The sequence below is a fragment of the Rhamphochromis longiceps genome, linkage group LG4 (assembly GCF_057381845.1).
Source record: "Rhamphochromis longiceps isolate RC_006_pf linkage group LG4, R_longiceps_female_GT1.1, whole genome shotgun sequence".
Lineage (NCBI taxonomy): Eukaryota > Metazoa > Chordata > Actinopteri > Cichliformes > Cichlidae > Rhamphochromis > Rhamphochromis longiceps.
Genome location: NC_140560.1, coordinates 4,725,371 through 4,869,549, shown reverse-complemented (window position 1 = coordinate 4,869,549; position 144,179 = coordinate 4,725,371). Strand labels below are relative to the sequence as shown.

At 41.9% G+C, this 144,179-nt stretch overlaps 4 protein-coding genes across 4 annotated transcripts; 1 reads left to right on the top strand and 3 right to left on the bottom strand.

Moving 5' to 3' along the window:
- Positions 1-35,453: 35,453 nt before the first annotated feature.
- LOC146670866 (beta-1,4 N-acetylgalactosaminyltransferase 2-like) lies at positions 35,454-52,025 on the bottom strand. The gene is made up of 7 exons (XM_085404990.1): positions 51,851-52,025; positions 49,323-49,436; positions 48,947-49,033; positions 47,525-47,706; positions 47,061-47,204; positions 35,735-35,963; positions 35,454-35,647 (listed from the first exon to the last, which is right to left on the bottom strand). Exons 1-7 carry the CDS (start codon positions 52,023-52,025, stop codon positions 35,454-35,456), a joined length of 1,125 nt encoding a protein of 374 aa, XP_085261116.1.
- Positions 52,026-53,309: 1,284 nt separating this feature from the next.
- Positions 53,310-58,299, bottom strand: LOC146670865 (uncharacterized). Its single transcript, XM_085405072.1, has 5 exons — positions 58,259-58,299; positions 54,612-54,824; positions 54,233-54,368; positions 53,540-54,033; positions 53,310-53,358 (listed from the first exon to the last, which is right to left on the bottom strand). The coding sequence occupies exons 1-5, from the start codon at positions 58,297-58,299 to the stop codon at positions 53,310-53,312; spliced, it is 933 nt and encodes a 310-aa protein (XP_085261198.1).
- Positions 58,300-64,065: 5,766 nt separating this feature from the next.
- LOC146670864 (beta-1,4 N-acetylgalactosaminyltransferase 2-like) lies at positions 64,066-96,924 on the top strand. Its single transcript, XM_085404989.1, has 11 exons — positions 64,066-64,081; positions 66,178-66,364; positions 66,570-66,676; positions 67,513-67,550; positions 69,034-69,100; positions 81,250-81,363; positions 81,533-81,619; positions 89,685-89,866; positions 90,069-90,212; positions 96,250-96,478; positions 96,567-96,924. The coding sequence occupies exons 1-11, from the start codon at positions 64,066-64,068 to the stop codon at positions 96,758-96,760; spliced, it is 1,365 nt and encodes a 454-aa protein (XP_085261115.1). The 3' UTR covers positions 96,761-96,924.
- Positions 96,925-112,786: 15,862 nt separating this feature from the next.
- On the bottom strand, positions 112,787-120,157 carry nags (N-acetylglutamate synthase). Its single transcript, XM_085402982.1, has 8 exons — positions 119,630-120,157; positions 118,866-119,146; positions 116,899-117,112; positions 116,617-116,797; positions 116,412-116,451; positions 114,459-114,590; positions 113,287-113,469; positions 112,787-113,041 (listed from the first exon to the last, which is right to left on the bottom strand). The coding sequence occupies exons 1-8, from the start codon at positions 120,002-120,004 to the stop codon at positions 112,864-112,866; spliced, it is 1,584 nt and encodes a 527-aa protein (XP_085259108.1). The 5' UTR covers positions 120,005-120,157; the 3' UTR covers positions 112,787-112,863.
- Positions 120,158-144,179: the final 24,022 nt, after the last annotated feature.

The window sequence follows — 144,179 nt, the reverse complement described above, 5'->3', positions numbered from 1 at the left end:
TATCTTATCTTATCTTATCTTGCGTGCTGAACAATATCGTTTATTACTTAGTATCTACTGATATCTACTGCTAGCTAGTTTATTGTGATGGTGCCGTTTTTTTTTTATTATGTTGCTCTTCAAGGTTCAAGGTTCAAGGTTCTTTATTTGTCACATGCATAGTTATACAAGTATAACACACAGTGAAATGTAGCCTGACACGCTCCTCGACATGTGCAAAAATTGGGGGGGGTGTAGAGGAAGAACATTATATATATATATACATACATACATATAGTATATACACTGGGTGAATGTGCAGTAGTAGCAGCTAGCAGGTGAATTCTGTACATTAATATGAATAGACATCTGACTATTTTACAGGATAGACAATATAAACATATTTAAAGTTAAAGGAATTGAAATGTACATTGTGCCTTGGTTTAGAGTGTCTGGAAGAGAGTCCTGTCTCAGTCAATTATAGATGATGTGAGAGGGCGGGTGTGTGTGTTTAGGGCACGAATGGCTTGGGGATAGAAGCTCCTCTTGAGTCTCTCTGTCCTTGCCCGGAAGATGCAGAACCTTCTACCAGATTGCAGAAGTTGGAACAGTTTGTTGCCAGGATGGGACGGGTCCTTCAGTATCTGCGCTGCTCTAGTCCGGCATCTCCTGGTGTAGGTGTCCTGAAGCGGGGGGGGAGCAATCCTGCAGCAGCGTTCTGCTGTACGGATCACTCTCTGGAGAGCTTTTTGGTCCTTCACACAGCTGTTTGCTTTCTCTTCTGGTTTTTTTCTCCATACAGGTGACCCAGGTGTTTTTTTTTTTTTTTGTTGTTTGGTTTTTGTTTTTATTTTTCTTCCCCCCCTTCTCACCGTCTCTTCTCCCCTTTGGTTTTCTTTCTCTCCCTCTCTTTCTTTCATTCTTTCTCCCTGTCCTATCCCCCAGTCATGTCTGTCCCGTTTGTAGGAACTGAAAATAAAATAAATTCATAATTATAATAAAGGTCAATCAAATGGACCAATATGGCAAGGCCATGATGATCCACTTGGTAAAATAAATCCGCTTGGCATCTTTCTTGGCCTTAAGACAACAATTCTGATGGCTAAAGATCCAAACGGGACACAAAAAAAAAAAAAAAAAAAAAAAAAAAGAGATAGTCAGGGGCGGGACCTCTCTGATTGGCCGTGGTCCAGTTGAAAGTGCAGGTGGAAGTGGGAGGTGAGTAGCTTGAATAAAGCGATATCAATTCATTAAATCCTGAATCGACTTTTAAATATAACTGTGTTTTGCCAGAAATGCCAGATTCTCAGATTAAAGCTCACAAAACCATTTCAACAACAACCAAACAGCAAATGAGAGCAGGTACACGGACTCCACACAAAGACGTAAACACAGAACGGACCGACACATCAGAATCAACTTTGTCTTTCTCGGCTTTCTCACCCGACGGCCCGTAGACGGACACGCTGTCGGAGCTCGGCGATCCTGATACGTCCGGTCTGCGCTGTGTTTACATCTTTTTGCGCTGATTCTGAGCTGCAGGTTTTGTCTCTCTCCAACCAAAATCCACCGAGCCAGCAGCAAAAGGAGCAGCAAACTGCGCTTCACATTTGATCAATGTCGTCATGAATTTTGCTGTTTTGCTTCCACGACTATTAAAATCACACTTCATGCACAGCTAGCTCTCTCTCTATCTCTCGCTATACTTCAAGAACAGTTTCCCGTCTCCAATCTCTGTTTTCTGTGTTATTCATTCGCTTATTACCCACCAGTCTACCGTTGTTTACAGCGCTGTGGCTGCTGTCTTTTTCTTTTCTTGTTTTCACTTAAATGACCTCGGACAAGAAAGCCTGTTTTTTCTGTTGTTCAATACTGAAGAAATTTAAACTTTATATGCAGAACATTGTAGAATATTTTTAAGGTTATCTGCTATAAAAAGCCAGACCAGGAAAATCTCCTTCATGTTTTTCTGTGTTTTATTCTCAGTTACTTTCACACAAAGGCATCTGCTGTGATGTTCACAATTCTGAAGAAGTCAGTACTGATAAATGATCAGAATTATAATATTTCTGACTGTCTGAGGCCAAGTTGAATCGAACCGGGACTTTGAAAACCGGAATCGAATGGATTATAGAAATCAGTGATGATACCCAGCCCTAGTGAGCAGCCTAGGCACGACAGAAGTGGATGTAGCTGTAATAGGAAAAGAACTATTGCTAACTTTTCTGTTAAGGCCTGATCCTTCTGAAATTCATAGCCAGTGCTCTGACACGGTGTCATCAATTTTTGAATGCTGAAAAAGCACAGTGTCTCCAGAAAAACACATATTATATAAATTATTATAAAATTTGTGTACGCCTAACTTTTGTGCCGGTACACCTAACTTTTTAAAGTTAGGCGTACCGGTACGCCCATGGCAAAAAGTTAGTCTAGAGCCCTGCGTACACCTGCAAATTTTTTTTTTACGTGGTCTCAATTTTTTTACGTGAGCTCAGAATAGTGTCCGAAAAATAAGGCTATACTTTTTTTTTTTATAACTTTTTATTGATCATTTTACAGTATGGGAATACAAAACTTAAGGTCAGTATGGGAGACATTCACAGTTCCAGTAATAGCATCTACTTACATCATGGTAATATTCATTTATTCAGTACAAAGGGGAGTACACAACCCATTTTTCCCAGAGCTTCTTAAATTTCTCGAGCTCGAGTCTAAGGACAAAGGTAAGCCTTTCCATTCCAAAAATTTCTTCCACTATCCCACGCCATTGGGCCCGAGTTGGAGGGTCTGCCTTTAGCCACCTACGGGTTATGGCCTTCCTGCAGCCAGCCAAAAGTATTTTCAATAAATAAATATCTTTATGTGGGAGTGCCGTAGGCAATTTGCCAAGATACAACGTATCAAATGAATAGTCTATTTTAATCCCAATTATTTTGTTTATCTCAAGGGCCACCTCCCCCCAATATGGCTGAATCCTTGGGCAGGCCCAGAAGACATGAAAATGGTTTGCCATAGGGGTTCCACAACCTCTCCAACATAGGCCCTGGCTCTGTGAGCCTGTTTGCCGAGCTGTGAGTTTAGGAGTGTTAAAGAATCTCACTACATTCTTCCAACCAAACTCTCTTAAGGACCTTGAATTTGCAGTGGTAGCCTGAGACTCACATATTCCCCACCAGCTGTCCTCCGAATTTCGTGAGCCTGATTCCCTCTCCCATTTATGCTTAATGTACAGCGTAGAGTGATTTTTAGAGGCTTGTATACTACCGTATATTTTCAAGACCATCTTTTTAGAGTCATTTCTCTCGTAAGCCTCTTGAAAGATATGAATTAGGTTGTATTCGTTTTCATCTCTGATTAGCAACGTCTTGTTGTAATAGTCTCTGACCTGCAAGTATCTAAAGAAGTCGTGCTTTGCCAATCCGTATGTATCTGAGATGGTTTTATAGCTTTGGAATCCCCCATTTGTTGCTAGTGAACAAAAAGAAGTAATTCCTCTCAGAGTCCACTGTTTAAAGGTCCCATCCAGCCTGGCATAGGGCTGCTCAATTAATCGAATTTTAATCACGATTACGATCTGGGCTTTCAACGATCATTAAAAATGACTGAGCCGATTATTAGCCCCTCCCTCATTTATCCGCGACACCTTAAAGGCCGGTCCGTGAAAATATTGTCGGGCATAAACCGTCCGTGGCGCAAAAAAGGTTGGAGACCGCTGATTAAGAGGACCCGAGGGAAGCTCGGAAAGCTAAGCAGAAGTTATTTGGAGAGTGACTGCTGTTGGTTGAAAAGATTAAAAAAAAAAACTTCAGTGGTGTTGCACACTATTTTATATTATTTTTTTAAAGTCATTGTTAACCCTTTAAAGCCGGTCAGAGCAGCACGCTCCGTTTTGTGTAACTATTTTTAAATCCCTGTAGAACCTGAACCGTGTAAGCTAGCGCAATAATTTGTTTTGCATATGAAACCGGAGGAGCTGTACTTACATCTGATGCCATCAGCTTGTCCTCGGTCACGGTTTCGTTCCACATATAGCTTTGCAAAAATTGCATAAAAAGCGCTTGCAGGAACAAAAACATAATATTCCAGAAACAGGCTTTGCCGTTCCTATCAGCTGTTCGTAACACTTCCCACAGTGAAATGATGCACATGCTGTTTTCTTTGCAAATTTGCATCATAGGATTGTTTTTTGTTTTTCCTGCAGTATATAAAAATTGCTGTATCTCCAAAATAAAACTATGAAGACACTCAAAATAAATTTCCTGTTGTTGTAAACTATTTTTTGCAACTTTATTGTATTTAAAGTTTTGAGGGATAAACCTCTTAAACTTCTCCAAGTAGAAATATATGTAAACAAAACAAAAGCGATTTTCAATTTTTTTTGTAGTTTATTGCACTTTTTTGCAATTTATGTAATTACTATGGACTTAATGCATACATATTATTAAAATATGGGCTATAACAGTTGTATTGATGTATAGCAACTTGAAATGCTCCCACAAATGGCACTACAGCATGTAAAAAAATAATATAAGCTCTGGTGGACTTGGTTCTATAGTAGGTCTTAAAGGGTTAAATAAATATCGTCAAATAATCGTGATCTCAATTTCAGTGAAAATAATCGTGATTATCATTTTTGCCATAATCGAGCAGCCCTAGCCTGGCAGGTACAAACTCCGGGTCATAAGCTATCCAATTCAAGGTCTTAGCCTGCTTTTCTATTTGTAGTTTCCCCACAACCCTGAACCATAGTTTCAGGGTGAACCGGGTCAAATGGTTCAAATCTTTGTAAAATTTTTCAGCTTGGTTCTTATTTCCTAAAAGAGACTGTAATGGGAAGTCTAATTGTGTAATTTCCATATTTTTCCATTTAGCTTCATAGTTTGGGGAACACCAGTTTACCAGGGGCTTCAGTTGTGCGGCGTAGTAGTAATCTTGTAAGCACGGCAAAGCTCTCCCTCCCTTCTCTTTTTTCAATTGCAGCGTTTTGTACTGGACCCTCGGTCTTCCGCCGTTCCAGACGAACCGTGAGATCCATCTGTCCCACTCGTCAAATTGTTTTTGGGGTATCTCCATATATGTAAGACTGCGTTCTTCTATTTGCGCATGTGATGCCATCAGCCACACAGGGGTAAATTAGTCCATTTTTTTACCTTATTAGTTTGCTTTGCAGTTTTCTTCATTAATCATTTGGTTAAACCTAACACTGGTATTATGAGGCGCGCACATAGTAACATTGTGTGGTTTTTCTAAAATGTTTTGTTATATTAATTATGTTTCTCTTTCTTTGAGTTACCTGGGTTTGGGCGGTGGCTGTTTCCTGTCTGGGCAAAAGGCGTGGCTGAGGACTCTGGGAACAAAATGCCTGCTCAACAGGACCAACCATGGGCTTACCAGGAGCAGAGGTGTTTTAGGTTTAGTTAGGTTATTCTGTGCTTAGTTAATATTAGTGTGTGTTTTGTTTCCCCCTATTGTGTGTTAATGGTTTGGCCAAATTATTATTAAAGCTACCCTCATGTGTCTTTGTAATTAGGTCAGTTTGTGAGTTAAGTTATGTCTCACTTTGTTTTGTTTAAGTTTCTGGAAATTACTTTTCGTAGAGTTATATTTAGTTGACTTCTTTTATGGGCCTGCTAACTATGTTTTTGAATTTGAACAGCGCAACATCTCTAAAATGAGAAATATCCTGTCTCAGAGTGACGCTGAAAAACTAGTTCATGCATTTATTACTTCCAGGCTGGACTACTACAATTCATTATTATCAGGAAGTCCTAAAACCTCCCTGAAAAGCCTTCAGCTAATCCAAAATGCTGCAGCAAGAGTCCTGACAGGGACTAGAAAGAGAGAGCAGATTTCTCCTGTTTTGGCTTCCCTTCATTGGCTTCCTGTTAAATCCAGAATTGAATTCAAAATCCTGCTCCTCACATACAAGGTTTTAAATAATCAGGCCCCATCTTATCTTAATGACCTTGTAGTACCATATCACCCTATTAGAGCACTTCGCTCTCGCTCTGCAGGCCTACTTGTTGTTCCTAGAGTATTTACAAGTAGAATGGGAGGCAGAGCCTTCAGTTTTCAGGCCCCTCTTCTGTGGAACCAGCTTCCAGTTTGGATTCAGGAGACAGACACTATCTCTACTTTCAAGATTAGGCTTCAAACTTTCCTTTTTGCTAAAGCATATAGTTAGGGCTGGACCAGGTGACCCTGAATCCTCCCTTAGTTATGCTGAGCCTGGTTCTGCCGGAGGTTTCTTCCTGTTAAAAGGGAGTTTTTCCTTCCCACTGTCGCCAAAGTACAGATATGTGGACGACACCTGGGTCAAAATCAAGACACAAGAAGTGGAATCCTTCACTGCGCACATTAACGCTGTGGATAAGAACATCAAGTTCACCAGGGAAGACACAAAGGACAACTGTCTGCCTTTCCTGGACTGCGCTGTGCACATTGAAGAGAACGGCAACCTCAACATCGAAGTTTACCGGAAGCCCACACACACGGAACAGTACCTCCTCTTTGACTCCCATCACCCTCTGGAACACAAACTTGGAGTAATCAGGACCCTACACCACCGGGCAGAACATGTTCCCTCTAAGCCTGAAGGAAAAAAGAAGGAACACACACATGTAAAGGAAGCACTCAAAATGTGCGGCTATCCTAAATGGGCGTTCTTAAAGTCAGCAAAGAGGCACAGAAAAGAAGATCAGACACCAGCGAGGGAGGACAGACGTAACAACATTGTCATCCCCTATGTAGCCGGCGTATCAGAGAAACTCAGGAGAGTTTTCTCCAAGCATGACATCCCAGTGTATTTCAGACCCAGCAACACACTCAGACAGAAACTGGTTCACCCGAAAGACAAAACGCCAAAACACAAACTTAACAATGTGGTGTTTGCTGTACAGTGCAGCGAGGAATGCTCAGACCTCTACATTGGAGAGACCAAACAGCCACTTCACAAGCGCATGGCACAACACAGAAGAGCCACCTCCACAGGACAAGACTCAGCAGTCCATCTGCATCTTAAGGATAAAGGACACTCTTTCGAGGATGCCAATGTTCACATTTTGGACAGAGAGGACAGATGGTTTGAAAGAGGAGTGAAAGAAGCCATCCATGTCCACTGTGAGCGACCATCTTTGAACAGAGGCGGGGGTTTACGACACCAACTCTCTGCCATCTATAATCCAGTTTTGAGATCCCTCCCCAGACGCCTTAACGCCCACTCACATCCTGGGCCATCTGATCTCAGGAATTCGCATGATAAGGTGGGGCCAGGTTTCACAATGAACACACCCGAAACTCTGGCTGATTGGGACCCACACCCAGTTTCCCACCTTGGCTCAGGCGATTAGAGGATCATCAGGGGGTCCTTTTGTCCCTCTGTGGGGGGATACTCCCACTAGGTTTATATCTGGGACTCTCCACCATTTGACCTTACAGCTGAAGAAGCTTCTCGGATGAGAGGTGAAACGTCTTCAAGCAACTTAAAGAAGTCCAGACGCTTTTCTTTGCAAGCTCCTTTGACTACTATAGATATCATTTCAAGTAAATTGCTATAATCTTTAATAATGTGATGTGTTTAATCTTAGCCAACATTATCCTGTGAAAATGAATGTGTTTTGTTAATTTCTGCAACATGGAAGCTAATACAGTGAAGGGAAATAACAGAAGTGTCTAGTCTAGGGGTCTCAAATTTAAATGAGTGCTGGCAATGTCATCTCACGTGAGGGCCAATTTAGTGTTCAAGTAGTTTAAAAAAAACAACCCTACAAACAAACAGGAAAACACCCACAAATATTTCCAAAAACGTAGTGTTGCCTTTATCTGAAGTACTAAATAAACAAATAGGTACTCTCTTTCTGACCAGATACGTGGCAGCGCTTCTGCTATAATTTTGTTCATATTTAACAAAATAAAAATGCAGATATAAGTGTACACATTCATTTTTGACTGCTAGTGAAAACTGTTTTGTTTACAAATAACTCGCTCACTGAACTAAAACAGCCAATCCATCCACATGTTTGTACTCTCTGCTCATAATGGCTGCATATAAATTTTTTTTTTGCTTTTTAAAGAACTTACATACCCAAATGTTTCTGTGGACCAGCGTTCAGTTACATTCACCCTGAACATGTCAGAACTTACTCTGAGCAACCTGCCATGTGTTCTGCAGAGATGTTATAGAGGGGTAACTGCCTCAAACAGCTACGCAATGAAGACCTCTTGAACTCTGAGCTCAGATCAACCAGTGATTGAAAAAGACTATTTTGAAATTAAGCAAAACTGAAGAACCAAGTGCAGTTTTTTCGTACTGACAACAAGTCTTTATAACCTGCTTGATTTTATTCTTGTTTTGTTTATTAGTTTTTCTAAGAGCAGTTCTTGATCAGTATGTAAAAGAATACATATAAACACAAAGATTCACATTGAGCAATCTAATTCTATGAAAGTACACACCTTGTTAAACATTCACTAAAGTGAATGCTAACCTTTCACATTACTCACCAGGAACTAGTCATCTTGGAAGACAAAGGTGTTGTTTTTTTGTTACCACGGAAGTAATGGTGAATTCAGAATTTAGTCTAAATGCCATTATATAATTATCTAATTTCATGTGATTTCACTGTGTTGCTCACAGTTAGTAAAAATACATTAGATTTGCATAATTTTCAGCTGTAATTCTTGTATTTGAATGAGAAAAACCCATCGATGCTATGCTTCTTATAAATACACAGAAACTGAGGTTAGAGAATGCAGTGAGAACAAAAATAATAGTATAGAAATGTCTTCTTACCGTTTCCACTTTTTAAGTTTCGCTGATCAGCAGGAATCACTGGAACCTCTGAAATCCTGTGAAAACTGGAGGTCATCCACCATCGGCACTGCATACAGGAAAGAGGGCTGTCTTTTTCTCTTCTGGTAATCCCAGACAACAGCGAACCTTGGACAAAACAAGGTGAGGGTGGAGTCACAAAACAGTGACTCCACCCTAACCTATCAGGGTGGAGATTTCAAACAGAAATCCAAATGTAACAAACTCATGAATCTGCTTCCTACCATACAAAGCATGGCATGAAACATATTTTATAAATAAAAGATTTATAAAAGAAAGTTTTGCAGATAAGTATAAAAGATAAGTATCTATAATACTTATCTTTGCAAATTAAGTAGATTTTTTTTAATCTTTTTGCTTAGCTATAGGGAAAGGTAAAGAAGCCCAACTGTAATCCTGCTACACACAACATCTATATATTTGCTCATAGAATAGCAGTTTTTGGATTATTAAAAAAAGTTGTTTTTTCAGAGTTTAAAAGCAAATCTATAATTCTCCCAAACTAGTTTTCAGTCACTAAGCAGAGGACACATTTATTGCAAATACATGCAATAAATACGGAGACCGTTGGGGATCTAACTGCCTCACAAACAGGAAGAGACGTTTTTACCTGCTGCCATCAAGGAGACGTTATCATATGCTGAAAACAACAAAGACAGAATGACTGGAGTTTCCACCCCCAGGTTGTCAGGCTGAATTAAGACTTTAACTTAATCCTGAATCTATTAATGTAACCCCATTAATGTGATAGATGACAAATCTGTGTCTTTAAGATAGGTAGATAGACAGATTCTATTTATATATAGGATTTGCTCAAGGAGTTTCATTGACTATATGCGATGCATTTCAACAAAGAATATACTTTGATTCCCTCCAGTGGAAAACAGTTGTAACTCTAAATGTACTGAGGTGTATTCCAGGAAGCAGCTTTAATGTAGTTAGAGGCTGATTTCTGTTCCACAAAATGCTGTTTTTTCTGATTGAGGACAACAAGACAACTTATGTTTTCCATCTGGACCCCTACACTGAAACATTTAAGGTACCGCACATTATTGTAAGTATGTTTTGTCAAGATTACATTCACAGTTGCTGTTTTGTTTGAATACAGCCAAACTGAGCTAACAAGGTTTGGACACTTTGTAAGTCTTACAAAGATATTACTTGTTAAATGCATTAATCTGCACAGTGGCACAGTGTTTGCTGACACAACATCGTTGGTGAACAAGCTCTTTTTTTCAGGACATAGGATCATATCAGCAACCCTGCAACGTACAATCCTTCAGAAACTGCCCCTCTGGCTTTTTCCACTTTAGTGATTAATTCACTAACCCCATAACTTGCTTGGATGGCAAAATCAGTGTCGGCATAAACTTTGTGAAAAGGTTCTAGTAGTTTTTGGTAGCCTTCTTTATATCTGTTTGGCCAATTTTTTTCCCCTGTCATCTCCCTTGTTGTTCTCACAATTCAACGTGTTTAGTCTCATGCGACTAAACATGGCTTGAGATTATATTCCTTAAGTACAGCAAGTTTCTCCTTACATATAAGGCAGGTCGCTTTTCAACCAAACTCACAAAAAATACTGCAGAGTCCATCTTTCTTGAAATTATCGGTCTACGTCATCCACTTTCCTTTAGGTTTGGAAAGCAACATTTTCTGCTTCTTCTTCTGCTAATATTACCATTTCTTCTTCAGCTGCTGCGGTTTCTTTGCCCTGCTCTAGTCAAAAACTGCACTTACTTTGGAAATTTAAATGATAAATTACTTAATTTTTTTTTTCATTGCAGAAAAAAACCAAAAAGTAACTTCAAGGGCAAAATTGCATTATATATTTTACATCAATTCACAGGCTGGAAGAAGGGGAGGTGCGGGCTGGAAGTGGCCCGGGGGCTGTGAGTTTGAGACTAAACACAATAAATAATAGAATATATTGAAAAGTTGTTATTGCTGTGATTGCTATGTGATTTCCTGGTAATGTTCATAGATTTAATGCAAATAATACATTGAAATAGGAATATTATAAATGAAAGAAAATTGTACATTTACAGCAGGAGTCGGCAACCCTAGGCACGCGTAGTTAACTGATGGCAAGACCGTAGCTGGACTGGCCATCGGGCATACCAGGCATTTACTCGGTGGGTCGATGGTAGGGTTGCCAACCGTCCCTTAAAAAACGGAATTGTCCCGTATTTAGAAACAAAAGTACACGTCCCGTATTGAGCTAATAAGGGACGCACTTTGTCCCGTAATACAGTGAGAATCAAAAGTAGTCTATAACTTTTAATGGAATTAACGCTTTGTTTGAAAACATAATTCCCAGCCCCTCTCCTGCTTTGTGACCAATGAGCTGACAGCACACTTATGACAATTCGAGTATGACAATTCAGATTACCGCTTATCTCATTGGTCGAGGAAAGGTCGCATACGGAGAAAATACCGGAAGACAACAGATGACCACAACAACAAGCATGGCCAACAGGGGAACAAACGCCGACACTGCGGTGCAAGTCTCCCATATGGAAAAGAAATAGTAAAAACTTATATGTGATTTACTCATGAAAGTGGCCACTTTCTCATTACTTTCATACATTGTTTTAGTAAGTATCCAAAACATACAAGTTTCATTGTATAATTTTTCAAGGGATCTTATATCTGTTTTCACTCTTATATGCTTTTCTCTTTCATACAAGTTTCACACAAGACAGATACAAACTTTATAAGATTTATATATATCTTTTCCATATTGGCTCGGACGACAGTAAACCTAAAGCTGGGCAAACACTGTGCGATTTTTTTCAGTCACGTTATTCAGCTCCTGCTCAAACTGCACGATTGACTCGCAGTTGGTAGGTCACGATGCAGGGTCTCACACTATACCGCCCGATGCTCTGATGCGACCTGAGTGCTCACACTGTGCGTCCATAAAATGAAGGTTATAACAGAAAATCTGTCACTCTCTCTCTCTGTCTTTCACTCACACAGACACACCACCACCATCAACTTTGCTAAATTGCTAATGAAAAACATTGATCAGGCAGCTGTGATTGAGCAGCAGTGTAAATCCAACTATTTTCACGGTTGTTGTGGTCGTGATAATTTTGTGATGCCACATCGAAAAGGCTCGGATGAGCTTTCCAAAGTTCTACAAGTTGTGCCTCCATCGCTTGTGTCTGGATCACACGTTGCACTGCCGTGCTGCTCTGTCTTTTTCACCGACGTTTACGTGTTTGCGCGTGATTGATGATCGGGAGCTGGTCGTGAGGTGTTAATCGCTTCTCGTTACCCCACGTATACTACACGATGCACGATGAAGGCCAAAATCGGGCCGATCACCAAATCGGTCGCACAACTCAAAAATCGTCTCAAAATGGGCCAAAAATCGCACAGTGTGAGCCCAGCATTAGAGCAGCAATGTTTGATCGCTCAGAGAAAGAAAAAAAAAAAAGGCTGCAAAAGTACAGGGAGGAATGGGAAAAGGAAAACACCTGGCTCGGAAAATGCACGATAACACCTTTAAAACGCACTGCGCTGAGTGCCGGTGCACTTTTTCCATAGGCATGCTTCTAGTGGTGGGCACATGAAGAACATGAGGGGCGTGAAAGCTCGGGGAACCCTTAACCAATGTTTTGTCCACCAGGCCACGGCAGAAGCAGATATGGTAAATGGCCTGTATTTATATTGCGCTTTACTAGTCCTTAAGGACCCCAAAGCGCTTTACATATCCAGTCATCCACCCATCCACACACACATTCACACACTGGTGATAGCAGCTACATTGTAGCCACAGTCACCCTGGGGCGCACTGACAGAGGCGAGGCTGCCGGACACTGGCGCCACCGGGCCCTCTGAGGCAACGGGTGAAGTATCTTGCCCAAGGATATTTGGCATGCAGCCAGGAGGCAGCCTGGGATCGAACCACCGACCTTCTGATTAGTGGGTGACCTGCTCTGCCACCTGAGCTACAGCCACCTCACATTCTCAGTCTTTAACTGAGAATTTCCAAGGGCTCCACCGAGCCCCATGAGAACATAAGATGTAAAGTATGCTCCTGTGCCAAATAATCCCAGGGAAGCGAGGCGGAAGAATTTACACCGCTCCTTCAATTCGATCCTCTCCTCTTCTTCCCTTTTTCTTTGTTCTTCCTCCTTTCTCCTCTTCAGCCTTTCTCCTTCGAGTTTCTTCTGGGCCGCCTTATACATCTCGTCGGTGTAGTGGTTTCCTCCATTGAAATCCACCATTTCATCCAAAAGACAGCCCCAGAGTGTCGATCACAGCGATCTTTCTTCCGTCTTCGCCCTCTGCCTCTTTTCTCAGACAGCCGTCGGTGACAGACTCAGGCGAAACGTCTTCTTTGAAAGCGTTCGCATCCCCCAGGATGGTGTTTCCGGATGCACTCTTTCCCGATCCTGTTTTACCGACCAGAAGGAGTCTCAGTTCTTCACGGGTCGCAGAGCCTAAGAAAAGTGTCATGATCCTGGGTCGTTGACCCAGCGTTTTGTGTTTCTTTTTGGGTTCATCTTGTGTTTGGTGTTTATTCTGATTCTGTATTAATTCTTTGGGTTGGTTGTCGTGTTTATTATCCCTACCTGTGTCTCCCCTCTGTGCTCCGTTCAGGTCCCTGCGTTTTTGTTGTAAAACAGTCTGTGTGTTTCCGGTTTTACTTTGTAGGTCTGCTTCTCAACATGTCCATTAGTGTCAGCTGTGTCCACCCCTGCATGTCATCTCCTCATTACCTAGTGTGTATTTATAATGTGTGTTGGCTTCTGTTCATTGTCGGATCGTCTGTGTTTCTCGGTGTAACTACGGCTCTCTGCATTCTCCGCTCCCCGTTTCATGCTTAGGTTTGTCATTTAGTTTTCCCAGTCTAGGTTTTTTCAGTCATTCGTCTTTTCTCACTGCCTGTTCGGTCGCTCCACTTCTGTAAATAAAACATCACTCTCATCACCAGTCAACTGCCTGCATTTTGGGTCCTTTTCCTCCTACACCACACGGCTCACCACGCCAGCCGTGACAAGAAGAAAGAAAAAAGAGGTGAAATTAAGGCACATTCAAGGAAAGTATTTCAGATCAGATTAAAAAGTTAAACCACACTGAAAATACACGTTGAATAAACCATGGCCCCAAACTGGTCGGTTGTCCCATGTGTTTCCCCCGTAGCTGCTCCGGGCGCACACACAATGAGCCCTGGTTTCGCGACGCAGGCATGGCAACAACCTCCTTCTACTCCTCACTGCCTCCTGTATGTGTGTGTGTGTGTAGGAGGTACTGGGTTCCTCACAGACGGGTGTTCGCGAAACCCACCCTCCCCAAAGCTAAGGGCTCGCCAGCGAGGCACTTGAGAGCGAGGAAAATGTTTTAAAAAAGGGAAAGGAGGATGAGGAGACACTGAGGGTCCGAGGTCTAAACGGAAGGCTGTGTTCAGGTAACCCGCCCTCCGCAGACCTAAGCGTACGCTAGCGAGGCTCTTGAGAACGATGTAGAGGGAGCAAGGATGAGGAGGAGGCAAGGAGTTTCTGAAGTCCATACGGAGGGCGGTGTTCGCGTAATAGGCAGGCCACATAGCTGGTCTTTCACTAGCGAGGCACTTGAGAACGATGTAGAGGGAGCAAGGAGGATGAGGAGCAACTGAGAGCCCGAGGTCCAACTGGAGGGTGGTGTTCATGTAATAGGCAGGCCACACAGCTGCTTTTTCACTAGCGAGGCGCATGAAAACGAAGAAGAAGGAGTAAGGAGGACGAGGAGCAACGGAGATCCCGAGGTCCTCACCGAAGGGGGTGTTCACGAAACCGGCCCTCTGCAGTTCTAAGCGTATGCTAGCAAGGAGCATAAACGGATGGCGGTGTTCGCGTAATGGGAAAGGAAAATGGCTGCTCTTTCACTAGCGAGGCCCTTGAGAATGATGGAGAGGGAGCAAGGAGTACGAGAAGCAACGGAGAGCCCGATGTCCTCACTGAAGGGGGTGTTCGCGAAACCGGCCCTCCACAGACCTAAGCATACACTAGCGAGGAGCATAAACGGAGGGCGGTGTTCGCGTAATAGGCAGGCCAAACAGCTGCGCTTTCACTAGCGAGGCCCTTGAGGACGATGTAGAGGGAGCAAGGAGTACGAGAAGCAACGCAGAGCCCGAGGTCCAACTGGAGGGCGGTGTTCGAGTAATAGGAAGGCCAAACAGCTTCTCTTTCACTAGCGAGGCACTTGAGAATGATGGAGAGAGAGCAAGGAAGACAGGGAGCAACGGAGATCCCAAGGTCCTCACCGAAGGGGGTGTTCGCGAAACCCGCCCTCCGCAGACCTATGTGTACGCTAGCGAGGAGCATCAGAACGATGTAAAGGGAGCATAGATGAGGAGGAGGCAAGGAGTGTCTGAAGTCCAAACAGAGAGTGGTGTTCGCGTAATAGGCAGGCCAAGCAGCTGCTCTTTCACTAGCGAGGCGCAGGAGAACGATGGAGAAGGAGCAAGGAGGACGAGGAGCAACGGAGAACTCGATGTCCTCACCGACGGCGGTTTTCGCAAAACCCACCCTCTGCAAAACTAAGCATACTCTAGCGAGGAGCGTGACAAGGATGTAGAGAGAGCAAGGAGGACGAGGAGGCTCGGAGAGCCTGAGGTCCAACTGGAGGGCGGTGTTCGCGTAATAGGCAGGCCAAGCAGCTGCTCTTTCACTAGCGAGGCGCAGGAGAACGATGGAGAAGGAGCAAGGAAGACGAGGAGCAATGGAGAGCCCGAGGTCCTCACTTAGGCCCATTTACGCGTAACCCAAGGCCCATCCGGCAAAGCGCTCACCTGCGAGGAGCAGGAGAACGAAGCAGAAGGAGGTCGCAGGACGGGGAGGCAGGGAGAGTCCGAAGTCCTCACTTAGGCCGGTTTACGCGAACACTGCCGAGAAGGAGACATTGATGATGATGATGATCTGAAGTTGAGAGTTGTTTCCTCCTCATCATAACTTTAAACCACATCTTGAAGTAATAACTAATCAAAATGATACATAGTAAGCTCATAGAGACTTGTATCCACACAAAGTGCAAAATTATCATTCTAGTGCAGCTGTCTCCAACCTATGGGCCAGTCATTTGGTACCGGGCTGCGAGAGTTGAGGCTCGGGTGTGAAATTTATGGTTTTCAGGGTTTTTATCGTTATTTTTTATTGTTTTTATCGTTAACTCGGTTTCCATGGGTCTTTTCCGGTGTGTTATCAATAGATTGGGGGGGGGGGGGGGGTGTGTTGGTACCGGTACTGGTTTTATTTTGTTGTATTTATCCGCGACACCTTAAAGGCGTCCATGAAAATATTGTCGAGCATAAACCGGTCCGTGGCGCAAAAAAAGGTTGGGGACCGCTGTTCTAGTGTACAAAACAGGGGGAGGCATTTTCTCATTACATGAACTCATCACACACTGATACAGTTGAGCTCAACAACTGTTAGCATCAAACCGCCCTGCCCCACCCCTTTCCATTTTCAGATAAGTTCAAACTTTTAAAACTAGCTACACAAACTGAATAATGACCCCCTTTAATAAAACCAATGTTGTTAAAATTGTTCTTTTTTTATTACTTTGTACAAATGTGGTTGCAGAGGCTCTCATCCTTTCTATAGTTTTATTTTGATTGTGAGTGAATTACTAATTAAAAACCGATTTGACAAAGAACAATGTTTTGTGGTTATTTGAGTTGTTGTTCCGCTCAGCTCAAAGCAGTCTGGCCATTGTGATCTTGACGAGGCATTTTCATCCAGAGAAATATTACTTGCTCGATATGTTACTTTTTCATACCACTTTCTGTAAACCCTAGAGATGTGTGTGTGTGTGTGTGTGCATGTGTGTGTGTGTTTTATATACATAAATAAATAAATAAATAAATAAATAAATAAATAAATAAATAAATAAATAAATAAATAAACAGCAAAATACAACGCTGGTGTTCCAAATCAAAGAAAAAGTAATGTTGCAGAGCCCTGATTTGATCATCACTGTGCTATCGGTGCTGCTGTTTTTAACTCAACATGACAGCCACACATTGGAGATCTGAAAATTTAAACGGAATACATTTAAACACCACAGATCACTCACTGTGTTCAACACTTTGACCCATGGCTTAATAAAGGAGACCAGGAAGTCACTTTCTTTTGGCTCCAGATCAAACTGGAATTTATAGATTGAGCAGCTGATACATAGTTTACAAATGTTACTGATACATTTTCTAATCTGTGTTCTATTAGCTGCATTTCCAGCAGTGTGAAGCAGACTGAGGAGCAGATTCAAGCCAAACCTGTTTGCTCCTAAACTGATGGTGTTAGTAATGTATGTCTTAACAAGTTGCTTACATAAAACGTATTAATTCAGCAGACAATCTATGTCATGCTTAAAGCATACTATAAATTGAATGACTAATTCAAATGTGATGCTTCCTGTTCATTTTAAACCAAAACTCTGAACATAATCTCAACAGGAGCATATTTCCATGGTGATCTTACCAGGTAACAAGAGAGCCACCTGAAACACTGAAAAGAAATTAGGCTCAGCGTGCATCACTAACAGATTAACCTTGCTTCACTGTCCACCACTCTGAAGCCAGTCGCCCAGAAGAGGGAGACTAAATTCTGAAAAGGCTGCCAACCCAGTACATCATAATAATATGCTAAAAATACAGAAATGTTATTGAAGCTGTGTGATTTAGCTAAAAACAGTATGTGATATTCTGACTACTGCAATACAAAGTTAAAGAGTCAGCTATCATATAACATTTAATTTAAAAAAAACATACAGAAAAAACAGTCATCTGGCACAGGTAATCATTAGATATAAAATAAATTAAAACAATAATATAAGAACCTGAAGCATCTCATATCAGCATCTCAAGAATAAATATTTCAAACTTATTAATTTCATGATAACTCACATATGAGGAGGGTTGTTACAGTCAGGTAAGGCTACACTCCCATTCTGTGCCTCAGACAGTTTCAGTAGCATGATGTCATTTTTTCTATTAAAGATATTTAAGATATTTGTCTTCCAGATGCTCGTCTTAAAGATCTTTTTCTTTGCCACTTTCTGGACTTGTCCTGGATCTGGATGGACTCCAACAATCGCGCTCAGTTTCCTGCACAAGAGAAATAGTGACTGAAATAACGACTGTGCTTGCTAAAAATAAGAATGAGCAGTGTTGTTATTATCATATTATTGCTATGAAAAAATTTGGGAATTATTTTTGCTTCAGTATTTTAAGACATATTGCAAGCCAATCTTTAAATTAATTTTTAATGTTTTCATGTGAAACTATAATTTTCTCACCATCCACTCTTTTGGCAGTGAGCTGCAGTCAAAACCCACCGTGGATGGATCAGTGAGCCGCCACAGTAACCCTCTATTCCATCCTTTTGTGAAATAACTTTCACGTGATAGTGACCCTCATTTTGACAGTCTTGACCACCATAGATTCTCTTGTGCAAATCCACCATGGTGCTTACTGTGACACCTGAAAGACAGAATAATTAATTTAAATGTCTGTATCCACAAACTGGAAAACAGCATCTTCTGAGAAAATATGATGGTCATAAACAGAAATGTGCGAGACAGATTCCACTCATGAAATTCATTCAGGCTTCACTGAGTTTCTGTACAAAATTCTGACAAACGTGCATTAATTGATGTCAAAGGGGAGACAAAAAAATGGAATAAAAAAACAGTACTTGAAGGATCAGCTGTGTTGCAGGCAGAATGTGGGAAGACAGGAAATCAACTCAGAAAGATAATCTGACCAAATAATTCAATTTCAAATAAATTCCTTGCGCGTAAATTCAACAACAGACAAAGAAGCTACAGTTCCTGTAGCTAACTCTGCTTCAGTTACACGCTCTCGTGGGTTGCTCTCTACACTCGCAAATCGACAAAGTTGATTGGTCATTCTGATGGACACTTCAGGTTACTGCAGTAAACCAAGTTACACTGTGGCAGCGATAGAAATGTAAACTGTATTTGTTTAAAATTTGAAAAATAAAGTTTGCTGAATTCATTATAAACAGTTGTTGTTTGCTGTGCAACAGTGGCAATACTGACAGCTGTCACTGGATTACTTTACCGCTGAAGAAACCAGAGCATTCTAAGGCAGTGGTTCTCAAACTTTTCACAATGAGTACCACCTCATAAAATATATGGCTCTTAAAGTACCACCCTTATGAACGACATCGGGCAGGGATAGCTCAGTAGGTAAAGTGGTCGCCCCATGATCGGAAGGTCGGCGGTTCGAATCCACTTAACGGCTACCCTGAGGTACCCCTGAGCAAGGTACCGTCCCTACACACTGCTCCCCGGGCGCCTGCTTAGTGGGCTGCCCACTGCTTCACTGAGTGAATGGGTCAAATGCAGAGAAAAAAAAAAAACAAGTAATTTCCCCATGGGGAGCAATAAAGTATCCATTATTATTATTATTAAAGTACAGTAATATAGGCCTATTTAACACCATAATCAGTTTACACAGACAATTTTATTTCTTATATGAATGTTATTTGTTTTATCTGTCATAAACAGGATGTGACAAGTGATAATAATAACAGCTGTACTGCATTAAAACATTCACAGCAGGTGGGATATCCGGTCTTTAAGTGATGACATATGAACCCTGCTTCTGGGTCCCAACGACTCTGCATTTATTAAAGCTGTTGTGTTTTTAACATGTTTTAATGCTTTGTATCTTGTTCTATTTAATCTTTAAGCCCCTAAAAAAGTCAGTGATCACTGTTGGCCTGTCTCCGTTTTTATTACCACTATTCATTTTAAAGCTCATTTTTCAAAAGCAAGAGAGCAAGCAATTTATTCATATAGCACTTTCAGACAACTCCCAGCTGAAAACAAAGTGCTGTATACTAAGTTAAATAATAAGTTACAAAAAAATATATAAATATAAAATGCACAGGGAGCCCGACACAGAGGCCTCAGATTGCGGGGTTCACTTGGCGCACATTGAGCCGAGGAGGACAGGGGTCAAGAAGGAGCAATGAGGCAGGTATCCACAGGGTCCAGGAATCGTCGATGCACAAAAACCTCCTACCCACTCGATGACACGCTGGCTAGCCACAGAGGCACGTTCAGTGAGAGACTGAGATGACCAAAAAGCACCACTGAATGACACAGGAAATCATTCCTGCCTGTGGCCATCTCCCTGTACAACTCATCCACCTAACGCACTATATACTGCAATAGCTACACCCTTTTTGCAAATGCTCTTCTTTCTTATTCAGATATTTATTAGTAAGTGACTTGTCTATTGTTTGTGTATTTATACACAAACACACACACACACACACACACACACACACATATATATATATATATATATATATATATATATATATATATATATATATTCAAATAATTTTAAGAAAAAGTTTCATTTACCTATTACTACCACTACTTCCTGGCTTATGTAGCCACTAGGTAACAAAAGCTCAAAACTGCCCCCGGCATCCTGGAGCACTTCCATTGTGCTTTGGAATTTGTACGACGTGCTTTGCAGTTTGTACGTGCTTCAGAGTTTGTACGTGATTTGCAGTCTGTACGTGCTTTGCAGTTTGTATGTGCTTTGCAATTGGTACGTGTTTCGGAGTTTGTACGTGATTTGCAGTTTTTCTCTCTAGGGGCCAGCGTAAATACACTTTTATTTATTCACTTCAATTAAAATGTAATAAATAAACTATAAAATACAAAAACCAACTATTTACATTTCAACTTTTAACTATTTAAATTTTCAGCTTTCTCCTTTTAAACAAATTTAAAGTGAAACAACACAAAACACTGCACTTGATGAAATAATAATTAATGTAATGGTAATGATGATGGTTATGAATAGCAGCAGTAAAATATTTCCCTGATCTCCACACCGAGTTATTCATCTTAGAGCAGTTTGTGTGTGTTTAACAACTCCACAACATTAATAGATGACTCCTTTGCTCTAAACTGAAGATTCGTTTATTTTGGGTTTTGCACATTTTGTTTCTGAATAATTGTTTGATTTGTAAATTCTTATTTCTGTGTTATGTAGAGAAATGACACTCTACATATTTGAAAACACAGACTTTGACCATCTGCATCCACTGAGGAAACACACCACTACAAGCACAAAAGTATATTTGGTGGAAATTTGAAACAGGACTGCCTCATACTGTGTATGGCTGTGTGTGTGACAAATAAAATTTGAATTTGATAACAATAGAGCTATTTTTCTGAAATCATAAAAGGTAGTAAAAGTCATCAAAACAGCAATTGTTGAAGCTGCTTCCTGTTTGAGGGAACTGGCCATTCAACCACTTTGACTGAGTGTGCTTTTAAATGACCTTTTTCAACAATAAAGCCCAGGAATGACACTGAATCAACATGAAATTCACATTTCTCACCTTTTAAATTGAGATGTTTTTTTCTAGGAGACATTTGAGAAGGACTTGACAGGTATAAAACAACTGGGAGAAGTTAAGAATATTGTTGAAATAAAGAAAATGTGGATGATGAAGTCACAAAGGTTGTCATTGACCAGGGCCTGAAAGACTCCTGGTGCGTTTGCTGAAAATGCTATTTTCAAATAACCGAAACGACCCATGTGGGTTTAAAAATTATACTGATTACTGGAAGGTGAAGGAGGGGCAGTAAGCGAGTCAATGGAGCAGTCATAAGGACGATGAGGTGTGAGATAAAGAGCTAAACCTCCTCTCACTTTGGTTAAGGGTAAAAAGCCTCTTGCCCGCAGCATCAGCTAAATCCTTTGTCATAAACACTTTGCAATGAAATTTGGGTTTGGTTTCAGCATGGCTTCAGCCCATCTCAGAGCTCACCCTCGCAGCAGGATAACCATGAAAGCAAATTTTGCACAGTCTGAAGAATAAGTTCTACTTTGTTGATGAAACACTAGGAAACACTGTTTGAGGAACCCTCCGTTCCTTTCTAACTCGCTGGTGAAAACTTCAGGTGGCCTTTCCAGAGGTACAAGCTCTCTGAGCTGTGCTGCTGACCATGTCCATCATTTTATGACCACAGTATACTCATCTTATAACGGATGTCAATCCAGCAGATTATCTTTGGCATGTGGTGGATCAGGAGATTTGCAACATGGATGCACAGCCGACAAACCTGAAGCAACTGTGTGATGCTATCATGCCAATATGAAACTAAATCTGTGAGGAATGTTTCCAGGTCTACAAATGCAGGCCATTTACTAATATTGCTGGACATAATTGAGCTATTGATGTAAAAAAAAGCCTGGTTGTGTTGCACTGACCCTATGTTACTAAATATAGGCTGTCATATATTAACTGTTCCTCTACGTTCCTCAGTGAATGCAGCCATTATTACACCCCTGAAAACAGGAAGGAAAGAATCACAAGAGTGATTTTGTGTTGTTATCTCACAGAGTAGTTTAATGCAATGAGGAGAATGTGCGAAAGCCCCCTAGTGGAGATTGGAGACACTACCAATCGATCCCAGAAACTAGCCGATTAGTATTGTACAGATCGCAGTTCTCGTGAATAAAATGACAACCACTGATGCAACATGAAAAATAATACCTTTTAAAATATTTTCATATCTTATTTACATTGTCTTTATGCTTATGTCGACTAATGTGAATGTGCATTAACTGTATTACTTTTTACTTTCAGTTGTGAACCCTTTTTATATATAAGAATAAGAATACCACATGACTGTGGCCTTGTGTTATACCCTCTCTGCTGCAGTGATGCTGCAGACAAACACAAACATCGTGATTAGACATTCAAGAAGAGCCTCTTAAAGATGAAGGTCTGTGTCTCTTGACCTAAACACATAATCCAGTTAAATCTGATTTATGTTCATTAATGCCCCTCACACTGTAACTTAAAGTAATAAATCGGTCACTGATTAATTACAGAAGTACGTCTGTGAGCATAAAGATGTAAGCCTTGGACCATCGGGATGAAATGTGGTTGGGAAACTTAACAAGCTTTGATAAAACTTCATCAGTAGTTCGAACAAGACCTCAAAACCTTCGATCACCACGGGTGGTTAGCAGCCTGTGGTTGTACCATGCAGCCTAACAACAAGCAGTAAATTGCAGGTTAAAGCAGTTTGCTTACACATTGTTAAACGAGGGAAGGGAACTAATGTGGCTGTCACATTACCCTTTTGTCCCATTTCATTCCAGGACTTGATTAACCCTCCTGCCATCCTTTAAAAAACTCACACCCATCACCCTAGGGACCATTCTCAGCCACGCCATAAAAAGACCATATATCCATATTTTATTCCACTTTAAATTAGCCGACCTTGTAAAACTACTTCTCCCTGAAATATTCATGTAAAGTTTTAATTATATTTTCGTTGTTTTAACCCTTCAAATCCCAGTGTTATTACATGAGCGCCCTGTGTTATAAGCCCCAAAAACCAAAAAACGAAACTAAATATTTCCACAAAAAACCAGTTGAAGTAATATGTGATTGTCATTATAAGTAGGCCTTTAGATGGACCAAAGATTGGCACCAACATACATTTTGACCTGCCATTATTTTTTTTGCATTTTTTTTGCAATTTAAAAATTAAAACTTCAAGGCCCTGAGTCTTCATTGACATCCAAGAAAAGAAGAAAAAATAAAATCATATGATGATAATTTGGGGTTGAAAAATAGCGTTTATAATGGAAGTCAATGGGCAGAAAATGGTCCCCAGGGTGATGGGTGTGGGGATTTCTGCTGCTCAGCCATTTTAGGCTGATTTAAGGAATTCACACTGGAATATTAACATTGACAGGTAAAAACTATCCTGTGGCAAGTTTGGTTATATTCCACTGAACACAGTGGAAATGGCAGCCATTTAACACATAGCAGTGGCACAAAAAGGTCCCAAGAAGGCAGGAAGGTTAAATTGCTGCTCACTTTCTACAGTACTTAAAACTGATCAGTAGGACCTGAAACTGCAAACATTCAAACATTCAGGCCAAGAATCAGTTGGTCAACATATTAATCTACTACAATTAGCAGAAATGAATAAATAAACAGAAGAAAGTTACAGTGATAACAGAGTCATGCAAGTTTTTGACCAGGAGGTTAAACTCATGCAAATGACCTTCACCCAGGCTCATGAAAACACTGCCCTGCTTATAAACAGCAGATCATTTGTGTCAGTGTGTCAGGATGGTTTATATTTGAGCTGTTAGTTCACACAGAACAATTTTTATTAATTGTTTTTAAAGCAATTTCCAAAGTCTGTGAATCCCCAAATTGTTCAGTTGTTCTCTTTGCTCCCCATGAGGTCACTTTCACCATGTGACAAAAACAACACCCCACTGTACACACTCGGGCCACCAGCAACTTTCTAAATCCTCAATAAAAAGCTGACAGGTTGCGATGATGTTCCAAATAACTTATTAAGAAAACAACTACCGTAATTGTCGGGCTATAAGCCGCTACTTTTTGCACAAGCTTTGAACCCTGCGGCTTTTAGTCAGGTGCGGCTTTTCTATGGATTATCCATGATTTTTGTGATATCGTAAGACGATTTGTTTTATTTGTTCCGCTGTTGTACGGCACTACGTTGCCTGGCGGAAGGGCATGTGATCAGACACACACGCCAGGAAACATAGTGCCATACAAGTAGCGCGAAAAACAAACTTCAAAGTAGCGCTACGCGTTCAGCGTGGATGACGAGTGGCGATAAACTTGCGATAAGCAAGTTATGCTCAACTCCACCGGTGGATTCTGACAGCATGGAAAAGTGTGAAAACATCCACGATCACCAACGGATTTCGAAGGGCTGGACTGCTGCATGATGGAGAGGAGGACACCGCCACGGCCCTTCAGAGGGTGTTCGACTCTGACTCTGACAACAAGGATTTCTTTGGTTTTGAAAGTGACAACGAAGGAAAGAAGCGGAGAGTGGATGACGTATCCACCCTGAGCCTGTTCGTTTCCGACACTGGAGGAGAGGACTTTGGTGGTTTTAGTGCAGGAAGAAGAGGAAGATGGTGGTGAAGGACTGACTTTTCTTCTTGTTAAAGCCGTGTCACTGCACCTGAGCCTAAAAGGTAGGCCGAATCTATTTTTCTGGTGTGCTGTAGGTTATTGTTATGTACTACATTTGTTACTCATTTATGAAGCACAGTACATGTTTCGTACTTGTAATTACCGCTACTTGTACTTTGCATAAAAAGTTATGCAAATATGTACCCATAACTTGTTTTTCAAAATATTAATAAAAGGGGTGTGTCTCCAAACAGCCATCTCTTTCCTGACAATTCCCTTTGTGCATATTCTCTTACATATGATAAGTCAACATTGAAACACCTGCGGCTTCTAGTCAGGTGTCTATGTCTATATGAAGTCCATTCCTTTTTAAAATATTTAATAAAGTCTTCATCTTTAAGCAGTGATGTATTAAATCTCCAGTTTTTTCTTGGCGTAGTATTATTCTTGTGCATTAGTGTTAAAGATACAGGAGCATGATCGCTGACAGCTATAGGATGAATCTCAGTGTCTGAAATGTCACTCAGCAGTGAGCTGCTGACCAAAAAATAATCCAGACGAGTGATGAACATGTGAGAAAAAAGTATATTCCTTACTGTTGGGATGAAGAGAGCGCCATGCATCGCAAAGACCAAAGTCGTTCATATACTGTTTGATTATATTTGTGGACTGCCAATTACGTTGAGTTCCTGTTGTGTTGAGCCTATCCATTTCTTCATTTAGTCCAAGGTTGAGGTCACCGCCAAGAATGAGTGTGCAATCGAGGTGTTCAGAGAGTGCACTAAAAAGTCCGTGGGAGAATGAGGGTTCATCAACATTTGGACCATATATACTTACAATACATAGTTTTTTGTTCAATATTGATAGTTTAATAATTAGAAATCTGCCCTCTGGATCTATAACTGTATCGAGTACTGTAAAATTAACATTTTTATGTATTAAAATTGCTACTCCCCGTTGTCTAGAATTATAACCGGCTGCAAACACGTTAGGAAACTCAGGTGTTTTAAGTTCGTTTAAACCTGTGACAGGTCTGTGAGTTTCTTGTAATAAAACAACATCTGCCTGTAGTTTTTTAAGCTGGTTAAATATCTTTAACCTCTTTCCTCTGGTGCCAGCTCCATTTACATTCCATGTGACAAACCTCAGCGTGCCCATAATTGTGTGTGTATGTCTAATGATGTACGCTGGGTGTTTCGTTTAGACAGGTGGAGAGAATGTGGAAACATCACTTGTTTGTAAATAGAAAGAGAAAAAAAAGTGTGGTGAGAGGCTCAATAAGTCTGACTATGTGTGTGAATATTCACTAATATGAACAAGCGTGGCTTGCTTATGTGTCCTGCAAGTCTGTGCGTGCTGTGAGGCAGTTGTAAATGTGCTGCCGTTGAACGGATGTGTTTTCGTGATCGTGGTGTGAAAATATGGAGAAATAGAGGGTGTTGTTTGTAGGTGAGTGGGGAAGTAGGTGATCACAGCAGTGAAAGACAAGAGAAAGAAAGAAACCACATGAACTGTGAGCAGTGTTGGGAAGGTTACTTTTAAAATGTATTCCATTAGAGAATAAAGAATACATGCCCTAAAATGTATTCTGTAACGTATTCCGTTACGTTACTCAATGACAGTAACGTATTCTGAATACTTTGGATTACTTAATATATTATCATGCTTTTTACAACAACGTGAATGTACTATTGCTGTGTGATTTATTACTATTACTGAAGGTCCGCGACTCCGAACTGTAGTAAAGGGACCTCTGACTAATACGGCGGGGTCCCTGTCGGCTCGTAGCCGAAAAATAGCTTTACTTTGTTGTGTAGGTCAACTTTTCTTGCGAGAGACAGAGAGAGGCGTTGAAAGGCTGCTCCAACGGAACTTATTGTTTTCGGAGGAAAACACGAACACGGTGTACAGTCGAGTCTTAATAGCTTACTTACAACTGGGCTCGTCAGGCACTCTTCTTGGCTGCAGTGGTTATTATTATATTTACATGCTTCCAGCTCCCGTTTTTCCTCGATGACAACTCGTACCTTTCCACTCCCCTTTTTCTCCCTCCTCGCGCTCACAGACCCATAACGTGTATGGCAGTCCATTCTCCCTGCAACATGGACTACACTGCCCATGATGCTGCATTCTTTAGAGCTATGCTTGTAACATTCTGCCTGTTAGCTTAGCACAACAACAACAACGAAAAGGCGCTCTCTCACCCAGGAAACACACAGTCGCAGAGAGAGAGAGAGAGCGTCGCCCTGTAACCATGGCAACCGTAACGCTGCCGCCTGGAACAACAGAACGTAGCTGTCAAACAAAACCCAAACAGTCCTGACCCGTGACAAGATGAAACAGGGAAGTATCGCAGTGTAATCCATTTATTTCAACAAAGTAACTGTATTCTGAATACCACTTTTTTAAACGGTAACTGTAACGGAATACAGTTACTCATATTTTGTATTTTAAATACGTAACGGCGGTACATGTATTCCGTTACTCCCCAACACTGACTGTGAGCAACAACAAAAAAAAAAGAAAAGAAACGGAAACATTCCAATTAAAGTAATGACGGAGGGTGACGGTGTTATATCTGCTATGACATCATATTGATATTACTAGGTTAAACCCATGTTAAAGGAGAAAGTGTGAATGAATAAGAAAAGAGTGTAGCGGGTTCTTATCTGGAGTGTAGTCAATATAACCACGGTGTGGTGCCGGGGTCGCGGTAGAGCTGTCCGTCCACGTAGAGCCGGTCCACAGCGATGACAGCACGGGAGCCTTTCTGGATGAAGCTGGGATCTGCACGGCAAACTTGTAAGCCCTAGTTTGGCTCCCAAAAGAAAGATGCTCGAGTTGTTCTCAATGGCGTGTCCAGCGGGGTGGCCTGGGGGGGGCACAGGCCACCCCCCCAACCAGACTGGCCACCCCAAAGGTAAAACAATAAAATTCAATCAAATATCAAATGTACGATCATGTTTTCACGGTGAAGCTCAGACATCCGAGTGTAAGTGAATGCAGCATCGGCTTCTGCGCTATGTGCATCACATTAGCAAAGGTAGGAGAGCCAAGCACGAAAGACGGCACCGCAGGAAACAATTTTTCGGTGAAAGAAAATGAGGACAGAATAACTGTCCCGGTAACTAATATTAAGTTTGTTGAGTTTAGTAAACTTCGGTGAAATTAGAATACCAAGGAAAAAATAACACTTAAAGAATTGTTGCAGCCGTCGAATATTTCAGACAGTATGCTACTGAGGGCAGCTAACATATGAGTTATAAGATATAATCTAAGTTGTAAAATTGCTGTATGGAGCTGTAGATTTGGTTGCAGGTTAACATAGCTGGACTGGCCATCGGGCATACCGGGGATATGCCCGGTGACTTATTTTTTATTTATTTTTGTAATGGCATGAACAATGAGAGGTGGTGGATTGGCCAGATGCAGGTCGATGTGTAAAAAAATCAGTTGTTTGGTGGTGGCTATGACGGGGCTTCCACAGAGGCCAGCAGGTGGATGAGGGAAGGGGAGGCAGGAGGAGAGACCCGAGGCAGCCACCAGTCCGAGTGTCAGGTGAACTGAACTTCAGCTAAGAAGTTATGACCTGCAGTCTATCTGGGTCAGATATAATCCAAGTTTAGGTGGAGTTTATTTTCGTTGTGCTGACTTTTTACCGTCAGTTGCAATAACTCGTACTGCGTTCTAGCCAGCTTGATGGAGTTTTTAGGTGGGTGGGTTCTATGATGTTACTGATAGTGAACTTTATTTTATTCATAAGGTTAGTTAGTAGAGTTGCCAACGGCTCCTTAAAAAATGGAATGGTCCCTCATTCAGAGAAAATATTACACGTTTCGTATTGAGCTGATAAGAGACGCAGTTTGTCCCGGACTTTAGCTAGAATGGAAAAAGACACAAAGCTGGAGTTATTCTGTCGTTACGCTGCACAGCTGCCTCTTCTTCTCTCATTCTCTCCCCCTGCCTCTCCTGTTGCTACTTCAATCATGAAACTGATCAATGATCACCTGATCGGCTTTTCTCTCTTGTTTGTTTATCTCCCACTTTGCGCCAGAAAGAGGAAACCAGCAGATGTCGCACTAAACAACAGCAGCACGTTTAAGCTTGATCAGCTGTTGTTAGAATGTATTTAATATTAATTTCTAGTATCAGCTGATGTTTGCTGGAGCCACAGCTGTAAAACTGCTGGTCATGATGTCGGTTTGGATATGTGGTGAGAGGGAAACATGAAGATGAAACCAGGAGATGTCCTTACTGAATCATCAGAGCTGAACAGGTGATGGAGAAACAGGTTTACCTTTTAGGTGACATGAATGAGTTGAAGGGAAGTTATGAACTGTTTATGAGAAATAACACCAGGATCCTTTTCTAAGCAGCTGACAGCTGGTAACTGTGCAGGGGCAGGTCTAGGAAATTTTTGCCAGGGGGCCAGGTAGGGCATTAACAGGGAAAGGTGGGGCACAAAGAAATACTTTTCTTTCTTATTCTCATTTAAAATGTCTAGCTTTTATTAAATAATTATCTAAATCTTACAACCAAAGTTTTTATCTGATGTAAAATGTATAGAAATCATACATATACCAAAAAGACTGTACATCACTGTCACAACAGCATTTGTTTTCATTCAAAGGCTTTATGGCTTTAATACCTGGTGGGCCAGTCTCTAGTCAAAATGCCCGATTTTCTGTCCCGGTCCAGCCCTGCAGGTTAATACTGGCAGTGTCACCATACCAGCTGACTGTAATTCATCATCAGCCAGTGTTGTTACTGTTACTTGTTACCAAAGTTTACCATAAGGCAGCATAGAAAGTATTTACTTGCTTTCAGGTTTTATTCAAATGTTAGTCTTTTCAGTTGTTTCCCCACTTTTTTCCTGTTTCAAAATCAAACACCAGTTTGTGAGAAGATTATCTTCTTTTTTTAACAGGCAGATAAAGTTTTGCATTGGCATTGGCTAATTTGTCAATTGTTTGTTACAAATGTTCGTATTTTAATATTAAAAAATGTTTTTGCCCAAAACATATGTGCACTATATGTCAGTAAAAATACTATGCAAATATTGCTGTCCTTGAATGCTGAGTAAACACTGACAAAGCACTTGACGAAGGCGGACGCACTTTTCTCGGGGAGGCTCACTGCCGTGAGTTCTCAGAATCGGTTCCTTGAGCACAAGAAATGACAACATCACAGAACGCAAGTATGGTGAACCTTGCGGCTCTCCAACGGGAGATTGAGAGACCAGTGTTGGACTGTAGAACTCCTTTGAAATTCATATGAGATGTTTGCACTAAAGTAAAAAACACCATCACTTCATGCGGATACCCTTTCGGAGCCAGCTGCGGTCGCAAGGCTGGAGCTGAACAAAATCTCCCTGATAACGACTGTGTTTAGTATGTTCCTTCCCATTCCATGCAAGGCCACCTGGGTTGGCTGGAAGACTGTTTACTTAGCCTAGCAGGGCGAAGGACACTGTCTCAGCTGAACTCTGGACACGCACACACATACATATACACTGATATGCACACACTCATCCCCCCTCCCTTTCCTAACGCCTTCGATGCTTGTTCCCTCCTGGGAACATGGCGGGTCTGAGCCCGCGCTGGAATGGTAGCACAGTGCAGGATGGCTGCTGTGTTTGCTTCGGATTACTCCTCACCCCCCACCCGACCCTGTGGCTTGTCACGTGTTCCATAATGTTGTGCTGTGGACATTTATGTGCTTTTCTGTGCAGAGGAGTTTTTTTGTTTCCTGTTCTCATGCTGTCCTCCCAGGAGCCCAGCATGAGTAGAGGTCTCTTCTTTTTCCTCTTGTACTTTCCCATTGTAGTGTATATTTCAGTGTTTTATTTTCTGTAACGCTACCGATCTCTGACCTGTATCCCCATGTGATGTCTGTGCTGTGTGTGTGTAAGGTCGGGGGGGGGGGGGGGGGGGGGGATTCCTACTTCCCATTCATGTACTCTGCAATGTCCAATGTGTCCTTGTAACATGTTTACTTTTTTTCAAGATAAATACAGTAGCTGTGAAAAAAACCATCAAAGTTGAGGTAAGTATTCACCACAGTATTGTGTTTTTTTTTTTATTAGGGTCAAATTTCTCTTTGGATAAAAAATTAAGCCAACATCCAAGTGTCAAATGTCGGTTCTAAAAAACAAGTCAGTCCCTGAAGCTTATTTGTGCCACAGATGCTTATTCAATGACTGTGGGAATGTCTAAGGAATGTTTTGGGACCTGTCTGATCTTAAAATACTAACTTTGGTGTTACATTACAGTAGGGCTGGGCGATATGACCCAAAATTCATATCTCGATATTTTTTAGCTGGATGGCGATATCAGAATCAGAATCAGAATACTTTATTGATCCCTGGGGGAAATTATTTTTTGTTACAGTGCTCCATTTTAAACCAACATTAAGACAAGACAGACAATACGCTAACTAAGAATAGTACAATATATACATACATACATACATACATACATAAGTCACTTATAAATAAATATTTGGAAAAGAAACATGTGTAGCTGTAGCAGCAAACAGTGTGTTAAGTGGATGCGTTGTACAGGGAGATGGCCACAGGCAGGAATGATTTCCTGTGTCGTTCAGTGGTGCTTTTCGGTAATCTCAGTCTCTCACTGAACGAGCTCCTGTGACTGACCAACATGTCATGGAGTGGGTGGGAGGTGTTATCCAACATTGTCTTTATCTTGGACAGCATCCGCCTCTCCGACACCACCTTGAGGGAGTCCAGCTCCATCCCCACAACATTGCTGGCCTTACGGATCAGTTTATTAAGTCTGTTGGCATCTGCGACCCTCAGCCTGCTCCCCCAGCATGCAACAGCATAGAGGATCGCACTGGCCACCACAGACTCATAGAAAATCCTCAGCATTTTCTGGCAGATGTTGAAGGACCTCAGTCGCCTCAAAAAATAGAGACGACTCTGGCCCTTCCTGTAAAGTGCTGTGGTGTTTTTAGCCCAGTCCAGTTTATTGTCAATGTGTACTCCAAGGTATTTATAGTCCTCCACAATGTCAACACTGACCCCCTGGATTGAAACAGGGGTCAAGTGTTTCCTGGTCTTCCTGAAGTCCACGATCAGTTCCTTGGTCTTTGCCACGTTGAGCTGCAGATGATTCTGCTCACACCACGTGACAAAGGAGTTGACCACAGCCCGGTACTCTGTCTCATCATCCCTGCTGATGCATCCAACCACCGCAGAGTCATCAGAAAACTTCTGAAGATGGCAGGTCTCTGTGCAGTGGCTGAAGTCTGTGGTGTAGAGGGTGAAGAGGAAGGGGGAGAGGACAGTCCCCTGTGGTGCCCCTGTGTTGCTAATCACCTTGTCAGACACACACTGTGGGAGACGTACATATTGTGGTCTTCCTGTCAGGTAATCAACAATCCAGGACACCAGAGAAGCATCCACCTGCATCGCTGCTAACTTATCACCCAGGAGGGTCGGCCTGATGGTGTTGAAAGCACTGGAAAAGTCAAAAAACATGACCCTCACAGTGCTCGCCGGCTGGTCCAGATGGGTGTAGACACGATTGAGCAGGTAGATGATGGCGTCCTCTGTTCCGAGACTAGGCTGATAAGCGAACTGAAGGGGATCCAGATGTGGTCTTACTATGGGTCGCAGCTGGTCCAGGATGAGCCTTTCCAGGGTCTTCATGATGTGGGAGGTCAGTGCCACGGGCCTGTAATCCTGGGGGCCACTGGGACGAGGCGTCTTTGGTACAGGGACGAGGCATGATGTCTTCCACATCACCGGGACCCTCTGCAGACTCAGACTCAGCATAAACAGTTTATGAAAGACTCCACACAGCTGGGGGGCACAGGTCTTGAGGACAAGGGGACTCACTCCGTCTGGTCCAGCAGACTTGCCTGAGTGAAGTCTCCTCATTTGCATCTCAACCTGGTATTGAGTGAAGGTGATGGGTGGGGGAGGGGTGTCAGGAATCTCACAGGAGGCAACATGTGAAGAGAGAGGCTGGCACAGTGGTGTGGCTCTGGATTCCAGGCTGACTGCAGGTGAGGTTGTGGGGGTGGGAGCAGACACTGTGGTGTCGAATCTATTGAAAAACAGATTCAACTCGTCGGCTCTATTCTCACCTCCCTCAGCTCCCCTGCTGTTGGTTGGCCTGAATCCAGTGATGGTCTTCATGCCCCTCCAGATATATATCTCGATATTTTTTTTAAGCCATAAAGTAAGAACAAAAAGAGAGTTCTTAGTCAAAGCTGTGTCCCAGATGTCACACAGGCACTTTTATTAACATACAGCACAGATGTACATGAAAAATTACTCAAAATTAAATTATGAGCATTCATTAAATAATAATGCTCCATAAATAAAAGAAAACAATGTTGTTTTGTGCTAAACAAAGAGCTCACAATTGTGCAGTCAAAATGTAAACTAAAAGACGCTGAGCGTAATAACAAAGACAGACAGATTTCACAGCTGCTCTGTTCCCAAGTTCTACTGCATGACTGACAGCCTGGAGTTTGAAATCCGCTTCATAACCGTGTCTCTTACAGGTGCCATTTATGGTCCTTATACACACACAATACGGTAATATTACGTTGAAGCACAGTACGTATCACTCCGCGAAGCTCTTCGGTAGCCGTAATGCGCCGACAAACTATCAAGCGGTGCAGCTCCGTAGCTTACGAAAGTCGTACTCAAACATTTTTGACAGATTGCTGAGCGCCGTGTACCACATAAAATCGGTTCGCGGCCATCAAGCACAACCAGAATTCATACATAAGGCGCGCTATCAACTTTTGAGAGAATGAAAGGATTTTAGGGTTAGCGCGGTTAGCTCGTTAGCATGGTTAGCTCGTTAACACGTTGACGCCGTCCAGCCCCACGCATGGGGCGATGCGCAGTAACTCGTTAACGGAGATTTGCCGTGTCCATCTCGTCGCTGCCTGCACGTGAAGCGATGGGGGAGGAGGGGGAGTTGTCTTCAGTGAAGGCGAGGCGGAGTAACGTTACGTAGAGACAAAAGTGGACGAAAGAGAGGCAAACTTGCGGCTCCACAACTATAATTATAACGTAACATAGACTATATCGATATAAAGGATATTAATTATTATCCATCCATCCATCCATCCATCTTCATCCGCTTTATCCGAGGCCGGGTCGCGGGGGCAGCAGCCTAAGCAAAGAGGCCCAGACCTCCCTCTCCCCAGCCACCTCCTCCAGCTTATCCGGGGGAATACCAAGGCGTTCCCAGGCCAGCCGAGAGATATAATCTCTCCAGCGTGTCCTGGGTCTGCCCCGGGGCCTCCTCCCGGTGGGACATGCCTGGAACACCTCACCCAGGAGGCGCCCAGGGGGCATCCTTGTCAGATGCCCGAACCACCTCAGCTGGCTCCTTTCGATGTGGAGCAGCAGCTGCTCTACTCCGAGCCCCTCCCGGATGGCCGAACTTCTCACCCTATCTCTAAGGGAGAGGCCAGCCACCCTTCGGAGGAAGCTCATTTCTGCCGCTTGTATCCGCATCCCGATCTCTCGGAGGTAATTGACAGGGATGAACCGACGGTCATCTGATTCCTTCTTGATGTACGTAAAACAAGGCCGTTTTCTTTTGGGAATTCTGTCTATTTTCTGTTAATGAGAAAACCTGTTGTAAAAGAAGCTCAAAAAATGAAGAAAAATTCTTTACTTTTGGTCTGAAAAGGAGTGGCTGCACAAAACCAAAATAGCTCATCGGGGTGATTTAATAAAATTATTTAGGATAGAGTTCTGAATATGTGCTTTTTTTCCACTAAGGCTTACTTTACACATACAAGGAGTTGAGACCTATATGAAATCAGCCGCATCGCATCTGTTACTGTAGACAGTGACGGGGGTGTTGCTGATCACTAATGAGGACCAGTCGCTGCTGCTGCCTCCCATGCTTACGGCGTCGGGAGAGCAGATCTCTTCCCCGTCCAAGAACAGAGGAACGCAGGGGTGCAGAGTGAAAGGCTCCATCTTGTCTGCACATAGAAAAGTGTGCGCCGGCCCCTCTGTTTTTATATTCCTCCCTCCACAAACCCCCTCCTTTTTTCCCACCGGATGCGATTAGTCACACATATGGAATCGATTAGACACTGCCGGAGTAACCCCCTCCCCTCACCGGATGCAATTCGTCGCGCTTATGGATCATATTACACACATCTGGATTCGATTAGACACTTCCGGAGTACTTCCGGTAAGGTCAAAAGGTCAAGGCTGGGGACATCAATCAAATTGATGTCACAAGGTGTACACCTATGTTTTATATATAAATATACATAGGCCCAGGCCACTTGCTGCCACGAGTTTCAGCCCCGATGGACATCCTTTCAGCGAAACAGTACTCCCTGATTTCAGTTCCTTACATAGTTGGATTAAAGAAACAACATTTCACAGACAATAAAACGAAATTTTAAATAGAAGCAATAAATAAAATACCAGTGTTAAAAATTTAGAAACAATTGTCAGTGGCAGTGACATTACAATTTTCACATACAGTAGTTATCCAAATTAAACACTTGAACGAAATGACAGAAATAACAAATTGTCATACATGGTGAAAGGAAGACCAGAGTATCATTGTTTTTATTTTCTTTCACTGTGGCAATAACATCCAAAACAAAAAGAAACAAAATGTTCTAAAACCAGTGACTCTCATTTTTTTGGTACTCTATCCATATTTAATGCATTTTAGATGATTTTTGTAAAAGTGAAGCTTCAGTTTGAACTCAACATCACCTTGTCCAGGGTATCTAAATTTGTTATACAAAGGACTCTTGTTTTCTGATGTTGTGAGTTGATGGTCAATGGAAACATCACCACATGTGGCAACTAGCAAAGTGCCCAGACCATCCATAAAGAACTCTGGAGAAAGAAAGAGACATTTTCCCCATAAGGTAAAAAACTTTAATTGCCACTTAGAACTCAAACTTTGATGAGGTCTGGACTTACCTGAATGTGCTGTCCGCTGGAGCTTAGGATCAAAGCCCACCCTCTGCACGGCATCTGTGCGTGCCAGGAAGAAGTTGACAACTCCATTGGTCATAGAACATTGTGGGTAACCAGGAAGTGTTTGAAATTTCCCTCCAGATTTCCTGTAAAGGCAGCCACCTTCAATTTCATCTCCTTCCTCATAGATGAGAGCAAAGTAAAACTGATTCCCTTTCACCGACCCACCAACCTAACAAGAACAGAGAACATTACAAATCAAATCTTTACTAATAAATACTCTGATGTAGATATTATTTTTCATGACAACCACTAGGTTGCTGTCATCATTAATTATTATCCATCCATCCATCCATCCATCTTCATCCGCTTTATCCGAGGCCGGGTCGCGGGGGCAGCAGCCTAAGCAAAGAGGCTCAGACCTCCCTCCCCCCAGGTACCTCCTCCAACTTATCCGGGGGAACACCAAGGCATTCCCAGGCCAGCCGAGAGATATAATCTCTCCAGCGTGTCCTGGGTCTGCCCCGGGGCCTCCTCCCGGTGGGACATGCCTGGAACACCTCACCCAGGAGGCGCCCAGGGGGCATCCTTGTCAGATGCCCGAACCACCTCAGCTGGCTCCTTTCGATGTGGAGCAGCAGCTGCTCTACTCTGAGCCCCTACCAGATGGCCGAACTTCTCACCCTATCTCTAAGGGAGAGGCCAGCCATCCTTCGGAGGAAGCTCATTTCTGCCGCTTGTATCCGCGATCTCGTTCTTTCGGTCACTACCCACAGCTCGTGGCCATAGGTGAGGGTAGGGACGTAGATCGACCGGTAAATTGAGAGCTTCGCTTTTACACTCAGCTCCCTCTTCACCACGACGGACCGGTGCAGCGTCCGCATTACTGCAGCTGCAGCCCCAATCCGTCTGTCGATCTCCGGCTCCCTTCTACCATCACTCGCGAACAAGACCCCGAGATACTTGAACTCCTCCACTTGGGGCAGGAACTCATCCCCGACCCGGAGTGGGCACTCCACCATTAATTATTATCTAAAACGTTTATGCATTAAATGAAAATCTGAATATATGAATGAAAATCACATTTGATATTTGTAATTTGCTTTTATATGTTATTATTATGAGTCGTAGTTATATGCAGTGGCTTAGGAACATCAAGCGCTATCTACACATTGGACATGTTTAAGTGACAAAACAGAACAAGACACTTTTTATGCAGTAGTCACAAAGGTGTTTGAATTGTAAACGTTTCAGACACAATCAAAAAAATCTAAATGCAACTGTTATTTACATGTATTATATATTATATTCATATTTTAACCCTGAAAAGTAATTATTCCCAAGTCTAATACAATCTTGAAAAAAGAACATGGTATTTTCATAATACACAGCCTGTTCTCTTTCTCGGACCATTAATAAATATAGTTTTTCATGTTTACAGTTATCAGCAAGTGAATGAAAATATAATAATTATTATTACATATATATTATCTCAATAAATATCTGCAAAATCTTGTGGTTCTCTAGGAATTTTAAGCCAAACCAAATCTAACCTGTTCGACATTGTTTGACAAGAGCTATGAGTTATATGATACGTTATGCTATCATAACTACCATGGTGTGCAGGACAAACGGACCTAAATGCAAAGGCTCAAAAGCAGGCAAAGCAACTCAAAATGCACCATTAAAAGGGGTTAATAAACAGACCAAGAAATATAGAGCCCATAAGTGGAATGATAAAGACTGAAGAGAGACTTTAAATACACACAAGGAAGTAAGGGTCAGTCAAGACATCTGGGGAGCAAAAACAAACCTCAGCTAAGTCAAGTTAATGACAAATTTTAACCAAGAATAAAAACCTAATGGTTGTGTGTGTGTCTGTGTGTGTTTTTAACAACGTAACAACAGCCTTAATGTTTGGCTCAGATTTAAGTCTCAATGGGTCTTGATAGATGCCTTTAATTCACCATATTATAAAGAATGATGAAACAAATAAAATACTGAAAACAGCTTGGCGCCTCACAAAGGCATCTTGCTGCAAAGCTAATGTCTCCTTCTGGTGTAAATTTTTAACTAATTCCTTTTAAGATTATTCACAACAGCAGTGCAGTACACCAGCTTTCTTAATGAACAAATTTACATGTGAAACTTTGACTGAATGTGTAAAATTAAATGACATTATGTCTTTGTGCATGATGGTGTCTTCGAATAAGATCATGGTACATGTTAAAAATATAAATATAAATTGAGGTTTTGCTTCTGGCGTGCTTAGTGATGAGACTTCCTTCAGCTTGAACAGCAGTAATCCATCCTCGTCTGTTAATGTTTACTCACCTTTGAAGAGACATTCATGCACAAAAACATGCACTTTAAACTCGGCCTAAGAGCCAAACCTCCGGGAAACATATGAGCACAATACTTTGCAGAATACACAAAGGTCAGTGCCATCACCAGAATATCACATCTCTGCTTGGCTTTACTTTGATAGTACAGAAAATACCCAGAATTTTATCTTAAAAAAATAGACCAAACGTGCAACACATGTGGGAACTATAGATAAGCAGACCAACATCCACACTGGTCGGAAAGTACTTCTAGTGCTATGATATCATTAGAAGGAAGCTACTTAAGAAGTAGAAGAGAAGGAAGGCGGAGATCCAAAGGCTTACAGCACAATAGAAATAATAGTGAACAGTACAGATATAATGAGCCAGCCCTGACAGAAGACAGCAGTATAAAGGAACTAGATTATTAACAATAACAGCAATAACAGAAGTATTTGAAGAGGATGAACTTCACTGCACACGTTTTTGTAGATATTAATGCCCACCCTGGGCATGAATGCCAAAATAATTTTGAGCCTTTAATTATTTCTGTAGACTGATGTTTTAACTGGGTGGAATGACTGTACAGCTTAAAATTATAATTACTTAACAAAAGAATTGGTTTGACTTTAATTATTTTTTCTCAAATTGACAGATGGTCAGAATTATTCACACATATTCAAATATATACAAAGATTCACTTAAATCCTTTGATATGTGGTTCTACAACGTTCTGTAGAGTCTTAACCTGCCATAACCAAGGCCAATTAAATTGTAACTGGCCTGTATTAGTATAGCACTTTACTTAGTCCCTATGGACCCCAAAGTGCTTTACACTACATTCAGTCATCCACCCATTCACACACTGGTGATGGCAGCTACATTGTAGCCACAGCCACCCTGGGGCGCACTAACAGAAGCGAGGCTGGGCAGCTGAATCAATCACATTGTGCAAGAAGGAATTTTCTTTTCACCAAAGCACTTGCAGCTTAAAATATCACATTGATGCGAAGCATACATTAGCCGGGGATGCTGCTAGGACTTTGGCTAACGCGTCACCCAACTTGCGACAAACCACTCACGAAGCATCGGGGGTTCAGTAAGTCTGCCTCGAACATATTGACTGACACATTTGCCAAGTGGATTGCAACAAACTGCACACCTGTTAATGTCGTTGAGAACACGCACTTTACATAGCTTTGGTTCCTCGTCTCAAGGACTTGAAGTGACTCTGCAAGAGTGACAGCGAGAGAGGATAAATGTTTACAGAGTTTTTTGTTAACATGAATGTACAAGATGTCAATAAACATGTTAAGTGCGTATATTTTCCGCTTTTTTCTCGAGTCTGTTTGCTCATGCAAAATGAAATGCAATTAATATTGATTAAAAATGAATTATATTTAATCATGATTAATCAAAATTAATCCACAGTAACCCTGTGATGAATCCGATTGAAAATTGTAATTGTTTGAGAGCACTAATATATATATTATATATAAGTGTATACTTAGCTATTAGTATGTAGGTTTTAAAAAAAGTTGTATTTCACAGGAGAGAACCTGTGCTAAAAGAAAACTGTTCAAATTCTCTCTGAATTTAAGCACACATTCTTTGTGTTTATTCTCCATTTACTTCATTATATTGCATAAATGTTTGTTACAAGCTTAAATATAAAGTTTAAAAAGTGTCATTGCAGCCACGCTATTCATCAAGTAATTGCAATTAATCGCGATCAATTACAGAAAATTGTGAAATTAATTAGTTAAGTCTTTTTTTTAATCAATACTAATACTAATTTTAACCCAGAATAAAAACCTGATGTGTTTATGTCAGCTGGTAGTTTCTCTGTGTCAGCATAAAAAGGATTTGTTTGACAGCAGTCACTGGACCGAACAGTTCTGAGAGCAGTTGGATTACCACACGTTGGGAAAGTCTCTTGGAGGCTGTAACAAAAACCACGGCAGAGTCTCTTTTAGAGTGGTTTTCTTCCTACATATCTGATAGGAGTTTTAATGTGTCTGCAAACCAGATTAAGTCTGAATCCACAGAGCTGCTATGTGGAGTTCCTCAAGGCTCCGTGCTGGGACCATCCATCACATTTGTTCTGCTCGATGACATTCCCTCTTAACAGCACAATTGGGCATAATCCCAGCTAAAAAATCAGAGAAGTCGTTTATGAAGTTATTGTATTTCAGGGAGCGTTAGGTGACAGTGCAGAAAACCTGGTTTGTGCGACTTTTGTAAATGATGCAGGTCAGAAATGATATAAACAGAAACAAACTTATAGACGAGCAGCCACACATTTGTCCCTAAATGTGTATGGTAAAACCTTTTTACCTCCATATTACAATTAAAAAAGTTTTTATTTGTGTGAAATGTGTGTGTTGGTTGTTAATACATACAATGATGGCTGAAAACCTGTAGTAGTAATTGTAGTGTGGTGTATTACCCACTAGCCACCACAAGGGGGAGCATGGTCACAGTTCAGGTGTTATACAGTATGTTCTTTTCTATTTTTTGCACAAGTATCCTGTCTCTTTTTATTAACTTCTTCTTTATACTAAACTGTAAATAGACCCAGAGGAGAAGAAAACTCACCAATAAAAGAAAGAAAATGCAAATGCCTTCTAAAACAGAGAATCACGCTCACTGATCAGTCTGCTGTGAAACAATTACAGTTAGACAATACTAGTGGTTTAAAGGCTTCATGAAAACACAGACATATGCACATATAGCCATGCTGACAGCTCAGTGAGCCTCATAGCATGAGAAGGTTGAGGAAGTGGCTGGTTTCAGAATTCTACAGCACTGCAGCACTCACACTGAAGCCTGTGGTTGTCTCAGCTCGACCCAACATCCTGTGAAACTTGCTTTTACCTGCTTTCAACTTCAACCGCGCACGTGCTATTGCATATGTTCAGCTTTAACTACTGTAATTCCACAGAAGTGATGCAAATATATGCAAATTTAATAGAAGTATCTTTTACTCACCCTGGTTCTTGATTATTGTACTGTTATTACCTTAATTTTTTAGAATGGTAAATGGCCTGTATTTGTATAGCGCTTTTACTAGTCATGAAAACACAAACATATGCACATATAGTCATGCTGACAGCTCAGTGAGCCTCATAGCGTGAGAAGGTTGAGGAAATGGCTGGTTTCAGAATTCTACAGCACTGCAGCACTCACACTGAAGCCTGTGGTTGTTTCAGCTCGACCCAACATCCTGTGAAACTTGCTTTAACCTGCTTTCAACTTCAACTGCGCACGTGCTATTGCACATGTTCAGCTTTTAACTTCTGTAATTCCACAGAAGTGATGCAAATATATGCAAATTTTCACCCTTGGTTCTTGATCATTGTATTGTTATTACCTTAATTATTTAGAATGGTAAATGGCCTGTGTAGAATGACCACTCGGTAGCTTTCTTGTGATGCTGCTTTATTGAACGTGTATCCAGCATGGGTTATAACAGCACAACAACGGGTGTGGCAGCTAAGAGAAGAACTGGACATAGACAGCCCTGCCGCAAAGCATGTCCTAGTGGCGTAAAGCCGCAACGCCCACCCGCTCGACACAGGCAACCCAGTATATGACATCTCCCCCCCTTTTCATGTTATTTCCAATAACAAACCCCAAATAGAACAGCAACGACACAATGATAACATGTGACACTATAATAGCCTCTGGGCGGTTCTCTTAAGGACCGGGCACAAATGGCTTACTGTCGGCCTGAAGGGCAGTGTCCACAAAACAGGACTTATTAAACATGGTAAACCTTTATAAATACAGGCCATTTATATAAATACAGGCCATTTAAGGTAATTAAGTCAACCAGGTAACAGCAGTATTGGTTGCAGCTGAAAACATAAGTGCAAAACAGCAACAATACAACATTCCCACTCCCCAGTCCTTCTTTCTCTCCCATTACCCCAGTGTCTACAGATCCAGCCTGTTGACTGGCTTGCGTACCCGGCCGCACCTCATGTGTAACTGATCCGGTACGTCGGCGTGAGTGGGTGCAAGTGTTGGGGGAAGACTAGGGGCCAAAGGTGAGGTTTCTGGAGTGGACGCACCAGCGCACTGAGATGGCAGCTCCTCAGCGTCCACAGTGGGTGTTGGAAGGGGTTGTGGCATAGCCCGTGGAGATGGTTCGAGGCGGAGATGGCGGCGGTTCCGTCGCAGCACTGCACCTTGGGGTGTGGCAACGAGATAGGACCTCGGAGTGTCGCTCTCCTTGGAGATGATAGCCGGTGTTGCCCAAGCCTTCTCCTGGTCCAGCTTAGTTAGGACAGCATCCCCTGGATGAAGTGGAGGTAGGGGCTTAGTACCATGGCGGCGGTCGAAGTAGAACGCCTGCTTGGCCTTCTGACCAGCATCCCTTCGTTTAACCTCTCTTTTGTTTGGCCATTTAGGTTGAAGATTCTTCTCCAAGGTAGGCAGGGTTGTCCTGGTCTTCCTCCCCATAATAAGTTCTGCTGGGCTGAAGCTTGTAGTGGTACAGGGAGTAGACCTAAAGCACATTAGTGCTATCAGTGGGTCGTTGTGTCGAAGGATTTTCTTTGCAATCTGTACTGCCCTCTCCGCGTGACCATTTCCCCGTGGGTGGTGGGGACTAGACGTTATGTGGGCAAAATCCATCTCTCTCGCGAAGGCCTGGAACTCAGAGCTGGAGAACTGAGGGCCATTGTCACTCACCACCTTGTCAGGGATCCCAAACCTAGCAAAGGTCGACTTCAGTTTCTGAACAACTTGGCCACTGGTCGTGGATGGTAGGTGCGGTATTTCCAGAAAATGTGAGTAGTAGTCCGACACAACAAGATAATTATTCCGGTTGTGATCACAGAGATCCAGGGCTATCCTTTGCCATGGACGATCCGGCAAAGGTGTGGAGATAAGCGGCTCCTTTGTCTGTGTTGGCCTCTGTGCCAGACATGTGTGGCACTGCAGCACTGCATTCTTTAACTCAGTGGAGAGCCCTGGCCACCACACAGATGAATTAGCCCTATCCCTGCACTTGGTGAGGCCTTAGTGTCCTTCATGTAGTTTGTGTAGAATGGCTGTTCTCTGTGACTTTGGAATGACAATTCTGCAGCCTCGTATAACCAGGCCGTCAGCCTCTGATAGCTCGTTTTTCACTTACATGTACGCTTTAATGTTCAATGGCACACTAGCTCCGTATGCAGGCCAACCCCTGCGAATGTACGTAATGACAGTCTGTAGTTCAACGTCCGTTGCAGTGGCTGCTTTAATGCTTTCCATTCGGCTTGGGGACGCTGGAATGCCCTGTAACACGGTGGCTATGTAGCAGTCCACTTCACTGTGAGTGCTAGTGTCATCCTCAGCCCGAGTCTGTGGACTCCGTGACAACGTATCGGCGATGACAAGCATTTTGCCAGGGACATAGACGGCCTCCGGCTTGTACCTGTCATGAGCCTCATCAGGAGGCGTTGACACCTCAATGGAACATTGTCAAGGTCCCGGCTATTGACCAGGGGCACCAAAGGTCTATGGTCGGTCTCAAGCCTGAAGCGATCTAAGCCACATAGATACTTATCAAACTTCTCACAGGCCCAAACACTTGCCAAACACTCCTTTTCGATTTGTGCATAGCGTGTTTCAGCCTCCGTGAGGCGTCTAGAGTAGTAGGCAACAGGTTTCCACTCTGCGCCATGAAGCTGAAGCAGCACAGCCCCAAGCCCGTAGCTACTGGCGTCGGCAGATACGGCTGTGAGTCTGTTGACGTCATAGAAGGCAAGAACAGGTGCTGATGTAAGCGCTCTCTTAATGTTCTTGAAGGCTGCCTGCTGTGGGTGACCCCAGGTCCAACTGTTTTTGCTTTTAAGCAACTCGTACAGTGGCTGACATACTGTGGCAAGAGCAGGAATATATCTGCCCAGGTAATTAACCATTCCTAGGATCCCTTTAAGCTCTTGCACATTTTCTGGTGACGGCAGCTGAAGAATGGCGCTCACTTTCTCAGGGTCTGGCCTGACCCCAGAATAGTCGATCAGGTGCCCTAGGAAGCGAAGCTGGCTCTGTCTGAAGGAGCATTTCTCTCGGTTGAGCTTCAATCCGGCTAACCCAATAGGCTGCAGGACCTCCTCAAGTCAGGTGTCGTGTTGTTCCATGGTGGCCCCATAGACCAGGATGTCATCCATAAAGACCTCCACTCCTTCAAGCCCCTCTAAGGTCTCCAACATCTTTCGCTGAAAGATCTCTGGTGCACTTGTTATCCCAAAGGGCAGCCTCTTAAAGCAATACCTGCCAAATGGCCTGATGAATGTTTGCAACTCTCGTGATGCAAAGGGATCTGCCAAAATCCACTGGCTGCATCCAGCGAGGAGAAGACCGTTGCCCCACTCAACCTGGACATGGTTTCCTCAGGGGTAGGCAAGATATAGCGCTCTCTTTTGACAGACTTATTCAGTTTTGTCAGATCGACGCAGATCCTGGCCTTTGCTGTGTTCTTCTTCAAGACAGGCACCATTGGGGCACACCATTCGGTAGGTTGGGTCACCCTCTCAATGACACCATGGTTCTCCATTCTTTGTAGTTCCTCCTTCACTTTCTGCAGCATGGGGAAAGGCACACGGCGTTCCGTATGCACCGCGTATGGCACAGCATCGTCCCTTAACTGAATTTTGACTGGTTCAGTTTTTGGTGTTCCGTGTTCACCGTAAAGTGGTTGGTTCCTGGTGAGTGTGATCGTTGCTTCATCAATTCTTCTCACCAGGTTCATCTGCACTGACAAGGAGCGGCTGAGAAGGTTGTTAACTCTGCGTCCACGAACCACATACACCTTGGACAGGTAGTCTTTGCCTTTATAACTTATTGTGGCCTTTAAGTAGCTGAGACATAACAGCTCTCCTCCGGGGCTATCTAGAGGGAGATTAGAAGGCTCTAGTGTTCTCTTATGAGCAAGTGTGTGGAATGTATCTTCATTTATGATAGTGACATCTGCTCCTGTGTCAATCTTAAATTCTATTGGGGCAGAGTCTAGCAGTAACTGCACAGTCCATGCTTCACTATTTCCTTTTGCATTACACACTGAGCCTAGAAAATATGAGGCCTGCTTGCTTTTCTCTGTCTCTGTAACCTCATTCACTGATCTGGTGTTACGACACACCCTGGCCCAGTGTCCAATTTTTCGGGAGCCATGGCAAACAGATTTTGCTGCCGGGCACCTTTCATCCCTGGCATGCTGTGTCTTCCCACATTTAATGCATTTCTTGTCACGCCCCGCCCATTTTTTTTCCTCGGGTAGCCTGCCTCGCTGTTGTTGTGATTTCCAGTCCATGCTTTTCCGTTTATCCCGTACATCCTGTACTGAGCCTCCAGCATCTCCCTGCAAGCTGACCTGCGCTGCGACCTCCTCTGACTGTCTGACGATCTGGGTCGTTTGTGCCAACATGAGGTCCTTCATCAGTTGTAGCCTGCGGGAGAGGTCCTTGTCTCGTATCCCGACCACAATACGATCATGAATATTTTCCTCTTTACATGCACCAAACTCACAGTGCTCTGAGAGGTCATACAGGGCTCGGATAAAACTCTCCACCGTTTCGCCTGGCCGCTGGACACGCTGGTGAAAACATGCTCTTTCATGTATAATGTTCCGCTGCGGGGAAAAATACTCGTCGAACTTCCTCATTACGACGGCGAAGTTGTCACGACTTTCATCGGCGGCGAAGGTGAGTGACTTGTAAATGTTCTCTGCTTCATTTCCCAATTGCATAGATTAGGTAGCTCACCTGTACTTGTCCTTCGTCTTTGTGGAGTTTCGTTGCGATCCTGTAGCGCTCGAAACGCTGTTTCCAGTCGAGCCATTCCGTCGGCTTATCGAAGGGGAAGCTTGTCGGGGGATTAAACTTCTGTTTTCTCCCTTATGGCGTTATTCCGGCGATGGTCCGGGCCACTTCTGACACCATGTAGAATGACCACTCGGTAGCTTTCTTGTGATGCTGCTTTATTGAACGTGTATCCAGCATGGGTTATAACAGCACAACAACGGGTGTGGCAGCTAAGAGAAGATCTGGACATAGACAGCCCTGCCGCAAAGCATGTCCTAGTGGCGTAAAGCCGCAACGCCCACCCGTTCGACACAGGCAACCCAGTATATGACAGCCTGTATTTGTATAGCGCCTTTACTAGTCCCCCACTTTGCCTCCCCTAAAGCGCTTTACACACCCAGTCATCCACCCATTCACACACTGGTGGAGGCAAGCTACAGTTGTAGCCACAGCTGCCATTGGCCCTTCTGGCCAACACCAGTAGGCGGTAGGTGAAGTGTCTTGCCCAAGGACACAACGACCGAGACTGTCCCAGCCGGGGCTCGAACTGGCAACCTTCCGATTACAAGGCGAACTCCCAACTCTTGAGCCACGATCGCCCAAATCAGGTTTGTGTCTGGTGTCAGCATTGTCAGTTTTCATGTCTTTCCTGTCCTGTCACATGTAATTATCCTCAGCTGTGTTCCCCATGTGCTTCCACTTTCCTCATTACCTTCTGGGTATTTATGTCCGAGTCTCTCTCAGTTACATGTCACATTGTCCCTCGTACTGTATGCTCCCCAGTGTCTCCTCGTGTGCATTAGTTCTATTAGTTTCCCAGTTTAGTTGGCTTTGAGTTTATTCTATGTGTCAGTGAGTTTACGTTTAGGTCCAATCCCTGCCTGCACACAGCCGTAACATGACAGCTGTTAACTATTATTAAAACTGATTTAATTAAATGAAAAAAAATGCATCAAAATTTTTGGAAAAAACTAAATTAATTTGGTAATGTTGTAACTAGATCAGATAAATCATCGTCAAGGAAAGAGTAAAGTCTATAAGAACGCCAATCAGTGTATTAAAAGGGTAAAAAGAAACTAAGTTACAAAGTTAAAGTTAAAGTTTTTTTTACCTAATTACAGAAATAGCTATGTATATTTGATGTTTGGTTGCAACCTGTATCCCATAAAGCAAACAGAAGTAAATTAACCCAAACAGGAGCCATTTCATTCTCACCACGTCAAGTTCTGGCATCGCTTCCATCACCTCTACAAGGTTCTCTATCTTCGTCTTCTCTGAAAACATAAAGTCATCATCCACCCACAGGAAGTACTTGGTGGTTACCTGGGAAACAGCCAGATTTCTGCCTGCAAACCAGCCCTGAGAAAGGAAACATCTTTCACATCTTAATGCAAATGATAAGAGTTCTAATTCTGATTTCAGATTTATCCTTAAATTGTGGTGGTGACCACATGTGACTGCAGTCCATTTATTCTTTATATAGTTAGTTAGATTAGCAGCAATTTAACATGCTTGATACAACTAAGTAACAGAAGTTTAGCTAATAAAATTTTAAATGCATCTGAAATCTGAATTATTTTCCTATCAGATTTTATAGAAAATTTCAAGAATTAAAGTAAAGTGACATATGTTCTAAATTTTGTATAGTCAGTTTAGTCCATAAGAATGTAGGTATATACCTGTGCTGGAGGCATAATGTAATGTTGAATGTTTTCTCCAGTAATGTGCTCCGTTTCAAAGCTGTCATCGGCAATAATAATTTTTACGTTGCTATAAAATTGCCGGATGCTGTCAAGCAACACTCTTAAGTGTCTATAGCGCTGGAAAGTTTTTGTTGTGATGGTGACTTGAGAGCTGATATCTGAGAGACAGAAGCAAACAAAGACTTATTTCAAGAAAAAGTAGGGTGATCTGCTACAGCATAGAATGAGTTATCGTAGGACACTTTCTCTATGTGCATCCTTCTCTCACCTATTGTGCCATGGAAAAGTATTTGTCCCCATTCACTACAATGAAATGTTTCAGATATAAAATTGAGTTTTTAAATACTGATTTCACTTCTTAAGGGGGGGTAGACCTGGGCTATGGGCTATGTCCCAATGCAGTGGCTGCATCCTTTGGAGGACCCTGCCTTTGCAGTCTATGTGGGCCAGGTCCGAGAAGGCCAGAAGTGCGATTCTGTGAAATGGGACGGTCTAGTCTTCAGATTTGTGTCACTGTGTCGGTGGAGTTTAATAAACTCAGCCATCTGCTCCTTGCTATCTAAAATATAACAGAATATTGGAGTAAATTCTCAACCATCTCACACTTCTGTTTAATCAGTTTTCTGTTTGACGTTTATTGAGCTGTGTGAAAAAACTTTAATCTCAGCTAAACTGATTTACTGAGGAACAAATAAAACACTGAAAAACACCAAACAATAACATTTTTAATCAACAAGTGACTTATATATCATGTTTAACCTGAGTAGTGAAAGACTGCGCGAGGGTCTGAAAATGATGTGTCGGGAGTTCACTGTACTCGCCGGCTCAAGTTAGCCTTGACCACCCAGTCAGCTATCGAGCTGGTCGGTAACAGACGTCTCCGAAAACATCGGAGCACTTTTTGCAAATATGCGATGTCTTGATAAATCGAGCAGATATTTGAACTTGACACAGCTACATTCTCGCCTGAAAATTTGTTAATTTTATTTTGTGACCCAAAAAGAGTAATATTTTAAACTCTTCAGCCACGCTCCTCAACTAAGTAGCACCAATAACACCAAAAGGGATTGGATCACTTTTTTCAATAATGAAAGAATTCAACATTTAAAAATTGCCTTTTGTATTTACCCAGATTATTTGTAAATAATGTTAACCTTTATCTGATGATCTGCAACATTTAAGTGTGAGAAATATGCAAAACAATATTCAATAAGAAATCAGGAAGGGTGCAACTACTTTTTGAAAGGACTGTACACCTCTAGTGAAGAACCTTGAAAACAGAATTAAGTTAGAAACATTTCATTCATTGGAGGAAGGCAGTCTAAGTTGGCCATAATTTCAGGAATCAATACATGGTACCATCACAGAGATTTTTAATTCCTAGGAAGAACAAACTACCTGTTCCCATGTCATACAGGACTGGTACACGAGGCTGTTTGATGGCAATTGGAAACACAGCTTCATGCATTTCAAACTGGAAAGTGGCTAAAATCAGAAAACAAAAAGCTCAGATTAAATACAGTGCAAAGGACACTCTTGTATAAAGAGAAAAAACAAAAACATAACAAAACATAGTCACTGATTTTCCAATAAACCTTAGAACAGCACACAAACTGCATAACTGGAAAACACTTTGTCTAATTTCACTTTTGCTTTCACTTATTTTGCTTGGACATGACATACGGAATTCAGAAACAATCAAATTTCATGCAAAACTTTATTTTCATATAGAATTTCAAATTTCTAGCTCATTTAACATTGTTTAAACACTAACCAAGGTCTCCAGTGTTTATGTGGTAGTCAGTGCTGGTATAGGACACTTTGGCTAGCAAGTTGTTGAGGGTCACCAGGCTGCGAGACTCGATAATCAGTTTGTTCTTACCAGATCCTGTTAATTCAAACCACAAAATTTCACAACAGCATTAAAATGACTTGATTAATAGTTCAAGTTTTAAAGTCAATAAATATGACAAAGTGTACACCCTACAAGCTATATAGATTATATAAAAATGAATTCAAACAAGGTCTGTTTATTCTGCCTTTTTGCCTAGCTGAAATCACACTTTCTTATATTTTTTAAATAACAACTAAAGGCGGGACACATTTTCAAGAAAAAAAAAGTTGAAAAGCAGTCAGTGAGTTCACAACAACACTGAGAAAAATAAACAAATTGCTAGTGTTGTATGTTGCTTTCTCATACAACATAATTATGAAAAATAATGCTAATGTACCAGATGTAACATATCCAATCGATATATGCAAAGAAACTAGAACTGTCCATAAACCCTCCTGTTGTGTGCATCCCCACCCCCCTTACTTTAGTGTTCCCGGTAACAATTGACTGGTCTGTTTTAACAGCTCTTAAATTAACATAACACTGAAATGAAAGAGGTACTCATTACTTTTATATGTTCAAATGCATAGTGTGGAGGATGTCATAAGGCCTTGAGGTAATCAAATGAGTGTTTTAATTTGTAAATGGGTCAGGTTCGACCCAAATACAACAGGAAGGTAAATCAAGATGTGTAATAATGAGTTTAATACAGGGAAACAGTATTAAACACAAGAAGAAAGGGGGGTGCAAGAAGGCATGGAAAGTAATGACACCAGCTGAAATCTATCAGTAATTAGAAAGCAACCCTGCCAATCCTCAGTACCAAGTGATGGCCTATAAAAAGGTGTCGCATTACCAAGGTTATTGCTTGTTTCATAACACAAGAAACATCTGATGATTGTTAAAATCATTAAGTTCTCAAGTCACGGTCAGTGGGAGCTGACTGTCAGGGGCAGATCTAGAAGGTTGGCATGTGCCACCCTAATATGATCTCTTGCCACCCCAAGTACCACCCTACTTTTGCATACGACAGTGTTGTGTTTTAAAATAAGATAGCATTAACACTTTGAGCACAGTTACAGTTAGCAGTGAATATAAATTCTACAAATGAATATACTGCATAGTGTTACCCCCCTCCACCATTAACAAGAGGTTCAGCCCATAGCACATTTCGAAGAACACCATGGGAATTTCAGATTTCACACAGGTGGTTGGTTGTTACACAATGAAGGTGAGTGTTATTAACCCTCTGTGGTCCACAGGCACGCTGCACCTCCAAATCACATGTCTGATTTAAGCTGACATAGCAACAAGCTGCAGCCACGCTGAGTCTTTCAGCCCGTGTTGAAAGTTCGGACTTCAAAGTATACACCGTTTTTTAAATTTTAATTACAGGCCAGTAAATTCAGAGTTATGATAGAAAAAATATAATATAAGCCATGCTTTTTTCTAAATACTATTGTCATGTTTTGTTTTGTATTTTTGTTTTGTTTTCTTTTAAAGCATTTTCTAAGGACAGATAGGAAGAGGGGAAAGTTTTGGAAATGACAGCAGCGAGACAGAGCGAGTGACAGAGAGAGAGAGATATTGATATCGAGTTTTTAGATGTGGGAGATTTGTGACGTTTAGCTTTGGGTGTGTAGTTAGTGTGTTGTGTAGTCGTTGTTTTAATTTGTGTGTCAGTGAGGGTGTGTTTGAAAAAAGAAGGCTTTGATTTTGCCACCCCATTTGATTTCTCTGCCACCCTAAGAAAATTTCTCTAGATCCACACCTGCTGATTGTGCAAGAGTGAGAACGAGGACCCAGGTTCAGACACAAAAGGAGATAGAGCGGAGAGTTAAACCAAAAGTGAGACGTTTTATTTTAGCTGATAAACATGAATACAAAATAATGCGAGGCAAACTGGGCGACAAATTAAACTGCTACTAAACTAAACTGGGAAAACGGAACAAGATAACTGTGACTAATCACGATGACTATGATCACTATGATTTCTATGATGACTGTGACTATGAGTGCTATGACTAGACGTGGTGTCACAGACGTTCTGACAAAGACAAGACAATGAAAAACACAGACTAAAAACACACAAGGGGGGGGGGATCAGGAATCACATAGGGAAACAGCTGACACACATGAACCTAATAATGGGACAGGGGAAGTGAAACTAAATACAATGAACAAAGAAAACCAGGCTCTTTCAAAATAAGACAGGAGGCAGACAATACTGACTTGATAACAAGGGAGACTGGACAGTGTTGGGAAGTAACGGAATACATGTACCGCCGTTACGTTAGAGCATGCTTTTCATCTTTCAATAGTCTCAAAGAACTATGTAAAAATGTTACTACAACCAAGAGGGTAATGTGGTGTTATTGTTATTGAGTATGCTATTTAAAATAAAGATTTCAGAAATGCTAACCTATAAATCGTTATATCTATTTATTGTGCACTAAAGTGACAATTACCTTCTGCATCTTGGAGATAGTCTCTCCAGAAGGTAACAACCATCTCCTCAGCAGCTCTTCTGTTGCTTCCTTCTGGAGATAGATGAATGTTGAAAAGATCATCCACCTGGTCAGCAGTCAGCATATGTGGCTCATAGCAGAACAGAGGGCGAAAACTGTCTGGATGCCTCCTCATTTTCTCGAGAACCCCAAGAGTTTTCAGACCTTCACAAAATCTGGATAAACAGCACAAAGAAATTTTATTCAATAATTCTGCAATTTCATGCTTCTAAGTTAATTGTATATTATCAATTTGGCACAATCAGTTATACTAGGTTATTAACTGGCCATTTTGATTAATGGGTAAGATTTTTATCACCATTTTAATTAATCTGAAAAACACAGAATACCAAAATACCTTTGAAATGGACCTTGAACCCTGTGTATGACCTGAAACATGACAATATCATGTACCAGCAGATCCCTGTCTCTTAGTGAACGCATAGGCCTCAGGCATCCTGCATTGGCCAAGTAATCAAGCAGAGGTTCTTTTGACTTTTCAAGGTCCTCAAGGGTTGTACTTTGAGATATCTAGCATCACAAAGAGCAGAGGAAGGGCTTGTTATGGAAGTTACTCAGTAACCTATTAGAAGGAACCCAGCCACCAGTGGTCTACACAATCACAATATGCCCGCGCGTACATTGGAAGTCAAATGACTACACATATTTTTTTAATATGTTTACAATGTGCTTAAAAAATGAGAAAATATACTCTTTCGTCTACCCTTATCTACTGAATCTTAGTTTAATATAGCAGCAAAATATAAAAACTTGGCATTCAGCAATGGCCAGACTGATCCGGATAAACATTCCCTGCAAAAGAAAACTGGAACACAAACTATTTTCAATTCACTATAAGATTTATAAAATAAACATATAGAGACCTTTCGGACTTTTTCAAAGAGTTCCAGGTCAGCTATGTCTTCCAGGGCTGGATTTGCTGAATTTCCAACCAGAAGGGAAAATACTGTTGGTGACAGAAAGTTAGGTGGTGGACCACCATGTACTGCAATGGCTCTCCCAGAGATGTAGTACCAGTCCCCTCTGAGAGCTGCAAAGCAACAGAATAAAAGGAAAAGCAAAATTGTCAGTAATGTTGCCTGTAAAAATAAATATCAGTTAAACAGTTCCCACTATTAATCTTAGAAAAATAGGTAATTACCAGTACTGTCAAGAGCCAAGTTCTTGCAGTTTTCTTTCCCCTCAAACATGGCTGACCTGGCAATGGTGTCCATCAATAGTCTCAAGAATTCCCTCCTCGGCCCACCTAAATCAACCCCTTCCTCATTTTTCCCCATATCATCTGAGAATTTCACACAGATCATCAAGTTGGGATCATAAGATAGCCTTTGAAAACCACGCAAGGCTCCCTCCCACACAGCAGAGCGATTTATATTAAATTTGCACTGCTGTTTTGTGCTCATTTCGATAGTTCCAGCAGTATCTCTTGAACAGGGACTTTTTCTGCACTAAAAAAAGAAAATAAAACAGAAAATAAAATATATCAGCCATGTAGTCATGTTACAGAATTTGAGAATATGTGTCACACTGATCATAGAGAGTTAAAGCTTTAAAGGTTTATATTGATTTGACAATTCTGGAAAGCCCAAATTATGTCTCAAACTCAAATTCTGTATGTTTGTTACTCACATCTGATTCTCCAAGCTCGCAATTATAGCTTGATTTAAATCCTCATCATCTGAAGAATCGCCAGAAAGCGATGCCACGAGAGTTAAATATGAAGAATAATCTTCATCTTTAACGCTCATGGCAGGGATGTCTTCACTTCTTGCATTGAAATCTCTGCTGTGACTGCTTGTGCTAGGTTTGTCATCACTTCTTGCCATGTAGCCTTCATCACAAATGCTGTTCCCATCACTTCCTTGCTTTGCCCGTTGCCTTTTACCAACACTCCTTCGAATACAGTTGGTCCCAGTATCATCTTCTTCATCACTGCTAGTGCCAGGGTTATCACCTTTAACATGACTTCTTAACCTTGTAGTGACTTGGCTGCTCATGTCTTGTTGGATTTTTGAACTATCAACTTCAAAACAATCATTGTCACTGTCCTTATCAGTTGCACAACTGCTTAATGCTGATTTGGAGCTGATGTGGGAAGGATCTTTGTCTTCATCTGATTCACTCTTCAACAGAAAAAGACCAAAAACATATATCAAAAGCAAGTAATTATAGCTTATCTTTAAAAGATTAAAATAAGAAATATCAATATTGATTGCTCCCAAACACTTGTTTTAAATAAATATATTCTATTTTGCTAGAAGCCCAATTGTTGACATGTTTTTTCCCAAATCATGATTACTTTTCATTCTTTTAGTAACTTACTAAAAGTGTCCTTGATGGCCTTACATAGAGGGCTTTGGTTTTAAAAACCTTTAGGATCAGCATCCCATTCAGCTCCTGACCAACTTGGAGCTTTGGAGACACCAGCTTATTGCCACAAGCCATTAGAAACTCGAGGCTACAAAAAATAAATAGGGACAACAGCAATTGCTAATTAGTTAAATATTTTAAGTATTGGTTAAATATTTTATTATATATTGTTCTGTTTGTGTGTATGCTTTTATGACTTAAATTCTACTGGTATAGTCATATGTTTTTATAATGATGAATAATATTTTAAACTTCTTTACTTTGGTATATTATCTTTAAGTACAAGTCATTACATGAATACACACAGTAACAATAAACAATAGTATTTTACCTGACATCCTCTGGAATGCGTTCACCAAAGCTTTCCTTGAGGTGTTTCACGACAGTTTGGTTGTCCCAGGTCTTCTGGAATTCAAAAGCACTGAGGATGTGCCCATGTTTGTGTAACCGTAATTTTGAACCTTGTTTGCACACTACTCCCCATGATGGAGTTGGAAGTAGTATAACATCTTTGTTGAAATGGTCATGCTGCTGGGCCATAGCTCTGAAATATAAATATTAGATACCATAAACAACAGCAAGTGATAACTAATAATACTGAGATGCAGACAGCAGAACACTATCCAAACCCCTACACAGAATGCTTTCATAGACAAAATTGTTGTAGTTAGGCAAACATAAGGGTTAATTTTATATACTTTTTTTTATACTTTTCCGAGAATACGCGCTTCTTTTGTGGTTCGGACTCCTTCTGACATTTCTTTGGAGGTGGAGGAAAACCAAAGTAATTGCTTAAAGGAGCTTCTTCGACATCTTTAAGGGTTCTAAACAAATGTCTGTCCTCCTCCAGAAAATCCTATGTACGCAAACACGCGTTGCAACTTCTTATCTTGTGCGTGTCTTTTGTTTTGACAGCGAATGCGCACCTGCGGACCACTTATGTGCAGCCCTGGTTATTTAGCTCGTCATTGCAGCCACAGAAATTATTTTGTCCATGAAACCATAAAGCTGCACTTTCTTTTTGCCTTATAGTCTGATTTGTCATAACTTCTCCGTTTTGTGGTAAGCTTTTCTTTGGCTGTCACTTCTTCACCCTGACCTGTCTTATTTGGCTCAGCAGAACTAAAATATAAATCCTGCTGCTTTTACACACGCACTCACATAATGCTCAGCGATTCTCTGCGCGATCAACCTCTCATATGTTTAAGCTTGCTGCGGGAGATTTCACTTGTCATGTTTGCATAGTAAGCTAACGATTGATAAGACGATGTCAGAGGAATTGGTGCGCAAATTATCATCACTCACCAATCAGTGCTGTCGCTCTCTATACACAGTTGCATAACACATAATTGCAAAGTGAAAGCAAAAAAACAAGCGCAAATTCAAACGCGATTTCAATATGTCACATATTGACAGTGGCTCACCGATGCCAATGACATAATTACCCAGCTACATTTCCGAAAGAATGCAAAAGCATAGACATATATTTTTCCTTCCTACGATAGCCCGACGGGCAGGGCAGAGATAGATTTTGGTAGCCTGGAAAAATCGCTAGCCCCAGGACGTCGGGCTAGCCATCTCTTCACTCTCATCAAGTGAAGAGATGGCTGTATCCACTACCACATTAAAAAATGTGGTTTCCATTTTTTTAAGTGCATCTTGTATGGGCTCATCTGGAGACTCATAACCGAAGTGCCTTTTGGTGGTTCTCAATCGCTTTTGTTGAAAATTCTGCTGAAAAGAGGTGAAAAAGCTGAAATTTGTGTTGAAAAGAGTTTAAAAAAATTTAACTGTTAACTGAAAGAAATGTGGGCCATAAGTGGGATTTGGACCCAGGCCTCCCAGTCTCAAAGCCGCTTTTCATCTCACTGAGCCAAAGTCATTCTCACAAAGAAGAGGTGGAGAGACTGACAATTTTGCTGAAATGAGCAGAAACAGCTGAGAATTGTGCTGATAGGAGGTGAAAAGGCTGAAAACTTTGCAGAAAAGAGATGAATCAGTAGAATTTCTGCTGAAAAGAGTTCAATCAGCAGAATTTCTGCTGAAAAGAGGTTTTTGCTGAAAACAGCTGAAAAAGCTAGTATTTGTGCTGAAAAGTGGTGAAAAAACTTAAAATTCTAATGAAAAGGGGTGAAAAAGCTGAAATTTGTGTTGAAGAGAGTTAAAAAAGTTTAACTGTTAACTGAAAGAAATGTTGCCATAAGCGGGATTTGAACCCGGGCCTCCCAGTCTGAGAACGGATGCTCAACTCACTGAGCTAAAACACAGGTCAACCCGGCAAGGAAAATCAGTGATGCCACTGATGATATGGCAGAAATGGGCAAAAAATATTGCAAAAAAAATTCAGGCATCCACACAATAAATAAATAAAAGTAGTGTAAAATCTATGGACAGTAAATTGTCTATGGACAAGTTTCCTACTTGCACTCCCTCTTTGAGAAACTTATGATTAAATGCAGGCGTTTTACTTGCACATATTTTTACCTCTCTTTGTTTTGTTTGGTTTTGTTGTTTGGTTTTTATTTCTGTTAATGAAGGGTGGAGATCTGTGCATGTACCAGTTGGTTGAGCTTTTTTTCTGCTGTTTCCAACCTTGCTCAGTGGTTCCGCCTCCTGTCTTTATCTAATGCTTTATTGTCCACTGTGATACCAGTTAACTCAAAAGAAAAACACTGCACCTTTCATAGATTTTGTTAGAAGTTGTTCAAGCTTTCCAAGAACAGTTTTTCTTCACTCGCTAATAATTTTTTTAAAATTATTGTGGCTCCATAAACAGCTGGAAGAAGAGGTAGGAAATTTGCTTTTTCTATACTTTTGTCATACCATAAGAATAAAAACCCAATATCTTTGTAATTATATAAATAAGTTATGTTAATTTTAATTTTTCCGATACTCTCTGATTCTGGCGCTGTGGTATTCATTAGTTCGTTTCATTATGAAAATTGTTCTTTAGCACAAAAGGGAAAGGAGCCCATACATTTATATTTATATACTTTATTAGGTACACCTGTTTGACAGCTATTTAACCTATCTGTTCAGTCATTTAGGGACGTAAACATGGTGAAAACAAGCTTCAGAAGATGGTGATTGACTAACTCTACACATAAAAAGTTGTATCACTGAGGCAAGCAAGAGAGAGTGGCTCTCCCCTGAGGTTTCACCTTAAAACTAAATTCCTGGATCTTTATTTCATATGAATTGTCTTTCTCCAATAAATAGGCAGCCACAATAATAAAAGTAGTTTTTTAAACCTTAATATCATGGTGTGCCTTAAAAAAAGTAAAACTGCAAATAGTTTTTGTTTTGTTGATGTAAATTATGTTGATCATTATTGTTTCCCTCATCTGTGGAGACTCGGGAGAGTATTTTTTAAAAGATGTTAGAGGATTAAAGCCTATAAAGAAGAAAAGACACACCTCTTTAGCAAATACAATGTTATTTGCAGTCACTGAAGCATGGAGGTATGTGGTGTGTAATGTTCTGTTCAAAACTAGCTTATAGGTGTGTTGTGTCAAGCTTATTTCCTTTTTCTTTTTTTTTGCCTGTCCCGTTTGGTTTTTTTGCCATCAGAATTCTTGTCTAAAGGCGAAGAAAGATGCCCAACGGATTTACTTTACCAAATGGACCATCCCAGCCTTGCCGTAATGATCTATTTGATTCACCTTTTATTGTTTATTTTATTTTTTGTTTTCACTTGTTAGATACGGGACAGACTTGAATGAGGAAAAATGGGAAAGAAAGAGGGAAAAACAGCAGAGAAGAGGGACGGGGATGAAGGGAAAAAAACAAAAACCAACAAAATAAGCAGACAAAAAAAATACATATATCAATCACCTGGATCACCTGTTGAGAAAGCAAAAAGTAAATACTAAATAGTAAACATTATTGTGCAGCATGCAAGATCGACAGTGCACAGTGTGCTTTGAGGTAGGAGCCAAAAAGGGTGTAGTTTGTGTGTGTGAGCACCCGTGAGTATACCTGTGAGCATGAACGCGCTTGTTTTTAAAAGGTTCCTTCATGTAATGATCTGCTAGAGGGTGTGGGGGGGCCACAGCCCCGTCCACCAGGGCAAGAAGCAGGTATGGAGGACATCAAAACTCCAGACATCCAGAGACCAAGGAAGACCAACAGAGGGGCAGCCGCGCCACTGTCCCAGAAAGAGCTGAGGAGAGCCCCAGATGAGGGCTCACTCAGCAGCCGCGGAGCAGAAGCCAGGGGGAGTTGCAGTGACGCGCCCGTGAGCTCCGCTGACAGCCAGCTGTGCCAGAGTGACCCCACCCTCATGCTCTCATATGCAATTACTCAACACTCACCCAATGTGGAGACAGACATAGAGAGACACTATGTCTGGGAAGGTTCTCAGTCATCCAGGTCATCGTAGTCAAAGGAGCTTGCAAAGAAAAGCGTCTGGACTTCTTTAAGTTGCTTGAAGATGTTTCACCTCTCATCCGAGAAGCTTCTTCATTTCTAAGGTCAAATGGTGGAGAGTCCCAGATATAAACCTAGTGGGAGTATCCCCCCCACAGAGGGACAAAAGGACCCCCTGATGATCCTCTAATCGCCTGAGCCAAGGTGTGAAACTGGGCGTGGGTCCCAATCAGCCAGAGTTTAAGGTGAGCTCATTGTGAAACCTGGCCCCACCTTATCATGCGAATTCCTGAGGTCAGGTGGCCCAGGATGTGAGTGGGCGTTAAGGCGTCTGGGAAGGGATCTCAAAACTGGATTATAGATGGCAGAGAGTTGGTGTCGTAAACCCCGCCTCTGTTCAAAGATGGTCGCTCACAGTGGACATAGATGCTTCTTTCACTCCTCTTTCAAACCATCTGTCCTCTCTGTCCAAAATGTGGACATTGGCATCCTCGAAAGAGTGTCCTTTATCTCTGTGAAGGTTCTCAGTCCTTTGACCTTTAGATGCAGATGGACTGCTGAGTCTTGTCCTGTGGAGGTGGCTCTTCTGTGTTGTGCCATGCGCTTGTGAAGTGGCTGTTTGGTCTCTCCAATGTAGAGGTCTGAGCATTCCTCGCTGCACTGTACAGCATACACCACATTGTTAAGTTTGTGTTTTGGCGTTTTGTCTTTCGGGTGAACCAGTTTTTGTCTTAGCGTGTTGCTGGGTCTGAAATGCACCGGGATGTCATGCTTGGAGAAAACTCCTAAGTATTTCTGATACACCGGCTACATAGGGGATGACAATGTTGTTGCGTCTGTCCTTCTTATCCTCCCTCGCTGGTGTCTGGTCTTCTTTTCTGTGCCTCTTTGCTGACTTTAAGAACGCCCATTTAGGATAGCCGCACATTTTGAGTGCTTCCTTTACATGTGTGTGTTCCTTCTTTTTCCCTTCAGGCTTAGAGGGAACATGTTCTGCCCGGTGGTGTAGGGTCCTAATTACTCCAAGTTTGTGTTCCAGAGGGTGATGGGAGTCAAAGAGGAGGTACTGGTCCGTGTGTGTGGGCTTCCGGTAAACTTCGATGTTGAGGTTGCCGTTCTCTTCAATGTGCATGGCGCAGTCCAGGAAAGGCAAACAGTTGTCTTTTGTGTCTTCCCTGGTGAACTTGATGTTTTTATCCACAGCGTTAATGTGCGCAGTGAAGGATTCCACTTCTTGCGTCTTGATTTTGACCCAGGTGTCGTCTACATATCTGTACCAGTGGCTGGGTACTCTTCCTTTGAAAGAGCCAAGAGCCTTCCTTTTCACTTCCTCCATGTAAAGGTTGGCTACAATAGGTGACACGGGGGAGCCCATGGCACAGCCATGTTTTTGTCTGTAAAAGCCTTCGTTGTACTTGAAATATGTAGTGGTGAGGCAGAGGTCTAACAGTGTGCAAATCTGATGGGGTGTGAAGTTGGTCCTGTCCTCCAAGGAGCTGTCTTCTTGTAGTCGTTTTCTGACAGTCTCCACGGCCTCCGTGGTGGGTATGCAAGTGAAGAGAGAGACTACATCAAAGGACACCATGGTTTCATCTGGATCCAGGGTAAGTTTCTGGACCTTGTCGGTGAAGTCGGTGGAGTTCTTGATGTGGTGTGGGGTGTTCCCCACGAGAGGAGCAAGGATGGTAGCAAGGTGTTTTGCCATGTTATAAGTGGCTGAGTTTATGCTACTGACTATGGGTCTGAGTGGGACAGCTTCCTTGTGGATTTTAGGAAGTTCGTAAATGCAGGGTATGGCATCCCCTGGGTAAAGGCGGTGATATGTAAGGCGGTCAATGATTTTGTCCTTTTCAAAGTCTTGAAGGCAAGCTATAACTTTCTTTTTGTAGCTGCTTGTGGGGTCTCGCTTTAAGGCTTCGTAGGTATTGTTGTCACTGAGGAGAGTAGTGATCTTTGTGTGGTAATCTGTAGTGTTTAGGACCACGGTGCATCTTCCCTTATCAGCTGGTAAAACAGTGATGTTGTGGTCTTTGCTCAGGGAAGCGACGGCCTTCTTTTCTTGTATTGTGAGGTTGGATGGAGGGACTTTGGCATTGGAGAGGGTGGCTGAGACTTTCATCCTGATTTGCTCTGCTTCTGTCTGTGATAATTTATTAATCCGTATGGCAGATTCTGTGGCTGTGATGAGGTCCACTATGGGCAACTGTTGTGGAGAAATGGCAAAATTGAGTCCTTTGGCTAATACTCTCTTTTCAGGTTCAGTGAGATTCCGGGCTGAAAAGTTCTTTACCCATTGCTCCTGACTGTCTTCAGGTGTGTTTTCTTCTCTGGGTTGTGTAGGATCAGGATGAGGAGTGTGTGTTTTTGAAAGCAAGGTGTGAAATTTCCTGCATTGTCTTTCTTTTCCTTTATAGTGTGGTGCCCGCTGAGCCTTGACCATTTGAGCCTTGACTCCTCACCATTTGACTTTAGAACTGAAAAAGCTTCTCGGATGAGAGGTGAAACATCTTCAAGCAACTTAAAGAAGTCCAGGCGCTTTTGTTTGTAAGCTCCATAGAGAGACACTGTACACACAATCACACTCCCCAAGCGTACTCTAAGCCCCGGGTCTAGGTACCCTTGCCCCTGGAGGGGGAAACTGCACCCAGGCCGAGGTGGTGTTACCCTTTTCCCTTAGGTGGGGAGAAACAGACTCCGCAGCAGCAGGGAGGGCCCACATTCCAAACCCCAGTCGGACGGCAAACTCCTCCTCCTAGCCCCCCCGCTCCAGCAGGCCGCAGAGAACGGGGGTTGTGAGAAGACTCCAAACCTCCCTCCGCCCGCTCATATGTAGTGTTGATGCATGTGTGTTCTAAGTGTCCCTGCACAGTTACCAGCTGTCAGCTACTTAGAAAAGGATCCTGGTGTTATTTGTCTCTCAGAAACAGTTCATAACTTCCCTTCAACTCATTCATGTTAACTAAAAGGTAAACCTGTTTCTCCATCACAGCTCTGATGATTCAGTAAGGACATCTCCTGGTTTCATCTTCATGTTTCCCTCTCACCAGATAACCAAACCGATATCATGACCAGCAGGTTTACAGCTGTGGCTCCAGCAAACATCAGCTGATACTAGAAATTAATATTAAATAAATTCTAACAACAGCTGATCAAGCTTAAAAGTGCTGCTGTTGTTTAGCGTGACATCCACTGGTTTCCTCTTTCTGGCGCAAAGTGGGTGATAAATAAACAAGAGAGAAAAGCCGATCAGCTGATCATTGATCAGTTTCATGATTGAAGTAGAAACAGGAGAGGGAGGGGGAGAGGATGAGAGTAGAAGAGGCAGCTGTGCAACGTAAACACAGAATAACTCCATCTTTGTGTCTTTTTCATTGTAGCTGAAGTCCGGGACAAACTGTATTCCTTTTCACCTCAATACGAAACGCATGATATTTTCTCTGAATACGAGATGATTCCGTTTTTTACAGGACGGTTGGCAACTCTAATAATTAACCTTATGAACAAAATAAAGTTCAACATCAGTAACATAGCACCACCCAGCTGTATAGAAACTCCATCATGCTAGCTAGTACCCAGCACGAAAAAGTCAGCATAACGAAAATAAACTCCACCTAAACTTGGTTCATATCTGACTCAGATGGACTGCAGGTCATAACTTCTTAACTGAAGTTCAGTTCACCTGACACTCTCGGACTAGCAGCCGCTTCGGGTCTCTCCTCTTGCCTCCCTTTTCCTTCATCCACCTGCTGGCCTCCACCACTTGCTAATGTTATTGAATCTGTGGAAGCTCCGTGATAGCCACCACACAAAGTAACGAATAACGAGCCTATCTAAACCCCAGTAACGAGTAACGCGTTCCCGGTTTTGGCATAATAACTAGTTACCGTGCTCGTTACCACAATAATAACGTGTTACTTAATAATGCGTTAGTCCCAACACTGGTGGCCTGTTGATTGAATTTTGTGTTAGATTATGATATATTGTTTAACAATTATTCTCTTTTAAGCAATGTGTGTCCCAATATAAAGATGTGAAAGCAGTATTATGTTTACATCATAGTTAAATAATAATAATAAAAAAATATTAATATTTTTCCAAAATAATTGTGATTATCATTTTGATCCTACTTGTGCAGACCTAGTTTGCAATGTTAAAAACAAAATTATTTTAGTTCAAATTAATTTATTTTCAAACAGGCAAAGCAAAGATGAATCCAGTGCCTTAAAATTGCAGTTTGTCTGAACACAGGCAGATGGCGCTAATTGTGATCTACTGCCTGGACTAATGGACTAATCTTTTCCAATCCCATGAGCCCCTTTGCAGCCAAAAGGACTTAAAGTATTGAAGATACAGGCGATAAACTGTCAAAATGTGATTTCCAGTGTTTCTGTATTGTTTGTTTTTTTCATGTGTAATATCTCTGCTTATATTGGTAAACAGATTGTAGTCAAAGGGTTTACAAAGGGCTTATATATAAAATAAAAAAAATAATTTCTGTTGCAATCCTTATTATTCCATGATATTGTATCTAAATTTTATTCAATTCAGTCTTTTCTGGCCACTATCGTTATTAAGGCTGGGTATTGTCACTGAGTTCTAGAATCAATTCGATCCACGATTCGATTCGATTTGAATCGGGGACATTTTGCCTCAGTCAGAAATATTATAATTCAGATCATTTATCAGTACATTTCCATATTTTTATATCTATAAAAAGAAAGTTGACACTTGCGAGACTTTATCAAAGGTGTGAGCATCACAGCAGATGCTTTTGTGTCAAAGTAGCTGAGGATAAAACAGAAAAACATGAAGGTAATTTTCCTTTCCTGGGATTTTATAAAAATATTCTGCAGTAGATCAAAAATGAAAGAAAACCATTAATCAACATATGAACATTACCTGATGCTGCTGAAGTGAAGCAGAGCAAAGTTACAGAGGTTTTATTAGAGACACAGCCATGCTTTTTGCAATTTTGCATAATTTTAAAACGTTTAAATTTGTTCAGTAGCTTATTAAACAGCGGAAATGAGGCTTTCTTTTCGAAAGTACTTAAAAGGAAAAAAAACAGTGGCCGACAGCGCTGTAAACAACGGTAGACTGAATAATGAAGAAAACAGATTTTTAGATTGGGAAACTGTTCTTGAAGTACACTGGGGGAGAGAGAGAGAGAGAGCTGTGCATGAAGTGTGATTTTATCATGGTGGAAGTAAAACAGGAAAAGTAAGAGGGAATTCATGACGATGTTTATCAAATGTGAAGCGTAGTTTGCTGCTTCATTTGCTGCTGTTTCATTGAATTTTGGTTGGAGAGAGATAAAACCTGCAGCTCAGAATCTAGCGCAAAAAATACACAAACACAAAGCGCAGACCTGCTGAAACATCAGAATCAGCGAGCTGTCGGCTTTCAGCCCCGACGACATGCTCGTGCCGTCGGGTGAGAAAGGCGACATCTCACTGATTCTGATGCGTCGGCGGGTCCGCGCTTTGTGTTTTTGTGCAGAATCCGCGTACCTGCTCTCATTTACTGTTTTAGCTGTTTGGTGGTTGTTGACATTTTGTGAGGTTTAACCTGAGATTCTGGCTTTTCAGGCAAATTAAATTTATATTAAAAAATCGGTTCAGGATTTTAATGAATCAATATCACGTTATCCATGCTAGAATCGATTTTAATCGATAAATCGATAATCAAAACCCACCCCTGATCATTATGCTGCTGCTATATTATTCTTATTTCAATTTCTGCTGCCTTCTTGGCCAGCTCACTCTTCAAAAACAAAAAACTAAAAAACAATTCTAATGTAAATGAGACTGTTCAACCAAATAAATAAAGGACATCTAAATGTCAACAAGTCATTTACAACAGCTTAAATTTTTTTGGCAAATACTGAAAATTCCTTTTTGGCAATTACACCGAAAGCTTCAACTGAGAGATGGAGGATGGACTTTTTTACAGACGCAAAGGAAACATTTTTTAAAAGAAAGTCATTTTTCATGTTAATTTTATACATGTTCGGTCATATCTAAGATGTGAGTCAAGACATAACAGATTTTATATGACTGATATGTCCATTTGTGAAGTTTAACTATTTAGATGTTAAAGATTTTGCCTTTGCTAATTAACCAACTGTAATGTGTATTTCTGTGTATTAACAGATGTATATCTATACAAACGCAAAGCTTTTTGCATTTGCTGTTGTTGGTGTGCTGTTCATCATATTTGCATTCTATATGGGGAATTCATGTAAATGGGCAAATGAGCTACCCAACAACAATCTTCCAACATCAAAACAAAGGTAAATTATTCCTGTATCGTGTGTCTGTGTGTGTGGACAAACTGTCCTCTTCAAACTTGTATGTTATACATTTTTCTTTTCATGGCAGATAGACTGAAGCAACTGAGTGAGAAGGATAAAGTGATGTAGCTAAAACAGTGCTGAAAGTGACCCGTGCACAATATTTGTAAGACCCTTTGAAAAGAATGGTAAATGGCCTGTATTTATATAGCGCTTTACTAGTCCCTAAGGACCCCAAAGCGCTTTACATATCCAGTCATCCACCCATTCATGCACACATTCACACACTGGTGATGGCAAGCTACATTGTAGCCACAACCACCCTGGGGCGCACTGACAGAGGCGAGGCTGCCGGACACTGGCACCACCGGGCCCTCTGACCACCACCAGTAGGCAACGGGTCAAGTGTCTTGCCCAAGGACACAACGACGAGACTGTCCAAGCCGGGGCTTGAACCGACAACCTTCCAATTACTCTTGAGCCACGATCGCCCCAAGAAGCTGAAAGTCTGCACGTCAATTATGTATTGATTATTTGATAGTGTCTTTGTCACAATCATTATAGAGGGCACTGCATATATGTTCAGAAATTTTCTGGGAGATTTAAGAATGATCACTAATTCATTTTATTCAACACTGCATATTTACTGTTTCCGGTCAACAATGACCAATCACTAGAAATTAATAGTGGAGACAACAATTAGTGTAAATAACTGAGTTCAGGTACATCCTCTTTTGTCAGATGGCCATAAACACACACACACACACACACACTGGGTTCCCTAGCAACTACACTGGAAATGTTTGCACAATAGAGCCTCACTTCCATGCCAACAACTCCTCTGTTGGCAGCATCATTGTATCATTGAACTTTTCTCGTAGATTTGGTGTAAAATGCTTTTTTGAGGCCTTGCTCAGAGGTCAGTGGGTGTCAGCACTATGACAAGGTGATATATAACCTAAGTGAGGCTCTTTACTACTTATTTGATCACTACACTGGTGAGGACGAGAGATGCCAGGAAACTGACGGTGGGGATGCATTAGAGGAGAAATTGTCTGCATCAGAATATAATCCATGCAATCTAGACCAAGAAATGACTGATGAGGAGGAATCTAATGATGACTAGGATGGCCATGCTGAGGCTGCCATAAGGATCACATCATATAAGGACATACTTTCTTTTATACTTGACTGTAGTAGTTCATTTAAATGTTGATGTTGAATTGTGACTCTTCAGGACTTCCATATTACAGGGACCCTTCAGGATCTCTAAATTATAAGTCATCTTTGCCCACACAACATCGCTTACCTGGTCCATGCACTTGTCCTGATGGCTTTACAGTTCTCAAAGACCAAATCCCAAAAGACCAGTATGAGGAATTAATGCAGCGACGAGCTAAAGAGTTCCAGCAATACAAAGCCAGGTAGAAGATGGATGTATGGGTGCGAGCTTTCCGTGAACTGTTAGACTTACAGTGCAGTAATAAATGAATTAAAATGTGTGTGTGTGTGTGTGTGTGTGTGTGTGTGTGTGTGTGTGTGTGTGTGTGTGTGTGTGTGTGTGTGTGTGTCATACTGAGCATTCAAAATTATTTTGTTTAATTTTTTCCAAATCCATCTCCTCAACAGGACTAATTCAATACTATCCAAGCTACTTTTTGCTTTGCCTAACTCTCCTCTGCAGTATCCTATCCAGGGCGTTATAGTACGACCCTTGACTGCAACTGCGATACCAGGTATGTTAAGCTCAACATATGCTTCGGTCACCAATGTTTTAGTTTTTATGTTCCTATAAAAATATAAATACAAATAGAATAGGAAGGCAACAAGGCCATGGTTCACAATTGTTTATGAACATAAGGTTAACATGAAAGTGATCATAGTAGTTTTTATAAAAGTAAGCTGTCAGTAGTCAGATCAAAAACAGCACTGAACAAATACATCTGCAAAGAAGTAGTTATTTGGTGATTCAGAGTCAATTGACTAGGTAAACTTAAGTCATTTAAAAAACAGCTAGAAAAAGCTACATTTCCTGTGAAAATGGCAGGTGAATGCCATGTAGTGGAAATGGTCTTTGAAAAACTGCTGAAGAAGCAGGACTATCTGCTGAAAAGAGGTAAAAAAGCTGAAAGGCCACAGATAGTCAAACCTACGCCCCCCGTTGTCAGGGTGCCTGCTCATCTCAGTGAGCTACAACGGTGCTCATGCCAGCAAGCCAAACCGGTGTGCAGAAGAAACTGCACTGTCTGCTGAAAAAAATGTTACCACGAGAAAGACTGGAATTCACGCCTCCCGCTCTCAGAACGCCTGCTTATCTCAGTTAGCTAAAACACAGCTCACCCCAGCGAGCTAAACCAGCAACCACACTTGTAGTGTGGTCCCAATCATGTTAATGGGACAAAAAATTGCACAAAAACCGTAATATTTTAAAACGTATAAAAAACTGAGTGAAAGATAGCTGAGGTTTCCTCAAGAACTCACCTTGCAACACTGGTGTAAAGTGAAAAGATGATGTGAATATGTGTATTTGAGTAGAAGGACTAAGTGACACTGAAGGTAGTTTTTATTTCAGGTTTAGCTCTGCATGCTGAAGAAGGAACGAGCTATAAGGTTGGTCTGATATCACAGATTAGAAACAGGCAGATCTCACCCAGATCTGCCTGACTGAATGGTAGAGGTTGGCTGGTTTATAAAAGTTGGCTGCTGAATGTTTGTAAAGTTCAAAGATGTGTATGCTTATTTTATTTTATAAAAGGCAATGATGTTCAAAACAATTAAATTGTACTGAAAAGTTAAACATAATTAATTGTCTCTGATCACCTCTGAGACTGTCACTAATTTTGATGTACAAATCTGGGGATTTTTGTAAATATTACAAGCAATTATACTTCTTTCTTCTTTGACATGATTTTTTAATCAATGTACAGCAGCCATATTGGGTGACCTTGGGATTTTATAGAGCTTGCTACTGAAAATGCTTTGATTTTGAGAGCCAGTATCATATTCTGAGTTTAAGTTCACATTTTCTCATTTTTATGCCAAGAGAATTATATACTATATACCAACTGTCAAAAAATGTATTATTGCATTCATGTGTGGCAAACAAGGCTTGGTATACAATCTGCATAGTCAGTATGGGATACAAATAATATCAGGCTGATCCTGCCACAATTTGTTGTCACCCAGAGTGGGCACTCCACCCATTTTTTAGCTGACGTGGCAGTTTTCAAAAAAACAGCAGGAATCACCTGATTTGTGATACGATATGTATCACATGAGCAACAGATACTTGTTATAGTTGTTAGTTCATTGGCCTTGAGACTAGACCAGAAGAAATAATGAAGGACATTATTGTACATTGACCAGAGAAATAGGCTAAATTTTGAACCTGGAACAGGGCATGGAGATATCATTTAGTACAGTTTTTTATGTATAAAATCAGTCTAGCAGTACATTGAAACAGCAATGACCAAAAGGACGACAAGCTTTTATAAATTTTCTTCCATGAGGTTCTAGTCTTACGTGTGTAGTCTTACCACTACAATAATAGCTGCCAATTATCAATTACAGCCCCTTTTGGTAGTTGATTTTGAAATTTCTCAAACAGCACAAGCTCACATGATAGATTTTAACTTTATTAGCCTTTGACATTTGTCTAAAAGCACCCTCTTGCAATCTCTACATAAGTTGGGGTGGCAGGTTTATTTCATATTCCTAAATTTTTACTTTTAAGATTCACGCACTGAAACTTATGCTTGCAGGACAGTGGATTTCACAATATAATTCAAACTGTCCTCAGTTGAAGAAGCTGTGCGTACTTGCGTTTCCCACTATTTTGCAATCTAACAAGACAGACCACACACCCTTTGGGCTGTGTAGTGCACCTGATATGCACTGAATGCTATAAAACTATAGGAACGCTGAAAAATATGTATTTGCATCAGGTTCTCAGTTTCCGTCTCACTTTAAAGCTTTCTTCTGGTTTAAAAAGACAGCTTGAGTGGTGGTGCAGTTTTGTGGAGGTGGTAGTAGTATTGGTATTGCTAAAATTACTCAGAGTGCTTTTTAGTTTATTCATGTGTTTCTATTCTAGGTTTTCTTAACTGTGTCAAATGGTGTCCTAACCACAGAAACTCCAACTGCAGAGGCCACTGTTCAAGGTGAGTTTCCAAGTCAAAGGTAAATTTATATATACACTGGTACCAAATTAACATTGGTTTGGGTTTTTTCTTTTGTTATTTTTAATTATTGAATATTATTAGCTTGCTTTTTTTCTCTTTGTTTCATTGTTTTTTGTTCCTGTGTCCCCAATAGAAGGATGAACACTGTACAGAAAATGCTAATATTTATATAATTATTTTGGATGAAAATTTGAGCAGCGGAAGACTAGTAAAAGCTAGGTGTAAGGTAAACTATATGCCAAGAGTGAACAAGACATTGATACACTGATCCATACCAGTACAGCGTCTACAGCAATTACATTGGAATATCATTCAAACTGGAGAAGTTTATTTGAATGGTAACAAAGAGAGGTAAGGTAGTCAGAACTAAGGGGATTGCACTTGTTGATCTGTGGGACCAGCACCCGAATACAGGAAGTTTGATCATATGAGTATTACTTCAGTGCAGAGCTTGGAAGGAGCTAGTAGGTGAGGGGACTCCCCCAGTTCTAATTGCCTCTAATTTCTAAATACCCCAGTACCCCAGCTAAACTGAGAGGACTGAGTAGCCTTACAGGCCCAGTATGTACCGGTCACAGCTGTTGCAGCAGCGCCCCTCTTGTTCAGTGTTCTTGGAATATGACTGGGTTTAGTTTAGTGGCCTGGAGTGTAAGACTCAAGGTTCTGAGTTCAATTTCTCTAGCCACACCTGATGGCCAGGGCTTTTCCCGTGGAGGCTAGCAGGCCTCAGACCAAAGAAGCTACATGGGTCCAACTACCACCATGGTGGGAGTATACTTGAATCCTCCACCCTCCAACAAGTTTTCTTTCCAGACATTGAGATTTTCTCCAATGAATGAGAAGTTGCTTCTCTATGCCTTTGGGTTGGGGAAAAGGTCCTGACTATCATTTGTCTGTGTGCCAAATGACACTTCAGAGTGCTCAGCCTTCTTGGGGTCATTTGTTGGAGTGCTGGGAAGTGTGCCATCTGGGGATTCCATTGTTCTACTCCATAACTTCACATGGGCAATGATAGCGGGACCTGGAGAGGTGTCATAGGGAGGAATAGGCTGTTATATCTGAATGGAGTTCTGTTACTGGACTTCAGTGTTAACGACAACATAACACCACGATTGAGGGTATTCATAAGTGAATGTGGCACCAGAACACTATGTAGAAGGTTGATGGTCAGTTTTGTAATCGTATTATCAAATCTGCAGCCATAAGTCATGGACACTCATGTGCAGAGATGAGATGCGCCGCTAGTTGATCACCACCTGGTGATCAGTTGTGGCAGAAAATTCTGGACAGACCTGGTGAGGGTATGCTGCAGGCAGGGGCCATCTTCAATTCCCACTGTAATTTAATTTATTCCATTTTTTTTTCCATTCATTCGCTTCCGCTTATCCTTTTCAGGGTGAGAGAAAGAAGACAGGATAAAAGACATGCTGTGGAAGAGAGACAGAGATTAATAACAGATATGATTCAATGCAAAGAGGTCTGTTAATACATAGTGAGTGAGAAAGGTGACTGGAAAGGAAAAACTCAATGCATCATGGGAATCCCCCGGCAGCCTACGTCTATTGCAGCATAACTAAGGGAGGATTCAGGGTCACCTGGTCCAGCCCTAACTATATGCTTTAGCAAAAAGGAAAGTTTGAAGCCTAATCTTGAAAGTAGAGATAGTGTCTGTCTCCCGAATCCAAACTGGAAGCTGGTTCCACAGAAGAGGGGCCTGAAAACTGAAGGCTCTGCCTCCCATTCTACTTTTAAATACTCTAGGAACAACAAGTAGGCCTGCAGAGCGAGAGCGAAGTGCTCTAATAGGGTGATATGGTACTACAAGGTCATTAAGATAAGATGGGGCCTGATTATTTAAGACCTTGTATGTGAGGAGCAGGATTTTGAATTCAATTCTGGTTTTAACAGGAAGCCAATGAAGGGAAGCCAAAACAGGAGAAATATGCTCTCTTTTTCTAGTCCCTGTCAGGACTCTTGCTGCAGCATTTTGGATTAGCTGAAGGCTTTTCAGCGAGTTTTTTGGACATCCTGATAATAATGAATTGCAGTAGTAAAGCCTGGAAGTAATAGCTGTAGAAGACGCATGGCAGATCCTACCACATTGTCACACTTTCAAACACTTCTTTATTCTGTTGGCGTTTGTTTTACACTTGGCTGCAGCTTTTCACCTGCCAGCCACACATACACAATAACAACACTCAGGCCCCAGTTCACTCTTTTATGGAGAGAGGCGTGATGATCTCATGCAGCTCAGGTGTGTTTTCCTCCACCGCAGTGTGCCACGAACCACGCCCCATCACACCTCAACTGCACTCTGAGGGAGGCTGGGAACAGTGAATCTGAGTGGATCATGTGCTGCATTTCTAAATTGGCAACAAGGGGCTGCGGCTTGTAGAGCCTGTGGGACTCCAGAGGCAACTGACAGGTTGCAGGCTAAGCAAAGTACAGTTGTGGGTCTTATGTGGCTGATTCAAAAATGTAGGGGTGGAGTTCATTGAGACCATGGTAGAAGAACTTTTTATTTTTCTAAATGTATATAAATTATTTGCTAAAACCAGAACACAATATTGTGGTCTAATAGAATACATGTTTGGTGTTTGGAAGAATTGTTTCCAGTGCCTTCACAAAACACTTTATTATGTTTAGAAAACAAATGGTAACACAACTCAAGTGCGGGACTCAGGCAAAACAACAAGGCAGAAGAAGTAGTTAAAGACTTAAAGATATTTACAAATAATTTAAACTGGGGTGAGTGACTAATTCGACTTAAACAAACACAAAACACATGAGTGATCTTTTACGTGGGCAAGAGTCTTGACTAAACACAAATATCAGATTAACTTGAGTGAGACACTGTGTCAAGAGATGTATTCTAAAACACTTCAGCTGAGAATCAGAGAGGAGAAACACACAGTTTTACTTGCATCAAGGACAGCCACAGAGCACCTGCACGAGAGTGAGAGCTCAGGGACTCGTGCTCCGCCACTGCCCTGGTCTTTATTTATAGACATCAGTGGGTGTTGGTTCCTTACATTGGAATGTGGATGGAGAGCTGCACTGGTCCTTTTGAACAGTTGTTGATTGCACTGCTGACTCACACATTAAGGTCAATGAAGGTCAAATGAAGGGTTTTCATGTACTCAGCCTAAAGTGTGTCTGATCCTTCCACTGTCTAGGTGGTAATTATCTGTTATGTTCTACAAAGATTGCTGGCTCTCCATTATTTCTGTCAGTAACACATTAAACTAGCCGTTATTACTTTTTTTTTAGATTTTTATAATTTTTTTCCTGTAACATGTGTAAAATAAAAATTGCAATCTCAAAAGACTGAATTCATAAAAGAGTAATGTGATAAAATTTAGAAGACAAAGACATATACATGTGTTCTTTTTCTTACAAGGTATCTTGACACTTTTTTAAAAGCACTACCCTGCAACCCTACCCTTTTTTATTACATCTTTTTATATTATGATGGTTTTCCCTTGGACTTGCCTCCATAGCTCCATACAATTTTAGACATCGTGTCTCCTCAATCAGCGTAGTATTGGTGGTTTTACATGAATCTTATTTGGTAAAGTTCAGGGCTTCATATTGTTGTTGTCAATTATCAGTAACTAATTAATTTTGGCTGGGCTAGCGTGGTAGTTAACACTGTTGCCTCACAGCAAGAAGTGTTATATCTTCACTCCGGGTTACTAGTATAACAATGATACTCGGACCACGACGTAACTTGAGGTATTTATTATAACGGCATAACTTAACATGGAGCTAGCCCGAGCGACAGCCTAAAGCTTTTTATCCCATAATGCATCTGGGCGTGACCGCTACGGGTCCTGTTATAACCCAAAATACACAACATCTCCTCCCCTCTTACAAAGGATGTACTACGAAATAAACAGGTGATCTACTCACAAACTTCAGTCTTCACTGGCACATGACAGTAATAGCCTCACAAACATTTCACCTCTTATTAACTGTAAGGTTACAACACCAACTCTTTTAATTGCTATCTTGGGGAGTGAGGGTGGACTACCTCAACCTCCCCCATGACCCATGGGGATTATTCTGCCCCGTTCATTTGGGTCAGGTGCCATCTAATAACTCAGACGAACAGGAGGCCGCCGCTCTCTGTTGGGGTAACATCAGTCTGTGTGCTCTCTTGTGGAGCCTTTGTTCCTGACACCGAAGATGTCTCAGTCTCTCTTACAGTCTCATTTACAGGTGGAACCACTGTTCCTGATGTGGTGGAGTTCTCTACTTGTGTGTGTGAAGGGGCTGCCGAGTCGATGAGTGCATTTCCAAGATCTCCGCAAGACCCTTCTGCAGACACTGGTGCGGACCGGAGTAGCTGATCCACGTGTCTTCTCCACACTCCATCGGCCACCTGAACTGTATATGAAACTGGACCAGTTTGAGCAATGACAGTTGCAGGAACCCACTTGTGTACTCCTCGGTAGTTCCTGGCCTGCACTTACTCGCCGGTGCTGAAGACTCTGTCCTTGACCTTTTGACCCCTGTACATGATTTGTTTCTCTTGTTTTTGTACAGTGTCCTTCACAGTTGAGGGTTTCAAAAGATCAAAGGTAGTGCGCAGATCTCTTTTGAACATTGCGTTGGCAGGAGATGTCCTTGTGGTAGCATGTGGACTATTCCGGTAGTTAAGCAGAAACTTGTGCAGTCTCTGATGCAGTGTTCCTTGGCCTTGTGATGTTTTCAGTGCATGTTTCATTGTCTGAACAAACCTTTCTGCAAGACCATTCGTTGCAGGATGGTATGGAGCTGACGTAATGTGCTGCACTCCATTAGCCTGTAGGAAAGCCTCCATTTCCTGTGAAACCAGTTGAGGTCCATTGTCAGAGACTATCTGAGTAGGAGATCCAAACCTACTGAACATTTCTCCTAGAGCTTCTATGGTCTTTTCAGTGGTGGCTGATTTCATGATGGTCACTTCAGGCCATTTACTGTGTGCATCAACAGCTACAAGAAACATTTTGTCCTCGTATGGACCTGCAAAGTCAATGTGTACCCAATGCCATGGCTCCTGTGGGAACTCCCAGGGATGGAGAGGAGCAAGTGGTGGGTTTTTCCGGACCATCTGACACGAAGAGCAGTTTTTAGCCATCTCCTCAATCTGTTTGTCCATATTTGGCCACCAAAAATAGCTTCTCGCTATTTCCTTCATTCTCACTATTCCACTATGTCCTGCATGCAGTTGCTTCAACAGTTTTGGTCGCAATGACATGGGAATGATGACTCTCCTCCCCCACAGCAAACATCCCACCTGAACAGAAAGCTCCGCCCGCTTTCCCAGGAAAGCCTTCAGGTCTACACCCTTACTTGCAGGCAGACCCTTAATGATCCAGTCCAGCACTGCTGCCAACACAGGGTCAATTCTGGATGCCTTTTTCACCTGCACAGCCGAAACAGGTGCTGTCTCTACCTCCCTGAAGTAGAGGATCTCAACTGTGTCAGAGACGGGTTTTTTAACAGGAAGGGGTAACCTGGACAACCCATCTGCATTGCAATGAGACTCCGATTTGCAATACTTGATGTCATAAGAATGTCCTGACAATATCAACGCCCACCTCTGGAGACGTGAAGCAGCAAGAGATGGAATCCCTGTATAGGGTCCCAGGATGGTTGTGAGAGGCCTATGGTCAGTAAACAGTGTAAACTTCCTACCGTACAGGTACTGGTGGAATTTCCGAACACTGAATACAATGCTCAGCGCCTCTCGTTCCAGCTGAGCATAGTTGGACTCTGCTGTGTTTAATCAGAATCAGAATCAGAAAGGTTTTATTGCCAAATGTTGAGCAGGTTTACAACATTAGGAAATTGCTGCGGTGCTTCAGTGCAAACATACTGTCATAAATTACGCTTAAATAGACATGAAAATAAAAATGAGAATAAGAATTAAAAGTGCTAAGTAGATAGATAGATATATACATGATATATACATGAGTGCAGGTGGTGATCAGTGCCAAACATGGAATGATGCAGTGAACACAGCGTAGGGTCATGTGTTAGTGGTGGGAACAGTCATACGGTTATTGTTCATGTGTCCAACAGCAGAGGGGAAGAAACTGTTCTTATGGCAAGAGGTTCTGGTGCGAATGGACCGGAGCCTCCTGCCTGAGGGGAGCAGGTCAAACAGACTGTGTCCAGGGTGAGAAGGGTCAGCTGAGATCCGAGCTGCACGCCCCAGTGTCCTGGAGCTGTACAGGTCCTGCAGAGATGGGAGTCTGCAGCCAATCACCTTCTCAGCAGAGCGCACAACACGCTGCAGTCTCTGTTTGTCCCTGATAGTGGCTCCAGCGTACCACACGGTGATGGAGGAGGTGAGGATGGACTCGATGATTGCAGTGTAGAACTGCATCATCGTCCGTGTTGGCAGGTTGAATTTCTTCAGCTGCCTCAGGAAGTACATCCTCTGCTGGGCTTTCTTAATGACGGAGGTGATGGTGGGCTCCCACTTCAGGTCCTGGGTGATGGTGGTACCCAGGAAGCGGAATGAGTCCACAGAGGTGATGGGGGTGTCAGTCAGGATGATGGGGGGGAGTGGGGCTGTGTGCTTCCTGAAGTCCACAACAATCTCCACTGTCTTTTGGGCATTCAGCACCAGGTTGTTGTGGCTGCACCAGGACACCAGACGTTCAACCTCCCTCCTGTAGGCAGACTCATCCCCGTCCGAGATGAGTCCAATAACGGTGGTGTCATCTGCAAACTTGATTAGCTTGACAGACTGGTGGGTGGAGGTGCAGCAGTTAGTATACAGGGAGAAGAGCAGAGGAGAAAGAACACAGCCCTGAGGGGAGCCGGTGCTGATGGTCCGGGAGTCCGAGACATTCTTTCCCAGCCTCACATGCTGCTTCCTGTCCGTCAGGAAGTCAGTGATCCACCGGCAGATGGGATCAGGCACATTCATCTGGGAAAGCTTGCCTTGGAGATGGTCTGGAAGGATGGTATTGAAGGCAGAGCTGAAGTCCACAAACAGGATCCTGGCGTAGGTTCCTGGGGAGTCCAGATGCTGCAGGATGAAGTGTAGGGCCATGTTGATGGCGTCATCTACAGACCTGTTGGCTCTGTATGCAAACTGCAGGGGGTCCAGGAGGGGGGCCGTGAGGGTCCTGAGATGGGAGAGAACTAGGCGCTCAAATGACTTCATGACCACAGATGTCAGAGCCACGGGTCTGTAGTCATTTAGTCCAGTGATCCTAGGTTTCTTGGGGACAGGGATTATGGTAGAGGACTTGAAGCAGGCAGGCACATGACATGCCTGCAGTGAGGAGTTGAAAATGCCAGAAAACACTGGGGCCAGCTCGTTTGCACAGTGTCTGAGGGTGGCAGGAGACACACCGTCTGGGCCGGGAGCTTTTCGAGCATTCAGACTCTTAAACTGCTTCCTCACACCTTCTTCATGAATATGAAGAGTTGTGGTGGGAGGAGGTGGTGTGAAATCCTCTTTTGTGTGGGGTGAGGAGGGGGGTGTTGTAGGTGAAGTGTTTGAAGGTGGTGATGGCTCTATGGAGGGGGGAGAGGTGGGGGAATGAGTGTCCAAAGTGTCTCTATTGTTGGGGCCGTTGGAGGTGTGAAGGCTGCCTGATGGCTCGTCAAAACGGCAGTAAAAGTCGTTGAGGGTGTTGGCCAAGAGCAAGTCGTCAGTGGAGTGGGGGGTTTTAGGCTTGTAGTTGGTGATATTCCTAAAACCTTTCCACACAGAGGCCGAGTCATTCTCTGAGATCTGCTGCTGCATCTTCTCAGAGTGCTGATGTTTGGCAATGTCCACTTCTTTAGTGAACCTGTACTTGGCCTCTCTGTAGCAGTCCCTGTCTCCGCTTCTGAACGCCTTTCTCTTTTCCAGCCACAGCTTTTTGAGTTTAGGAGTAAACCAGGGTTTGTCATTGTTATAACTCACCCTGGTGCGTGATGGCACAATGCTGTCCTCACAGAAGTGGATATAGGAGGTGACAGTGTCCGTAAACTCGTCCAAGCTGTTAGAAGCAGCCTTCATTGTGTCCCAGTCTGTAGACTCCAAACACGTGCGAAGCTCCTCCACAGCCTCGTTGCTCCACAGTTTTTTGGTCCTCACGACAGGTTTGGAGAGCTTCAGCCTCTGTCTGTATGCGGGGATTAGGTGGATCATGACGTGGTCAGAAAGTCCGAGTGAAGCGCGGGGCACCGCACGATAGGCCCCCCTGATCGTGCTGTAACAGTGGTCTAATGTCCTCTCCTCTCTGGTCGGGCATTTAATATACTGCTTGTATTTGGGAAGCTCATGGCTCAGATTGGCTTTGTTAAAGTCCCCAAGAGCAATGATGAGAGAGTCCGGGAATGTCCGCTCCATGTGCAGTATCTGCTCCGCGAGTGCGCACTGAGCTGCCTGCGCATCTGCATCTGGCGGGATGTAAACAACGGCCAGGATGAATGAAGCAAACTCCCGCGGAGAATAAAACGGTTTGCAGTGAATAAAAAGGTATTCCAGAGAGGAAGAGCAGTGCTGAGCAATCACTGTTACATCTGTGCACCAGCCACTATTAATGTAGAAGCAGACACCTCCACCTTTGGTCTTACCAGAGAGAGAGGCCTGCCGGTCAGCGCGCAGCAAATGAAAGCCCTCCAGCTTGAGCGCGCTGTCCGGGATGTCCTCACAGAGCCACGACTCCGTAAAACATAAGACACAGGAGGAGGCAAAGTCTCTGTTCATGCTTCTAATCAGGGCCAGCTCGTCTATTTTATTCCTGAGTGAGCGTACATTGGAAAGGAAGATCCCAGGAAGAGCAGTTCGCAGTCCACGTCTCCTCAGACGCACCAGTGCGCCGGCTCGCTTACCTCTCTTTCGGCGTCTCACTTTCCTGATCAGAGTCTGCAGTAAATCTGCCGCAGATGCGACAAATATTGGAAGTAAATCCACAGGTGTTGTAGTCCTGTAGTTAAGAAGCTCTTCTCTGGTGTAAGAATATCCAGAGGAGTGCCCAGACACAGAAGTTATGCACAAAAACAAAACAAAAGTAACGCACTGAAGCACCAGGGCATCCTTACGCGGCGCCATCTTGGATCAACGTCCTTGGATAATGTCCTTGATGGGAATGCAATTGGCCTTTCTTCGCCATTTGGGAGAATGTGGGAAATCACTGCCCCCACCCCATAGGGAGAAGCATCACAAGCAAGCTGAATTGGGAACTTGGGATTGAAGTGGGTTAGCACCTCAGATGCAGTCAGTGAATCCTTTGCCTTTTGAAAGGCCTCTTGGCAGCTTGCTGTCCACTCCCATGCTTCTTCCTTGCGTAGCAGGTTGTGCAGTGGTTTCAGGAGTGATGCCAAGTTGGGTATGAACCGTCCGTAGTAGTTCAACAGCCCTAAGAAAGACTTTAACTGACTGACATTTTGTGGTGGGGGTGCATCCACGATTGCTGTGATCTTCGAAGGTGCAGTGTGAAGTCCATTTTCATCAATCACGTGCCCTAGATATTCCACAGATGACTGGAAAAAGTCACATTTCTCCTTACGGACTCTCAATCCGTATTCCTTCAGCCTCTGAAGGGTCGCATCCAAGTTGCGCAGATGCTCTTCATCATCTGCTCCTGTACACAGGATATCATCCAGATAGCATTGCACACCAGGTAATCCCCTCAGGATTTGATCAATCGCTCGTTGAAACAATGCTGGAGCTGATGTGATGCCAAAAGGCAACCTGCAAAATCTGAAAAGTCCCTTATGTGTGTTAATAGTCAACATGTCACGTGACTGCTCTTCGACGTGCATTTGCAGGTAAGCTTGGTTGAGATCTATTTTGCTGAACTTTTGTCCTCCACTCAGACCAGCAAATAAGTCATCAATCAGCGGAAGGGGATACTGCTCTGCTGTTAATACAGGATTCACGGATACCTTGAAGTCTCCGCAGATCCGGATTCCGCCACCGGCTCCAGAACACCATTCTTGACCAATGCGTCTAAATTAGACTCCACCTTGGGCCGAATGGCGTACGGCACAGGTCTAGCCTTCATAAAGACTGGCTTGGAGTCAGGCTTGAGATGCAGCTTCACTGTAATTTTTTTCATGCTGCCCAGTTCCTCACGAAAAACCTCCTGGTGTTTTCCCAGTATGGCCTATAGCTGAGAGGAACCATGCAACAGCTTTCTCACTCCTTGCCAGTTGAGTCTGATTGTTTTGAGCCACACACGTCCCATTATAGCAGGGCAGTTCTTCTGCGTAACATACACAGGCAGCTTAGCAGTTTGGCCATTGTATTGAACAGTCACCTCTGCCATTCCTTTCATAGGCACTCGATGTCCAGTATATCCTTTAAATACTGTGTCGGAGGGTTTGAGTGGACGGTGCTTCAGACATGTCCTATAGACATTATATGACACTAGTGATGCTTTTGACCCAGTGTCAATCTGCATTTTTACAACATGTCCCTCCAGTTTGGGCGTGACCCAAAAGCCATCTGAGGTTTCATCCACCTTCAGTATTCGCACAGTATTTATTGCAGACAACACTTCTTCACCTGAGGAGTCATTTGCTCTATCCTCATGAAGCTTAACTGTGTGAACATGTCTTTCTTTTTTGAATCTTGCAGTGCCTCTTTTATTTCCAGGCTTTGAGTCCTTTTGTTCCTGCATGCCCGTGCTACATGACCTTTTTTTCCACAGTTGTTGGAATCCATTTCTTTGCACCAGCAATCACTAGCAAGGTGTCCTAACTTGCCACAGCGGAAGCATGGTCCCTGTGCATTTGCTTTACCATTGTCTAGTTTGTGTACTCTGTCTGTAGCATGTAGCGCATGGGCTTCTTTTGATGCCATTTCCATGGTCACACTGATATTAATTGCCTTCTCAAGAGTCAAGTCACTTTCCGTGAGCAATTTCTTCTGTGCAGCTTCATTTCTTAAACCACACACGAGTCTGTCTCTTAATGTGTCATTTAAAACATCTTTAAACTCACAGTGTTCAGCTAATTTGCGTAACGATGCAACGAACATTGTGACAGACTCACCCTCTTCTTGGTTTCGCTTGTGAAACCTGAACCGTTCAGCGATCACGAGGGGCTTGGGCGAGAAGTGTTTGGTCAGTGTGTTCACGATCTCTGTGAAACTTTTATTGCCGGGCTTTGCTGGCTGTAGCAGGCTCCTTAGCAGGGTAAAAGTTCTTGGGCCTATCACACTCAAAAAAATGGGCACCAGTTTAGCATCCTGTATGTCGTTAGCCGCAACGAAATATCCAAAACGCTCCGTATATGAGCTCCATTGCTCCGTGCTTTCGTCGAAGGGACCGATAGGGCCAGTAACTCCAGCCATTACTCGGCTCCTGGTTGAATGGCACTCTTCCCCTATCAACTGTTCCTTTTCGTAACGTCTCTTTTACCCGTTTATGTTTTGGTTAGCGTCACTTACGGAGTCTGCCTTCGTCGTCCTGTCCGCTGTACATTCCTCCCTCCGGCGCCGTCTAACACCAAGTCAGTACGAGGCATCAGCAGGAAAAAAAAGTGTAAAACTCCAAGCGGACTGCAGCGTCGGTCCAGACGTCCTCGTCGCCACTTTTGTTATATCTTCACTCCGGGTTACCAGTATAACAATGACCACGACGTAACTTGAGGTATTTATTATAACGGCATAACTTAACATGGAGCTAGCCCGAGCGACAGCCTAAAGCTTTTTATCCCATAATGCATCTGGGCATGACCGCTACGGGTCCTGTTATAACCCAAAATACACAACAAGAAGGGCCTGAATTCATCTTCACCATCTACTGTATTTTTGTGTGGAGTGTGCATGCTCTCTCTGTGTTTGCACTGGTTCTCTTGTCTACTCTGGCTCCCTCCCAGAATCCAAACACATGCAGTGGTTGAGGTTAGGTTAGTTGGTTATTCTTAACTGCCTGTGAATGTGAGTGTCAATGGTTGTCTGTATGTGTTAGACCTGCGACGGACTGGCGACCCACCCCGACCTCCCAATAAGGATAAGCGCAAGAGAATGGATGGGCGAATAATTTAATTAGGAAAGACACTTTCCTAATTAGCCAGAATAAATTACTCTGAATTAAAGACTACTCCTATTATATTATAAGCCCTTTCTGAGAAATGACGAGCAGTATTATATTACTTTAAAATTGTCTGGTTTTAATTCACAGGTTCTGGAGAGACGAAACTGATTATTGAGTCTAGCAGCCTGTTGGTCCTCAATGACCTGCTGGCCAAAGTGTCCTATACCAGCACCATCTACCACATAAACACTGGAGACCTTGGTATGTGTCAGAAATGTGAAGCGCTATAAACACCCATTTTTAAATGACAATTGAATTTGCAAAATAATGTGCATTTTACACATGATCATTAATGCATGTTTAAAATAACTGTGAAAGAAAAAGTGAGTCCCCCTTGTTCTGAACCTAAACATTTTTTTTTTTTGTTTAGTCACCTTCCAGTTTGAAAACTATGAAGCCGTGTTTCCCATTACCATCCAGCAGCCTCATGTACCAGTCCTGTATGACATGGGAACAGGTAGAAGTGAATTCTTGATCAGCGCTTAATATTCAAGCCCATATTCATTTAAATATTCAAATTCAAATTCAAATTTTATTTGTCACGTACACAGTCATACACAGTACGATATGTAGTGAAATGCTTGGACAACTGCTCGTGACCTAAAGAAAACAAAAAAGGAAAAGGCTATGAATAAGATAGGAAATAAATATGAAAAATTAAAAAGGGTAAATTAACTAGGAAGGAATAAAATATAAATTAAGGTTAAAAATGAAATAACTGTACAACACAAATTAGAATGAAGGGTAAATTTAACTGGGAGAATAAGATAAAATATATAAATTAAAGTTGAAAATAAAATAACTGTACAACAAAATACACAATATAGAACTATATAAGAATGTATGAAGAAATATAAATAAATATATACACAATAACAGCAGCATATACACAACATATACACATATATCCAACATATATTGTTGGAAAATGCTTCTTTAATATATTAATTGCATGCTGTTAAGAGCATTAACAGCATCCAAAGAACATTATGTTGATGCAAAATCATTATTTCCTTCAGTTACTGTCATTTTCTCATTATCTTACCTTTCTCAGAAAAACAATCTTAAGCCTCTTCTTCTTCACTCCTAGATGTTTCCACATTAGGAAGTATCTTAAACACTATGTTTTGTTAAAAACTAGTAACTGATTAGTTAATAAATATCACCAAGAAGACCTCACAATAGTATAATATAGTTTGAGCAATCTTCTGGATATGGGTATCCTATACCAAGCCTATATCATAACTCCATTCTTAAAGTGAGGTGTTTGCAGACATCATAGCATGGTGTGGTAGAACTATTTCGACCAGCTGACATGGGTCTTTGTCAAGATTTTCAATCAGTCCCTATCATATCCCACCAACTCACCCTGCCTGAAATCCATCATAGTCCATCTGCATAAAAAAAAAAAAACTTGCCTCAATGTCTACCAGCCATCAACACTGACTAAACTATATATATAGATATATATATAGATATAGATATATATATATATATATATATATATATATAGATATATATATATAGATATATATATATATATATATATATATATATATATATATATATATATATATATATATATATATATATATATATATATAAAAACACCCAGCACGCCCCTGCGGGCGGTTTATCCTTCAAGCTCGGGTCCTCTACCAGAGGCCTGGGAGCTTGAGGGTCCTGCGCAGTATCTTAGCTGTTCCCAGGACTGCGCTCTTCTGGACAGAGATCTCCGATGTTGTTCCTGGGATCTGCTGGAGCCACTCGCCTAGCTTGGGAGTCACCGCACCTAGTGCTCCGATTACCACGGGGACCACCGTTACCTTCACCCTCCACATCCTCTCGAGCTCTTCTCTGAGCCCTTGGTATTTCTCCAGCTTCTCGTGTTCCTTCTTCCTGATATTGCTGTCATTCGGAACCGCTACATCGATCACTACGGCCGTCTTCTTCTGTTTGTCTACCACCACTATGTCCGGTTGGTTAGCCACCACCATTTTGTCCGTCTGTATCTGGAAGTCCCACAGGATCTTAGCTCGGTCATTCTCCACCACCCTTGGGGGCATCTCCCATTTTGACCTCGGGACTTCTAGGTTATACTCGGCACAGATGTTCCTGTACACTATGCCGGCCACTTGGTTATGGCGTTCCATGTATGCCTTGCCTGCTAGCATCTTGCACCCTGCTGTTATGTGCTGGATTGTCTCTGGGGCATCTTTACACAGCCTGCACCTGGGGTCTTGCCTGGTGTGATAGACCCCAGCCTCTATGGATCTTGTACTCAGAGCTTGTTCTTGTGCTGCCATGATTAGTGCCTCTGTGCTGTCTTTCAATCCAGCTTTGTCCAGCCACTGGTAGGATTTCTGGATATCAGCCACCTCCTCTATCTGCCGGTGGTACATACCGTGCAGGGGCCTGTCCTTCCATGATGGTTCCTCGTCTCCCTCCTCTTTCTTGGGTTTCTGCTGCCTGAGGTATTCACTGAGCACTCGGTCAGTTGGGGCCATCTTCCCAATGTATTCTTGGATGTTCGTTGTCTCATCCTGGACTGTGGTGCTGACACTCACCAGTCCCCGGCCCCCTTCCTTCCGCTTAGCGTACAGCCTCAGGGTGCTGGACTTGGGGTGAAACCCTCCATGCATGGTCAGGAGCTTTCTTGTCTTTATGTCAGTGGCTTCTATCTCCTCCTTTGGCCAGCCTATTACCCCAGCAGGGTACCTGATCACGGGCAGGGCGTATGTGTTGATGGCCCGGATCTTGTTCTTACCATTCAGCTGACTCCTCAGGACTTGCCTGACCCTCTGCAGGTACTTGGTGGTTGCAGCCTTTCTAGCGGCCTCTTCATGGTTCCCATTTGCCTGCGGGATCCCCAGGTACTTGTAACTGTCCTCTATGTCTGCAATGTTGCCTTCTGGTAGTTCAATCCCCTCAGTTCTGACTACCTTCCCTCTCTTTGTTACCATCCGACTACACTTCTCCAGTCCGAACGACATTCCAATGTCATTGCTGTATAGCCTGGTAGTGTGGATCAGTGAATCGATGTCTCGTTCACTCTTGGCATACAGCTTGATGTCATCCATGTACAGGAGGTGGCTGACAACTGCTCCGTTCCATAGTCGGTATCCGTAGCCAGTCTTGTTAATGATCTCACTGAGGGGGTTCAGGCCTATGCAGAACAGCAGTGGGGACAGAGCATCTCCTTGGTAGATCCCGCACTTGATGGTGACTTGTGCTATGGGCTTGGAGTTGGCCTCTAGTGTTGTACGCCACATCCCCATTGAGTTCCTGATGAAGGCTCTTAGGGTCCCATTGATCTTGTACAATTCTAGGCATTCCAGTATCCAGCTGTGGGGCATTGAGTCATAGGCCTTCTTGTAATCAATCCAGGCAGTGCACAGGTTGGTCAGTCTGGTCTTGCAGTCTCGGCTGATTGTTCTGTCTACCAGTAGCTGGTGTTTTGCACCTCTGGTATTCTTGCCAATTCCTTTCTGTGTCCCGCTCATGTATTGACCCATGTGCCTGTTCATCTTAGCCGATATGATGCCTGACAGGAGCTTCCATGTAGTACTGAGGCAGGTTATTGGTCGGTAGTTGGAGGGGACCGGTCCCTTCTTGGGGTCCTTGGGGATCAGGACCGTCCGGCCTTCAGTTAGCCATTCCGGGTGTCTCTCGTTAACTAGCAGCTGGTTCATTTGTGCTGCCAGACGCTCGTGGAGTGCAGTCAGCTTCTTCAGCCAGTAGGCGTGAACCATGTCGGGCCCTGGTGCTGTCCAACTCTTCATACTGGAGACCCTTTCTTGGATATCTGCCACTGTGATGGTTACTGGACCCTGTTCAGGGAGGTCGCTGTGGTCTGCCCTCAGATCCTCTAGCCACTGAGCATTGCCGTTATGGGTTGCATCCTTCTCCCATATGCTCTTCCAGTATTGCTCCGTCTCCAGCCTTGGTGGTGCTGTTCTCTTATTGTTCCCTTGCCACTGAGAGTACACCTTTGCTGGTTCTGTGGAGAACAGCTGGTTTATTCTCCTGCCTTCTATCTCTCTGGTGTACCTCCTCAAGCGGCTGGCCAAGGCTGTGAGTCTTTGCTTGGCAGTTTCCAAGGCCTCAGGTATGGACAGCTTGCTGTATTTCTTAGGCACCTTATTTGTCGCACCTTGCTGCAACTCCGTTAGTTGGCTAACCTCCCTCCGTGCTACTTTGATCTTGCCCTCTAGCCTCCTTCTCCATGGAGGGTACTGCCCCTTGTCGCTGTTCAACTTGTAGCCAAGCATCTCACTGATCACTGCTGCCGTATTGTAGATCAGCTTGTTAGTGTCGGTAATCGTGGTTGTAGGTATTGCCCGTAGTGCTGCATTAACATCATCTAGCAGACCTTCTGAGGGTACTTCACGTAATCTTGGTAACCGGCTACGGGGGATCCAGGTTTCAAGCTTGGCCATGATCCTATTTTTCAGGTCAGTTCCTCTCGCACTCAACGATCCTTCTCCTATCGCACTTGGGGCTATGTACCCAATCTCGGGTGGGGGTGATGATATCGCCCCCCTGACCTGGCGTCCTGACTCCTCCTTGCCGTAGCATTTGTGTTGTACCTCGTCAATCTCTAGCTGTGAGAGCAGTCCCTTCTTTCGAATGTTGGAACACTGAGCTACTAGTTGTTTCGCCGTCATTGTGGATGTTGGGTATCGAAGAATCCATAGGTCCCTCATCCTATTCATGTAGCCCCTTCCGCCGGGGTTACTTGCGTAGTAGCATTCCAACAACGCCCTGTTTTCGTCTCTTGCCCACCGATGCTTTCTTGTTCCAGTAGCCCACTTTTCGTCAGGGTGCCCTGGTTCCTCAACACCTGACGCGGACCTTGTTGATCCGGGCGACGTCCGAGCCGGCATGCCTTCATATTTATCTGTCTCGCTCATGTCTGCGGTAGGCTTGCTTAGCATAGGGGGTCTAGCCTTAGGACCCTTACTGGATACAGACGCCCCAGGCAGGAATCAAACTTGGAACCAGGGCACCCTGACGAAAAGTGGGCTACTGGAACAAGAAGGCATCGGTGGGCAAGGGACGAAAACAGGGCGTTGTTGGAATGCTACTACGCAAGTAACCCCGGCGGAAGGGGCTACATGAATAGGATGAGGGACCTATGGATTCTTCGATACCCAACATCCACAATGACGGCGAAACAACTAGTAGCTCAGTGTTCCAACATTCGAAAGAAGGGACTGCTCTCACAGCTAGAGATTGACGAGGTACAACACAAATGCTACGGCAAGGAGGAGTCAGGACGCCAGGTCAGGGGGGAGATATCATCACCCCCACCCGAGATTGGGTACATAGCCCCAAGTGCGATAGGAGAAGGATCATTGAGTGCGAGAGGAACTGACCTGAAAAATAGGATCATGGCCAAGCTTGAAACCTGGATCCCCCGTAGCCGGTTACCAAGATTACGTGAAGTACCCTCAGAAGGTCTGCTAGATGATGTTAATGCAGCACTACGGGCAATACCTACAACCACGATTACCGACACTAACAAGCTGATCTACAATACGGCAGCAGTGATCAGTGAGATGCTTGGCTACAAGTTGAACAGCCACAAGGGGCAGTACCCTCCATGGAGAAGGAGGCTAGAGGGCAAGATCAAAGTAGCACGGAGGGAGGTTAGCCAACTAACGGAGTTGCAGAAAGGTGCGACAAATAAGGTGCCTAAGAAATACAGCAAGCTATCCATACCTGAGGCCTTGGAAACTGCCAAGCAAAGACTCACAGCCTTGGCCAGCCGCTTGAGGAGGTACACCAGAGAGATAGAAGGCAGGAGAATAAACCAGCTGTTCTCCACAGAACCAGCAAAGGTGTACTCTCAGTGGCAAGGGAACAATAAGAGAACAGCACCACCAAGGCTGGAGACGGAGCAATACTGGAAGAGCATATGGGAGAAGGATGCAACCCATAACGGCAATGCTCAGTGGCTAGTGGATCTGAGGGCAGACCACAGCGACCTCCCTGAACAGGGTCCAGTAACCATCACAGTGGCAGATATCCAAGAAAGGGTCTCCAGTATGAAGAGTTGGACAGCACCAGGGCCCGACATGGTTCACGCCTACTGGCTGAAGAAGCTGACTGCACTCCACGAGCGTCTGGCAGCACAAATGAACCAGCTGCTAGTTAACGAGAGACACCCGGAATGGCTAACTGAAGGCCGGACGGTCCTGATCCCCAAGGACCCCAAGAAGGGACCGGTCCCCTCCAACTACCGACCAATAACCTGCCTCAGTACTACATGGAAGCTCCTGTCAGGCATCATATCGGCTAAGATGAACAGGCACATGGGTCAATACATGAGCGGGACACAGAAAGGAATTGGCAAGAATACCAGAGGTGCAAAACACCAGCTACTGGTAGACAGAACAATCAGCCGAGACTGCAAGACCAGACTGACCAACCTGTGCACTGCCTGGATTGATTACAAGAAGGCCTATGACTCAATGCCCCACAGCTGGATACTGGAATGCCTAGAATTGTACAAGATCAATGGGACCCTAAGAGCCTTCATCAGGAACTCAATGGGGATGTGGCGTACAACACTAGAGGCCAACTCCAAGCCCATAGCACAAGTCACCATCAAGTGCGGGATCTACCAAGGAGATGCTCTGTCCCCACTGCTGTTCTGCATAGGCCTGAACCCCCTCAGTGAGATCATTAACAAGACTGGCTACGGATACCGACTATGGAACGGAGCAGTTGTCAGCCACCTCCTGTACATGGATGACATCAAGCTGTATGCCAAGAGTGAACGAGACATCGATTCACTGATCCACACTACCAGGCTATACAGCAATGACATTGGAATGTCGTTCGGACTGGAGAAGTGTAGTCGGATGGTAACAAAGAGAGGGAAGGTAGTCAGAACTGAGGGGATTGAACTACCAGAAGGCAACATTGCAGACATAGAGGACAGTTACAAGTACCTGGGGATCCCGCAGGCAAATGGGAACCATGAAGAGGCCGCTAGAAAGGCTGCAACCACCAAGTACCTGCAGAGGGTCAGGCAAGTCCTGAGGAGTCAGCTGAATGGTAAGAACAAGATCCGGGCCATCAACACATACGCCCTGCCCGTGATCAGGTACCCTGCTGGGGTAATAGGCTGGCCAAAGGAGGAGCTAGAAGCCACTGACATAAAGACAAGAAAGCTCCTGACCATGCATGGAGGGTTTCACCCCAAGTCCAGCACCCTGAGGCTGTACGCTAAGCGGAAGGAAGGGGGCCGGGGACTGGTGAGTGTCAGCACCACAGTCCAGGATGAGACAACGAACATCCAAGAATACATTGGGAAGATGGCCCCAACTGACCGAGTGCTCAGTGAATACCTCAGGCAGCAGAAACCCAAGAAAGAGGAGGGAGACGAGGAACCATCATGGAAGGACAGGCCCCTGCACGGTATGTACCACCGGCAGATAGAGGAGGTGGCTGATATCCAGAAATCCTACCAGTGGCTGGACAAAGCTGGACTGAAAGACAGCACAGAGGCACTAATCATGGCAGCACAAGAACAAGCTCTGAGCACAAGATCCATAGAGGCTGGATATATATATATATATATATATATATATATATATGTGTATATATATATATATGTGTATATATATATATATGTGTATATATATATATATGTGTATATATATATATATATATATATATATATATATATATATATATACACATATATACATATATACATACATACATACATATATATTCTGCCCCCACTCCTCCCCTCTTGTCCTTGAAGCCTTTTCTTTTTCCCGCCCTCCTTCCTTTGCCTTCAGTTCCATTTCAAAAAAGAAGAAATAGGAATGTGACCAATGACATGTAAAAATCGAAATCTGCTACAATAGTAACAACATTTACAAAAATAACCTTACATTTGTTGTATAAGACAAAAAATCATAAACTTTAAGGGACAAGTTTACTGAGGTTATAAATCAAGTGAGCATAAGGGTAATATTTCGAGACTTCAAAACATCGTAGGATTTTTATTTATTTATTTATTTAATGACTAACCAGAGAATGCAATATGCTGCATTTAATACTGCATTTACTCTTCCAACCCACTGTCTTTCTTTCATTTAAAGTTTTTGCTGTGTCTTTTCTCAAATTGCTCTGAGAATTTTCTGAAATCACTTCCAAACTGGGAACTGGGACTTTCTTGCTAGAAATTTCTCGAAGCTCACTCAGAGTATGCTGAGAATCTTTCTAATCTGATATCTGTATTGTGACCCCATGCCTAGCAGGCTCCAGAAAGACTCTAAAACATGTGTGAAATAATTCATTTATTTCATAATAACAGGCAGATTTTATATCTTTATATCTAACTTATTTTTCATCCTCACACATGCTTTTCCAGAATTATAAAAAAAAATACATTTATTAGTATTTCCTTTGGTTGAATGACTCAGAAATTTAATGCTACTCTGCCATATTAACAGTTCATCTTTTCTTAAAATTATTCTCTGTATACTTCTGTCTGTTAGATATCAGCTCTCAAGTCACCATCATCACAAAGACCTTTCTGCGTTACAAACAACTGAGGGTGTTGTTGGACAGCATCCGGAAATTCTATAGTGACATTAAAGTGATTATTGCAGATGACAGTTTACAACCAGAAAGCGTTACTGGAGAAAACATCCAGCATTACATCATGCCTCCAGCACAGGTATGCACACACATTCATTTCAGAATTATGAGTTTTTAGCAATATTTTGGACTCAAATTATATTTATAGAATATAAGACATGCAAATGTCAATTCAGTTCTTGGAAGACTTATCAAGTACAATTCCAGTCAAACCAGGTAAATCTCGGGGTCCCATTCCAATTTATAAATTTGAACAGAGGATGTTTCTTTCTTCTTCTCAGGGCTGGTTTGCAGGCAGAAATCTAGCTGTTTCCCAGGTAACAACCAAGTTCTTTCTGTGGGTGGATGATGACTTTTTGTTTTCAGAGAAGACAAAGATAGAGAAGCTTGTGGAGGTGATGGAGGCGGTCCCTGAACTAGATGTGGTAAGAATGAAATAGCTTGTGTTGGTTCAGTTTGTAACAGTTTTTTTTCTTTAGCTCAATCATGTGTAACTTGGACCTACAAGTTTTAAGTTTTCTTGATAAGAGAAGACATCAATTGTTGGGTCTGTGTTTCCACAAGCCCCGCTGGTTTAGAGACTTATTCATCATGAAGAAAACAAGACAGTCAGCGATGGTCTCTGGAATCCCATGTTCCGGGATGATATTCTTATATATTGCTTTGGCCACCAAAATGGCATCTGCTTTCCTAGTTGGGACGATTTCTACCCACTTTGAAAAAGGGCACGCTATCACTACACAGTACTTATAGTTATTACAGTTGGACAGCTCTATACAGTCCATGTGAATAACTTGAAATGGGTGACTGGGTCTGGGGAATTTCCCTCTCTTCAGTCTCAAATTACCCCGAGAATTGTGCTTGCAACATATCATACATGACCTGCAAATTATTTTTTTTTAAAGTATTAAATCCTAGAGTATGAAAATGTTGCTCTACTGCTCCCATCATCTCCCTGCTGTTGTGAAATGGCACAGCCCATGGCTCAAAATAGCAGCAGTCTTATACAAATTCTTAGGCAGTATTGGTTTATCGCACAGATAATAAACACCATCCTGCAAGCTCGCTCCTTCTGTAAGTCACAACCGTTTTCCTGCTGTAGGTGAGTGGGCCTGCGTGTCTGCTGATGTTGTACTGCTAAAATGTTAACACCATGTTCAACTAAAGCTGCCTCTTTTGCGATCTTATCTGCAAAAACCTTCCCTAATGCAACTGGATCTTTCCCTCACATGTGTGCTGCACATTTACAAGCGGCAATTCCACTGGTTAATAACACTGCCTCCAGCAGATTTTGCAAGAGTTTGGCGTGTTCTACAGGTTTCCCTGTAGACGTTGCCACACCTCGTCTCACTCACTGCGCTAAAAAGAAATGTAATGTAGCAAATGCATACTGCCTATCAGTGTATATTGTCTCTCTGCAGCTTTACACGCTTCCGTTAAAGCTAGCATCTCTGCTGCTCAAGCAAATATGAAACATGTTAGTTGTCCTGCACAGATAACTTTCTCACTGTCTGCTACAGTAAAACCTGTCTTAGCCTGTCCCTCTACTGTCGTAAGACTCAAATCATCAACAAACCAAACCTTTCCCTCAACGAGTGCCACAGCTATTGAGTCATCCCTTGGCTTACACTCCTTCTCCAAGTGCTCTCTACACTCATGAGAAGTGCCCTCTTCTTTCGTTGGCAAAAGGGTTGATGGAGTCAGAATTGTGCACCATTTTATGGTAATATGTGTGGTTGTGAGAGTAAGCGTTACATTAAAGACAAGTGTCTTGTAGGTGACAGAAATGTAAATTTAGTCTGCAGACGATGTAAGGCAGAGCACGTCGTACACCTTAGTTGTCTTCCTCAACGTCAACGTCGAAACTCTTCCACTCCTTATGGTTGTTTGCTGTGCAAAGACTCCTCCCGATGATCTCCTGAAAGCCCAGTAGCACAGCTCTCTGTGCGATGTCTTCTGTGCTGTCTCTGATCCTCCTGAAGACTCTCTCCTGGCCTCAGCTCCCATCTTGTGGACAATCCCCTCAGCCACTCCTTCTCGTCCTGGCACCTCACGACATCTACAAATTAAAAAAAAATGACACTCCTCTCGCCACACGGCTTTCACCACGTGTCAACTCCCCAATGAGACATGTACAAGAATGTTGCACAGTCTCCCTAAAACAATCTCCAGGGTTTGTCCCTTGGAGCAGCCATACTCCACCTGTAACCTTGTGTAAAAACATTAGTCAGCAATTAAATGTTTAGCTTGTTTAACTCCCAGCTCCACCCAGAGCCTGTATCCTAGAAGACAAAGTCTTTAAGTTAAAACAACTTCACATTTGCAACTAACTGCAGCTCGTAAGTGTAATAAAGTATTCAGCATCACAGAGACAAGGATCATTGCAGGTTTATTCTAAACTCCTTAAACTCCTGCTTTTTCCATACTTTGCTCCAAATCATTTAACATCTCAACGTCATTCCACATTGTAATCAGTGACGTCCCTTAAGTTTGTCACTCATCATGAGCCCAACAGTGTGGTCAGATAATGAGCCCTATTTAACTATTCAGTAACCACTGCACATCTGTTCAATTGTCACTTGTCTGTCTGTGCTGAATCCTCTTCAAACACTCTTAAAGAAAAACAAACATTAGCCAAACACACGGATCATCCTGGTTGTCAGGTGTCGGCCATCCAGATTCCAGAGGAGCTGTGAAAAGTCATAAAGTTAACACTCTGCTGTAAAAAGATGCAACACTGGTTTCAAATACAGTATCACACTGTATTCACTTCTCCCCTGTAACATTCACATTTTCTCCAACATTTTCTCAACAACACAGTGTAATTTCATCATCAACATATAGCCTGTAACCACAGTTTTCTTCACACAAAATCTCAGTAATCCTGTGGTAGAAAAACATCATTAAGTTGTGTCCTGCTGTAAATCACATGATCAAATCACATGATTAACCATCTGCTGTAATAAAGAAATGTAAATGTTAGCGCTGCACAGGTGTATACACTCTTTCTCACAGTAATCTCTGTGAGCAACACACGGTAGTGAATAACACACCCATGGTAAATTCACAGACACAGAAAAATTAAAACTAAAAAGGTTAAATTTGCAGAGTTCACATAGTCATGTCACCCAAGTTTCCTCCTGTGGTCTCCTTCTGCTCCTGCAACAGAGACACACACAGTGATACAGCCACACCTTTGTCAGGTGGGGGTTAGCTTCACACAATGGTGTTAAGTCAGTCAGTCTTGTCAGCTTTAACCAGTCAGTCAGTTCCCCATTTTTTTAAATTCTCACTCATTCACTCAGTGATTCTTTCTTTTGCTGATAGTGGAAATTATTGTCGCATTTTGTTTCCACCCTCAGAAAAACGACGACATTTCAAAAAGAAAAAGAATTTAGACTGGATTTCCTCGTTGAATCCTTTTGGACAGGAACTTACTTTCTAATTGTCCCAAATAAGTGGCTTTCTCCCCAGCCCATTTTAATTTTGGAGAAACTCACTTTGCAACCGTTCGCAACAACATGTTGTATAGTTCTTCCTATTCAAACGTTCAGATCTGCTTAGATGACAGAAAAATTATCAAACAAAACTTTAGTGCACCATGAGAGTAACAAAATAAAAAGAAAATAAAGGAAAGCAAAGGAAAGAAAGGCCTTGTTTAAGTCATGACACGTGTTCTTCAACTCAGGGGAATAAATCGTAACAACCCAATTGGCAGGCTCAACTTAGTAACAAAAGACAAATCAACAGCCAGTTTAATCTCAAACATTCATCCAAATCAGCCATACACACAACATACAGCATAACCCTGCTGTCTCATCACATAATAAGTTTCTTCTCATGTAACTAAATGTGTGCCATGTTACAACTTCTTCACACACCAGAAACTCACAATCAGCTCACTCAGCTCACTCATTTAAGACCTCTCATCAGCATTCTGTTTCCTCCTCTATGATGCAACCATCTGTCCTCCTATAATATTCAGTCCACTAGTCTATATATCACTTTCATCTTACTAGTGACTTGGACAAGATGACTAACAGAATCTCGTGCTTAAGATGCTGTCTGGTCTTCATGAGTATCATTTATTGTGTATATGCATGTAGGGTTAGTATAGTTAATGCATTTTCTGTATGTTTTTGTGTTCCTCTCTCATCACATTTCCATTATTCTCATCACTGCTTAAACAACATACATCTCTCTCTCTGATTTTTTTTTTAAACTGTCCTTTTCTCCAAAACAGAAAATAGCATTGCAGTTGTTTCAGGCTGAGAAACACCAAACACTCTTCATGCTATCATTCATCCACACAACTATTTTATTTCTTTTGTCCACTGGGCAGGTGACCTGCAGAATCATGTCTGCCCCAGCTGGATACCTTTTCACACACACCGTGATGTCAGACACACTCACACTCACTTCTGCTTAGAGCACAATTTCACTTCATTCGTCAACGATCCACACACCACGTGCTGCCCAATAAATACTTTGCAGTGTATTTCATCCTCTTTCAAGGTAGACTTCTTTTAATTTTGCGGCATGCAACGCGCCTTACCCCAAAACCCAGGCTACGTGTAATTCCGTTAACATGACTTAGGTTTCCTTCTGTGCTGCTGCGTTCACTTACTGGCACTCACACACACATACGCTCATTCACACTCTCTTTAGGCCTATAACCTCCCTTACCGTGGCGAGCTCTATCCTCCTTACTATTGGAGGAGAAACCAAACACTCAACGCCCTTAACTGCGGAGAAAAACCTTTTTTAATTTTTTAGAGCTCTATCCTCCTTTCGGTGGAGAAACCATCTTAACCCTCCTTAAAACACTGGCGGAGAAGCCAAACCTACCTCCTTAAATAAATCAAAAAGATTTAAAAACAAAAACACTGGCGGAGAAGCCAGGCAGCTTGCGTCTACACGCACAGCTTGCACACTCACGTAACTGCGTTTAACCGCACGGTCACGTAGCCGCTCTCTAAGGCCTTCTGTACTCACTGTTCGTGTTGTTTCCGTTCATGGGAAGAATCTCTGGATCCCGTCAATTGCCATCCATCCCGACCGGCCTGGTGACAAAGTTAAGCACCAGGGCTTTCGGCTGCTAGCAGACTGCGGCGGCGTCATCTCCCTCTCCTCAGTGGATGCGATGCGTTGGGCTCCGGTTCCGAAGGACCAATTAAATGTTGGGTCTGTGTTTCCACAAGCCCTGCTGGTTTAGAGACTTATTCATCATGAAGAAAACAAGACAGTCAGCGATCGATCGGTTTATTTGCAAGGGAGGCCTCGTCGGTATCTCAGAAACGCACTTCGAATCTCATTACGAATGACCCCGACGACGGCCTCCTCTCGCTGCCTTTTATTGGGAAAAGAGTTCACACAAGACAGGGAGTGCAGAATTATTAGGCAAATGAGTATTTTGTCCACATCATCCTCTTCATGCATGTTGTCTTACTCCAAGCTGTATAGGCTCGAAAGCCTACTACCAATTAAGCATATTAGGCGATGTGCATCTCTGTAATGAGAAGGGGTGTGGTCTAATGACATCAACACCCTATATCAGGTGTGCATAATTATTAGGCAACGTCCTTTCCTTTGGCAAAATGGGTCAAAAGAAGGACTTGACAGGCTCAGAAAAGTCAAAAATAGTGAGATATCTTGCAGAGGGATGCAGCAGTCTCAAAATTGCAAAGCTTCTGAAGCGTGATCATCGAACAATCAAGCGTTTCATTCAAAATAGTCAACAGGGTCGCAAGAAGCGTGTGGAAAAACCAAGGTGCAAAATAACGGCCCATGAACTGAGAAAAGTCAAGCGTGCAGCTGCCAAGATGCCACTTGCCACCAGTTTGGCCATATTTCAGAGCTGCAACATCACTGGAGTGCCCAAAAGCACAAGGTGTGCAATACTCAGAGACATGGCCAAGGTAAGAAAGGCTGAAAGACGACCACCACTGAACAAGACACACAAGCTGAAACGTCAAGACTGGGCCAAGAAATATCTCAAGACTGGTTTTTTTAAGGTTTTATGGACTGATGAAATGAGAGTGAGTCTTGATGGGCCAGATGGATGGGCCCGTGGCTGGACTGGTAAAGGGCAGAGAGCTCCAGTCCGACTCAGACGCCAGCAAGGTGGAGGTGGAGTACTGGTTTGGGCTGGTATCATCATAGATGAGCATGTGGGGCCTTTTCGGGTTGAGGATGGAGTCAAGCTCAACTCCCAGTCCTACTGCCAGTTTCTGGAAGACACCTTCTTCAAGCAGTGGTACAGGAAGAAGTCTGCATCCTTCAAGAAAAACATGATTGAAAGCATCTGAAAAAAAACTAGACTTCTAACGTGGCCTAATCTAATCTTGAATAATAATTCAAGATTATTTTTTCTCAATCACCAGTTTTGAACCTTGGTTACATGATTCTGTTGTACTGTATTGTGTTGATTTTATAATGGGTTTTTTGTTTTTCTCTAATTAGGTTGGTGGGTCAGTACAAGGGAACCGCTTTTACTTTTCTATTCTATATGAGGAAGGAGATGAAAATGAAGGTGGCTGCCTATACAGGAAGTCTGGTGGAAAATTCCACCGTCTTCCTGGTTACCCACAATGCCATTTGGCCAGTGGAGTGGTCAACTTCTTCCTGGCTCGTACAGATGCCATGCAGAGGGTGAGATTTGACCCCAAGCTCCAGCGAGTAGCGCATTCAGGTAAGTCCAGACCTCAAAAGGGGTTTAGATTGAAAATGGCACTAAGATGATATTTTCTTAAATGGGAAATGTCTGTTTCTGACTCTAGAGTTCTTCATGGATGGCCTGGGCTCTTTGATGGTTGCCTCATGTGGTGATGTGATAATTGACCATCAACCCAAAACACAGGAAAACCGTAATCCTACCTACAACAAATTCAGACACCCTGAAAGAAGTGAAGGCAAATTCAAACTGCAGCTTCACTTTTTCAAAAACCACCTTAAGTGCATTAGATATGGATAGAAGACCATAAACGCACATAAGGGTCACTTATTGTCATTACATATTGCACTTAATCTGAACATTTTCGTCTCTTTCATTTTAATTGTTTAGCCATTACTCCAGGAATGACAGAGCTTGGGATTCATGTGAATAAAGCTATTTTTTCTTTCTGTTGGGTTTTATTGTTCCTGATTTTATTTCTTTATGATTCTATAGGCAGTTTGATTTCTTATGCTATTGTTGATAGGGTTAGTGTCATAAGGTCATGTTTTTATTGTTAATCTAATATATCTAGTAATAACACAATAGTTTGAGTTCCTCTTATTGCCTTGTTTTTATGGAGTGCTGGATGCTGTTCTAGTTTAGAATACTTGATTTTTCATTCAGTTTCAGGTCCTACTTTGAATATGTTTATGTTTAATTTCTTTGTTGTTTCCTTAACTGTTCTTCTCCCTCTCTTGTCTAGTGGTGCGAGGATTGATACTGAAATACTGATTCCTCCGATACCAAATAATTTGTCTATTTTAGTAGTTTGGGGAAAACTGGATTTTATCATTAACAGAAAAGCAGTAGAAAGTAACTATATTATTGTGATCATTGAAATGAAATAGATATAGATAGATAGATAGTCTAGGAAAATGGTTCTTAGCTTTATTGTTGTTTTCAATCAGTCATATTTGTTTTGAGTCATTGTTAATTGAATATTTTAAAGGTTTTGACATTGACTGGGTTTTTTCCCTCTTGTATGATAATTCTTCATAATTAAACAATAAGAACAAGTAGTGCTATGTCTTGTATTTATTGTTAAGGTATAATTTAAAATACAATAATGCTGATTTTGATTTTCCAAGCACATTAAATTCTTGTACAAAGTACTGATATCGAATCAGTATTGTTGATACCAGCCTGAACTTTACTTGGTATGGGATTGGAAAGGAAAACAGAGACATTACTGTCACATAACTACTCTCATATTTAGTTATTTTATGTTTAATGTATCTTTCTTGTTTCTGTTGTTGGGTTGGGTTCCTGTCATATTTTAATAGATACTGGTACCTTTGCCACTTATTCTTTAATCACACGTTCAGAATTTTCTCTTGCAAAATAAGTCCATACTTACACGCCAATTATTATTATTATTTTTTTACTTAAAACATTTTTCTTGCAAAACTAAATAGTCAAAAAAATATCAAAACTGGTAGCCATATGGTTGGTCACCTTACAGCAATATGTAGTATATGAAGTATAATATGTAATATATGAAGCCAAAGTTACGGCAACTCAGAATTTAAAGCCCCAAAGACTATTTTTCCACATTCACACAAGGGCCATTATGCATGTGTGTATGGGTAATTCTTCAAAAATTATTGAAAAACAAGCATTTTTAAGGTATTTAGATGAAGTTAAATCATTTCTTCTGTTCAATATCAATACCTAAGAAATTTCAACTCACAGATTGTGCCAAAATGGACCAGATTGCAAAACGCCTGGCTGTGTATTCATAAACACCTCTGTGACTTTGCTCTTTTACTTCAGCAGTATCAGTCTTTGCACAGATAATGTTCATATGTTGATTCCTGGTTTTCTGGAGTTTATTGTCTATTGCAGTATCTTTAATCTTTAATTTAGGATGAGATGTTAAATTGTGTGTTGTGATGAAATGATTAAAAAATACTCAGTAAAGCTAAAGATCACTCTTCTTCATCCACACAAACTTAAAAATGTGTTTGTCCGTACTGACAACATATAACCTTCCTTCCTCCTCCACAAACAATTCCCAGCTCTGGCCTTGCCTGTGGCTGATAAATTCATTAATTCAATTAAGTAAATTAAAAAAAATTATATTAAGTATCCTTGTGTATCTATAAGTGGGTGTGCAAAACACCCAAGATATCTTACGATGTGTACTTGGTTTGTAGAGTATTTTTAGGCTTGTGAAAATTTGTATTTTAGTGGAGAATTTTTCACAAGTGGGAAGCAGTTGCCTAGTTGAACAAAGTCCAAATGAGTCTAATTTATGAGAGGTAACAAAATCATCAACAATAAAATGTTTAGTAAATAAAGCTCTGTAATTTAAACCGGGTGATAAACACTGTACTGAGAGGAATAGGAAGCTGCAATTTATAGAGCACAGCAATTACATTATTGTCAGTGCTTGTAGATATTACTATGGAAACAGGGATAAGGTTACTATATCTGAGCAAAGACTGACCACTTACACTAATACAAAATATTACGTTTTGTAAACCACACATTACTCTCCAGATTTTCATATATACTGGGCACAATTTGAACCATAAATTTCAAATTTTGAATTGATTGCTCCACAAGACCTGTTTCTGCTGATTTTCAGTCCAGTTCTTGTGTAATTGGCATATCTCAGTCTTTCTTTTCACATTCTGCTTTTCTACAAAATGGATTCTTGACAGCCACTGAGAGCATTTCTGATGTGGCTTTCTTCCTATTTCATAAGGAAATGAATTTCAGATTTTTCCCCCTAAAGTACTTGCAGAAGAAGATCATATCAAGATAGCCCTGAGAATATGTTGTCATCCGATCTGGACATTAGTCAACACAGAGAAGACACCTAAGGAAAGTTTCAGGCGATTCAGGAAAGTGAAAACTCTTAGTGATCCTTTATTTTCAGAGTAATATTAACAGTAATATTACAGTTATTTCCAGTTGTTTACACACAATTACATGTACTTCAGACACAGTGACTACCACATGTAACTGATGCACCACCCCCCTAAACCAATTCTGCTAAACTACAAGCATAATTCCTGCTTTACACTCAAATTGCAGTTTTAAAACACACTTTTTTCAAAACACTACACATAATTCTCTGCATTTGGAACTCTTTTCATGAAGAAAATCTCTTGTTTTCACAAGAGAAACACACTGTCATTCAAAATTGTAAACTCAGTTGCCCTACTTTGCATACTAACTCATCACATAGGTAAACACCTTTCACACATAATTGCAATGAAAAAATCAGAGCTTTATAAAAGGGCAACAGGTGAGTTCTTCTGTTTTGGTGCAATGGATGCCAACATTGGAAACAGAGGCAGAGCCAGAGGAGTGAGAGTAAGAGGAGGAGGGGGAGGAGGAGGAGGATGAGGACGATGAAGACTGGTTCACTGTCCACCCACGCTTTTTAGTTTTTTCTCGATTCGCCATGCTAGGCGATATTTGCCCTGCTGATCGGCCAGTGAAAATATTGCTTGTGATGTGGATGAGGTGTTGTGGCCAAATAGAAACAGAAGAAACGATGCAGCATAATTGTTTTGGTTTTGTTTTGTTTTGTTTTACTGTATTCAATAAATTCTTCTGTTGTTTGGACTTTCCAGACCAGCAGGTTTAGGGAAGTCGTTTATGGGGTCACACTCTGACACACACGCACACACACACACCTCCAAATTCCAATGTAAGGAACAAACATGCCGGGTAAAAGCTATCGGGGCCTACGCTATCTTCAGCTGCACCAGCTACAGGGGCCTGGCTAGCTATGAGTGAATGAAGGGTGCGAAGCCGAGTCTCCAATTCAGTAATCATGGCCTCCAGAGCTGCAAATATGCTACATTTGTTACAAGTATCACTACTGCTAAAGGAGGCCGAGGAGTAACTAAACATCTGAAGCAATGAGCAGGAAAGTGCAGGAGGGACAGGTGAAGAGGCCATGCTGCTAGCAAGTCGGCTACGAGCTAAGCTAAGCTAGCGATACAGTAAAGACACAGTGAGTGAATACTTTGGCTATAATTTAGAAGTGAGTACACAGAGTGTGGTTCGGATGAAGCACGTGTAGATTATACTATAAAAAAGGAGGTATCTAAAAGTTTTTAATTAAATTGCTAAGCAGATAAGCTACTCAAAAACACCACTGTGTGTTGAGCAGGAACAGGAAGTGATACTCTACCGCAGAGAGAGCGAACACCAAGTGGCCAGTCAGATGTCAAAAAGAAATGACAGTCAGATAGTGTTGCAGTAGCATGCAAAGTAACTAATGTGGAATGTATCCTAGTGCCTTTAGTTTTTTGCATATTTGTCAGCACTTGATTTAAGCTGAAAGTCTGCATTCCAATTACGTTTGGATTGTTTGATTTAAAATCTGCTGTGGTGATGTAGCGAGGCAAAAGTACAAAAACTGTCTTGATCCAAAAATTTATGGATGTAACTTTAGCACCCACCACCTCACCTGCCTCTGAATGTGTACTTTAGTCTGCTTTTTCTTCCAATGGCAGACAGAAGCACTTAATCAGAAAATTAGGCCAAAGTTCTGGAAATTCACTGTTAAAAAAAAAAAAGTAATAAAAAATAAAAATGACAAATATATATGAATAACCTAAATGTGTATATACCAAAGGAGAAAACTAGCTTCACACAATAAACATAGGTGCCATTTTGTAGTTGGCTAAACTTAGACAGCAAAACAAATGTTTTGTCAAGAGTATAGCAAAATAAAACTTTATGGTTTACAGACCTCACAAAAGTGGTTCTGGAAGAATGGTCAAAGATTCCCACAAACACACCCGTAAACCTTGTGGAAAGCCATCCCAGAAGTATCCAACCTTTTATAGCTACAAAGGGTTGGCTATCATATTAAACTCTGTGTATTACGAATGAGATGTCACTCAAGTTCATATGTGTGTGAAGGCAGTGTATGTTCATCTCAGTTGTTTCCTTGGGCATCTTTCTACTTTGAGGACGTTTAGGAAAACTGATGTTGTTGATGGTCATATTATGAGATTAATAAAGAAATGACAAAAATCTCAATGGCTTCATTAACATTTTTTGTTACTGTGTTTTCTAGCAGGTTCTGGGTATCACATTTAAAGTAAACATGCTTAACATGTTTACTTTAAATGTTGTTACATTTTCAAGTATAGGGTTATCAGTGATTTCAGTATTATTTCAATTTTATATGTGGTCCCAACATTTTTTTTGGATAGCCGGTCATAAATATATTTAAATCTTTAAGTATCCATAAGCATCCATAAGTGACTGAGCCAGGACTCTCTTCCAGACACTCTAACAACCACCGGCACAATGTACATTTCAGATTTTTTAATTTAAAAAATTTGAGATTGTCTGTTTTATTTAATTAATTTAATGTACAGAATTCACCCACTTGCTCCACACAATGCCACTTACTGCACATAAAGTCCCCCATGTATATATTCACATAATGTATATAATGTAATTCTCTCCCCTTTTGCACAGTCGAGGAGGGTTTCAGGATACATTTCACTGCGTATTGTACTTGTATAACTATGCATGTGACAAATAAAGAATCTTGAATCTCTCTTGAAGTATGATGCACATACTAATTCCTGGAATTTAAGATCCATTTGGTAAATTCAAATATGTTGAATAGTGAATGTGTGGACTATATACTCACGATAAAGTTTTATTGTAGGTGCAGCTAAACATCTGCTAATATTATAATCTGTACCTGTAAAAGGTAAATATGTCCATGGTTGGAAATGTATTCATTTAAGCACTTGATGGGTGTGGACTGTGTAAACTGACTGAATTACCAGAGAACTGTCGGTCATCAGTATGAAATCATGCTGACTGTAATGTACACATTGAGTGTTTGCCTAGAAAAGCAGAGGAAATGTTGATTCTTTTATATTTTTCTCTTAAGTTCAATGTGCAAGTAGATGTGTTTAAAATAAATCTGCTTTTTTTCAGAAATCCGCAATAACAATCTGCTCAGGACTGAAGATAATGTGGTTACTGAGGTTTATTGTGTCCTCTGTAGATGGTTCATTTCAGTCTCTCACTGTGTTCTTATCACAGGATGGAATAGAAAGTTTTCTTTTTATCAGATGCCACTTATATCTACTCATTTCAATTGCCTTAGCACAGGAAACATCTTCTGTGTTTCCTGTGTTATGACATTAAGGCTATTAGTAATTAGGTAATTAGGCCACCTTGGAATAACAGTTCTATTAAAACAACAAAAATAAATAAAAACACCTACAAAGTCCATATTAAGAAGAAGAAGAAGAAGATTATCAGTCAGACCACTAATTTATCATACTGATATATTTCTCCCCCCACTTGGGTTCTTTTGTTCGACTCCTTTTCTTTTACTTTCACTCAGTAGTTAGAATGCAGTGGTTTGAGGGAATAACTGCACAACTCTAGAAATGAAACAGTCTCTCCATCATTATGTCTTGCCTTGTAAAGTCTTTAATTTGATATTTTCTATTTTTAGAAAATATCAAATTTGATCTATTTTATCTATTTTTAGAAAACATCAAATTTTCTAAAAGTAGAGCCCATACAGGGGAGCAAGCATGCTGGAGAGGTTAGGCAAAAACTTCCCATAATAGTTCACTAAGCCCAAGAATGATCTTAGTTCAGCTACATTCTTTGGACTGGGGGCTTCCTTTACTGCCCTCACTTTGTCTTCCAGCGGGGACAGGCCCTGAGCTGAGATGCGATGACACAGGTATGTCACGCTAGGGGCTTGGAAAACAAACTTACTGCACTTCAAATGCAACCCAGCTTCTGAGAGCTTCTTCAACACCTGCTCAAGGTTACGCAGATGCTCCTCTTCTGTTTTACTTGTAACTAAAATGTCATCCAAGTAAACAGCAACACTGGGAATCTTTTGCAGAAGATTGTCCATGGTGTGCTGAAAGATAGCCGGACTGGATGCAACGCCAAACACCAGGCGATTGTACTTGAACAGCTCCTTGTGTGTGTTTATTGTCACATATTTTTTTGATTCCTCATCCAGTAGCAACTGGTGGTATGCATGACTCATATCCAAATTTGTGAATGTCTGACCACCCGCCAGTGTGGCAAACAGGTCATCCACTTGAGGCAGAGGGTAGGTGTTGAGCTGAGAGGCTTGGTTTACTGTCAGTTTGTAATCACCACATATACACACCCCTCAGTCCTCCTTCAACACTGGTAGAATCGGGGCTGCCCAGTCTGAGAACTGTTGTAGTCTCTCAATTCTACTTCCAGCTTGGCCTTCATGGCGTATGGTACAGTGCGTGGTTTGAAAAAGCGTTGCCGGACAAAAGAGTCCGCACACAGCTTCACAGTGGTGCCCTAGAGGGTGCCCAATTAATTCTTGAAAACATCTGCATGCTTTCCCAGCAATTCATCTTGGCTTACACTTACATACCTGATTTCTCTCCAGTTCAGGCGGATTAGCCCCCTCCACTTTCACCACCAGTAGTGTTGCTGCAGTTTCTTGACCCTGATATGCTGCATGCACCTCTATACCACCAAGCGGGGGAATGCATTCACCCGTGTACTGTCTCAGGCTTATCTCAGTCGCTTGGAGAGCCGGCGCCCCGCCCGAGTGCCATAAGCTGTGGTAGGTGGCTTGGCTGATCACGGAAGCTGAGGCCACTGTATCCACCTCCATTTGTAGCTCCTTCCCATTTACCTGGATAGTGGCATATGGGCTCTGCATGGCATTTATTTAAGCCAACCAGATTAAACATGTTGAAAACACACTCATCCTCCTCAGGCGCTATGCTCTGCAGGTGATGCATGTTTAGTTTGGGTTTTGTCTTCCATTCCTTCTTTGGTTTCTCCTTAGAGCTCCTGCATTTCTTGGCTAAGTGCCCCTTTTTCTTGAAGTTTTAGCAGGTACTGTCTTTGAAAACACACTCCTTGGCAAAATCTGCTCCCCCACACCGGTAACACTCCACTAGCTCCCTCGGTTTGCCTCTCACACTCTGAGATACATGATGTACATCAGCTGAGTGCATATTGTCGTTAGCGTTCTGATGTCTTTAATGTTATTAGCTGCTGTTTCTATTGCCTGAGCAATTTTCAAAGCTTTCTTAAAGTCCAGTGTGGGCTCCCCAAACAACTGACGCTGCATGCCATCAACATTTATACCACACACCAACCTGTCGCGTAGCATGTCATCCAGCACGCCTCCAAACTCACAGTGCTCCAATAGCTGTCTCAGCTCCACCACATACGCAGCCACTGAAACTCCTGGCTTGCATGAATGAGTGTGGAATTTAAACCGCTGAACAATCACGGAGGGTTTTGGCAAGTGATGATTTTGCACCAATGTCACCAGTTCTTTGAAGCTGAAGTCTCCGAGGCATCGTCAGGTTACGTATCAACTTAGTTCACCAGTGCTTTCTTTCTTTCTCAGGATGTACTAAACTGTAGATTTTGCCACAACTAATATTGTAGTGATTTGTTGCATTGGATTTTTTTCTATTTTAGCAGCTTAGGGGTGGCTTGTTTCACCTACACGGAGGGCTCCTTTTACCACATGTTGTCTATTAACAGAAAATCTTCCAAATGCAAGAACCACACCTCAAATGAAAGCTGACAGTCTGCACATTAGTCTATGTCCATTATATAACTATATTTGGAATATGTTTAAGTAAATGGGTAAAAAAAACAAAACTTGTGTCAGTGTCCAAATATATATATTGATCTAAATGGGGGGGATGCTGTTGCTACTACAATAAATACAGTTTGTAGAGGTAGGAATGTTGGTTGCATTATAGTATAAATAAAAATACGGTTTATGGATAAAGTGTAATCTCCTTGAGTGTTGGCAGTGCAGTTAACCTTCAATCAGACTGAAGGTAGGGCATGTTTGACAGCCTGTCGGTAGAAGCTTCTATTGAGTCTGTTTGTCTTTGACCTGATGGACCTCTAGTGTTTACCAGAGGGAAAGGGGGGAAAAGGTGAGTGTCCAGGGTGTGAGGGGTCCTTGATGATGATGCTGGCTTTCTGCTGAAGTCTGCCAGTATAAATGTCTCTGAGGGGGGTTAGTGAAGTCCCAATTGCCCGCACTGCTGCCCTCACCACCCACTGCAGTTTCCTCTTGTCCTCTACAGTGCAGCAGTTGAACCAGAGTGTGCTGGAGTAGGTCAGAAGGCTCTCAGTGGTGGAGTAGAAGTTTACTAGCAGTCTCTGGGGTAATTGGGCCTAATGCAGCTTCCTGAGAAAGTGCAGCCTTTGTTGTGCTTTCCCTACCTAGTGGGAAATGTTTGTGGACCAGGTAAGGTCAGCCGAGATTTGGACTCCGAGGAACTTAAAGCTTTCTACCCTTTCTACCTCCTCCCCATCAATGTAGAGGATAGAGTGCTCAGATCACTTTGTTCACCTGAAGTCAGTTACCATCTCCTTGGTCTTGGCTGTGTTCAGATGTAGGTTGTTGTTGTCACACCATTGCTTCAGATGCTGAATCTCCTCTCTGTAGGCTGATTCATTGTTGTTGTCAATCAGTCCTATGATGGTGGTGTCATCAGCAAATTTTATGATGGTGTTACTGGTGTGGATTGGAGAACAATCATGGGTGGAAAGTGAGTAAAAGAGGGGACTGAGAACACACCCCTGTGGGATGCCTACGTTCAGAATGAGGGCGCAGGAGGTGTGCTCTCCCATCCTGACGTTCTGAGATCTGTTGCTCAGGAAGTCCAATATCCAGGTGCACAGTGAGCTGCTGAGTCCTAAGTTGAGTCCTAGTTTATTAACCGGTTTTTGGGGTTGAACTGTATTGAAGGCAGAGCTGAAGTCCACAAACAGCATTCTCACATAGGTGTTACTACTGTCCAGGTGTGTGAGGGTTGAGTGAAGAGCTGTTATTATGGCGTCCTCTGTCAACCTGTTTGCCCTGTATGCAAAATGGTATGGATCGAGGTCTGCAGGGATGGCAGCTTTAATGTGCAACATGATGAGTTTCTCAAAGTGTTTGGCAATTATGGATGTTAAAGCAACTGGACAGTAGTCATTCAAGCAACTCACTGTTCTTCTTGGGCACTGGAAGGATGGTGGTTGACTTAAAGCAGGATGGTACTACAGACTGTAGAAGGGAGAGGTTGAAGATGGATGAAAACCTCTGCTAGTTGGTCTTATGCAAGCTTTAAGCACTCTTCCGGCTACTCTGTCAGGACCCGCTGCTTTCCTCAAGTTGACTCTGCACAGGTTTAGGGTATCAGGTGAGGTGATGTCCGGGGAGTGGTTTGTGTGTGATTGTCTTTGTAGCCAGTAAGTGTCTTGATCACCTGCCACATTTCTCGAGTTGTTTGTTTGAAAGTGTTCCTCGATGTGCTGTTTGTATTTTCACTTGGCTTCTTTTATACCTTTAAACAGAGATTTTTATAAAGAAAAAACAATAGCCACTGAAACAACCTGATGAGCCATCTGTAATGTGGGGGGGGGTTTGCACTTTTGATAACTTTCTTATCAGTTCGACTCATCAGATCTATTTGCACAAAGCATATGGCAGGCACTCACACACATCATTCTAACAACTCAGTAACAGTCAGTCTGCCCCAGGGCAGCTGTGGCTACAACTGTAGCTTGCCTTCACCAGTGTATGAATGTGAGAGTGAATGAATAGTGGTATTGTAAAGCGCTTTGATGCAATCCATTATTATTATTATTATTATTATTATTATTAACAGACTGTACCTTCAATTTCTGTAATGCAGCTGATTCTCCTGTCTGAGGACAAGCACAATACAATACAATGCAAAAAGTTTAATACTGCATCATGCAGGCTGTCTTGATGCAAGCTCAATCACTCTGTAGTTATTTTGTTTTACTCCTGCTGGATTATGTGGGCAGGTCTTTCCAGTAACTATAACTGGGGATTTGATTCCGTCAGGAACGGTCCTAGGTCAAAACTTGTCGGGGTGCTCAGCCCCCAATCATAATGTCACTCAAACAATGCCTTGCAATTGCTATTACAACATTAGATTACAAAGTTATCTTTAAAAGCAACTCAATAGGTTGGACAACAGTAGTATATGACTGCCACCTTTGTGGAGGAGGGGTGAGGTGGGGTGGGGGTGAGGTGGGGTTTGGGGTGTGGGGTGTGGGGTTTGGGGTGGGTGGGGGGCACCACTTTGGGGTCCTTAGGGACTGAGTAAAGCGCTACACAAATGCAGGCCATTACCATTTACCATTTACTGTGCAGACCCAACACAGGATATCAGTGGTGAATAGATTTGTAGCCTCTGTTTGGAGTAATATGCACCTTTTTAAATGCTACCATTCATGTCATAATCTTATTTTCTGTTTTCCCACCTCACTATCTGCCCATTTGCTTACTTTGTCCTTCCTGCTCTTTTACAGTCTGCCATCTCTCTGTCCATTCCAGTTGCACACAAATGTATAGTGTTAAACTAGAAAATAACATAAATCTTATATTGTATATAATACAATATGCTATATTGTATTATATACAATATAGCATATTGTATATAATACAATATGCTATATTGTATTATATACAATATAGCATATTGTATATAATACAATATGCTATATTGTATTCAGAATGAGGGATCACCTGGATCTGGACCTGCACTGTAAACAAACACTGATGTCTAATTTGACCAAAGGAACATAATTTTTTAACACACTAAAATAATAAAGTACATCAGCTCCTCAGCAGCTAACAGAAGGTTAAAATGAGCTACTAATCTCTTTATGTGTCACGCCCCCACATTATCAGAACAGTTTGCACTTTTGCTTGTTAACGTTTCATGTAAAGTGTGTTTCAGTGTGTTAAATTACCTTCTTATTATGACAAGCCACACTGTGCTAAAGCACACAACAGCTCTGTGTGGGCACACTGTAACAGCATGATATCAAAAACACTGGACAGTTAAACTTGTTTTCATTTTACACTGCACTGTCTCCAGTAGACAAGCTGGCAAAACATTAACATTAGAAGACATCAAATAATACTAAAATTATTTATCATTACAAGTTTTGATTTTGGTCTTTACCAAATGTTGAGGAGAATTTCTGATTAAATGCTTTAGTGTGAATATTTCAGAGCAGGGCGCGTTTTTAAAACTGAAGACAGCCTCCTCCTCCCACTGTAGAGACAGTTAATCTGCGGTACCACCAACTGGTTAAAGACGGAACTGCACTCAGAGTTAAAGTGACACTTTGTGTTACCTATTTTTTTCATCACCACGCATAATGTAAATATTCTGGCTTTTATCAAATGAAAAATTGCAAATATCCAAAACACAGCAGCAAATGCAGTGAGACTGACAATTTCAGAACAAAAATAACCCAACTGACAAAAAAATAAATAAAATAAAATAAAAAATCACCCCCTGGATCCAACCAAGCAAATAAGTAAAAGCTTTCCATTAGATAATTACTGCTGTGTACGAGCTTCTCATTAAGCATTAACCTGCCATGCTGGAAAGCATTTATATTAACTACAAGTTCTAACAAGATTACAGACCCTATTTCAGTAAATGCTGCTAAAGGTCTCCTGAGATCTCAGACACTTATTGACTGCTGCTAAAGAAAGACAGGATGTGACACAGAGGTAAATACGTGCTATCTTTTTTAAGTGATTGTTGCCACCAAATCAAAATATTTAACATATGTCCTATCTATTATTGTGAATCTTGTTGACACAGGGCTTGACCTGCTGGTCAAAGACAAAACTGCACAGCTCCCATGAAACTTTGTGTTACATAATTAACTCATCTTTGTGATCAGGGAAAATTTTCTTTTGTGCAAGAAAAAATGCATATATCATAACACATCAATGTGTAATCTTTTTACCACTTGCAGTAAATATAAATGTTGACATTTAACATGTGATCTCTGTCTTTCCATCAAGTATTTTAAGCATCGTGATGGCAGCTTTGTTAATGGTGATGGCCTGACGGACATCAGAGATTCATACGAGCTGGTGGAGTACGCCAAGAGCCTTCCTGATTTGTTCCAGAATCAAGCTGGTGTCAGAGTGTGTAAGAACTGAATACTAAAATATTTTAATGTAATTCTGGCACATCTACTGAAATACATAAACTCCTGAAAGAACCACTAGGAATACTCAGGTTTTAAATTTTATTCACTTTACCACAACAGAGGTTAGAAAAAGAACTTAATCCTCGTAAATCAGCGTACTCAGATTCCTAAAGCTAGCAGCTATAATCTCAGCTACACGGTTGCATCTATTTTTAACCTTTCCTAAAGGTTCCCTTGCACTAATCTGCCATTGTTACTCCTCTATTAAAAGGGGGTGATCATATTATTTTAACTAATTATACACTAATCTAAACTTTCAGTTTTGGTAAACGTACTTCAATCTCGGATCTTTGAACAGATTAAATCTCTATGGTCTCCTTTTCAGTCATATTATATTAAAAGTTGCAGTACTGTTACTGCTGTTATTGTCATATATGATACAGCCTCAGCACACAAAAAATGTGTCCTCTAGTTTTCAGACGTTGTGAGATCAGCAATGTCATATTAAAATTTGATAAAAGTGGTCAACAAACTGAGTTGGTGTCTACTTTTAAATATCTAGGATTTCCAAGTGATTATGGTTTAGTATATTATAAGAAAACTGAAACTTTTTTTTGGGGGGGGGGGGTTATAGAAATAATTCCTGTTTTTCATTTTATGTAAAACAGAAACAGGTGGAGATCATTTTTATTGATAATACAGGGAGTGCAGAATTATTAGGCAAATGAGTATTTTGTCCACATCATCCTCTTCATGCATGTTGTCTTACTCCAAGCTGTATAGGCTCGAAAGCCTACTACCAATTAAGCATATTAGGTGATGTGCATCTCTGTAATGAGAAGGGGTGTGGTCTAATGACATCAACACCCTATATCAGGTGTGCATAATTATTAGGCAACGTCCTTTCCTTTGGCAAAATGGGTCAAAAGAAGGACTTGACAGGCTCAGAAAAGTCAAAAATAGTGAGATATCTTGCAGAGGGATGCAGCAGTCTCAAAATTGCAAAGCTTCTGAAGCGTGATCATCGAACAATCAAGCGTTTCATTCAAAATAGTCAACAGGGTCGCAAGAAGCGTGTGGAAAAACCAAGGTGCAAAATAACTGCCCATGAACTGCGAAAAGTCAAGCGTGCAGCTGCCAAGATGCCACTTGCCACCAGTTTGGCCATATTTCAGAGCTGCAACATCACTGGAGTGCCCAAAAGCACAAGGTGTGCAATACTCAGAGATATGGCCAAGGTAAGAAAGGCTGAAAGACGACCACCACTGAACAAGACACAAGCTGAAACGTCAAGACTGGGCCAAGAAATATCTCAAGACTGGTTTTTCTAAGGTTTTATGGACTGATGAAATGAGAGTGAGTCTTGATGGGCCAGATGGATGGGCCCGTGGCTGGATTGGTAAAGGGCAGAGAGCTCCAGTCCGACTCAGACGCCAGCAAGGTGGAGGTGGAGTACTGGTTTGGGCTGGTATCATCAAAGATGAGCTTGTGGGGCCTTTTCGGGTTGAGGATGGAGTCAAGCTCAACTCCCAGTCCTACTGCCAGTTTCTGGAAGACACCTTCTTCAAGCAGTGGTACAGGAAGAAGTCTGCATCCTTCAAGAAAAACATGATTTTCATGCAGGACAATGCTCCATCACACGCGTCCAAGTACTCCACAGTGTGGCTGGCAAGAAAGGGTATAAAAGAAGAAAAACTAATGACATGGCCACCTTGTTCACCTGATCTGAACCCCATTGAGAACCTGTGGTCCATCATCAAATGTGAGATTTACAAGGAGGGAAAACAGTACACCTCTCTGAACAGTGTCTGGGAGGCTGTGGTTGCTGCTGCACGCAATGTTGATGGTGAACAGATCAAAACACTGACAGAATCCATGGATGGCAGGCTTTTGAGTGTCCTTGCAAAGAAAGGTGGCTATATTGGTCGCTGATTTGTTTTTGTTTGGTTTTTGAATGTCAGAAATGTATATTTGTGAATGTGGAGATGTTATATTGGTGTCACTGGTAAAAATAAATAATTGAAATGGGTATATATTTGTTTTTTGTTAAGTTGCCTAATAATTATGCACAGTAATAGTCACCTGCACACACAGATATCCCCCTAAAATAGCTAAAACTAAAAACAAACTAAAAACTACTTCCACAAACATTCAGCTTTGATATTAATGAGTTTTTTGGGTTCATTGAGAACATGGTTGTTGTTCAATAATAAAATTATTCCTCAAAAATACAACTTGCCTAATAATTCTGCACTCCCTGTAGATGTGCTTCTGTTCATTAATTGGATAGTGTTTTTCATGGGGCACTAAGATTCATCACCAACTGTGGTCCCCATACATATGACTGTGTACTCTAAAGTCATTTGGACATCTTTATGTATTTGATGACTCGATCACAGGAATGTGTTTATTAATAAAATCATGTTGGTCCCCAGAAATTACATTTGGCATGAGCCAAATGGTCTGAACTTCAGCACCGCCTTTATTACTGTGCTGTCAGATATATCAGCAGTTTTTAAAAGTGCTGAACTTGTTAGCTACACAGCACTGGCAGTGTTTCAGAGTCCACTCTGGACATCAGGGGTTGGTTTCAAGTAAAGTAGCCCCCTGTGTGTAGATGTCCGTATGCCTTAGCAAAGTGGAAAACCTGAGCTTCATGTCTCTAGAATGATTTAGATTGTGGCCATATTTCTTTTTAAAAAGAGGATTCTTTATATTTTGTTAAAACACTGTGGTGTTTTCCACACAGTTTAGTTGAGCAGGCTACCATGCTATGTTAACTGATGCCCGAGTGTATTTGGTGACTCACTTCACATTTTAATTAATTAATTTATGTGTCCAAGAAAAATGATTATTTTACTAGTGGATAATTCTCTCACTCTTGTCTTTGGAAGAGCTGCAGCTGTTCCTGTCTCACATTTCCCATATCAGCAGGCCAGTTTGCTGCCTCTTCAGGTCATCTTGCAGTGCAGCTGGTGTGAACTGGAAAGCAACTCTAATCAGAACTTACAGCAGATGATAACCTGGTTCATTCAGTTCATCATCACGTGGTCAAGCTGACAGTGACTGCAGAACTGGGTGGGGACTACAATGAGCAGCACAAAATGAGAAAGCGAAACAATGAGCTGCTCCATGTGTGGTGTGGACCCAGCTTTGAATGGATACACATACATACACATTTCCCTGTAAGTGAGAAAAGCTGCACTAATAAAGTCTTCACATAACTTTAGGTTCTGGTTTCAAGGTGTAGAAAAACTGAGAACACCGTGTTTGATGGTGCAGAGTTGAACAAAATGAAATTCCAGGCCCTTAGACCTAAAAGTTTTAATGTTCACAATTTTTCAAGGTTGAAGAGCTACATAGTGAACTGCTGGGAAGCAGGTGAGTCAGGATCCTGCAGCAGGTGGAGGAGGCTGCTGGGAGGAGGTGGGAGCACTGTGGAATGAATCAGGAAGGCTCTTGGCGTACTCCACCAGCTCGTATGAATCTCTGATGTCCGTCAGGCCAAACCAGAACACAGTCCACATACCATTAACAAAGCTGCCATCACAATGCTTAAAATACCTGATGGAAAGAGAGAGAACACATGTCAAACAAACAAAATATTCTCTTGAAATGGTCAACGAAAAGACTGGACTAAAAATGAGTGAAAAAGCAGCCAATAAGGAGCAAGACTTTAGCACATTGCATCATCATCACATTGTCATCTTTTTTTTCTGCAGTCTTTAACATATATTTAGATGTTTGTTCATAGTGTGGTTCATGTAATGTAAATGCCAGTGTGAAAGTCTAAAAAGCTCACGTCTTACCAGGGGTTGATTTTGTTGGTGGCTCTAGACCTCCAGAAGAGTTTACCCAGGTCCTGTCTGATACACTCCCACAGGATGTGGCTGGTGCCCTGGCCCTGCTTACTGCTGCTCACCACAAACTTGTCGAGGTAGGGAGTGCCGCTGTTCACCGGCTCCATGGTGATGATAGCTGCTGCGCTGTACCTGGAAGGACACAGATGTCCAACAGCTGACATTCTCACAGTCGGTGATGCTGATAACTATTTCAAACCATATTTGGACATATATAAACTGACTGACTAATTTTCTGCTTTACCTTGAACATGTAAATATAACTAAAACAACAAAATTCATTGTAAATTGAAAAAAATAAAGTAAAAGATAACAAGTTGCCATGGAAATCTCTATTCACTATATACATATATACACACAATAACACATAAAGAAATATAGCTTTACAAAACCAAACAAAACCAAACATTTATACATTGCATTTTCCACACTGTGATTAATACCTCTACAAGATTGAAAAAATATTTCAATTTTAACTGTAACTAAAGTACATCCTAAGTATAAGAACTGTAAAGTGACTTTTGAATGAATTTTCTCATTTTCAGAATGAGCAATTACTTATATCAAACCATTTTCTAAATTTTGCTCATTTCAGAAGTCACACCCAAGATATTTGTGTCATCAGCAAATAAAACAAATATTAAACAATCTGACATTTTGCATAAATCATTGATAAACATAATAAATAATTGTGGCCCCAAGACGAATCCCTGTGGTACACCACACACAATGTCCAAACGTTCCGATTTATACTCTCCCATTTTCACAAGGTCTGGTTCCCACTCCCCGTCATCCTAATAATATTTCATGGTTAATCGTATCAAATGTGTTGTTAAGATTAAGAAATACCCCAGCCATGAATTTCTTATTGTATTTTGTCATTGTCTCGTCAATTTGTCATTTCTTCTATGAGACCTGTTAACACTCATGTTGTAGACTGGCTTGTTCTAAATCCGTACTGATTGTAAAGAGTAGTTTGCGCTTGTCAGTGATTTTTTTCCTGTCTGACAGTGAAAATCATTTTTGAGAATTGTAGTAGAAGGGAAAAAGACCTGGAATTAATGAAGTGGTGTTTTTTACCTTCGGTTTGGGTATTCTTTCATTTGAATAGTTGCACTCACCCTTCAGAAAGGTAGATGGAGTGGAGTCGGCCTTTCAGAGAGTCAATGTAGCATTTCTTCAGAGTTTTCTCAAACGACTTGTTGATGAGCGCCAGCAAACAATCCACATCAATTCCATCTAGAGAGTTATACCTACACACACACACACACACACACACACACACACACACACACACACACACACATATATATATATATATATATATATATATATATATATATATATATATATATATATATACACACACACACACATACATATACAGGGAGTGCAGAATTATTAGGCAAATGAGTATTTTGTCCACATCATCCTCTTCATGCATGTTGTCTTACTCCAAGCTGTATAGGCTCGAAAGCCTACTACCAATTAAGCATATTAGGTGATGTGCATCTCTGTAATGAGAAGGGGTGTGGTCTAATGACATCAACACCCTATATCAGGTGTGCATAATTATTAGGCAACGTCCTTTCCTTTGGCAAAATGGGTCAAAAGAAGGACTTGACAGGCTCAGAAAAGTCAAAAATAGTGAGATATCTTGCAGAGGGATGCAGCAGTCTCAAAATTGCAAAGCTTCTGAAGCGTGACCATCGAACAATCAAGCGTTTCATTCAAAATAGTCAACAGGGTCGCAAGAAGCGTGTGGAAAAACCAAGGCGCAAAATAACTGCCCATGAACTGAGAAAAGTCAAGCGTGCAGCTGCCAAGATGCCACTTGCCACCAGTTTGGCCATATTTCAGAGCTGCAACATCACTGGAGTGCCCAAAAGCACAAGGTGTGCAATACTCAGAGACATGGCCAAGGTAAGAAAGGCTGAAAGACGACCACCACTGAACAAGACACACAAGCTGAAACGTCAAGACTGGGCCAAGAAATATCTCAAGACTGGTTTTTCTAAGGTTTTATGGACTGATGACATGAGAGTGAGTCGTGATGGGCCAGATGGATGGGCCCGTGGCTGGATTGGTAAAGGGCAGAGAGCTCCAGTCCCACTCAGACGCCAGCAAGGTGGAGGTGGAGTACTGGTTTGGGCTGGTATCATCAAAGATGAGCTTGTGGGGCCTTTTCGGGTTGAGGATGGAGTCAAGCTCAACTCCCAGTCCTACTGCCAGTTTCTGGAAGACACCTTCTTCAAGCAGTGGTACAGGAAGAAGTCTGCATCCTTCAAGAAAAACATGATTTTCATGCAGGACAATGCTCCATCACACGCGTCCAAGTACTCCACAGCGTGGCTGCAAGAAAGGGTATAAAAGAAGAAAAACTAATGACATGGCCTCCTTGTTCACCTGATCTGAACCCCATTGAGAACCTGTGGTCCATCATCAAATGTGAGATTTACAAGGAGGGAAAACAGTACACCTCTCTGAACAGTGTCTGGGAGGCTGTGGTTGCTGCTGCACGCAATGTTGATGGTGAACAGATCAAAACACTGACAGAATCCATGGATGGCAGGCTTTTGAGTGTCCTTGCAAAGAAAGGTGGCTATATTGGTCGCTGATTTGTTTTTGTTTTGTTTTTGAATGTCAGAAATGTATATTTGTGAATGTGGAGATGTTATATTGGTTTCACTGGTAAAAATAAATAATTGAAATGGGTATATATTTGTTTTTTGTTAAGTTGCCTAATAATTATGCACAGTAATAGTCACCTGCACACACAGATATCCCCCTAAAATAGCTAAAACTAAAAACAAACTAACAACTACTTCCAAAAACATTCAGCTTTGATATTAATGAGTTTTTTGGGTTCATTGAGAACATGGTTGTTGTTCAATAATAAAATTATTCCTCAAAAATACAACTTGCCTAATAATTCTGCACTCCCTGTATAGCAGTGTATTCTTTTTTATGCTGGTACATGTGTGGAGGTAAAAGTAATGTCTTGTTTGGGGTTAATGTTGGATTATGACCTGGTTTGAATTCATACTGGCGGAGTTTGTGTAATATCTACTGACCGGTGTATGGGGTCTCCATTTTTAAAAAGCGTTCCAGACCCTGAGAAACAGAACAGACAAAAAAACTTATGTTAAAATCTTTTGAGGTTGTCGCCAAAACAACCTTCACACACATACAAATATGGTGCCTCTCAAAACAGGTGTGTCTCCATACATGGCTGCATGTGTACATGTGGCACCCACAGAAGTCAGTCGGTTGTCTCACCTCTGTGGCTGAACAGTTCGGTCAGCAACGTGTCTGCCGATGTGATCACAGCAGAGGACTCAGCTGGCAACTGATTGAGAAGTCTGGCTATGGCGGTCGCTCTTTGGCGTTCTGGTGCGCTTAACCAAGTCGCAGTGGACAGGCGAGGTAAGTCAGCAGGCAGCGACACTGTACCTAGCACCTGCACCAAGATAGAAAGCATATAAATGATTTATATAAATATAAATGATTAAAAAATTAAGATAATAATAGCAGAGTCAGCGTGGGAGCCAGATGTTGTGCCTTTTGTTCTTGGCTTCGCAGGCCCCCGAAGTTGTTCAGGAACATGACTTTGTGTGGATGCAGGGTTCGGGATATTGCCGCCGTCACCTCTGTCGGGTCCAACATTACCGAGCAACCTTGCGCGTCCCTGCCTACCGGACAAACCAGTGGGATTGCCCCACAGTTCAGACTCCACTGGAGAAGGTTGGTATCCATAGCAATGGATGGAGGCGCACTGCAAGGAGAGGGAAAGAAGAAGAGTAAGGGCCTAACCTCATGAGCACCTAGAACTAGGGCAGGGCATATGGCCAAAAATATTTATCACGATATACATTTGAAAATTTGCGATAGCAATATAACTAACGATATAATTGACGCGAGACATAATACTGTAATACTCCACAACTTTATTAATGCAAAAAAACCCCACACACATCAATGTATTTTAATTTAAACAAGCCACACAAAATTTAAAAAGTGGTTATACACACACATTAATGAAATATTATGTTGAAGCACAGTATTCCACGAGGCTCCTGCCTACAGTAGCCGTATGCTCTGACAATCCATTAAGCGGTGCGGGGTCGTAGGTTAGCAAAGTCGTGCTAAAAGATTTTTGTACAGATTGCTGATGTCAATGTCGATTTTTCAGAAAATCAAAGGATTTTAAGAGTGCCTCATTTTCCAAAAAACACGGAATTAACGACGGCCCGCTAGCATGCTCTACCAAAAATTGTGCTTTGTTGTGTATCTGATGAACGAAAGCCAAACCAGTTCCACACCAGTGAAGTTGCAGCATTTTTACAAACCAATTCTGGTTCATCCGTTTCACTCAACGATCCGCTTTCACCCGTCTCATTCTCCGTCGCCGCCGTGCTTTTCCGCCATGTGCGTACGAAAACAAAGGCACTGGGCATGCGCGTTTTACCCATATTCTATCGTGATATTTCATTTTCTTATCATTGCCCATCATTATACTGGTATTACCGTGAACGGTATGATATGGCCCAGCCTTACTAAGAACTGTCTAAACCAGGGTGTGAAACATAAGGCCCAAAGGGAAAATGTGAAAGAGGACATTGCCTTATGACTTTATACTGTGTTCTCACCGCTTTTACAGTTTTTCTCTATTGATGAAGACCTCCCCCACTGCCATTCACTCACCCACACTAATCATTAAAAGCATACTTGTATTTAAAATATATTTATAATGAGAACCTTTAAAAATCACATTTTAAAATAACCGTTAGCCAAATGGCTGGTCTCTGGGAGTTTAAGTGATTAATCATTAGGAAACTGATGGTTAAATAACAAGGTAAAAGTGCAACTGGTTGTAGAGTACAGTTGCACGATGGGTCGATCGTGGCTCAAGAGTTGGGAGTTCGCCTTGTAATCGGAAGGTTGCCGGTTCGAGCCCCGGCTCCAACAGTCTCGGTCATTGTGTCCTTGGGCAAGACACTTCACCCGTTGCCTACTGGTGGTGGTCAGAGGGCCCGGTGGCGCCAGTGTCCGGCAGCCTCGCCTCTGTCAGTGCGCCCCAGGGTGGCTGTGGCTACAATGTAGCTGCCATCACCAGTGTGTGAATGTGTGTGTGAATGGGTGGATGACTGGATATGTAAAGCGCTTTGGGGTCCTTAGGGACTAGTAAAGCGCTATATAAATACAGGCCATTTACCATTTACAGGCACCCTGTACATAGTGTTGCAGGTACAAAAACCGTAGCCTGGACTAAATCACAGTATTTGACACCTTAAGAATAAGAGCTGGCTAATTAATAACTATAGCAGATATAATGATTTATTATTTCCATTAAATAATTGATAAAACAGGTGCATAGATTAATTGCATAAACAGTAATTATAGCCAATGACTTACAGATAATTTACCTACTTCATTGATATCTGAACAGTAAAATAAATACTGAAGTTAAATTCACAATTTATAAGCAAGAGTTCCCTTAGATTGAACTGGTATCTCTCAGTTCTCACCTGCTTCCCTGCGGTGCTTCATGCAGAAGTAGGAGTGACTCTGCAGAGAAGAATGGCAGGACGCTGGCAGTGTGCTGCTGCAGCGCCTCAGTCAGCTGCTGGCACCGATTCACTAGTCCTTTCATGCACTCAGACCCAAACATTGCTTTGGCAAGCCCTGTCTCCAGGTGATCTGACCAGCCCATAACCACCACAGGCTTCATATCCATCCGCTGCAGGAAGGACAGGCCAAAAGCCAGGCTCTGAACCATCTCCCTGCTGTCAAACACTGATCTGTCCACCTGGTGCAAAATGAAAAACACGGTGTTTGAGTATTAGAGTCAATTTAATCCAGTTGGCTGACACGGGATCTGCTTCAGTCTAATAAGAATAGGTTTTTTACAGAGCTATCAGTTTTTTGTTGATTATTTAAGTACATGCTTATATTTTTGGCTGTATTTATTCATTTTTTGTTTAGGTAGTGTACTAGAATTTTTTTTTTTTTTAAAAACCACCTGATTTCTGTTTTTTCTTTGAGAAAGAGAGAAAGTTCATGAAACTGTGTATACTGTAGTGTATACTGAGTATGGACTAACTGCCAGGTAAGAACTATGCAGGTACAAACTCTATGTATTTGTCTTCAGTTTATTTAATTTGATAATTATCTTTAATTTAATCACGTATCATTGGTGATTTCTTTCCTCGTTATGGAGTTCATGTCCACAAACATGAAACCTATTCTAATATCTTTGTTTGTTTTTGTCTTTTGGTGAGTAAAACTTTACCTCCAGAACAGCAAAGGCGGGAGAATGAGCCGAAGTCGCTTTCTGGAACTGGGTCAACCAGTACCGAGCCTCCCGGGGATCTCCACCAACTTCACTGAGGAAAGCTTTCACGTCCCGGTAAATCAGATTCAGGTTGGTCTTCGCGTGTCGTCCACCGGTGGAGAAATACCCCAGGTGCTCCTGCTGGGCCAGCGCCGCGGGGTTTCCTTCGGTACCGGCCGCGTTGCAGCTCGCCATGCGGTGCTGCCGGCTCAGCATTTTCCGCTGACGCTGGCTGGAGCTCCGCGTCAGGACCGGGGAGGACGGACCCGATAGGTACTTTCTTGCTATTACCATGGCCCGGCATCCATGAGAACCCCTGTTCACTTTCGACATGTTGACAGTCGTAATTTGACGGTGGCGGTAACGGCTGGAGCTGAGCGGCACCGGAAGCTCAGCCAAATTTCACTCACCGCGCTGTGGTTGCTGAGTCGACACTTCTCAGATTGCATCAGACCCCAACACGCGGTGGAGTTGCTGGGATGCTTTCCACTGACATTTATCCGCTGTGGGTCATGAAAGGTTCACTGTCACAGAGTTCAGCTGGTCCGCTGGCTATTCCATACAGCCAGAAATCGGTGTAATTGTGTGAGATTAAAGGTACAGTAATCCTCGTTATGTCCTCCCACCGTCATACTCCTTTCCTCCTCTGGGGTCAAAAATGATTTCAGGACAAGTACAGACATTCTTTCCTTAGTAGAAGTACAGATTCCTGACTTTTAAAAAAATACTTAAGTTAAAGTTCAAGCACTGAAATGCACTTAGAGTGAGAAAGTAAAATTTGCTCTTTAACCCTTGTATAGTGTTCGGGTCTGTGAGACCCGTTTTCAGTTTTTCTCAAAAGAAAAATTAAACAATGAATTATTTTTTTCAATCTGAAATTCATTGGCTTTGGCTTATTTTCTGTGAAGAACATAAATCCGAACTAATTTTCAATGACCTCATACTGTACCTCCCCCCACGCATTTACATTACATACAAGGTGTTCGGGTCCACTGGACCCAGGTCTAATAAAAGTGTTGAAAGTGTAGGTCCTGTGTTCCCACACTCTGTCTTCCTCCTTTCTGGTGCTGCTGATAGTGTTTTCTTCCCCTCCTGCTCGCGCACAAAGTTGCAACATTGTTGAAAATTCAACTATCAACACCGTCTGCTCTTACATCCCACACATTTTACCCTCTTTCTTGAGGGATCCAAATTTTATTTTCTCATACCCTGTCCCACCTGCAAATTAGGGGCATAATACTATAAATAAGACTTTGCCAGTGTGGTTCTTTATCACAACTGATAAAGATGGCAAAAGATTATCTGCTGCGAGGGCCGTCCAATTGATTTTGGAAGAGAGAGAGGCTTCGGATGATGATGTTGACAAAGAGGTTTCAGAATATTTCACATTTCTGAAAATTCTGAGTCTGACAGTAACTTTGAAGAAGAGGATGAGGTTGAGCATCATTTAGTAACAAAACGAAGACGAGCACCCCATCTGCTGCCAGCTCCAGGACCAGAACAAGCCCACCAGACAGCAAGTGAAGAAATATGGATGTCAATAACTGGTGAAATTGAATGGTCTTCTTGCCAAGAAATGAGCCACCCTGCAGAGCTGTTACTGTGATAAGCCAGGGCCAACACGGCTGACAGTTACTCATGTGCAGGACATCAAGTCTTCATTTTAGCTTTTCATCCCAGATTCCATCCAGAAAATTATTCTGGATTGCAGTAATCTAGAAGGACAGTGTGTTTTTGGAGAGAGGTGGAAGGAGATGGACCAAATTCATCTAAGAACCCCAAAGGCCTACTTTGGGGTTCTTATCCTTGCAGGAGTTTTGAGGTCCAAAGGGGAATCCACAGAATCCCTGTGGGATGCAGAAACCGGCACGAACCTTTCCGTGCATCAGTGTCTCTGGAAAACTTCCACAAAATTTCCAGGATTATCTGTTTTGATAACCGAGACGACAGACCAGCTCGGCGGCAGAGAGACAAGCTAGCTGCCATCAGGACAGTGTGGGATTTAAGTGTGTGCACCACCTCCCCCTGTTTTACATCCCTGGGCCTAATGTCACCATTGATGAGCAGCTGATCCCATTTAGTTGTGAAACATATTGCTTCACGTGTAAATGTGTTGTCTTTCCACTCACTCCACTTGATTACAACTGATTTATTTTTTTATAACATTTTATAAAAAACAAAAAAAAACAAAAAAAAAACGAGAAGCACATTCATTCATAAATGTGATCTAACAAAGGTAAAGGGAAAAAATAACCATGTTTGCTGTTCATATGGCTTGTAATTGGGATGAAGTAAACATCTGTTGAGTAATTTAACATAAAATTGTTTGATAGTGTTAATTTGGAAAGCCAAAACTCTAGCGGGTCCACCAGACCCATGAACACTGGCTGAGTAACAAAAATATGAACACCACACAAGGGTTAAAGGACATTTAGAATAGAATAGAATGCCTTTATTGTCACTATACAGTTGTACAATGAGATACAGAGCATCTCCTACTCAGTGTAAACATGCTGGGGGGGTACAGTTCTGCAGCGCTATGTACATATGGACAGTATTTACATAGGGAAAACATATATATATATAAAATGTACAATATACAAGCCGTAAGTAATATGTAATAAATAGTGTTATGTATATACAGTTGAGTTGTTGCACATAGAATTGGTATTGCACAGTGGTGGTCCATAGAGGAATTGGGAAGTGGGGGGCTGTGTTATCTGTGCATGTGTGAGTTCAGGGTGGTTATCGCTTTGGGGAAGAAACTGTTTTTGAGTCTGTCGGTTTTTGTGTTGATGCACCTGTAGCGCTTCCCTGAGGGAAGCAGGCTGAACATGTTGAAGCCAGGGTGGGAGCTGTCCTTGATAATGTTTGCTGCTCTGCTGAGGCAGCAGGAGGAATAAATGTCCATCAGGGAGGGGAGAGGGCAGCCGATGAACTTTTGTGCTGTCTTGACCACACTCTGAAGCCTCGCTCTATCTGCTTTGGTGCAGCTGCCGTACCATACCGTGATGCAGTTAGCAGGCTCTCAATGGACGAGCGGTAGAAGGTCAGCAGCAGGTTGGAGTTCAGCTTGTACTTCCTGAGGACTCTCAGGAAGTGCAGCCGCTGTTGGGCCTTCTTGATGACCGCTGAGATGTTTCCTGTCCAGGAGATGTCAGCAGAGATGAGGACACCAAGGAACCGGAAAGTGTGGACCCTCTCCACACACTCCCCGTTGATGTAGAGGGGGGCCAAGTCGGTGCTGTGTCTCCTGAAGTCAACAATGAGCTCTTTGGTTTTCTTAGTGTTCAGTGCCAGGTTGTTTTCTGAACACCATGCTGCCAGCTTCAGGACTTCCTCTCTGTACTCTGCCTCGTCTCCCTTCGAGATGAGTCCGACTACCGTGGTGTCATCAGCAAACTTGATGATGAGAGTGTTGTTGTGGGTCGAACTGCAGTCATGGGTGTAGAGAGAATACAAGAGGGGGCTCAGCACACAGCCCTGTGGGGAGCCGGTGCTCAGTGTGCGAGTGGAGGAGAGATGAGGGCCGAGTCTTACAGTCTGGGGCCAGTTTGTGAGGAAATCCTTTATCCAGGCACATGTGAGAGGAGGGAGGCCAAGAGTGACCAGTTTGGTGATGAGGATGTCCGGGATGATTGTATTAAAGGCTGAGCTGTAGTCCACAAAGAGCATTCGGACGTAGCTTTGCCGCTGCTCTAGGTGACTCAGCACAGCGTGGAGGGCTGTGGCGATGGCGTCTTCGCCATTTATACCAGCTCTTCATGCAAATGTAACTGAATCGTGTGTTATATTAACATAATACAGTTTGGAGTGTGTGTGTGAATGGGTGGATGACTGGATATGTAAAGCGCTTTGGGGTCCTTAGGGACTAGTAAAGCGCTATATAAATACAGGCCATTTACCATAATACAAAAATATTAGTAGTGAATGAGAAAACAAATGTTATTCTTATCGAAATTCTAATTCTAATGAATTTACTCAGCTTGAATCTGAACTATTTTCAGTTGCCTACATTGTAGAGGGTAAATCCAGCTCCAGGTGGGGGAATCCTAAGATCCTTTGTAGCAGTTCACCAGTATACTGTTTACTCTCTTTATACGAGACCTATACATCTGGTATAAAGGTGGAATTCAGTGCTAGCTCGATGGTGAAGTACTGCCATCACAACTTCTAAACACCTGCACAACTTCCCTTTAACTGAAGAGCTATTAATGACCAGCCTGTTTTGAAAATGTAAGGAGTACAAAGTACTGATGCTTGTATAAAAATGGAAAGAGAAAAAGTAAAACCTTGTCAGAAAAATAAATACTCAATGAAGAATACCTGAGAATCCTACTAAAGAACAGTAATGAATTATTTATGCATTGTTATGTCCCACCTTTGGACATCAACAATTATTTTGTCGCGTTTTTCCGTGAAGTCAAGCTAAATATCAAAGGGATTCCATTGGTAAAGGTTTATGGTTTAAAGACTGCATGAAAAACAGCAGTCTCAGCTAGCTTTGCACAAAATAGCTGGTAGAAAGGTCCTCCAAAGAGCTGCAAAGAGTACATTTCATTTTTAGTACAACTTTTACTGTAGTATTTTTCAAAACTAGTATCTGTACATGTCTGTACTTTTGCCACCTCTGGAATTCAGTAAAATATATGCAGATGGTACATTGAGTTATCATGGCTGATTTGCAGCCCCAAGACAGTATAAATGTGAAATTTGCTGAGTGAATCTAACTAATATTATCAACTTACATTTAAATTGATGTCTGCTACCTTGATGTAACCTCACTTTGACTACATAGCCTGCTCTGCACCAGTCCATGGTGCATTATGCACTACTGTACACTTCACCACAATACTGCAAACTAACCTGTGCTAAACTGTCTTCATTTTGGTCGACAGGACATTTCAACATGTCAGAAAACATAACATATACTATATGTTCTATATCATCCACAGATCCAGCCTATTCCAGATACCATAGGGTAAGAGGTAGGACACCCTGGACAGGCACCAATCTCACACAAGGCTAATTAGAACAATACATATAAAATGTAACTTGCAGTTTTTGTCACCTACCAAAATATCACTGACTAAGCAATCCTTAATTGTCTTCCTAAGATACTGAGACTCCGTACAATGCACTAATCTGCCCATCATGTGTCGTAATTACCCATTAATTGAAAGTAAATGGAGTCGTTCTTATACAGCTCTTCTACTCTACTTAAGTACTCAAAGTGCTTTATGTAACATGTGTTATTCACCCAGGTTTTTCTGTCTAACATTTACAGTTCAGTGGATGCATCAGAGAACCATTTGAGGTTCAGTATCTTGCCCAAAAACACTTTGGCACGCAGACTGGAGCAGCCAGGGATCAAACCACTAAGCTTCTGATTAGTAAATGGCCTCCTATACCTACTGAGCTACAGCCATCCTACTGTCTGGACTATCAGATTGTTATGGCGCTATTTAACCTCTAGCCATGTTGTATCTTAACCAACAATGTAGCATGTGCAATAGATTCTAGACATGCTTGCCTTGTTACAGTACAACAATAATGACTCTCGCTCTATGTTTTTCCACTTTTAATGGCTTAGTCTTTTCAAACTATTTCAGCCTGAAATATAAATATCAAAAATTAATTATAGTTTTTTGCTTTTAACACCTTAAAGAAGAAGGACTCCAGCTGAGGTGGTGCAGAGGCCAGTTCTTCTCTCTCTGTCTGAGCAAGTCACACTGCCCTCACAATTGCTGGTTGGAGGGGCTTGCAGCTGATTTGGATACGTTTTTGACCTGTAAACCATCCAAAATGAGCATGCCTACATAAGCCTGCAGTTCCTCTGTGTCCACATAAGCCGCTGAACGTGGTGCAGGTTTGTCATGGCCACAATTTGCTCCAGGATTTGGGGTCCTGGAATCAAACCTGTGGCAGCTGGGATGTAGCAGAGCAAATTTTTTTTCTCTTTAGGTCACGAGCAGTTGTCTAAGCATTTCACTGCATATCGTACTGTGTATGACTGTGTACGTGACAAATAAAAAAATGTGAATTTGAATTTGCAGTCTTTGCGACCAAAATATGGTAATCCCCATGGAAAAGTCCATCCTGTCACTGGAGTTGCACCAGCTGGTCTGTTTCTTCCTCTGAGGCGGACATGGAGGAAGCCTCAGAGTCCACAGAGGAGGATTAGGCACCATCTTCACACTCATAGTGCACAATCATCAAAGGTGAAGATTACACACATGTACACCCATGTGCACACACTCACACACCATTATTCTACACTAATGGTTTCAGTTTCAGTTTTATTTGTCATATGCAAGTTAGCACAGGGTCAACATTGCAATGAAATGTGTTTGACGAGCAGCAGTCACTCAGCAGCATGATACAGTAGAAGAAAATATAATAAAAGAAAAGAAAATAGTAAAGAAAATAGAAAAATAGTAAGGAGCAAAATATTAGAGAGACGTGGTAAAAGAGAAAAGATGACTAAATATATATGTATCTATAAATATAAATATATGTACACTAGTGATTAAATAAGAAAATCTTGAAAAGAAATATGACGGGAGGGCAGATGGGATATTGCACAGGAATGAGCAGCAGAAAATTACAATATTGCACTTTTAAATATAAATATCAATGACAATAAAGTGGAGTGACCAGTGCAGATTAAACAGAGTACTTGTGAAGCTGCAGGGTAGCTTCTGAGTGCTGTGTTGTGTGTGTTTAAGTGTTGTGGTTGAGGTGTCGTATGGCTTGGTGGTAAAAACTGTTTTTGAGTCTTGTAGTCCGAGCAGACAGGCTCCTGTAACGTCTGCCAGATGGTAACAAGGAGAAGAGCTGATGTGCTGGGTGGCTGTGGTCCTTGATGATGCTGTGTGCTTTACGGAGGCATCGCTGGAGATAAATGTCCTGAATGGCAGGAAGCCTCGTGCCAGTGATGTGCTCTGCTGCCTTCACCACCCTCTGTAGTGATTTACGGCTGCTGGCAGAGCAGCTTCTGTACCAAACTGTGATGCAGCTCGTCAGCAAGCTCTCGATTGCACACCTGTAAAAATTTGAGGTGATGTTGGAGTTCATGCCAAACTTCCTCAGCCTCCTCAGGAAGTAAAGCCACTGGCGAGCTTTCCTGATAGCAGCGTCTGTGTGAAGGGTCCAGGAGAAGTCCTCAGTGATGTTGATTCCAAGGAACTTGAAGCTGCTGACCCTTTCGACCTTGACACCGTTGATATGGATGGTCTGGTGTTCTCTGACTGGTCGTTTCCGGTAGTCCACTATCATCTCTCTAGTTTTGCTGATGTTGAGAGTCAGGTTATTTTCCAGGCACCGCTCGTACAGCGCCATCACCTCCTCTCTATAGGCCGTCTCATCGTTGTCTGTGATGAGGCCTATGATGGTTGTGTCATCCGCAAACTTGATGATGATGTTGGACTCGTGTTTAGCAACACAGTCGTGTGTGAGCAGGGAATATAGGAGGGGGCTAAGCACACAACCCTGTGGCGTACCTGTGTTCAGGATGAGTGATGAGGAGGTGTGCTTACCAACTCTCACCACCTGGGGCCTGTTTGTGAGGAAGTTTAGAATCCATCTGCAGATCGGTGTTCCCAGCCCAAGGTCGACGAGCTTCATGGCAAGTTTTGAGGGGATGATGGTGTTAAATGCCGAGCTGTAGTCGATGAAGAGCATCCTTGCATATGTATTCCCTTTCTCCAGGTGAGTGAGGGTGGTGTGCGTTGCCAGGGCGATGGCATCCTCTGTGGCTCTGTTTGTCCGATAGGCAAACTGAAGAGGGTCCAGTGTGTCAGGGAGGGAGGAGCAGATGTGACCTTTGACCAGCCGCTCCAGGCACTTCATGATGTCAGTGCAACAGGATGGTAGTCATTCAGACAGGAGACCACTGATTTTTTGGGAACAGGAATGTTGGTGGATGCTTTGAAGGACGTGGGGACCACTGACTGCCTCAGGGAGAGGTTGAAGATGTTGGTGAACACCTCTGCCAGCTGGTCGGCACACACTCTGAGTAGCCGGCCTGGGATGCCGTCCGGTCCTGGAGCTTTGTGAGGATTGACCTTTTTAAAAGTCCATCTCACAGCTTCTGTTTTCAGAGTTAGAGTTGCAGCCTCACTGTCCTCCTGAGGGTAGAGGATCTGCTCTCTGTTGTCTGCGTCAAAACGAGCATAGAAGTTGTTGAGCTCATCTGCAAGAGATGCAGCGGGCTGAACACTGCCTGTGTTGACCTTCTTGTAGTCAGTGATGCAGTGCAGTCCATTCCACAGTCGCCTGGTGTCAAAGCTGTGGTAGCTGGACTCCATTTTGTCCCTGTAGTCCTTTCTGGCCTTTTTTATGGACTTTCGGAGGTCGTACCTGGCTGCTTTATATGCATCAGCGTCCCCGGAGTTAAAGGCAGAGGTCCGCACTTTTAGCTTGGCGCGAACGTCTTTATTTACCCAGGGTTTCTGATTTGGATATATGCGGACAGTGGTTTTTGTGATGGTATCATCCATGCACTTTCCAATATATCCAATGACAGAGTCTGTGAGTTCATTGATGTTGCCATCAGCTGCATCCACAAATATCTGCCAGTCAGTTGTGTCAAAGCAGTCCTGCAGGACCTCGTCAGCCTCACTGTCCCGTTTGTAAATAACCCTGGAAGCTGGTTTTTCCTGTTTCAGTCTTTGTCTGTATGCAGGCAGCAGCAGTATGGAACAATGGTCTGCCTTACCAAAAGCTGGGTGGGGGAGGTGTTTGTAGCACTCTTTGAATGGAGTGTAACAATGGTCCAGTGTTTGATCACGTCTTGTGGGGAAGGAGATGTGCTGATAGTATTTGGGGAGAACCTTCTTCATGTTGGCTCTGTTGAAGTCTCCCAGCACAATAAAGGCAGCTTATGGATTTTTGTTCTCAAGTCCAATAATGATGTCATACAGTTCGTCCATAGCTTTAGCTTTATCAGCATGTGGGGGAATGTAAACAGCTGAGAGGAGAACTGAGCTGATCTCCCTCGGGAGGTAAAAAGGCCTGACTTTAATGGTCAGCAGCTCGAGGCTCTGAGAGCAGTAAGTTTTTAAGATACACACATCTCTAGCCCACAACGAGTTAACCATAAGGCACACCCCTCCTCCCCTTTTCCTGCCTGTATCCTTCGTTTGGTCTCCCCGGTAAACAGTGAATCCATCCGGCATGATGGCGCAGTCGGGGATGCTGGGCTCCAGCCATGTCTCTGTGAAGGCCAGAACACAGCAGTTCTTGATGTCTTGTTGGTGTTTAATCCGTGCACGCAGCTCGTCAAGTTTGTTGTCCAGAGACTGGAGATTCGCGAGCAGGATGCTGGGCAGAGGTGGCTTGCTGTTTCTCTGTCGCGTTCGGCACAAAACTCCGCCGTGTTTCCCCCTCTTTGTTTTCCCTCGACGTCGTGCGAGTAAACAAAGGATCCCAGGCAGCAGAGCGTCCACGGAGTCGAAACCCGCTGTAAAGTCCGAACTGGCTGACGAACGTAGCTCCAGAAGCGTTTGTCTGTCATACCGAGTGTATGATCGCGCTGTGCGCACAGAAATCGAAAGCAGTACAAAATAAATAATAACATTTTTGCTGAGATGACTGGGAGCTCTTGTCGGTGCAGCCATCTTACGCCGCAACTGGAAGTACCTAATGGCAGCACACACTTGCCATTTTATTTCAGTAGCACCCTTGCAAAAAACAGAAAAAAGTTTGAAATTTTGCTGCATGCTTTGAATGGTAGAAAGTAGCGCCTCCTGGTGGACAAATATAAAAATAAAGATTTTTTTCCCAATTATTTACACAGTTACTTGTACTTCAGACACAATGACTGCAACATGTAACTGATGCACCATCCCCTGAACCAATTCTGCTAAACCACAAGGGCAATTCCTGCTGTACACTCAAATAGCAGTTTTAAAACGCGCTTTTGTCAAAACACTGCACACAAGCCTCTGCAATTGGCAGAATTTTCATGAAGAAAACCTCTTGTTTTCGCAAGAAACACTCTCATTCAAAGTTGTAAAGTCAGTTGCCCTATTTTGCATGCTAACTCATCACATTGCTAAACACCTTTCACACATAATTGCAATTAAGAAATCAGAGCTTTATAAAAGGGCAACAGGTTAGCTCTTCTGTTTTGGAGCAATGGACGGCAATGTTGGAAAAAGAGGCAGAGCCAGAGGAGTGAGAGTAAGAGGAGGAGGATGGGGAGGATGAAGATGACGAAGACCAAAGAAAGTAATCTCTGAGGAGAGATACATACACAGTAGTGTTTTGTAACCCAACTCTTTAGCAACAGTGTGGTTGATGTCTTTGAGTACTATGAGCAGGAGCTACAGCATCCACCAGTATCCAGTTTAGTTCTTGTGCTCAAATGATGTGGTATGTGATGTCCTAAACAGCCACAACCTATCTAGAAAGGCTATAAAGCAACCATAATGCCTGCAAGTAAACTCCATATGAGGCTGTATAAAAAGAAGCAGTCACTTTTTTGTGGCCCTGAGTACAAGAAAAAGAGTTACATGTGCCTATCTATAGTTTCATTGCTTGCTACAGAGGTTTTATAGGCATCTATTAAGACCTGCCCCTGTGTCACTTTATTCTGAACGACAAACTCAGTCAGGGCTGCTTCCAGATGTTCTTCTCTGCAAGCACAGCAGAGGAAGGTTATAAAGTATGACAATTTCAAGGGACCTGTAGCCATTTCCTATTAAGGCAGCTCACATCTGCCATGGTTGTTGGGTCTGGTATGAAAGTTTTGCATTCACAGTTATATTTTTAAGTTTGGGTTTCTGTTCAGGTTTCATTTTCTCCAGTTTATCCAGGTCGCAGGGGCAGCATTGTTTTCTGGTCATACTGGTGACAATTTAAACTGAAAACTTCCAACATGAATTACTCACTACATGAAACTTGTCACTGATTTTCAGTTCAGTTCATGTGTAATTTGTCTTACCGCTGCCTTTTTGCTCTGTTTCCTTTCCTTAAGAATGAGTTCCCCCTACCATCGCAAACATTTCGGAGAGGTTTTTGTGAACAGTTCATGGATTAGGGTTAGGGTTTTGCTTGATATGTTTTTCTTAAGGAAATAACTTTCAAATACTGGTCGTCTACTCTAGATATTTTTATGAAAATATTCAAATTTTGCCTGGCATGTCAAGTCTCTGCATGGTTTGGACCTGTGTTTTTGCACTTGCTGTGTAAAAACATGGGTCTAATATCATTGTCACTCAGTTTTAGCTTTTACTTTCACTTGCTGGTTAGTTTCTGGCACAGAAACCCTGGAAGGACCACTGCACAGAGGATAGAAAAGAGGATAGCAACCAAATTTATATCATATATAATTTTTTTTATTATTATTTTACTAGTTTTTGAACACAGCACATATTTGTGGTTGCTTTGCTTTGGTTTGATATCATTTAAAGTACTTCTGTTTGTGTTTTGTGTCTCTTAATAGACCTTTGTTGGCTTTAAAAGATTAGAATAGAATAGAATAGAATAGAATAGAATAGAATAGAATAGTCCTTTAATTTTCCCATAAAGTGAAATTTGGTTGTAACAACAGCAAGAAAAACACATATAAAAAAACTGTACACAGGACACAGAACAGAAACAGAAACAAATGTTTATCTATTTACATCATGGACGATAGTTACCAAAAACAGAGTACTGTACAGTAATTAAAATTAAATTAAATTAAATACAGATAATAGCCACAGTAGGAGTTTGCAAAGGTCCTACTAACTTTTGCATCCTCAGTTCTGACTCTGCTATTCCTGAGATGCCTTCACTGCCCCCACAAACCATAATAGTACAAAGACCTGCCAAAGTCATACTGACGACTGGGATAAATGACTTTGCCAGCACTTCCAACTCTTTTCCAAGTGTTTGTGGCTTAAAAATGTGCTGACTCTTCTTAGTTTTAGTTTACACATTTTATGCACTTCAGCGCGGCTGCTAAATGTGTTTAAAACTCTTCCTGGTTTTCATTCTTTGATGAACGATGACATCATTCTTCTGTCTCTGTTTCTTCCCTATCTCTGTCTGTCATCAGGCTAGAAGACTACATCTGCCCTGGTTGCCTTCAGGCATTAACACACGCTGCGCACACAAGCACAGTGTGGGCAGTGCAGAGGTGCACGTACTGTATAATCTTCAGGAAGTGATTAGGGGGTGTGAGATCAAAGGTTTTGTATGAGGGGAAAACATTCCTTCCTTTGTCCCCCCTCAGGGTGAAGGATGGACAGTTTCCTCATGTGTAACTCTTCTAGTTCTTCTACACAACGGACACCAAAACATCTTTTTAAAAAGGTCCGGATTTAAACATTGTTTTTAAAATGTGCTTGTTTTTGTTAAAAAATGTTGCTTGGAAACATTTTTTTTAACAGATAACATAATTTGATAGGGAACAGTCATTAAATTGCTACAAATAAACATTGTTGTTATAATATAGTGTCTTTGTAGCAGTTGGAAAGGGTAAAAAAGGAAATAAATATGTGTATTACAAGACTGTATTCAAGTATTAATATACTTGTATTTTAAGTGGGCAGTTCTGCCTCCTTCATGCTTCCCTTATAACAATTCATAGGAACATTGTGTGACTGAATGCAGCTTATATGCAGTATTACATTTTCTTACTTTTTTAGAGTATAGACGTTGTACTGAATAGTTGAAATTTGTAAATAAAAAAACTATAAAATGCCATAAAATACAGTTATATTAAATGCTAAATATCAGACTTTTATATTTCCCTTTATATCTTTCTTTTTATTTTAAAATCTTCTATAATATGGGGACTATCCATATCCCTACATATTTCTACATTGCAGCTAAGTATGTTTCGTATGACTATATGACCGTTTATGCTGATGAGACACTAATGTGTTTTTCATTATTCCCACTGTTTTTTGGTATAAGAATCAAAACACACTGAATTCCACTGATCTATTACATAGTGGATTAGCCTCTACCAAATTCAGCTCAATTCAATTCAGTTTTATTTATATAGCCCCAAAGAACAACAGTTGCCTCAAGGCGCAAATATCATCAGATTCTTCACTGGGATTAAATGAAGATCACAGTGAAGAACTTGCTTTAAACCTTAAACAAGAGGAGCTGTAGCAGAAGTTGAACTTACAGGATTGCATTTTACTATTTGCAGTACCACGTCCATGATTTTAAGTGAAAAAAATGCATCATACAGCAAAGATCGACGTACATATTAAAAGGTTTTTTTTGATAACGGTTAACGTGGTACAGTATTTTCTTGGAGCTAGAAACAGCTTAAATTACTAAAGCTATAAGTTAAAGACAATTAACTGAAACTGGGTCATATACTCAAAAACTAATGGAGTCCAGTACTAGTTATGCCCAACTCATCAAACATGCTGATACTGAACAAAATGAATCTGCTTCATCAAAACAATGTGCATCTGAATTGAACTGTCCTTACTGGTAGTTGTCTTTTCTCAATGTAACTACTGGAATGAACAGTAGAGGGCAGTAGACACCAGCGCTGTAGTATGTGTATGTACTACACATGCTATGGAGACACTGATGACCACAATTCCTTTTTGGGCAGAAATCAATATTCCATCATTTAGAGACTTGATGTGTAAAAATTAAGTCTGAGCAAATAGTGCTTATGGTTAGAACTAAGTAAAATCTATAAAATTAATGTGTGTGTGTGTGTGTGTGTGTGTGTGTGTGTGTGTGTGTGTGTGTGTGTGTGTGTGTGTGTGTGTGTGTGTGTGTGTGTGTGTGTGATTTTTTGTTCATATGTACTTCTGTTATTGTCATGGGGACATAGGGGAGCCACTTTTCAGTGTTAATATGGAGACTAAGGTTTAAAGTTTGAGGTTGTGTGAAGTAAAGTTACTTTAAAAGGAATGCAAATCAATGTAACACCCTGAATCCAGTGGCAGAAAAACTGTGGCTGGTTATAGAATAGAATAGAATAGAATAGAATAGAATAGAATAGAATAGAATAGACACAAAGTTGTGGGCATTTAAGGCATTTTTATCTGGTTCTCACATCTCTGCCCTTACTCTGAGGAGCACTTTGAAGTTTGGGGTTTAGGTTATAATTAGGTCTAGATGAGGGCAAGTGTGGAACTCTCAGTCTATTCATCATTGTTCATACAGCTGAGTGTTTTCACTAAGAATCTTGAAATCATTAAAATCTTTTCATAAAACTACAAAACTGTAATGTGTTTTTTTTTCTGCGCTAAAATAAAATTGTTTTGCTTTTGAAGAATTGTAAAATGACAAACGTTTGGTTCTGTCAGCAATTTAAAGCTCACAGAGCTCAAATCGCTCAGCAGGGATGTAGCCAAGGCTTGCTCAATCAAACAAATGTGCCAAATAAATATACTTCAACTCCTGGTGGAAGATTACTATTTAGTATTTTGTAGGTAGCTGGATCCTCCATTGTGGATACAGAATATTTGAAGAGTTTCTACAGTATGATAATATGTTAGAAATATGTCAGTAGATCTTTCAATTTATTAAGTGTTTATTACAGAAAATAACCTGAGTGGTTTGGTTCATTTCGATGCAAAAATGCCAACTTTTTTTGCTCCAACTTAATAAATCTGAGTTTTTATGGATAGCTGTTTGTGAGCCGTTGGCTGAAAACAGAACAAGCACTGTGATGATGTCTCTGTGAACTCTTATTTTATAGTTTTTTTTAAAGCCAGACGAGCCTATAATAAAGAAAATAATAACAACTGGTTAATAAACTGCCAATAAACTAATCCTCATGTGATCATAACTAGTTTCACTTGATTAGCAGTGGAGAACTTGTGCACCACTTTTAAGGTTATGTGCATGTAGGGTTTTTTTTAGGTACATAAAACAGTCCCTCATTAATAAATGATTAATAAATAGGACCCCATCATTTGTAATGTCCCTTTGAGTTTGTGATCAATATTTTTAATGTCAAATAACTTTCATATTCCTTCAGCTCTTCCTCTAGATTAGCAATTGTGTTTTTATTGCCATAGAAAAACCTTTATATAGTAATATAAATATATAATCTGTTAAAATATGAACTGAACGAACTAATTGTTGTAAAGATGAAAAATCTGATTTTCTGATTTCTTTGTCATTTATGCATTAAGTTTTTTTTTGACAAACTAACACCTTAATTATATTCCCATTTCACCTCCACCCCTCTTTTGGATTTTCATAAACTTTATGATTGACTGTAGAAAAACGGAATAATCTGTCACAAACAATGACGTCTTCATCATTTCTGATTAACTGATATTTGCGACATTAGCTCTATATTGCTATCAATATTTAAAACTACCTGTAAATGAAAATTAGAAAAGTGAGGAAGAGACTGGCGAAACACCCTTCAACCATGCTTCAACCATGCTATGCTTCAACTTGCTGTGACCATGAAACAGGATTGGTTTTAAACTGTAGTATCATAATATCCTAGTAATGACGTATAAATATGTGCTAATAAGAAATGTTAGGGAAATTTGTGTGTATGTTGTGTGTCTTAAAGAGAAGAATAATTGGCCAACATATCAACTGGCCAATTGATATGTTGGCCAATTGATTTAACCAATATTTGATTAAATCATCAAATATTGGTCGAACACCGGTCTTAAAAATTCTACATCAGGACTGTTTGTGGGGATGTTTTGTTCATAAAGGTTTATGTAAAGACTTCCCACGTAAAACTCATGTAAAGGACTGCTAGCAAAACCACCTGAAATACTGGTAGTCACCAACAAGTTCACCATTTCTTTGGCTTAAACTCCCCCCCTGCTTCTGTTATTTTGACTTGGCAGATTGGTTGAAACACTGTGATATATTGTTGATGATTTGATGATAATTGGGGGATCAGCATACAGGGAAAAAACACAAACTCCAGGAGGCGAATGCTGGAACTTGGGTAAAAGTTAACTAAACAATGTTCTGCATTTTTGTTACTTCCCAAAATAGCAGCTAAGGGAGTCAATAGATTGCTATTAACAGCTTAGTTGAGTGACTTTTAAGTCTCATTATTGCTTCATTGGCACCAAGGTTGTTTAAACTGGTCCTTGGGAGTTGTACTTAAGCTCTCCTCTTAATAGTTCATGTCCAAACAAGTTTGACCCTTTGACTTGATGTGCATGCATGCAGAGTATTCAGACTGAGACTGACTCAATTAAACATTCATCCCACTGTGAGAGAACCTCTGTGGAGGAAAATAGATTAATCCTAGAATATAACCTAAAAAGATCCAAAATACACTAGATGGAAAAATGCATTGGGCCACCTAGACATTACACCTACAGGAGTTTGTTGGCATCCCAGTCTGAATTGGTCCCCTCTCTTGCATATGTTCCAGGTGGATTCTTCTATGATGGCCTTCTATAAGATTCTGTGGGAATCTGCCCATTCATCCAGGAGATTGTGAGTGACATTGATGCTGGCCAGGAGGGACTGACACCAATCTTTGTCTTAGCTCACATCAAGGGTATTTGATGGGTTTAAGTCAGAGCTCTGAGCTGGCCAATCAACATTATTCTATACCAAAGTGGAAGAACTTGACTGGCTGGCTCCAGAGCGTATATCGACCATCTCTTCCTTCTGTAATTATTGGAAACGTAAGATCTTTGCCCAATAAGATGGATGAGCTCACGTCGCTAACCTGGTCACAGAGGGAGTACCGGCAATGTAGCATCATGATGCTAACGGAGTCGTGGCTAACATCGCTAACTCCGGACACAAGCGTGACACTACCGGGATTCCAGCTGCTGCGAGCGGACAGGACCAGAGACAGCGGTAAGAGGAAAGGAGGGGGACTGGCAGTTTTTGTGAACGACAGATGGTGTAACCCTGGGCACATCACTGTAAAAGAGCAACTCTGCAGCAGAGACATTGAGCTGTTAGCCGTTAGCATGCGTCCGTACTACCTGCCCCGGGAGTTCTCGCATGTTATCGCGATAACAGCGTATGTCCCCCCCTCGGCCAACGCGGATGCAGCCTGTGACTCTCTCCACTCTGTGGTCAGCAGACTGCAAACACAATCACCGAGAGCCCTTCTCATAATATCAGGGGACTTCAATCATGCCTCACTGGACTCCACACTGCCCACCTTCACCCAGTATGTGACCTGCCCAACCAGAGTCAATAAAACACTGGACTTACTGTATGCCAATGCAGAAGAGGCATACAGTTCATCACCTCTCCCTCCCCTGGGCAGATCTGATCACAACCTGGTGCACCTTGTCCCTGTGTATGAGCCCTTAGTGCGCAGGGAGCCACCAGCCACCCGCACAGTACAGAGATGGTCAGAGGAGAGCGAGGAGGCTCTTAAGGACTGTTTTGAGTCGACTGTGTGGGAGGTGATTTGTGATGACCACGGAGAGGACATCGACAGCCTTACTACATGCATTACTGACTATATAAACTTCTGTGTGGATAACACTGTACCTACCAGGACTGTACGGTGTTTCTCCAACAACAAACCTTGGATTACCCCAGAAATTAAAACCGTCCTCAAGCAGAAGAGGAGGGCCTTCAAATCCAGAGACAAAGAGGAGTTGAAAAGGGTGCAGAGAGAGCTGAGGGGACTGATAAGGAATGGGAAGGAGAGCTACAGGCAGAAGATGGAGAACCAGCTTCAACAAAACAACGTTGGTGAAGTCTGGAGAGGCCTCAGAACCATCTCGGGCCACAAACAGCAGAACTCTCTGCCTGGGAGGGATGTGAGGTGGGCAAATGAACTGAATCATTTCTTCAACAGATTTGATTCAGCCATGAGGCAGTCTGCAACATCGGCTGCAGACTCACCCACCCCCACTGCTGCTGTTCCACCTCAGACACTTCACACCTCCTCTATTCACCCTGCTCACTCCCCCCCACCCCCAACAACAGCATCCAATACACACTCAACACAAGGCTCCAGCCTGTCTCTCTCAACCACCCAGGTTAGGAGGGAACTGAGGAGGATTAATGGCAAGAAGGCAGCGGGTCCAGATGGCATCAGCTCGAGGGTCGTCAGGTCCTGCGCGGACCAACTGTGTGGGGTGATGGAGCACCTCTTCAACCTGAGCCTGAGGTTGGGAAGAGTCCCACAGCTCTGGAAAACCTCCTGTGTTGTACCAGTGCCAAAGACTTCACGCCCCAAGGACCTCAACAGCTACAGGCCGGTGGCTCTGACATCCCACCTGATGAAGACCCTGGAGCGGTTGGTCCTGGCTCAGCTTCGGCGCCTAATAAGCTCATCACTGGACCCACTTCAGTTTGCCTACCAGCCTGGCATTGGAGCGGATGATGCCGTCATTCACCTCCTACATCGTTCCCTCGCTCACCTGGAGACCGCTGGAGCACTGTGAGAATCATGTTCTTTGATTTCTCCAGTGCCTTCAACACCATTCTTCCCTCGGTTCTAAAGGACAAGCTGGTGAACTCTGGAGTGGACCATCACCTCACTACCTGGATCCTGGACTACCTCACCGACCGACCACAGTATGTGAGGACTCAGGGCTGTGTGTCGGACAGGGTCGTCTGCAGTACGGGGGCCCCACAGGGAACGGTTCTGGCTCCGTTCCTCTTCACCATCTACACTGCAGACTTCTCCCACAATTACACCCAGTGCTTCCTGCAGAAGTTCTCTGATGACTCTGCAATAGTCGGCCTCATCACTGATGGGGACGACAAGGAGTACAGAGGTCTGACCCAAGACTTTGTGGACTGGTGCCAGCTGAACTACCTCCAGATCAACGCCAGTAAAACCAAGGAACTGGTGGTAGACTTCCGCAGGCACAAGCATTCTCCACTGCAACCACTGAACATCCAAGGTATGGACATTGAGGCTGTGGACAGCTACAGGTACCTTGGTGTTCATCTGAACAATAGACTGGACTGGACTCATAACTCAGACGCCCTCTACAGGAAAGGGCAGAGCAGGCTGTACCTGCTGCGGAGACTCAGGTCGTTTGGAGTGGAGGGCCCACTCCTGAAGACCTTCTATGACTCTGTTGTGGCTTCTGCTATCTTTTATGGTGTGGTCTGCTGGGGCGGCAGCATCTCTGCTGGGGACAGGAAGAGACTGAACAGGGTGATCCGAAGGGCCAGCTCTGTTCTAGGATGCCCTCTGGACCCAGTGGAGGTGGTGAGTGACAGGAGAACGGCGGCTAAGCTGTCATCCCTGTTGGACAACATCTCCCACCCCATGCAGCAGACTGTGACAGCACTGAGCAGCTCCTTCAGTGGGAGACTGCGGCACCCACGGTGTGGGACGGAGAGATTTCGCAGGTCTTTCCTCCCCACTGCTGTCAGACTCCATAATAAAGACTTTAACTGATCAAGCACACACATCCATACATATGCAATAATACTAAGTGCAATAATCCTTTCTGTCATCGTTGTATTTTTACTCAGTTGTATATAGTATTTGTATTTGTATTCTATTTTTATCTTATTGTATATTTATTTTATTTTATTCTATTCTACTGTATATAGTATTTTATTTTATTCTATTCTGTACAGTTGTGTACTGTATTTATTCTTATTGTATTCTAATTTTTGCCTCATAACTTTTGCACTGTCCACTTCCTGCTGTGACAAAACAAATTTCCCACGTGTGGGACTAATAAAGGTTATCTTATCTTATCTTATCTTATCTTATAAAGTGCTTTGTGCACGGGAGAACAGTCATGCTGGAACAGGAAAAGGCCTTCCCCAAACTGTTCCATAAAAGTTGGAAGCGTGGAATTATCTCAAGTGTCTTGGTAAGCTGAAGCATTACAGTTTCCCTTCACTGAAACTTGAAACCAATTAATCAGGCCAACTCCAAAAAAACAACTTCAGTGGCATTGTTTTAATTAAGTGATTAAGAGGTATGGCCCAGTACTTTTGCCCATACACCATATTTGCATCACCTTTTCTATCTGTAACACACTGATCCAGAAAACAAGGTTTTTCTGAACCTTTGTACAACCCTACACGTTTCACTGCAACAATCCTCCAGTTACTGTAGGTAAAGATCTCCTGTTTGTGCAAGCACACAGAAACACTAATTTACCCCAAAAGCCTGCGGTTGTAGTAATGAAGACCAAACCTGTCTGTCTCTGCCCACCTGCATGCTTACCCTGCTTGTTTCTTACCTGTCTGCCTGACTGCACATGTGTCTGTCTGTTTGTGTGGGCAGTCATTTAATCACAGAGTGCAAGTGGTCCTCCATCCTTCTGAGGCCGAGAGGGCAGATAAAATTAGAGCTTTAGAGCATCTCTGATTAGACAGGCAGCAGTTTGTGTGTGTACAGATCCATCAACAGTGGGTGTAATGAGGCAATTTCTCTTCGGTACTACAGTTTCATGTTCCTTAAACACACTAGACTGTAAACAAGAGAAATATGTTCCAGTATAACATATAGAGCTAACACAAGTGTGTTATTATTAATATTCTAAATGGCTAATTGTGATCTAAAATCTTATTCGTGTCAGGGGTAATTATTAATGAGTTTGAATATCTTTTTAAGCTTTGATCATAAAGTTCTTTTAAAATAATGTAATTAAAAGTATGTATTAATTTTGACTCGGTCGTGGTTAAATAACTGTATCATCCAAAGCACAGACAAATAAGAAAAATCAACATATTTCAGCTTAAAACAGACAAAGTTTTTATAATTTGAAATATCTGGTCAATGGAGCAAACTACTAAGTTTGGGTGCCTTAAAATTTTTAAATGTCAGGTTGAGTTTTCCAGCTTACATTGTCTCTTACCCTTACTAATATCAAGCCATGAAAACAGTTTTGAAATTTCAGAGAATCTGAGGTTTCCACCAATATATAATTTAATATACCATTGAGCTCACAAAAACATTAAAACACTTGAAGAAGCCAGATCTTGCAGTGTGACGTGTTACTTTATTTCCATCAGCACACGCACACTCTGTAGTTTGTTTTAACTCTACATCCTGGTACTGTAAATGCTAATCAGTGATCAAAAGATAATTAGTAATTACACCTGAAAGTCATCCAACAGTCAAATATTTGCTCCTGTTTAAGGAACATTTGCTAATAAACGAGAAAAAGGAAAAAAAAAAACATATGCACTTGTGACTTTTCGGTAGCTGAAATCATCGGGTGCTGGTTCTACTCTCAGGTTATAAAAGCAGATTTCGGTCTTTTAATGGAAATTACAAATGGGTACAAAAAACAAACAAAGAAAAAAACATAATTAAAGTTCAGTTTATATTTTTGGAATATTCATAATTCTAAATCACTGGAACTAAGTGAATTTGTGCTTTGATAAATTCACACCAATCAAGACATTCGTACAATTTTAACAGAAAACATTTCTTAGAGATAAGACAGCAACACTGAAAATGTATATGTGTCTGTAATGTTTTTGTTGTGGAATCATATTGCTCGTAGGTTGTTTTTAATATTTTGCTTGGCATCAGAGCATATACACTCAAAGCTAAGCTATACAGCAGTAATTAATTAGTACAGTCATGCTTTTATTGTGAAAACTATTTGCTTCCTACCCGTCTTTCTAATCAAGGGAATTATCAACTCCTGCTCAGTCACCCTGTGTAAAAGATGAAGGTCAGCGTTGTTAAAACACAACTGTAACAGTAGCAAAGGTTAAAAAAAAATTCCCACAGCTAGTGCTACCTAAACAGTGGAACAGATGGCAACTAACTTAATTATATCAAAATTACAACCCACGCTAAAGATGGTAAACTAACATTAATGTTTAAACTGTTACAGCACCAACTGACAAACTATATAGGGCCCTGTTACAGAAAGTTTACTCTCAGTTAAGCACATGCATATTGTGCATATTGTGCGTGGATTTTATAATGAAGTAAAGAGCAGAGCCAAAATTTGAATCCAGCTGAACTGAAATGTAAATCTCCATCAGTGCTGACCATCATATCTTTAAAAAAAGAGAGAGAGATGAAAAGTGGAATTTTCTTTAACAGATTAAAGCTGGAATCCAACCAGATTTTCATTTGGTTTAGTAAGATGAATGGTTTACATTTAAACCATTCAGCTGTAATTGGACGGAGACAGGCGGCAGGTGACAACAACTGCAGATATGACGTTGAAACTTTACATTTGTAGATATTGATTAAATGCTGTTCAACATCATATATTTACAGTGTGACATATTTTTCCATCACTAGAGATCCAAGCGATTACAACTTAACCAATAAATTATTCACTGATCAGTGATTTATGAACTGGTGGACAACTTGATGAATGCTTTACTTTCCAGAGTCACAGAGTTAGAAATATACAATCTATACATCTTATTTGGAGTCAGTATAAAATCTGCAATATTCACCAGCTCTGCTGTCACATTAAGGACAAATTGATGGCCCAAAAAAATTCATGTTAAGAAATAATAAGCCAATGGTTCAGTGACACTACAGTAAAAATAGGACTGCACTGAATTTTTCACATTCTGCAACAGTTTCCAAGTACTTTTAGGGACTTGTTAGTCCTAAAAGGTCACCCAAAGGTCGAACACACTGTCCTCAAACACTTATGATCCAACTCATACTGGCTGCAATCGTTCTCACACGGATTGGTGACAGTTTGCAAATAACTGCTGTCTAATGTATTAACACAGATTGCCAACATGTTGCTAACAATCTGAGTCGGACTGCAACACTGAGCACAACTTGTCTCCAATGCATCACTTTGCAACTGGGAACTTGGCCAGTAGCCAATTGCTGCTTGGTTGTATGTGTTTGCATTGTGTCTATTATACAGTGTTCATGTTACTTTGAAGTTACATTCTAACTACATCAATCAAGCTTTGTGGAGAAATGTTATGATTTCTGAAGATTATCACATCTAATCTGTTAGCCTGGATTTGGATTATTGTAGGGTCTTTACATTACAATATAAAGTACCTTGTTGTGATTTGGAAAAAGATTGGATGTAATTGCCAACTTGACCCCATTCAATTGCAAACTGATCCATTTTATCCATTACTGATCCATAAGTTGCTTTGATGATGGCAGCTGTCTCGCAGACCCCATCCTCGAATTACCACTTTGAAGATAACAAGACTGCAAGTTAATCGCACATATTTCCAAAACTTTTGATCATGCTGTGCTTTCCAACCACCGTTTTCAATAGTGTGACTATAGTGTTTGTATGAGATAATTATGCAGTCAGATATGTGATTTGACATTGACTGTTTGTTTGAGGAAATTAAACGCTAAATGGCTGTCAGTTTGTTCTGGTGCAGCAGGAGTGGAGGAGTCAGAGAGAAACTAACAGCAGGTAGGTTAGTTTGACAGGGTCTCTTACCCCAGTCACCGAGTCTCTATCTGGAAGAGAAAACTCTTAGTTTCCCTCATCTCAGAGTTAACTCATAGTTTTTGAGGCCCTGGTGATGATCAAATCCAATACCAATCTATACTTCCACTATTCACATGTAAATCTGGGATTCAGTAGACCTGAGATTTACTAACTATTGCTGCCTCACCAATATTGAGTCCAGTCTAACTCCCAGTGTGTAACATATGGACTCTTGATCAGGAACGCTTGTCATCTGAATGCACCTTTATGTATCTTTATATTTTTAACCAGAGTTTAAAAAAAAAAAGGTCAACAAAAGATATGATCTTTTCCTAAATCTAACCAAACTGTATTTAAAAGCAAAGAAAATGCAACACACAAGGTAAACAGACTCAAAAGCATATTCTCTCTACAAGCTGCATTCAAACACACATTCATACTGTTCCTTATAGCATGCATACAGTACCTTATTTGTCTTGGGTTTAGTATTTTGACATTACGACATGTCAAACTGACAGATGGGGTGAGCTTTTGGTCCTGTCACAAATATACGACCCACTGTATATTCAAAGTTTCCCCAAGTGCTAGTAAAAGGTCCACAAATTACAATCTTCTAGTAATCTTAGGAAGTTTCTACCTCCTTATGCGGTCTTGTCTGAATTTTTAAACATGGCCATATGTTCTTGGGATCCTATACTGCTATATCATGCCACCAGCACCAATGGAGACAATGTGCATATATCAGAAATGAACAGCAGCTTTCTTCTTTTTTCTCTTTTCTTTCTGTATGAAGTTTTAAATCGTACATCCTGCCGGATGCCGGAGCACTAAATTCCCTTTAGTGCTCTGGAGGATAAGGTACATTTTTTGTCATTTTGGTAAACTAACTATTTTGGATAAGAACTTTAGAGATACTTCTTTGTTAGTTTTGAGTGGTTCGCGGCCTCTCTTCCAAAGACCACCCTTTTCTTTTCTTCTCTCAGCATTTCCATTGCTATAAATACTATTTTGAAAAGGAAAAAAACAGGTATCCACATTCTTGCCAGCATTCATGCAGATTTCTGGCAACTGTACAACAAAAGTGATAACGGGTTAAACCCCATCTTAAAAACAGTAATTCCCAAAGCTCTCAGTAGAAGTGACAGTGTGTAAAAATCAGCATTTTTCACCAAACAAAATGAAAGCGGTCTTTGATGCCTGGCAGACAGCTTGTGGGCACATGCCGCCCTCCCCCCCCTGCAGCA

What these genes read in the sequence shown, in the direction of transcription:
- LOC146670866 (XM_085404990.1), bottom strand. Translation starts at nt 52,025, where the DNA reads ATGAGGAGGCATCCAGACAGTTTTCGCCCTCTGTTCTGCTATGAGCCA. An exon ending in CGATGCCAGAACTTGACGTG is followed by an intron (nt 35,964 to 47,060) that starts GTGAGAATGAAA and finishes TGTTCTTGTTAG; the next exon opens with GTTGGTGGGTCGGTGAAAGG. An exon ending in CCAGCGGACAGCACATTCAG is followed by an intron (nt 35,648 to 35,734) that starts GTAAGTCCAGAC and finishes TTCTTTCTCCAG; the next exon opens with AGTTCTTTATGGATGGTCTG.
- LOC146670865 (XM_085405072.1), bottom strand. Translation starts at nt 58,299, where the DNA reads ATGAAGGAACCTTTTAAAAACAAGCGCGTTCATGCTCACAG. An exon ending in GGCCATCAAGGACACTTTTA is followed by an intron (nt 54,034 to 54,232) that starts GTAAGTTACTAA and finishes TTTCTGTTGAAG; the next exon opens with AGTGAATCAGATGAAGACAA. An exon ending in GCGAGCTTGGAGAATCAGAT is followed by an intron (nt 53,359 to 53,539) that starts GTGAGTAACAAA and finishes TTCTTTTTTTAG; the next exon opens with TGCAGAAAAAGTCCCTGTTC.
- LOC146670864 (XM_085404989.1), top strand. An exon ending in TTCCAGCAATACAAAGCCAG is followed by an intron (nt 66,365 to 66,569) that starts GTAGAAGATGGA and finishes TCTCCTCAACAG; the next exon opens with GACTAATTCAATACTATCCA. An exon ending in GACTGCAACTGCGATACCAG is followed by an intron (nt 66,677 to 67,512) that starts GTATGTTAAGCT and finishes TTTTTATTTCAG; the next exon opens with GTTTAGCTCTGCATGCTGAA.
- nags (XM_085402982.1), bottom strand. Translation starts at nt 120,004, where the DNA reads ATGTCGAAAGTGAACAGGGGTTCTCATGGATGCCGGGCCATGGTAATA. An exon ending in CCGCCTTTGCTGTTCTGGAG is followed by an intron (nt 119,147 to 119,629) that starts GTAAAGTTTTAC and finishes ATTTTGCACCAG; the next exon opens with GTGGACAGATCAGTGTTTGA. An exon ending in TCCATCTACCTTTCTGAAGG is followed by an intron (nt 113,470 to 114,458) that starts GTGAGTGCAACT and finishes GTGTCCTTCCAG; the next exon opens with GTACAGCGCAGCAGCTATCA.